Source organism: Lepidochelys olivacea (assembly GCF_965140295.1).
Source record: "Lepidochelys olivacea isolate rLepOli2 genome assembly, chromosome: 4".
In the NCBI taxonomy this organism is placed as follows: Eukaryota; Metazoa; Chordata; order Testudines; family Cheloniidae; genus Lepidochelys; species Lepidochelys olivacea.
Window position 1 is genome coordinate 121,943,484 of NC_140414.1, and position 143,396 is coordinate 122,086,879.

Here is a 143,396-nt window from a genome sequence, read left to right on the forward strand (position 1 = left end):
TTTGGCTGGCAGCAGACGGTGCAGAAGGACTGCATGCCATCCACATCTCATGGCTGCTCGGCAGAAGATGGTACAGTACGACTGCTAGCCATCCTCATCTCTTGCCTGCCTGGCAGAAGATGGTACAATACGACTACTAGCAATCCTCATCTCTTGCCTGCCTGGCAGAAGATGGTACAGTACGACTGTTAGTAGTCCGTATCGCCTGCCTGCTCACCATAAGACGGTTCAATAGGACTGACTGCAGGACTAAAGAGAATGACCTGGTCAAGTCACTCCAAATTTAGTCCCTGCGCCCATGTCTGCCCAGGCGCTCCCAGCCGACGTGGCCAGGAGCACCTCGGACACGACGAGGACGACTACCAGTCATATTGCACTGTCTGCTGCCAGAAGGCAATGGGTTGCTGCTACTGTGTAGCAAAGCCATACCGCGTCTGCCAGCACCCAGGAGTCATAGGGTGACGGTTACCTGAGTGGGCTCCATGCTTGCCATGGTATGGCGTCTGCACAGGTAACTCAGGAAAAAAGGCGCGAAACGATTGTCTGCCCTTGCTTTCACAGAGGGAGGGAGGGAACGGGGGCCTGACGATATGTACCCAGAACCACCCGCGACAATGTTTTAGCCCCATCAGGCATTGGGATCTCAACCCAGAATTCCAATGGGCAGCGGAGACTGCGGGAACTGTGGGATAACTACCCACAGTGCAACGCTCCGGAAGTCGACTCTAGCCTCGGTACTGTGGAAGCGCTCCGCCGAGTTAATGCACTTAATGCACTTAGAGCATTTTCTGTGGGGACACACACACACTCGAATATATAAAACCGATTTCTAAAAAAACGACTTCTATAAATTCGACCTTATTCCGTAGTGTAGACATACCCTATCTCTCTCCTAAGGCCAGATAACATAAGCTTCTGGATATGAGTAGAGTGAGAACAGTAGTCAGGAAACATGGAAGGATTTCACTGAATTTAGAGGCATTTGAATAATGGGTCTTTTTATGGAACATTCAGAAGAAAGCCTGAGGGAACAAGGGCATGACCAAAACAGCATTATGAGTGCAAATTGAGTGAGGGTGAAGACACTTATTCTAAAGATTATTCCTGATGTCTGTAAATAGTTTGCAAAGTACAGCCTCACAGTTTTTCCGCTTGTACTAAGAAGGTAGCTGCTAACATGTTTGATACAACCCTGTCAAAGGGTGACTGGCCCTTTTAAATGAAGAGGGACCAGCCTCCTGATGACTAGGCAGTTGTGCCCAGTTGGGGCCTGATGAGGGGTGCAACACCACCTGGCTTTGAGAATAAGCAAGGACTTGCAGAGAGGAAAGAGAAGGTTACAGCAAGACAGCTTACAGTGGGCTGGGAAGAGAACCTAAAGAAAGGCTCTGTCCTGAGAAGCTGAATGAAAAACCTTCCAGGAGAAGATAGGATGGGGAGGGCAGAAGTCTTGAATTATGTCCAGCTGTAGAAAGCTGCATGAAAACCTTACAGGAAGAAGGTAAGTCTGGGAAGGGCAATAACAAAAATAGTTATCAGCTGTAAGTAGCAGCATAAACCTCCAAGGAGAAGGTAGGCCCAGGAAGGATAGAGACTTGAACTCTAAATAGCAGTAAGCCCCAAGAGGAGGCCAGGTAAAGAACAATGGGAACTTCATAAAAACCTTTCAGGAGAAGGTGGGCCAGGAAGGGCATTTATATGAACTCTAAAAGACTATGATTATCACAGAATGGGAGGACATTAATTTGGGTTGTCTAGATGAGGGGAAATTGAGGACTGCACCCCAAGAAAAGACAATCAAAGGTCTACACAGCCTAGTGAAGGAGAATGGGATTGATAAAATAAATAAAAATACCGGCAACTGAGTTGTTTAACATGCTACAAGGTGTCTGTGAGTTAATTATTAAGGAACTAGCAGAGAAGGTAATCCCAGCATGGGCAGAGGGACCATACCAAACCTTGGCCAGCAGAGGGTGTACCAGGATGGCCACAGCCCCTTAAAAACCCTAAAGACTGTATCAACCTTAAAATCTATAGTAAAATATGATGAGGTTTTTCACTGTTAGTTGTTAAACATCAACAATGAGTTTGGCTCTATACAAAAATTTTTTAAAAAAGGATTAACCCTTTTCGAAAAGATCTTACAGTCTGAATGACAGACACAGGGAGAATCAAAGGAGCAAGTCAAGCTACATTTGTATCTTTTTATGAAACGCAGAGCTGGGAAGGTCATTCAGTGTGAATTAGTTCCCATGGGCTTCCTAGAAATACTCAGTCTTTAAAAGGGGCTTGAGTGAGCAGATGGAGAGGTTCTGGCATACTCAGATGGGAAAGCCATGCTACATATATAAGGACAAAATGGAAAAAGATGGAAGAAGAAAATGAACTGGGCAGCAAGGCTGGCATCATTAGTGAAGCAAGATGGGTGTTGCCCTAATCATCAAAAATACTTTTCAAATTGGCAATGGAAACTATAAAAAAGTGTAAAGAGCATAGTCACATAAATAGCATGATGAGTGTAGCGTGTGGGTTTATGTAAAGGAATAAAACTGAAAAATTGGTTCTAAAAAGTATCTAAAATGTTTATCACTATTCATACTAATTATTTATAAATTATTATTAAATGCAGAGTCTGGACGGACGCCAGGTCATAGCAGGGCAGATAAGCCAGAAGTTACATTCATAGGGTTTAAAACATATCATGGACAAGGGGGCATCAGTGGACGGACTCAATAGAAGAGTGATGTGGTGAGAAATATACCCATCTCATTTCTGTCCCATTCATCCAAAATGCAACTCTTTTAGGACATCAGTTGGCTGCAGAGAAGGAAGTTTCAGCAATTGAGGAGGGAGACAAGCATGAGGGCAAGTGTTTTACCCATCGGGACAGAGTGAAAGACTGATTTTGACCCCAGGGAGAGAAGATGCAAGAAGATTTAGTCAGCGCCTAGATGGGGTGTGAGGGCTGACTGACTGTGATCCTGAGTGACAGGATGGTAGTGCTGTGAACAGTCATGGAGAAAAGGCAGCAGTGGAGAGGATTAAGGAGGAAAAATAAAGAGTTCAGCTTGTACTGCTGGTGAGTCATCCACCAAGGCATATCAGTGAAGGTCTGAAATGCGAACTGGACAAAGACCAGCAGGTGTGGATTTGTGAGTCATCGGCATAGAGATAATACCCAAAACCATGTGAGTGGATAAGACAACCTGGAGATTAAGATGCAGAGGGAGAAAAGATCAAGCAAAAATCCACAAGCAAAAATCCACATACTATCATCTCTCTCAACTCTATTCTCCAGCACTCATTCTCAGATGCTGGGATGATTTGACAATTTTCCACTGTGGGCTTCAAGGGTGCAGTGTTACAACAGAAATCCTACTGCACACAAACAAGTTACACTTCCCCGTGAAATAGTAGCTTTCTGCAGTATGTGCCAGCCAGTACTTTTGCACATGTGGTTTGTGGTATAGAGAACAGAGAGAGGAACAAAGCACAATAGCGACTCTTTGTGAGCAGCCAGAAAGGAACTTAAAAGAGAAGGCAAAGAGGAAATGTGTACAAATACAATTTAATTACTTGCGCATTGAACAACAGAAACATGGCAGCAGAAACCCTGTTGGTTATTCTATTTGAATTATGCTTCCTGGGCAGCTGGACTCCTTTATTTCTTTCAGAGATTTCAACTATCAATCAAGCCCCTCCACCCCTTCTGTGAGAGCAAAAATTAACTTTTACTTAATGCATGTGTCACAGGCTGACTGGGCCCTTTAAGGTTCAGCTTGTGGTGGATCAGCTGGCTCCCACCTCTCCCAACAACTGATCCCACCTCTCCCAACAACTGAGCCTGAAATCAGGTGGCTCAACTTCGCCACAGTATGCATTTATCTTTGTCTTCAGTAATAAATAGGAAAAAGTCTAATGTGGGGCATGTACCAATCTTAGATCTCAGACTTAGTTTCTTAAGTCTTTAGAGAAAATCTTGCAGCTTCTTAGAACTTCAGTATCTCTGATCAACCATGTTTCTATTTTTCTTACATTAGCTTCCTTCCATAAAATTTTCAGAAATGAATTTTTTGTGTGTTCAGCCTTTACTTCTCTAACTTTGACTTTCATACACATAGCATTTAAACTTTACAAAATTGTTGACCTTAAAATCACACCTTTTCTCCTTGCTGTGTAAGGCAATGGGAGCAGAGCACCAGAGTTTAGTTTTGCACGCTGAAGTACGCTGGCTTTTCCATGGAAAAGTTCTCTCATGCTTGTATGAGCTGAGAGAGGAGATCAAAATGTTCCTAACTTCAGAGAAATCAATGTACATGGACTCGATCGTTGATGTAGCTTGGTGCACAAAGCTTGCCTATCTGGCTAATATATTCTGTCACCGCAGTGAACTCAACTAGAAAATGCAAGGTAGAAATGAGCATCTTCTCTGCAACACAGATAAACTGCACAAGTTTAGGTCTAAATTAGCCCTCAGTTGTGAAAAAGTAGCAAAAGGAACAACAGAGATGTTCCCCTTGGCAACTGCAGCAGATCCTGTATTTTGGTCAACGTCATGTCTGAGTGTTTGGAAAGTCTGGAAGAAAATTTTAGTTCATATTTTTCTTCAATTAATATAGAAGATTTTGACTGGGTTCAAGATCCTTGGAGTTTCTCTGCATTGCAAAACACTAAGAATGTTACAATAATGGCTCAAGGTCAGCTTGTTGAATTAAGGATGGACTGCATCGTTGGACTCTTTCTGGTTGAAGATGGGAGACGAATGTCCTGTAATCTCTGACCATGCTATCTCCATTCTGTTGCCCTTTTCAACAATATAGCTGTGCAGGTTACATTTTCCAAGCCTTACTTACATCAAGAACAAACTAAGAGAGCATATGCGTTGGAGTAAGAGCTCAGAGTGGCACTGTCAACACTTCCTCCCAGGATTAAATTACTTTGCACATCAAGAGAAGCTCAGATATCTCATTAAAAGTTTTTTTGTTATTTATTTTTCATCTTCTAATATAATTTGTGGTCATTCATCACAGTCTGTGAATCACAGCATGCAGCACCACTCTGTTCAGCGAGTTAGGGCAGCATTCCAGAGTTCCATTCCATGTCAGACAGTGCTAGGTTTGGATCTCTGACCTGGAGTTCGGTATTTGATGTTGCTCACTTCCAAAGCCATATAAAAGTGGAAGTGCCTCAAAGATGAAAAGTTAATCCCACAAGTCTTGATACATAATAATATTGTTAGTTGAAGTTTTTTGATTGGTACAACTTTTGTATTATTTGCTGTTCATCATATAAAACAATTAATTTTTTTATTTGGCGTCTTGTTCTTGTGAATGTGTGAGTTGAAAATACTTGTCACAGTCTGCACAATAAAGTTAATAATGTGACACAGAGACAGTGAATGGAAAGGGTGGAAACAGCTGAAACTGAGGCAATAAGAGGGAGAGTTCATTTGGAGAAAATATTGTGGTTTGCCCCAAAATAATTAAAGGTCTCAAGGTGTGCCGCAGCAGACAAAAGTTTGGGAATCACTGCCCTAGAGCTGTGGTTCCCAAAGTGGGGTTACAACCCTTGGGGTCCACTGTGGGTTATGCAGGGGTCCATCCTTTGAGCCAGAATACTGGAGTGGGGCCAGAATGTGATGGGATGGCATTCCAGCATTTTTGCTGCATGAAGGATGTCATTTTGTTCTCAAATTGCCTCCTTCACACAGAGTGAGCTTACATGCACCATGCATGAGAGGTCATGCTGGTGGGGCATTCCCATGCTGGCGAGGGCAGGAGAACCAGTATTTGAGCATTCAATACTACACCACAAAATAATATTAGTTAAAATAAAAATAAAGGTAATCTGACAAAAAAGGATAAGAGGTTAAAAAGTGGAAGCATTAAGAACACACATTTATCTACTATTGAAACAGAATGTGAAATCCATGAGGATCAAAGTGACGACAAAAGTGTAATTCGTGATAGGGAATCATCATCAATAATTGTCACTGAGGTGAAACATAAATATACAGAAGACGACAAAGCACAAAGAACAACAGGAAGTACGATGAACTTCACATTAAATTTGGATTTCCCTGTGTCATACAGTTGCCACTGTGTGGTTTATGTTACAATGTACTTTCTAATGTGTTCAGAAAACCAGGCAAATTCCACCACCATTTAGCTACAAAACATGCTGTGTAGAATTTTTTTAAACAAAAATTGGGTGACTTGAAGACTGGAAAACAGTTAGTTACAAAATTGCCCAGGCTGGAAAATTGCACACAATGGCTGAAAAACTGATTCTTCCAGCAACAAAGTTTATGGCAAACATAACTAGGAGAGCAGCAAGGAAAGCCATTAGAAATTATTCTGCCTGAGAACAACATAGTATCTAGCAAAAAGAAAAGGAGGACTTGTGGCACCTTAGAGACTAACCAATTTATTAGAGCATAAGCTTTCGTGAGCTACAGCTCACTTCCTCAGATGCATATCGTGGAAACTGCAGCAGGCTTTATATATACACAGAGAATATGAAACAATACCTATTCCCACCCCACTGTCCTGCTGGTAATAGCTTATCTAAAGTGATTACCAGCAGGACAGTGGGGTGGGAATAGGTATTGTTTCATATTCTCTGTGTATATATAAAGCCTGCTGCAGTTTCCACGATATGCATCTGAGGAAGTGAGCTGTAGCTCACGAAAGCTTATGCTCTAATAAATTGGTTAGTCTCTAAGGTGCCACAAGTCCTCCTTTTCTTTTTGCGAATACAGACTAACACGGCTGCTACTCTGAAACCTGTCATAGTATCTAGCAGAATACATGACATTGAGCGATAATGTGGAAAAACACCTGGTGTCTCTCACTTGCAATTGAGGTGTATATTGCCTTGCAGCTCAATGAAGCAACAGATGTTGATGGTGTGGCTAATCTTCTTTCATGCATTTGGTATATTTTTGATGATTCGGTGGTTGAAGATTTGGTGAATTGTCATTGTTTGCCCACACACACAGCAGCAGAAGATATTCATTGAATTTTGAATAATTCTTTTTTTTAACAGAAAACAATGTTCAGTTGGGAGCTTCGTGTTGGTCTGTTTACTGACAGAGCTTGAGCATTAGGTCGTGGTTTTCTAGCCTAATCGGGCTATTTCTAACTGACAGTTGCGGGGGGTTTTTTAGCAGTTGCGGGTTGAGGTATTTTGGGCTATTTTGCTGCCCTGCTGCCATTGGCCGCATTGCTAGGGAGTCAGGAGGGAGCCTCCTGATCCACCCCGCCCCCTGCTGAGACACCCCATCCTCTTGTCTCATGTGATGTCGTCCCTCCCCCTCCCCATCCCAAGTGACTGTGTGCAGCATGTATGGAAGATGTTGCTGCTGCACTGCCCTTTAGTCTCTCACTCCCACTGCCCTACTCTGTTCTGCTGCCATCTGCTCTGCAGCTGTTGTGCTGCCCTTCCCCAACCCATGGAGCAGCTGTGGGAGCTTCCTAATCTGCACAGAGCCTGGCGGGGATAGAGGTCAGGGTCTCCCTCGCCCCCACCCATCATGTTCCTAGGTGGGCAGAATGCACCCCTTGCCCCAGCCCCTGCCCTGCTAAGAATGTCTGGGGTGCAGGTCGGGACAATGCTTTGGGGCTGCTCAAGCTGGGGAGCATGGGCAGCACGTGCACCTCCCCTCCATTCAGGGAGGCTAGCCTCCTGTTCCACCTCTTCCACCCAGGGCCTCACCCCCCCCCTTCTTGCCTGAGGCCCTGCCCCCATTCCGCCTCTTCCGCGCTCCCCCCACACACACGCACTCTAACCAGCCAGCCCACCAGCACAGCCCCAAACTCCAGCCAGCCCACTGGGGCCCAGAGCAGCCCTCAACCCCAGCCAGCCCACTGGGGCTGAGCCCTTAACCAAGGCTGCCCAGAGGAGCTCTGAGCCCTGTTGCGGCCCAGCCTGGGGGCTCCAGTGGAGAGTATTAGCAGAGGTTTGGAGACATTTCGCCTCCCCCAGCCTCCATTACCCACTGGCCATGCTGGAGAGGGGGCTACTGCCCCCAGCACGTTCAGGGCAGGGATAATTATTCTGACAGCCAGCCCAGCTGGATGTTGCAGGATGCAAGATTAGCGCTGCAGAATGACCACCTGTAATTTTTCCCTAATGTGAAGAAACAAGCATGTGCTGCCATACCACAAATATTGTTTAAATTACACTTAAAACTTTCCCAATTTTTTTTCAACTCCCTAATTTTGTAGTGAATGCAGTATCCCAGTGTGCCCATTTATTCTGCCATTTTGTCCCGCTTGTCTGTGAGAGTCTTTCCTTTTGCCAACAATGGGTTTTGTGTCAGGTTACCAGGTAGGTCCATAAAACTGTTACAGAGAAATAGTAATTCCTCTGTGAATGCTTTAATCTTACCAAATCTCCCAAGGGTTGCACTTTTCTAAAACCTTGTTCCCAGAACACCTTTTGAGGAGCTGCTGGTCCTTTATATGTGCAAAAACAAGTAACTGCTGCCCTCAAGCAGCCATTTTACAGCTGTGTGTTTGCTCTGCTATATGGCCTTCTCTTCCAGCTGGTAAGTAATCTTAGCTCCTGTTGTTCTTACTCTTTAATATTTCTGAGGGTGGCAGAGGACATGTCTACACTTACCTCTGGAGCGATCGATCCAGCAGGGGTCAATTTATCACGTCGAGTGAAGACGCAATAAATGGACCACTGAGCGCTCTCCTGTCAACTCCGGTACTCCACCAGAGCAAGAAGCGTAGGCGGAGTCAACGGGGGAGCATCAGTAGTCAGCCTACCGCAGTGAAGACACCATGGTAAGTAGCTCTAGGTAGCTATTTTCGTAGCTGAAGTCGCATAACTTAGATCGACTTAGCTCGCGCCCCCCCCCAGTATAGACAAGGCCAGAGTCTCACGAACTTGAGTATCATCTGTGAATTTCATTGAGGTGATGTTTACACTCTCAAATCCTTACAGCAACACACTAGAAACCTTCTTCCAACTTAATCCTTTGTATTTATCATAACTATTTGTATAAACCTTCAGTACACAAAAACCCAAGCCACTTTGAACAGTTTGCAAGATTTGGCTGCCAAAATTTGTTCATTATAGGTCCATGCTGCCACACCCCCAGCACCTCTACTTCCAATACCTATGATTTATTTTTTTAAATACCAAATTATAAAACCACAGACTACTAAAAAGTTTCCAAACCCTTTTTTTCAAAAAAGGCTACATATCCGACTGAAAATAGTCCTTAGACAAAGATTCTTGTGCACCTACACCCCATGGAGAACTAAGACACTGAACGTGAAATGAATTAAAAGTAGTAGAACTGATTTTTTTCCATTGTCTACACTTAGAGAAATGCAGAAAGTAAAGTGCATAAGTAGTTACCAACTACATTAAAATATTAAAATTCTTTCATTTGTAGTGGCCTAAGTCAATGTTGTCATTATTATCCACCTAGTCAGTCATGCATCGTGGCAAGTGAGCGAAGTACGGCAAGAAATACAACAAAGATTGGAAATGAGATAATCTCTTTAAAAAATGGATAAAGAATGTACAAGGGAATAAATTGAAAGCCATGTGTAAATACTGCAAATGTGAATTACAATCACATCATAAATATCTTGTTTTGCACATAAGGAATATTGCTCCATTTTTGAATTAATGAACCCTGTTTGACTCTGGATTCAAGTCAGTACATGCTGATAATTCATTGAAGACTGTCAAGCTTAAACTAGCTGCTTACATTGCTTGTCACTCAAGTATTCTCACCGTAGACCATCTTGAACCTACAGTAGCTGAGCTGTCTAAGAAGGACATAAGTTTGCACTGAACAAAATGCACAGAACTGGTAAAAATGTTCATGGCGCTATGATGTCACACAAATGTATGACAGACATAAAAGATGCATCACATTTGCTTTTGATTGACAAAATAACTGATACAACAACTAACAAATAGTTGTGTGTGGTTCTGAGGGACTACAGTAAGACAGAGAAGCAACTTCCGTCAGCATTTGGTGGCATGATCACTTTACTGGGCAGAGATGCTGAATGCATCACACAGTGACATTTCTTAAAGAGAACAATATGCAGATTAGTAATTCTATCGGTCTAGCTATTGATGGCTGCAACACAACATGCGACAAAAACCTCTGTGGTATCCAGGCTCTGCGATCTTCATGCAAATATTGTGTTTACCAAGTGTGTGTGTCATTCTTTGCAACTTTGTTCATCGAAAGCAATTACACTGCTTCCTCAAATATTGATGATATGATTTCACAAACACAATTAGTTTTCTCACAGCACGCTGAGCCAGAAATCATACCATGAGCTCTACGCTACTATTAATGTCAGCAAAGCACCATTGAAGATACTGCAGCTTTTCCGGCTTTCCATTAGTCTCTGTGTGAACAGAATTCTTGATCAGTTTGGTGAACTGAAGCTACGCTTTCAGATAGCCAAAGACAAAGAAAGAAACTGCAATGCCAAAGTCCTTTATCATATGTACAATGATCCAGTGAACAAAATTTCCCTGATTTTTCTACCTCCAGTCCTTCAGGAAGCCTGGAGGATAAACCAAATCTTTCAGTTGGAAAGTGTTAATACAGGAAAGCTGCTGCAGGAATTGATGACATTCTACCAGAGCCTGCGAGTGAGAGTTGTGAAACCATGTGTTTTTGAGCACTGGACTGCTTGATAAACTATGAAATCACCTATGAGTCAAACTACTTACCGCTTTGCGCAGTTGATTTTGGAGTTGCTTTTCAGCTGGAACTTTCAAAATACACACTAACCGTTCCCGTTCTTGAAGGCGTCAAAAATAGGTGTCGAGATTTCAAGTTGGAGTCTGTGAAACAGAGGTTGCCACCAAATGCCCAGGTGATTAAATCGCTTGCAGTACTAAGTCTTTCTACTGTGCTCAGTCCTGAATGACGTCATTTTTAACATTGTGTTGTGTTTGTACAAACCTTGGACAGTAGGACAGCTGGAAGCAGCGGTAATGGCGACAGTGATTAAATTCTAAGAAATTGAAAATGACTGAAAAAATAAAACATTGTCAGTTTTGCGAGGAATATATTGCTTTTGGATTCACATCTTCAAATAGCGATCCACCCGAAAGCCTGCATTTACTTTCTGGAGAAACTCTATCAAATAACAGTATGAAGCCGACACGTTTGCAACGACGTTTGCAACGACATTTGAAGACGAAACATCCCGTGCATGCAGATAAGCCAGTGGAATTTTTTGAAAGAAAGTTTTCTGAGTTACAGACTTGCCAGCTTCAAATAAAAAAAGTGTCAACTATTTCTACAAAAGCACTTGGAGCTTCGTATGCTGTCTCCCTTCTTGTAGCAAAATCAAAGACGCCGTACACAACTGAAGAAGATCTGATTCTGCTTGGCGCTGTGGCACTTGCAGAGCACATGCTTGATAATAAAAGCAGCTAATACTTTCAAGAAAGTACCCTTATCAAACGACACTGTGTATCGTAGACATGGCGGAGTATATTGTCTCTCAACTTGTAGAGAAACTTAAAATGGCAAAATCGTTTGCCCTTCAGCTTGATGAGTCCAAGGATATTAGTGAAGAAGCTCAGCTGATTGCTTACATTCGATACCCTGAAACCACTGATATCAATGAGCATATACTGTTTTGTGAATGTATAAAGGGATACTCAACCAGAGAGGACATTCTTAAACCAGTTGACTTTTTTTTTCCTGAACACTATTTGAATTGGAATTCATGCAAATTCATTTGCACTGACTGGGCTGCTGCAATGACCAGGAGAGTGAATGAACTTGTAGCTAGAATCAGGAAAGAAAACCCTTCCTTGCAGTGGGTGCACTGTATCATACTCAGAGAGGCATTTGCTTCAAAAAAGATGAGTTCTGAGCTGCATGAAATTTTAAATGAGTCTGTCAAAATTGGCAATTTTATCAAGTCCAGGCCACTCAATGCTCACCTGTTTCGCATTCTTTGCAAAGAGACGGGCTCAGAACACCCACAGCTGTTGCTTCACACAGAGATTTGCTGGCTTTCAAGAGGGAAAGTACTCAGTAGACTGTTTGAATTACGCACAGAAGTTCACATGTTTCTTTCTGACCAATCATCCCCTCTTGCCTCTGTGCTTGACAATATTATATGGTTAGCTCAATTTACCTACCTCCCAAATATATTTAGCAAGCTTAATGATCTAAATTTCTCCATGCAAAGCTGTGACACTAACATTCTGAATCTCTATGACAAAGTGAAGGCTTTTATCAAGAAAACTGAATTCTGGAAGTCCAAATGTGGAGACAAAGACTCTACCTTTTTTCCACTGCTTCTTTTATGTCACTGATTATCTGCACAGGGGAAACTGAGCAGAGCAAAATTAAAGAAATAATAGTAGATCATTTGGCCCACTTGACATCTGAGTTCAAGTCATATTTCCCCAACATTGAACACAACTCAGCTCAACACGACTGAGTAAGAAACCCATTCATTTTGTCAGTTGTTAGCCACCGCTCTGCCAGTCAGCAAGAAAATCTTCTTGAGCTGTCCTCAGACAATGGTCTGCGAATGAAAATTAAGGACTCCACACTAACTCAGTTCTGGTGCTTAGTACAGAAAGACTACTCTGACCTTGGGAACTGTGCTTTGGATGTTCTGTTATTTTTTGGGTCAATGTATCTTTGTGAAGTCTCATTTTCTGCTATAACTGCCGTCAAGACAAAGAGCAGGAATAGACCCAATGTGGAGAAAAGCTTAATTGTTGCTGTCGCTTCACTGCCTCCCAGAATTACGAGGCTGACAAGCGAAACACAGGCACAAGTATCACACTGAAATGTAAGTACAATATTTATATTCCAGTCTATTTATTTTATAATTATATGATAAAAATAAGAAAGTAAGCAATTTTTCAGTAATAGAGTGCTGTGATACTTTTGTATATTTTATGTCTGATTTTGTAAGCGAGCTTTTAAATGCAATGAAAGTTGTGGGTACACAAGACAAATCAGACTCCTGAAAGAGATACAGCAGTCTGGAAAGGTTGAGAACCACTGTGTTAGGGCATACATGCAACGACACAAAATCTGTTGCCAACAGTTTGCAACAACGAAAGAAGTGATTGCACTGATCACTGCTGATATGTATGACCTGCAGCAGAAGCATTCTACTTCCGATGAAAACTGCGAGGATGAAATGTTGCCTTTTACAGATGAACAGTAACAAACTAATTCAACAAAAAATATGGACGCTGACTACCATCACTGAATGCAATTAGAAATAAATATATAATAATGTTTTTTTAAATTTTTTAATTGATTTTTTTCTAAAATCAGTTCTGTATTAGGTATCTAATGAAAGCTTTCATTTGTTATTTGATGTATAGCTCAGTGTGTTAATAAAAAAAACCTTTGTTTTAATAAATTGATGGGGCTACTTTTGAGCAAGTAGCCAATAAATAGATTTGGCTATTTTGGGGCTATTTTTTAAATGACTTGGGGGTATTAATGTAGTCGACATTTGGCAACCTGAAGTTGCGTTAGCATTGAAAAAATGTCAACAGAATTAAAGATAGTCTTTAATGATGCAGTTAAACTCGTGAATTTTATCAATTCACATCTATGAATTTGTGCATATTTAGTACTCTTTGCAGTGACATGGGAAGTAAACATTCAACATTACTTCTACAAGCAGAAGTCCATTTATCCTAAGGAAAGATATTGACCCATTTCTTCAAAATTCATTCATTATGCTTTCCATGGATTATCCTTCTGAACTTTCTAACGGTCTTAAAAAATGAAAATTGGCTATCACAAACTGGCATACTTAGTGGACATATTTTCTCAGTTAAATGAACTGCTTTTAGGTCTCCAGGGAATATCAGTGGCCACATTTGATGTGCAAGACAAAGGAGAAGTCACGATAAAAAAGCTTCAGTTGTGGAGTCATCCTGTAACAGATGACAATTTTGATTGTGTGCCTTTATTAGATTCATTTTTATGTGAAAATAATTTGACTCTCAATGAAAATGTAACATGTAAGATTCTTCAGCCTGTCAGTATGCTCTCCCCTGATGTCTAGTGTTTTCAGGAACAGACCGTATTTGCATAAACACACCTACTCTGTCTAGGTACACAGCATGATGGAGCTGCTTTGCCAAAGTGATCAATTTTGCCTGGTGCTGGGTCACAAATCACTTTACTATTGAGTGCAGAAGTAATGAAATGTTGTTATTCTTACTGCATGAGTAAAGGGCAGCAGAACTATACTTAGCCTGCCCTGATTGAGGGGGTCACCTTAAACTGAACTTCACTCACTAAGCAGGGGTAGGGATGCTAAATCCCAGTGAAGGGAAGAGTGGGTGGAGACAGGTGTTCTTATTTGGTGATGTAGGCTCTGCTTAAGAAGTCCTAGACACCATTTGACCCTCCCTTATCTAGTGTTTAAAGACAGGGCTGATGGGACTCAATTGAGGGTCTTTGTTTTGTTTGGTATTTGTTAAAGCTGAAATCACTAATAACCAGGTGCTGAATCTTTGAGCTGGTGTGGGACCATCTTGCAGTGAAAGGGACTGGACAGCCTGCACTAGCAGGAGGCTACTCACCAAGAGCTGGGTTAAGTGGTGGAACATCAGAATGTGATGTCACAGCAGAGACAAAGCAGTAGCAGAGGACAGTGGCAGCAGGATGGTGGCCAGCAGCAGCAGTGGCTGGGGGCGGCAGCAGAGCAAATGGTGGCAGCTGAGGTACTCTCTGCTTGATGCTTGTGCCTCCCACCCACCCGGAGTGGGAGGTGAACTAACGTGAACGCACCTCTGAACTCTGGGTCTTTGCTGACCATGAACAGCAACTGTGAGGGGGTGCAGTGGAGGAAGAGGGGAGTGACATGTTTATCAGACTTTCACACCACAAGGTGAGAAACTGAGGCAAAGGACACTGCCCAACATACTCTGGAGTGGGTGTTTTTGTATAGTCATATGGTTGTGGTGTTTTCCCAAATTAATGCTGGGTTCCATTTCACTTTTTATTGAAAGAACAACAGAAACTAACAATGATTGGATAAAGGGGCAGTTGGAGACAAACATGGAGCTTACAAAACACATACCAATCATCATTCTGAACATTCTGACTGTTGGAACAGGCACTGTGTACTGCTGTCTGCCTAGAATATTTTGGATGCTACTGTAGTATGACTAAATCACTGGGGGATGATGGAATCCATGCCATTGTGGCATGGTAACCTCCATGTAGCTATGACCATCTTTTGTTCTGTTTGATCACTGCCTAGCACAGTGGGGTCCTGGTCCATGACTTGGGCTCCTAGGCACTACAGTAACACAAATAATGAAATGATAATACTAGTAACGATTGCTACCTAAGTTCCATTATCCTGCACAGGAATATGTTTTAAGGCCCTTGATGTATTCCATGGCAGTGACAGGAATTGAGGTCTAAATAAAGTTGGTTTATCTGGGAAGCGCTGAGGGGCCACATCCTGGTTAGAATTGTCTCAGTATGGTCTGCTACTGAGTCTATACATAAACAACATAACAGCATGGTTTGGAGCTTGCCATTTGAGCTTTGGACACCAGATGTCACTGTTGTTGCACATTTCTATAGGACAGATGTCACTAACTTAATCCTACCACATGACTAGGGCCCTTCGTTTTTAGTTTTTCCTGGGAATTTATCATTGTTTATTAGTACATCAACAGAAACAGGTGAAAATTGGTAGGAAAACTATTCATAATTTTTCTGGGTAAATGTTGGGATTTATTTTGGTGGACGGAAGGATGGGGAGGAGTGTTCAGGAGATTAATGCTTTGATGAAGAGAATTCAATGTGGTTTGCTGCAGAAGTAAAACAGAATTCAAAACACAATGCCACCTCTGAATTTAAGAAAAAATATCTCTCTAATCCTCAAATAAAACTTTTCATTTCAATAAACAGTTTACTATTGTAGACTTAGAACAATTAGCCTATAAATATTTACATTTAATAGCTGGGCCAAACCATTTGCAGCGCATACCCACAACTTCATCCTTTTCTCCTGTTTTTGTTTGTTTAAAGCTTTTGAATACTTGTGTTCTGAAACATATTCTGCTACAGATTTTTGCCTTCTTCCCATTTTAGTGTGTCAGATCTTTAAACCATTATCTACTAACAGCTTGAACTGTGTATGGGATGGGCATGAGAGTAATCATTACATTCAGATGTGCACACACTTCTGAGCTTGCATGCCTGCCTGTTTGTTTATTGTGTGTATCTTCTAAACTGATACATAGTCTTACTTCAGCAGGCAGCTTTGCATATACACAGACTAATGTATTTTCATAATACATGCATCTCATACAATGCATTTTTTCCTAATAAAACAAATTATTTTTATATATTTGAACGATACAAAAGTATGGTGAAAATCAGACTCTAGACTGGCTCTAGACTATTCTCAATGGTAGCAGATGACAGAACGAGGAGTAATGGTCTCAAGTTGCAGTGGGGGAGGTTTAGATTGGATATTAGGAAAAACTTTTTCACTAAGAGGGTGGTGAAACACTGGAATGCGTTACCTAGGGAGGTGGTAGAATCTCCTTCCTTAGAGGTTTTTAAGGTCAGGCTTGACAAAGCCCTGGCTGGGATGATTTAACTGGGAATTGGTCCTGCTTCGAGCAGGGGGTTGGGACCTTCTGGGGTCCCTTCCAACCCTGATATTCTATGATTCTATGATTCTATGATCAGGAAAAAAAACAAATAATACTTTTTTGTAACAGAATTTTTTCGATAAAAATCAGTTTAAACTGAAAATGAAGGGGCTTACACATGACAAATGGGCCGTGTTGGGAGTGGTCAGTTATTCTGGGGAGTTAAAAGAATCCTGTGGGTTCCCCATGAGATCCCCTTATTAAGTTGTCTGATAATATTTATATATGCTATTTTTCTTGTTGCAAATCCAGATTAGCTGTTTTATGGAGCCTGCATTTAATATTAGTGCTTAAGACTTGGCTTGGTGTATTCTGGGGGTAGCTGAGACTTAGAAAGGGATCTATTGACAAGGGGTAGAGATTACCCCTGCTATTGTGAATCATCCAAACCCTTTGGAGGGTTCCCAATCCCTGGCATGGGTGACGTACCTGCACAATCTTGGATCATGCGTATGTATGTATATATGCAGCTTGCTAGCAAGAGTCAGGGGTAACCTCACAGTGCTAAATTTTTCCACATGCTGTTGCTCAGGGGCCACTGGGCTTCACCTTGTACCCAAATGGGTCAGGTAGAATTCCAGTTAGGACTGCGTAGGTCTTGTGCTTCTCTTTTGGGGGTAAAGAGGCACTTTTTCAGACATCTGGAGTTTCACTGATTCCTGTTCAGCCCAGTGTACAAGGCAATAGAATTCGTGTCTCTTGTTAGAGTGGGAAGAAAACTCTCCCCTGCACTTCCCTCCCCCCCCCATCCCCACACACACACAAGCTCAGCAGTAGCCAGGCACACTGGAGTAAACTAAAAGTAGCCTAGACCAAACCAAATGCTAGCACTTGTAATGTAAGGAACAATCCTACATTTATAGGGAGATGAAGTGGATTATCCAGGAACATAGAAATTGTTATACTGGATCAGACCACTTATCTATCTAGTCCAGTATCTCATCACCAGCAGTGACCAGTATCAGATGCTTCATAGGGAAGTGCAAGAAATCCTGCAGTGGGCAGTTATGGGAAAACCTGCATCCAGGAAATGTTACCTTTGAAACCACAAATAGAGGTTGGACTATGGCCTGAATATATATATATATATATATAGCTCTGGATATTCTTGTTATTCTTAATAATGTCTAATCCTTATCTTCTATGCTTTTGCAGTTATTAAAAACAGTAAAAAGAAAAAGAGGACTTGTGGCACCTTAGAGACTAACGTATTTATTTGAGCATAAGCTTTCGTGAGCTACAGCTCACTTCATTGGATGCATTCCGATGAAATGAGCTGTAGCTCACGAAAGCTTATGCTCAAATAAATTTGTTAGTTTCTAAGGTTCCACAAGTCCTCCTTTTCTTTTTGTGGATACAGACTAACACGGCTGCTACTCTAAAACCTATTTAAAACAGTGAAACCCAAGCTTTGACTAGTTACATTTTTGTACATTGCAAAGCAGTGAGACCTGCACTGCAATCCTGATGTGGAACTCCCCTTTGAAGAATGTTGTAGCAGACAGACTTTCCTGGAAAGCTTCTGAACCAAAAAGATTTAAGAACAAGCCCAATATGAAATCTTCCAAACTTTACCCTCTGCTTATGCCCACTTCACTTTATTTTTGTTCATATTCAAGCCAGGCCAAAATACATATTCCTAAGAAAGTCCTGAGTTGCTAATCTTCTAAGATTTCTGCTTAAAATAACTAATTTTGTAGTGTGAAAATCTACTTTCAGAAAAATTCTTCCCCGGAAAAGTAATTTTCTCTATTCCTTCCCACTTCCTCCTGATGTTGAATATACACAACCACTGTATGTAAGTTGCAATGCAGTTTTAAAATGTTCTTATTTCTATTCCAATAAAGTCTAGAGGCCTGCTCATATTAACAGACAATTTTGAAAAAATGTTATTTAAGCAAACTTGTTATATATATTACTAAAATGCAAAATTTAAAAACTATTCTTCAGAGTCTCTATAGCAGTGGTGGGCAAACTGCGGCCCATGGGCTGCATGCGGCCCCTCAGGGTAATCCGCTGGCGGGCCGCAAGACAGTGTTTACATTGACCATCCATAGGCATGGCTCCCCACAGCTCCCATTGGCTGGGAATGGCGCTACACAGCCACTGGGAGCTGCGGGCAGCCGTGCCTGTGGATGGTCAGTGTAAACACTGTCACACAGCCCAGCCCGTCAGTGGATTACCCTGACGGGCCGCGTGCAGCCCGTGGGCTGCAGGTTGCCCACCACTGCTCTGTAGTTTATCTAGGTCACTGTATTTTGGTGTTGATGCACTCAATTAGGACTATGATACAAGAAGTCACAGTGTAGTTCGACATTTCTTCGTCATATGTTTGAAGTTTATCTTCATACACTCTGTCATTTAAAGATGTACCGAAGAATCTTCAGAGGTGGCAATTTGGGTGTGTTTCTAGGGATTTATTGGACTATTGTCTGAATTCAAATCCTAACTGTGCCACAAACTATTTGTGTGGCTGTGGGCAAATCGCTTAATCTCTCTATGCCTCAATCCTGCCCTGTAAAACAGGAATACTACTCTTATTTTTTCTCACCCCATCTTTTTCTCTTTAGACTGTACATTCTTTGCGGCAGGAACTGTCTCTCACTATGTATTTGTACTGCGTTTAGCAAAATAGAATCCTGATCTCAGTCGGGGCTTCTAGGCACTATTGTAATACAGATAAATATCATCATTTGAGCACTTAGTTAAATCCCTAGAAAACACAGAGATTTTTCAAAAGGAGAGGGAGAACAGTGCTTGAGTTTTGAAAATGTAGCCCTTGCTCTAGGAGCCTGAGCAGCCGCTGGGATTTTCAGGTCATCTCTCGCATGAGGCTTTCCCAGCTTTTGGTGTGCCTACTTGAAACAAAATCCCACATCATTCATAAGTCTATATGCCATTCATAATCTATCAATCTTATCTCCATTTTCAAAGACAATGTGCAAATATCAAGCATGGAATTTTCAATTGCAACAGTGGATCTAATACTAATTTCCCCCTTTTAATTGGTTACCTTTTTTAAAAAAAAACTGTGACATCTCCATTATGCTTGTGCTAATTTAAAAAAATAAAAGTTAATTATTTCCTCAATTTGTTAATTTCTCTTGTCCACACTCAGTGCTGACAGAGCAGTCTGTTAAAACTATTTTGGCTACATGTCAAATTACATCTTTAGTTATTTCCAGCATATTATTAATCTCCAAGTACTGCTTGAATCCTCATGTACATTTTTCTGAAATGAAATGGATCCTAAAAGCAAAGTTAAATCTCCTTAATTTTCTCCCTGTGGTGATTATACCGGTTTCAAATGGTGATATCCATATCTGACTAAAGGAGGCAATGTTTGTTCTATTAGCATTAATTCTGACAAATCTGAAACACCAGTAGCCTTATACATCCTTTGTTCATTTTGTAATGCAGAGTTCGTCTCCATCCCCTAATCAGTTTTGGAACCTGCACTCCTGCAACTTTTAACCATCTTTAAAAAAAAAAAATCAAAGGACCTGTCAAGGTGTTTGTCTCTTTAGTAGAAAGAATTAAGTAATTGAAATTAATTTCCCTAAAATCTATCTATGCTTATTATGACAGCTTCCCTTGTTCCTAACCAAGAGTTAGTAAGCACATTAGAGGGCTCGTTCTCCTACTTCATCTGACAAGGCATATGCTTGTGTATGCATCATAAGCAGTCCAATAAAGCAGTACATTGGCTTGCATTTTCTTGTGTCAGTCTTTGCAATATTGCATGCCATCTTATGTTTATAAGTGACTAAATGAGGCAGGAAAATACATATATACTTCTTATGTACTGATGGGAGCTAGCTTCCTCAGATCTGGCAGATTCATGCTTTCCAAACAATTCACTCAAACCTTTCCTCTGGGCTTAGGCATGCTTATGCAAAATGATGGGTGAATCCTCAAAGCCTTCCCACCCTTCAGACCCATATACAACTCCGTTCTGAGCCAGCGATTAGACATATGGCTGTTGTCTGAGCAAAAAAACTCCATTTAGTTTTAAACTGCTGCATACCTTCAACCTATGTGTACTGGCATTTGCCACAAATCTCAACATTTGCAAAAGTAAAATGGATTTACTCAAATTCCCTGTGGAAATATCAGCTACACTAGGGAGGTAATTTCCCATTAAGAATTCAGCATATCCTGTTATCTCTGATAAAGAGCTAGTAATGTTTCTGAAGCAAGCTGTCTTGGATAGTCCAAATCAAGGGTCAGAAGTCATACCTCCCCTCCTGTTTGACTTGTCAGTAATTCCTCTCCCTCTGCATGAAGTTACTATCTCTTTCTGGAACATGGGACTTTGTATCAGTGTTCAACATAGCAGGGGTAACATATTTGGTAAGACTTGTAACTGTCAGCAGCAAAGACTAAATAAATATTTGTTAAATACACACAGAAGGGTATATGTTGATCTGTTTTACTGACTTCAGCATGGAATGAGAATTTCACAGCAGGAGAGTACTTTTTATAAGCTTCCCTTTCCTGGAGTTTATCCAGCCCTCTAGGGAGACTCAGCCACTCTGTTGTTTTCCTTCCTTCTGGGAAGTGTTGTTCTAGCTAGGTAAAAGCTGCTTAAATTTTGATATAAAAAAAATTATTTCAGAGGGTTAAGACACTGCAGTGATACCCAGTGTTCTAAGTATATTTAGGGTTACCAACCCTCCCAGATTGGCCAGGAGTCTCCTGGAATTGGCCTCAGTCTCCTAGTTGCTATTGAAAGCAATTTGTAGGATGTTAATAGGCCAAAAGTCCGGTCAGCTGCGCAGCGGGGCTAAGGCAGGTTCCCTACCTGCCCTGGCTCCGTGCGGCTCCCAGAAGCAGCCGGCAGGTCCCTGTGGCCCCTAGGCACAGGGGCAATCATGGCAGCTCTGCGCACTGCCCCCACCCCAAACGCTGGCTCTGCAGCCCCCATTGGCCGGGAACCGCAGCCAATGGGAGCTGCGGGGGCAGTGCCTGCAGGCGGGGTCAGTGCACAGAGCCACCTGGCCGCCCTTAAGCCTAGGAGCTGCAGTGATATGCTGTTCGCTTCAGGGAGCTGCCCTGAGGTAAGCACTGGCTAGCCAGAGCCCACACCCCCTCCCATACCCCAGCTCTGAGCCCCCTCTTGCACCCAAACTCCTTCTGAGAGCCTGCACCCCAACCTCCTGCCCAAGACTCAACCCGAAGCCCCTCTTAAACTGCAAACCCCTCAGCCCCAGCCCAGAGCCCACACCCCGTCGCACTCCACAAGTTGGCAAGAGCAAATGGGACAAATGCCCATTTTTGCCAAAAATAAAATTTTTTTAAAAAGTCAGGACAGCTGGGCCAGGGCTTAAAAAAGGGACTGTCCCAGCCAAAACAGGATGTACGGTCACCCTAGCAGCAGGGCACATTCACTTTTAATGCTGCATTGCTGAGTCAAAGTTTGCTTTGTGGACCTACCCCTAACTTCCTACAGAACCCCATGGGACTGATCCTGCTGCACTGAAATCAGTTGGAGATTGTCTTCCACTGCTTGCAATGGATATAATGTTGACAGTTAAAAGTTGTCTGGGAACAAGAGTCCAGGAGGAAAAACCTATAAGAAGAGGGGTGGAGCTAAGACCTTCTGGGCATGATACAAAAATATCTGTAGGCTTTGATAGGCTTTTTGGAGAGGGTTGACAGTATGCTTTCCAGAACAATGAAGGGGTGGAGAGGAGTTTCTGGAGGTGATTGACTGAATTCCTGTTGAAGTGATTAATGCTGCTGGGATTTTATTGTACTATCAGTGATGTATTAGAGTGCTTAAAGCCTTTCATAGAGTTGGGGTTTTTTTTTTAATTATTATTGTACTTAAATCTAAGTAAATTAGGAATGAACCACTTTTTTCCCCTCTCTGAATACTGAAGGAGATGAGCCACACTGTAATTTGTGGCTTGGGGGACTTGGCTGAAGCAAACCACAATTCATATTTTTGCTTTTGGGACTTAGACTTAGGAAAGCCAAAAAGTGTTTGTGTTCTGTCCTTTCAGGGGCAAGATATCAGTCTTTGCTGTTGAGTAAATGATATCCCACTGGTCTCTAAGCTTTCCTTTAAGTCCCCTTGGCTTATGCAGTTCTGACAGGCTTGCTTCACAAACATTCATCTTAACATGAACAAAACACTTGAAAATACACTTTAAAAAACTATCTATGTTGCCTGTGGGAAGATGGATGAAGTGACCTAAAAATGCTTTTCTTCTCTGCGATTCTCAAATTTTAAAATCTCTTTGTGATGGGGTGTACGCCTCACACTAGCCCTGCAAGAGTGAATTAATCCAGCTAGACCCAATCAGCCAATTAGGCTGCAAAAGGGAGAGATTTAAGCTGGAGGAAGCTAATCAGAAGGAGGCTTACCTCTGAAGGAACAGGCAGGGCTTCTATAAATCCAGGAGACTGGAAATAGTGTGGAAGGATGTAACGAAGTTGTGATAAATGAAAGGGGAGGTAGCTCCCTTTGATAGATAGCCAGCCAGCCTGTTAGCTGTAAAATTCCTCTTGGTAACTGTTCTTGGCTTGCTTTACCAGTGAAGTGTTAACAAGCCCACAGGTAAAAGAAAAGGAGTGGGTACCTGACCAAAAGAGCCAATGGGAAGGCTAGAACTTTTTAAAATAGGAAAGAAACTTTCCCTTTGTTCTCTGGAGAAGCAGGGACAGAGCAGCAATGCTATAAGCAGGAATGCTGTGTGTAGTTTGAACCAGATATGAAAAATTATCTTCCATACCTAGAAGGAATCATTTGGATAGGTATCAGAGGGGTAGCCATGTTAGTCTGGATCTGTACAAGCAGCAAAGAGTCCTATGGCACCTTATAGACTAACAGACGTAATAAGCTTTGGGGGATAGGGAACGTTTAGATAATGCAATCAGGTTTATTCTTTATTTTGGCTTGTGGACTCCTCTATGCTAACCACAGATGCTTTTGTTTGCTTGTAACCGTTAAGCTAAACCCCCAAGAAAGCTATTTTGGGTGCTTGATTTTTGGAATTGCTCCTTTAAAATCTACCAAAAGCCTAAGTTCCAGATGTATTTTCTTTCTTTTTGTTTTAATAAAATTTACCTTTTTTAAGAACAGGATTGGATTTTTGGTGTCCTAAGAGGCTTATGTATATGTTGTTTAATTAGCTGGCAGACACAGCTAATTTCAGTTGTTTTCTTTCTCAGCTCTTCCCTGGAGGGGATGAATGGGCTTGAGGATACCCCACAGGGAGGAATTCCCAAGTGCTCCTTCCTGGATTCAAAGGGGTTTTTTTGCATTTGCGTGGTGGCAGCATTTACCAAGCCAAGGTCAGAGAAAAGCTATAACCTGGGTAGTTTAATACAAGCCTGCAGTGGCAAGTATTAATTTTCAAAATCCTTGCAGGCCCCTACCTTCTGCACTCAAAGTGACAGAGTGGGGATTCAGCCTTGACAGAAGTTGTCTGCAGTCACTCCCTAGGAGAAGAAAGGGTTGTTTGGGGGTTATAGAGGTAAGTAGCCTATGATTACTCCCAGGAGTTGGGCTGACAAACCCAGAGGAGTGGGAAGAGACAGAAGGTATGGAAGACGCTTAGGGAAAGGCTGCAAGTTTCAGGAGGGAGCAGACTGTGACTGTGGCTGCTGACTAGAGAGAAGGATCCTTGAACTGGAACCCAGAGTAGAGGGTAAGCCTGAGTTCCCCTACCAGCCACTGAGGAAGTGGCACCATCTGGGCAAGGAATGAAAAGACTGCCTGAGCCTGTTTACAGGAAGGGACTTTGATACCATGGAACTCAGAAGGGGGGAATACTGAGTGACCTGACCAGGGAGCTGAGTCATGAAGAGGCAGCGGTAGCAACTGAAGCGAGAAAGTAGCTGAAGACCAAGAGAGAGAAACACAGATGGAGTGTGAAGGGGGTCAGCCATGCAAAGATAATCCCCAGAACCCATAGGTGCTGGAACTAGGGGTGCTGCCGCACACTCTGGCTTGAAGTGGTTTCCATTATGTAGAGCAGTGGTGGGAAACCTGTGGCCCATCAAGGTAATCCACTGGCGGGCTGTGAGACAGTGTTTACATTGACCGTCCGCAGGCACAGCTACCCACAGCTCCCAGTGGCAGCCGTTTGCCGTTCCCAACCAATGGGAGGGGCAGGAAGTGGTGCAGGACGCAGGGGGGCTCCCATTGGCTGGGAACAGCAAATCATGGCCACTGGGAGCTGCGGGCAGCTGTGCATGCAGACGGTCAATGTAAACGCTGTCTCGCGGCCTGCCAGTGGATTACCTTGATGGGCCACAGGTTGCCCACCACTGATGTAGAGAGTTTACAGTTTGGTTCAATGGCTTTCAGCACACCCACTATAAAAGTTGTTCCATCACCCCTGCCAGAACTGCCAGGAGGCAGCACCGCCTACAGTGAGTAGAGCCCTCCCCACAGCACATTTCATGTTGAAAACTCTGAGTATGTGTAAATGCTTGCTCCAGTAGAACTTCTATTGCACAAATGCTAATAGAAATCTCAAAGATTCTTCTACACAGATCATAAATCAAAGTACATCTTAATATTTATCTAGTAAAGACAATATCTATGTATACATAGATGCCTGTGTGACATTGTCTAATTAAAATATAACTGTGCAAACCATTGTTGCTACCACTGCTATATAACTGCAGCAAATCTTATACAAAATATAACTCATGGCCAGAAAGGGTTAAACAGCTTGCAGGCTGAATGACCCAAAGCCAACCTTTAAAGACATGCTAAAAATGTTAATTAGGGCCATTGCATGCTAAGTAGGCTAGAATTTTGAAATGCAAACCTATGTTAGAAGTTAGAGGTAATAGTAATTGTGTGTATCTTCGGTGCTATGCATGTAATCAGACAGTTCCTGTCTATCACTCTAACTATTGATTCAGAGATCAAAATGTAATATTATCATTGAGATGAATCTTCGGTAAAATAATGTCTCTTTGTCTATATGTCTCTGAAGTCTGTGATAGACTGCCTAATGGATAAATTGACCTATGTTAATGTGTGTAATTACTGGTGGTGTTTAAGTAAGTGGTTACATCATTGTTTACTAACCAGGACTGCATGGTCAACTGGATGCTAGAACACTGTATAAAAAGACCCTTGGGTCCCGATTCTGTCATCTCAGATCTGCTTAAGCTTCATCAGGGGAAGTTTGAGTCACAAGACTGAGGTCCCAGTTATACTGGTATGCCCTGAATAGTATATTTGGACATTGGACTATGACCCTTTATAATTCAGTTCATAGAACTCTTTGCAACTACAAAGCTCACCATCTCTGCTATGAATCTGAACCTCAATGGACTGAACTCATGTCTGTATGGATATTGATCTTTTAACCACACTCTTTCTCTATTTTTTAATAAATTTTAGTTTAGTTCATAAGAATTGGCTGTAGCATTTATCTGGGTAAGATCTGAAACATTCATTAACAGGGAGGTAATGTGTCCGATCCTTTGGGCTTGGTAGAACCTTTTCTTTTATATGATGAAATAAAATTTTCAGAAATCATCATATTTGACTTAAGTACCTGGATGGAGGCCTGAGGCTGGATCGCTTTTAGGGAACTGCATTGTTTGGACTTCTGAGTAACAAGTAAGGTAATAAAGAAGCTGTTTTATGCTGGCTTGGTAAATCTAAGTATTGGAATATTCACCAGCTTTCTGGGGATTGTCTGCCCCATTCTTTGCAGTTCACCCTAATTGAGTGACCATAGCTGGCCCCCACTGGGACACAGTTACCTCAGAGGGGAGCCAAGCTAACTCTATATATATAGGTTTCAGAGTAGCAGCCGTGTTAGTCTGTATTCGCAAAAAGAAAAGGAGTACTTGTGGCACCTTAGAGACTAACCAATTTATTTGAGCATAAGCTTTCATGAGTTACAGCTCACTTCATCAAAGTGAGCTGTAGCTCATGAAAGCTTATGCTCAAATAAATTGGTTAGTCTCTAAGGTGCCACAAGTACTCCTTTTCTATATGTATAATGGTGTAGGTATCGAGATAAGACAAGCCCCTTTTACTCAGAAGAGCAGACCTGCCCTCTGCCATGTCTGTCACCGGTGGACTGGCACACAGATAGATCTCCCTCTTCCCTATGTATAGTGTGTGAAATAAAGACTGACTATAAGTAAAGTTAAAAACAACAGGTAAGTGTGTTGAGGGAATAAGTACAATAAGGGGAAGGGGATGAGCATGAATAAAACAGTAGCTATAGGAACTAACATAAATAGGGAAACAGCAGCTTAAAACAGGAGCATGAAGCTCAGGCCCAAAATACAAAGTCACCCTGGCAATAACCATATAAAACCCCAACTAAGAGAACCCTAATTATCTCACTATCAGCACATCTGTGGCATCGAAGTCCAGGGTAATTGGAACCCACAAAGGAGGAGCACTGGAGAGTCCCTGAATGTCAACCAGGATGGAATAAGCGGACCGAGAACCCTCTGGTGATGACGTCCCCAGGAACAGGAGCAGGTAAGGTGGAATGTTGTCTTCTCTTTTCTCTTCACTTCAGGAAAGGTGGTATCCTTCAACGATGCACTGATGCTGCAAAGACCTGAACCATGCACGCACAGTCACTAGGATGGACTGCGCCACTTGTCTGTGAGTGCAGTCCTTTTATGCAGTTTGTGGTGGGAAAACATGGTATAGTCCCAGCAAAGGCGGGAAACAGTCTGAGGTAAAATGTTCTTGAGATCGCCCAGTGGCGGGGACAAACCAGTTTGATCCAGTTGTTACTAGGTCATGACGACAGGGCACAAAAGAGTCACAAATGGAGTTTACAAGATGACAGACCAGACTCCATCTTGGATTGCTGCCATATCCTTATAAACTAATTATTAGGCATAACATGCACATACATTTAATAAACTAACAACAATTTAACAATTTACACCCAACATATCCCCTCCTTGGGGCCTTTTTACTTAACTAATTATAAAAGGTCCCAATCAACCTCAAACCATGTAGAATGATAACAATACATATTAACATAACAATGCACAAAGGATTCACAAATAATATAACAGGCAAGCATCTACAAGGTATTTAAAACAGAGATATCAAAAGGAATTTGCTTAGACTTCTTTCTACCTTTTCTGAGCTTACACAGGTAAACATGTAATATAACCACATATATGATTAAAAGGGATTGTATTATAAAGAGCACCATGATTGGGTGGTGCATAACAATCCAGGAGGCATGAGCTTCACCTGCATTGGTGGTAAGATACCTTCCCACCAATATAATGGAATAGTTTCATCCTTCACCTTTTTAAGGACTCATTTATCAACTGAATGATGGACTGTGAGCAAGGTTTTGAGACCTTCTGTTTTTAAAGTAATAAAATATTGTTTGTGATGCAATAGTTTTTTTAATAGCTTCTAAGTTAGCTCCAATATGTATGGGCTCTATATAATTATATAACCGATATTCAAGTTGTATAACTTTGGACTCTAAATCACGCAGTGTTAGGTTAATATCACATCCTGTTAAACTGAACACTTGACACAAACAAGTATTTATAGTAAAGTTGTTTGCTATATGATAGAACTTATTTACTACAAACATTGGACACAGGCTTCTCAAGCAAATATGTTTGTCCACCTGGACTATGGCTGACTGATTTTCAAGGGAATGATGGTGTAACTCATAATTGCATGTCCCCAATAAAGAGTTTAGACACACATGCCTCTTCCCATATGCCCGAAGTACAAGTATACCCCAGTCCCTTTTGCTCCATACAAGCCCGTAGATTAACTGGTTTATACTCTTTTCCTTTAAAATGTACCCATTTACTATCCTCTATAGATACCATGAGGGATTTGTTGGCGAAGATTTCCAATGAAACTAGAGGACAGATGACTTCCTCAACAGCTGATTTTAAGGTAAGTACAAGGGCTATGATTGTTTCATTGTGGGGATAATATGTAAAGCTAACAAGTTTCCACGATTCATGATGTTTCTTTTCAAATTTATTGGAATTACTTCCAATTATTCTTTTTAATTCTAAGGGCACGTTTCCATTCAAACCATCTCTCATGATTGATTTTGCCACATTCAGTAACCATTGTTGTGCCTCTATGCAGGTCAGTGCCTCAGACAGATTTGATTGCAAAATACTCAGTGCTCCCAAGACTTGCAGGTGGTCTTGTTCTTGTATATCCAGCCAATAAGGGAGGATATTAACAATATCAAACTCGGTGGTCCCTAACTCCATCAACGCTTATGACAATGGCTCAGTTAATGTCAAAACGTCATGCCCTAGATCGCCTATTCTTTTGGCAAGAAAGTTCTGGTCGATGGTATTAATTACTCCAAGCCTGACTCCTACATCTCCAAGCACCTTGACTATTATATCCCTTTTCTTTCTTTGCTGTACAGAGGATGGTAAGATGCCTTGTAGCCACGCTTTACATCCCATCAATTAAGGTGTCACAAAGGGTGCACGTAGAAGGTGTAGTGGAATGATGGATATCTGTATTGGCATTATGATTTTCTTTAAAGCAAACTAAGGTTTAATCATTACAGTTCTTGAAACATCTCTTTTTATGACAAAAGGTCCCACATAACTAATTTTTGGTGGTGGCGCAATGGTTAATTTGAATGACGTTTCCAGTTCAAAGGGGCCCTTGAAAACCCATAGTCCAGAATGCAGAATACTGGAGTTGAAGATTTCCAATTCAGGTAACATTATGGTGTTTTTCTGAATTGTCCTATTTAACTAATTATGTTTCATCCAAGTTTTGTAAACAGAACATTGATCTGTACATAATTGGCAGGATAGAGTCATACTCTGATGTTCGTTGGTATGAGGAGGGGTTTTGGCCCTATACACAAATCTCTCCCAGAATGTGTATGGCAGGTCCCCACAAAGATATTTTTTAAACTGCTCTAGGGACCTCACTAGATGCACTTTATTAAAAGTCTCATCTCCCTCCATGGTAGATGTTTGGTGACATTCTGCAGACGTTTGGTGACAGTTAAATAGCACAATCCCTTTGATTTATATGCAGATAACGTGGCCCATTCTCTTTCCTCATCTCTGATCTCCCTTCCAAATTGCATCCCTTTTCTTAGCCCTATTTCCTCTATTTTTCTAGGTCTTGCTGCCCTTAAGGGTATGGTAGTAGGAGGGGAATTTGTTGTTGTTTTCATAGTAGGTGATGGAGATGCTTCCTTCCATGGTTTTTCCTGATTTTGAAGTTTTGCTTTATTGTAGTTGGTCTGACATATCCAATCTTCATTTTCAGGGATAACCCAATGCGCAGGGGTGAGAGGGATTTGAGTTGCTGGCAGATTTCATTTTCCCTTTCGTCCAAATCCAAAAGTGCGTACCTAGACTGATCTGTTAGGTGGTGGTTCTGTTCTAATGTCCTCAGGGAAGGGCTTCATAGGAGCATTAGGTGGTACCATTCCCATCATTTGGATTCTAGTTCCTTGATTCCTCTGATGTATAAGTCTTCTCTTTTGAATCTTCCTCTTGATCATACTCTAAGATAGGGATTTTCCACTTGTAGAGTAGACTTTCATTTACTTTACAAAACCAATGTTCATTCTCTTGAACAACTAAACTTTGACAAGTCCATAGGCATAACCATGCCATAACTATATACATTAGACATTTTTCAGAAATGTTCATGTTTCTTCCAGCACCTATAAAAGAGAACATAAAAATGTTAAATAACCTATGGTGGCTTATAATCACTTTTCCTTGTTCTTTCCTTCTCAGAATTATCAGGACAGATATTCCCTTTCCATGCTTTAAGTTGTGTACTATGGAACCACTTAGTGACTCGTTTCTTTCCAGATCTTAACTCTAATTGGTAGGTGGTGGGACTCACTTTGTTGACAATGGTGACAGGACCAAACCATCTGGGGCTGAGTGGATGGTTCTTCTCTGAGTAATATCTGAACAAAACTTGGTCACCTACGTGCCATTCAATAAACTGGAGGTTATTATTGTTTTAGGAGCAGCCGTGATCTGTATGCTATGTATAACCTGTATGCTCAAAAGGTCTGTTACACTTTTCTTCCCCACCCCTCCGTCTCCTCTCCCTCTTTGAATACCAGTGAAGTGGTTTTTCCCCTCCCCCTCTCTCCTGGATTGCTTGTGGGATGAATGGGGGTTCCAAAGAGGATGGATCTAGACTGTTCTCAGTGGTAGCAGATGACAGAACAAGGAGTAATGGTCTCATGTTGCAGTGGGGGAGGTTTAGGTTGGATATTAGGAAGAACTTTTTCATTAGGAGAGTGGTGAAACACTGGAATGCGTTACCTAGGGAGGTGGTGGAATCTCACTCACAAGCTTGTACCTCCCGTGAAGGCCCTTTGCCCGGACCGCCTGGCCAGTGGTTCGCCACATTGCATTCCATCATGCCTCGGGAAGACTTACCTTCATCACACCATCTATTGCTGCACTGTGGGACACTTACCTTGAAGGATCCTGACATCTCCAGTGCTGTGCCTGACCTGGGAGCGTGAGTATGTGAGCGTGACCCCCCATGTCCACTTCTTTTGAGCTTAGCTATCACCATAATAAATGTGCTGCTTTCTGCCAAACTCTGGTGGGTCATTAGTCCTCCCTAAGCTTACTAGCTGGCCCAATTTTGGGTAACAATTATTTAATCTTTGGTCCATCTTTTTACAGTTGGTCTTCAGGGTGATAGCTACCATTTTTTGCACATCAGAGAGTACCTTCAGTAAAGATTTTATATACTGGTCAGTTACTACTTTCGGTTGATATTCATCAGGGGGCACCCCTCCTGGCACCCATCATTGCTCCGGTGTTACCACAGGCCTTCCGAAGAGCACCTCATGAGGTGTAAAACCATGGGATCCTATTGTGGATCTTATTGTCATGAGGATCAATGGGAGATGTCTATCCCAGTTTTTGCCTGAGGCGTCTATAACTTTTCGGAGTGCAGTTTGACCTTTCCATGAGGCCTGAAGCTTGGAGGTCACCCACTACGTGATATCTTTGTCTCACCCCAGGGCTATACAGAGTTGTTTCGTCACTTCTCCAGTGAAATGGAGGCCTTGGTCCAAATCAATGACTGTTGGTAAGCCAAATCGACTAAATGCATTTTCTAGCAGTAGTTTAATGGTAGTTTGGGCAGTACAGTTGCGTGATGGATAGGCCTCGATCCATTTGGAAAAGGGATCGATACATACTAGACAGTACTGGTTTCCTCTGTTCATACGAAGTAGGGGACTGATGTAATCAACTCATACCCTTAGCTGTGGACCATCCACTGGCTGATGGAGAAGAGGTCCCTTTACAATTTTAGTGTCTGGATTATTCTGAGCACATCTTAGACAATTGTTAATAAGGTGCTCAGTGTCCCTTACAATTTCTGGACATCAGGCCACAGTAGCCAACTTCTTCAGTGTCTTTTATACCCCAAAATGACTTTGGTTATGTTCTAATTGTATTAATTCCTGACTAAGCACATTCAGAATTACAAGCAGTGGAATGTTCTCTTTCTCTGATTCCTGATCTTTACCTTTGTTCTTTGTTGCCATGATTAAGCCAGATGGATGCTGCTGAATGTTATATGATTTAGACTTTCCATTCTTTAAAAGCTGTTTAATTTCTGGGTCTCGTAACTGCAACTGTATAATCTCCTGATGGTCAGAGGGGTCTGTTGTTGTTGTTAAGACATCAATAGTTGCCTTTACTTTGTCTCATCTGGACTCTGGTCCCAAGCTTGCAGCTTGCTTTGCTAGTTGGCCTACCTTGCTGTTTAGGAGGGTGATTTCTGCCTGGTTTTTACGGTGAGCCTTGACTTTGACCAAAAATGTGTCACCCCCCGGATTCCGCTAGCTGCCACGCATATTGAAGGTATCCTGCGTAAGTCACTGGCTGGTTGTCTGTAGTTTTCATATCTCTTGTTTTCCACACTGTCATCCAGTCCAGTAGTACTGTCATTGCCCAATTAGAATCAGTACAGATGGTAATGTTCGTTGAAGCTTTGGCGTTCTCCAAGGCTACAATAATTGCTACTATCTCAACAGCCTGGGCTGAGTTATGCCTAATGGTTCCTTGGAACACCTTGTCTGTAGCAACATGTAAGGCTGCAAATCCTGTGGCTGCTTTTCCGTTAATGTACATGCTACTACAATCTACAACCCATGTGTCTCGATTACATGCTTTAGCTTCTTCATACATTGATTCCAATTTAAAGGGAAATACAATTTCAGGAGTCTTGATTTCCGGAAGTGGACATTCATGATTTGTCTGGGACTCTGTTGGAGCACAATGTGCAAATAGTGCCAGGCAAGGGTGTGTGACTTTCTCCACCTGTATCTCCTTGTTGATCAAGGCCAATGTCCAATTAGCTAAACGAGGGTGACTCTCTCTCTGAGTTGGCTCTTCCAGTCAGTACGTACTTTACAGAAGTATGTGTGGTCTTCAGTACTATGGGAGCCATACCTACTATGTACTCCCAATGCGCCAGTGCCCATATGAGAGCTAGTAGTTCTCACTCACATTCTGTGAATTTTTGTTCTACTGCTGATTGAAACCTATAGCCTATGGCTCTAAGGTACTAAGAAGTTCCATTGTGTTGTAACAAGATAGCACTAATTGCCATGCTGGTAGTGGCTAACTGGAGGTGGAAGGGCTTGTCTACCTGTGAGAACGCCAATGCAGGTGCTTCCATTAAAGCTTTCTTGAGTTGCTGGACCACTTTTTGTTCTGTTTCTCCCCACTTCCACAGTTGGCCTTTTCTGAGTAGTTGGTATAGTGGCCTTGCTTTTTCACTATAGACTTCAATAAAGTCTCTAGAGAAACTGACCAGGCCCAAGAAAGATCTGAGGGTACTCACGTCTGTTGGAGCAGGCAGTTTGGATATCAGTTCTATTCGGTTAGTAGCTGGCTTTCTTCCAGCAGGACCCAGTTGTACTCCTAGATAGACGACTTGTTGTTGTACTAGTTGCACTTTAGTTGGGTTCACCATGAATCCAGCTTTCTTCAGAATTCCCAAAAATTCATCCAAACCTTTGATATTGTCTTGCTTGGTCTTTGTAGCTATCAGTATGTCATCCACATAGCTAATGATGTTATCTCGGTAAGAGGCAGTTTTCCACAATGCTGCAACAATTCAATGACATAGGCTTGGGGCATTGTGATACTCTTGGGGAACCCTTGTAAATGTAACCTGCTATTCGTTGAAAGTGAATGCAAACTTATAGTAACAGGAGGGATGCAGTGGCATAGAAAAGAAAGTGTTGGAAATGTCCAGAACACTATACCAGCATGCACCCTCAGTAATTAAGTTCATTACTTCTGGGACCTTGGCAACAACAGGAGCTAATCTGGGTGTCACTTTATTTAGTCCTCTGTAGTCCACAGTTAATCTCCAGGAGCTTCCATCTGCTTTTTTAACTGGCCAGATATGAGAATTACAGACACTCTGGCAAGGTGTTAGTACTTCCTGGTGTAGTAAGACCTCTATGGTAGATCAAATTCCTTCTTTTGCTTCTGCAGAATACTGATACTGACACAATGGTTTCGGGTCAGGACCTTCCAATTTGCAGCTTGAACTTTACCACAACTCAGTTTACTGGGAGCAAACACTTCCCTGTGTTTGTTGGTAACACGTTGGATCTCTTCTTCCCATACAGGGAGTTGCAGTTTTTCTGGAGCCTTGACAGCACAGATGAGGTGGGCGGCATAGATTATGCTGCCTGGTTCTCCTTGTTCTGCTTGGATTAGCATTCTATTGGGTAAATCGATGGCTTTATTTAATCGTTGTAATAGATTTATTCCTAGGGTGCTGGTGCTATCCAGCTTCTGTAGTCCAAAAGATGCCTGCGTAGATAACGACCCAATATGACAAGTGATAGCATATGTAAAAGGAATAACACTTTCTTTTCCATTATAGGATACCAGAGATTTTAGTTCTTTTACTGGTAAATCTTTGGCTGTAGGACTTCCCTTCGCACATAATAGACTAGTAGAGGTCCCTGTATCCACTAGCATTGGCTGTTCAAATTTTCTGAAGCTTCCCATTATTTTGATTTTTACTGTAGGCCTGCCCCACTCATCATTGACTATAGAGGCTACCACTCCAGGGGCTTGGGAAGTTCGGCCTCCTCAGTATGTATCATTAGAGGAGACAAATTCTACTGGAGTGTTGGAATTTTGTTCTCCAGCTCTTTGTCCAGATTCATATTTGGCTAGCTTCAAAAACATGTCTTCTGCTGACAGTTTTTGCTTGTTTAGTTTGTCCCATGGCTCATATTGAGACAGTCTCTTCAACATAATCTTTTTAAAAGTTCTCATTTCATCACCAGTCCCTCTGAACATAAAGTTCTTGTACTCCAGAGTTTTAGTGGTGGTGTTTTGTCCTGTGTTGTTTCCTTTGCTATCTGTTGACTCCTTAAAAAGAAAAGGAGTACTTGTGGCACCTGAGAGACTAACAAATTTATTAGAGCATAAGCTTTCGTGAGCTACAGCTCACTTGACTCCTTGTTACTATAGGCATCTATCTTCCTTTTTGTTGATGTTCCTATACGGGCCGATTGTTGGAGCTTAAAAATCTCCTTTGCTCTTGCCCCTAATAAAGGCAGTTGAGTATTGCATATGTCTGTTGGACACATTGCTAACCGTGTGCTAGGAGATAAACCTTGTATATACAATTCTCTCAATTCTGGTATGTCATAGGTATTTACCCCATTTTGGTTTACCCCTAATCCTGCCAGCCAGAACAAGTTTTTTTTTCTCATAAAGTACTTCTCTGGCCTCTCATCTACACTCTGTTTCTCCGAGTATACTTTGACCGTTGTATTATCATGTGGATAAATGAATCTAAATACAAATGCATAACACATATTGTTCATTTGCCTCAATTAACATGTTGTAAGGAAGAGCTGCAAAGTCAGCACTGGACATATACTCCCTCAGTACACAAATCACAATCTTGCATTCAATTCGGTGTTACAGATAACTTAGCTACCCAATTAAGCACAGTATCCCGATTACATGGGCCCATATGCTTTCCCATGGCTCTAGCTTGCTCTGGTGTTAGAGTTTTACTCTCGTCTTTCACCAAGCTAGGTTGCCCCGTGTTTTCAAACTGGGTAACCATGGTCTCCACAGGATGGTTGCTGCTGTTTCCCACACCAGTCCATAGTTAAGGCAGCTAGAGGATTAGTGTCTACTGCCTTCATTAGTTCTTGTGTCAATTGCAGCTGGTCTTGTGATTGCTTAATGTGGCACTGACATTCCACATGGGAGGCAGGCTTTTCCTGGTTATCAGCAGCCTCCTTGATTAACTGCCTAACTGCTGCTTGTGACTCCAGCAGTTCTTGCATTTTGATCTCTGCTGTTCTCTCAGCAGCTGTAGCCTTAACGCTAAGGTCTCTCAGCTGCTGTACTAACTGAGCCACCTGAAGTGTCAGGGTGGGCACAGTGGCTTTTGCTGCTTGTAGCTCAGCGGCTTGTTGTTTGGCCGTCTGAAATTGCTGCTTGCTCTTTTCAGTTTTCTGGTCTGCATGCTGTTTCAGCAGTACCACTTGGGAGTTGAGCTCTGGCCGACCATGGCCAGACTATAGATTAGAGCTCATTTCTACTCCCTTTTACTGAGCTTGGGCTTGCTGGTGTTATAGCGAGCCCATAAGATGGAGAATTTGTCCAAGGAATCATCTCCTGCTAATGATTCCTACTGCCAAGGATTTCCTCCCTTCCAAAAGAATCAGTCACATGGTCCAAAGAGTTATTAGACCGGGGAGTCCACCCTTGAAGACTAAAGATGCGGTCCATTGTGCTGTTAAGAAGTCGCTTACCCAACCCCAGGATAAAAAGGACCACTCAGAAAGAAAGGAGGGCTCCAGTAAGAAAACCACGCCTTTATACATGGCAGCTGGGCCTAGGTTAGGCTATCCTTATGCCAAAGAAAAGAGTGGCCATCCTTTTGGGACCCAGACCACTCCATACCTATCCCCTAGAGGGGAAAAAGGCACTAACGGCACTGGACAGAGCAACCAGTAACTGCTACCTACTACCAGTGGGGGGACCCCAAGCGTCCCCAGGACCCCTTGTCCACAGTAGCAGAATTTCAATGGGGCTGGGATAAAATCCCACCCTTGCCAAAGGCGGAAGGGAGGGGAGAAGAGCCAACTGGTTCACTTGCCCTTCAGCTATTACAATACTATCCCAGCATGAACTCCCTCCGAGTCTCACGGACAAACACTGCTGCTGTTCACAAACCAAACAAAACAAGCCTAAGAGGACCCTAAGGAGACAGCTAATCCAGTCCACAGAGAGTCCTTCCATGGTCACAAGGAATGTTACCTCAAAGGGGAGCCAAGGTAACTCTATATGTATAATGGTGTAGGTATCAAGAGATAAGACAAGCCCCTTTTACTCAGAAGAGCAGACCCGCCCTCTGCCGTATCTGTCACCGGTGGACTGGCACACAGATCTCCCTCCCTCTTCCCTATGTGTAGTGTGTGAAATAAAGACTGACTATAAGTAAAATTAAAAATAGGTAATTGTATTGAGGGAGTAAGTACAATAAGGGGAAGGGGATGAGCATGAAGAAAACAGTAGCTATAGAAACTAACATGAACAGGGAAACAGCAGCTTAAAACAGGAGCATGAAGCTCAGGCCCAAAATACAAAGTCACCCTGGCAATAACCATATAAAACCCTGACTAAGAGAACCCTAATTATCTCACTATTAGCACATCTGTGGCGGCAGTGAAGTCCAGGACCTGCATTCTTTGGGTATGTTACAGGGTCCCCGCAGGCTCTCCCCGTTGAGCCTGCGCCTTGTGTTTAGGCTGGTATAATAGTCTTCCACTCCTTCTTTTGTGGGATCACCCAAGTGTCTTTGTTTACAGTATTCATGCAGTTCCCAGATCCCCCAACAGCTAGTGCCCCACAGACCCTCCCCAGGGTCTCCTGGCTTTTGAGGTTTCCTTCTTTGGTAAGGAGACAGCGATACCACCCTCCTGTCTCCTCCCAGGCTAGCCTCCCCACTGCGGTTTGCCCAGGGCTTTTATAGCCCTCTCATGCCTCAGCCCAGCTGTCAGCAACTAGCTCAGCATGTTCCTCGGAGCCAGCCCTCATTAGGGCTTGCCACTGGGCTCCCTGCTGAATACCTGTGTCTCAACCCCTGGCCTCCTGGACAGATAGCAGGCTGCAGCCAGCATTTTGGCAGGGCCTTAAAGGGGTTTACCCCTGCCCTGCCACAGGGTAATTGGAACCCGCAAAGGAGGAGCACTGGAGAGTCCCTCAATGTCAACCGGGATGGAAGAAGCGGACTGAGAACCTGTAGCCAGACAGCCAGCCCCCCCCCCCCCCCCACCTCTCAGACCAGCATTGCTGGAAACACAGGAGGAAGCCGGAACAGGGCACTTAACATATATTCCAGCACAGCCTTTGAAGCTGTGAAAAGCACAGGTGTGCTGCTACAATGTGCCTCTGGGAACATATACAACGATTAAGCTCACAGCAGGCAGAGGCCCTGTGACAGACATGGCTCTTAGCCCCTACTAAATAGCGTGATGCACACACACCAACATCCTAGGTGGGAAAATATTTACCCTGATAAAAGAAATGTCCAGTAGTCGAAACTTATTGTTTCTCTCCCTTGCAAATGTAAACTACTCTTGCGAAAGCTGGTGTCACCCAGACAGACCAGCCTCAATTTGGCATAAGAAAGGAGAAAGAGAATAAAGGAGTACAGAGGTATAAGTAGGGGACCTACAGCACCATGATTTTTGAGTGCTTTTCACTATCTATCTGCTGGTCAGATAAGTGACAGCCTCCCAAGGCTTGTGCAGCTAAGAGGGTCCCTACGCCTTGTCCCTTATTCGTCTTTCCGCGGAATTGAGTGACCGATCCTGGCTTGGCACCGCTGGAATCGAGAGATGCAAGGAGGGTAAGAAGCACCCACACCTGATCTCCTATCTTTAGTGTACACATATTTTGAAATAGAGCTCTATACTTTGTTTTCTTTCTTTGGGATTGTGGCTTTGTTTGTGTGTGTAATATCTCTACATTTAAATAAGTAGGCACTAGAAATTTTGTAACCACGTGATTAGAATCTAGCTTAATAAATTTTGGTAACCATTTGTGCATAAGCCTGACTTGTTTTCTCTGGTTTACTGTAAAGCAACCAACACAATTAAAGAACCTCAGCCGTTTTGGCTCTAAAGCCTGGCCATTAGGTGAGAGTACTAAGAGCCTAGCGTTGAGTTGTGCCGCCTCCACGGGGCAAACTCTTGGGGCACCTGTCAGTCAATCCTGGCTGCCCGCTGCGAAGGAGCTCTGAGCTCTAGCAGTTAAAGTCACGGGTGTGGAGAGGCTCTTAGTGCTGCCATTGGGGCACCTGTCAGTCAGTATTGACTGCCCGCTGCGAAGGAGCTCTGAGCTCTAGCAGTTAAAGTCACGGGTGGTTAGGACCTTGGGGCATCCGTCAGCCTAGCCCGGGCTGCCCGCCGCGAAGGGACAGTGTGTCCTAGCGGTTAAAGTCACGGATGGTATAAACGGGCATAGCTGGCACCTCACCAAACATCCTTGGCCGTCGGCTAACAGAACCCTCTGGTGATGTCGTCCCGAGGAGAAGGTAAGGTGAAATGTCACCTTCTCTTTTCACTTCAGAAAAGGTGGTATCTTTCAACGATGCACTGATGCTGTGAAGACCTGAACCGTGCACACAGTCACAGCCACTTGTCTGTGAGTGCAGTCCTTTTATGCAATTTGTGGTGGGAAAACATGGTATAGTTCCAGCAAAGGAAGGAAACAGTCTGAGGTTAAATGTTCTTGAGATTGCCCAGTGGTGGGGAAAAACCAGTTTGATCCAGTTGTTACCAGATCAGGATGACAGGGCACAAAAGAGTCACAAATGGAGTTTACAAGATGACAGACCAGACGCCATCTTGGATTGCTGCCATATCCTTATAAACTAATTATTAGGCATAACATACACGTACATTTAACAAACTATTAACAGTTTAACAATTTTCACCCAACAACTCCAGTCACAGCCTGTATTATTAAAATCAGTAGAATTTGTGCAACTGCACTGAGTATGTGCAGCAATTAGTTCTGATACATGGAATAACATGGATACACTGTAATAACAAAAAGAAAAGGAGTACTTGTGACACCTTAGAGACATGCTCAAATAAATTGGTTAGTCTCTAAGGTGCCACAAGTACTCCTTTTCTTTTTGTGAATACAGACTAAACACGGCTGCTACTCTGAAACCTGTAATAACAAAGGCTGTAAGCATAAACATCTACTATCATCACTGATGATTTCTGGATTCTTCAACTGCTGTGAACAAGATATTAAAAATAATCTGGCTAAAAGCCATTAGGACGGCCTTTGGAATTACTATGTCTCCAAGAAAATGACACACATGTAAAAGAGGAAAAAAGAAGAATCAAATCTCAGGAAGATAGGAAGACAAAAGCTCACTCATGCATTAACTAACATCTTTTGTTTAGAACTGAATCTCTCTGCTTCCTACAGCCCCAGAAGGTCCTGAGGTCATTGACGGCTGGGTTCCTGCTCCATATTCCAGATTTTCTTACAAAAATATATTTGATTTTTTTTTTAATTGTGTGCCCTTCAAAATTAATGTCACACATATACCTCAGTCTTTCCAAGGATGCTGCCCCATCTGGGTTCCTATTACAGCTGTAGAAATTTTTCCAGCACTCCTAATTCTTTTGATTCATTTGTCGCCAGTGCAAGAGGATGAGGAGGAAAGTAGGCTACATGTCAGCATAAGAGATGGCAAAACGAGAGTGGGGAAAGACATTCTTCTAGGGCCCAATCCAACTCCCAAAGTCAACTGAAAGACTCAGCGTTAGTTTCAAGAGCAGGTGGAATAGTCCCTTAAGGAAAAAAAAAACATTCTTATGCTGAACACTGTTCCTGCTTTCAAAGAGTATGTCTAGATTGCATCTGGGAGCGAACAAGACCTGTGCTCAAGGGGCTTGCACTAGCGCACTAAAAATATCTGTGTAGACATTGCAGCTTAGGATCTGAAGTCTGGACAGAAGGGTGGGGGCTTCAGAGCCCAAGCTCCAGCCCAAGTCACAAGGTCAAAGCACCATCCACACAGCTATTTTTAGCACGCTAGTGCAAGCTCCTCTAATCTATGGACCCATGCTGGAGGTGGCGGCCAGGTCGGCGGGCAGTGATCGATCCAGCGGGGCTTGATTTATCACGTCTAGACTAGATGCGATAAATCAACCCCCGAGCGCTCTCCCGTCTACTCCTGTACTCCACCGCCGCGAGAGGCACAGGCAGAGTCAACGGGGAAGCAGCAGTGGTTGACTCACTGCAGTGAAGACACAATGGTGAGTAGGTCTAAGTACGTCAAATAACGTAGCTGAAGTTGCGTGACTTACATAGATTCCCCCCCTCAGTGTAGACCAGGCCTCAGTCATCTGATGCCCCACAGCATCCAGAGAAGAAAGGCCAGCAGAGTGATGGGTGACAGAATCTGTCTGTCTACAAAAAGAAAAGGAGTACTTGTGGCACCTTAGAGACTAACAAATTTATTTGAGCATAAGCTTTCGTGAGCTACAGCTCACTTCATTGGATGCATCCGATAAGTGGAATCACTTTGCTGGAAATGTGCCTTTCTCTGCCAAAATCTTCCAGTGGCCAGTAACTGTCCTGAGAGCCTGAGTGGGCCTGCACTAGAGAGGGACTCCACATTCAGGTAGTTCTGGTAGGTATGGTACATATCAAGACTGCAAGAAATCTGATTTTGGACTGTGAGGTAGAGTGATGATCTGAATTGGTAATGTGTGGGCCCTGCCACTTCCGTCCCTTGAGGGGGACAAAAAGTTCTAAAAAGGAATCCTGGGCGTTGATGTCCATATCTGAGAGCAAATCATGCCCATTTGCTGATCAAAACTTATGTCATTGTCCTGCATGAAGGAGCTTGGTACGTCAGTTGACCAGGCTTAGAATGACTTCCAATTCTGCCTATTGGAAATGTATTTAACCAGTAAAAGCTCATTGTTTCCACAAAGTAACACTGAATAACATTTTTAAAGGCTTCCTACTTATAGTGTACTGTGTTAATTTGGGACTGATGAAATTAATGATTTATCATAGAGATGTTTCAATTTTGTATTGAGACACTCTAGATGATGGAGCTACTGCAAGCCTGTTTCTGGAATGTCTGTGCTGAATGTACTGTTTGTCATATGGTTTCATGTTGTTTTTGAGGTCAGCAGGTCTATGTGCAATTCCTAGGATTGTAATAACATTCATTAACATTTTTGAAGGGCACTCAGTATTTTAACACACAAACGTAGAAGTTGGAGACTTTCATTCAACTTATTCCTAAATGGGTTCCAGAATATTTTCTTTAGACTCATCACAATTATTAGAATAAAATCCTGTCACTTATACAGTTTTCATATAGGAGACTATTTGAACAACACAGTATATTTTCTAACAAAAATAAGGCGTGGTACAGGAACTTACTCCAACTGCCCTAAATAATTGAATCATAGGACCGGAAGGGACCTCAAGAGACCATCTAGTCCAGTCCCTTGCACTCATGAAAGTTCTAAGTATTCATAGATACTAAAGTCAGAAGGGACCATTATGATCATCTAGTCCGACCTCCTGCACAATGCAGGCCACAGAATCTCACCCACCCACTCCTGCGAAAAACCTCACCTATGTCTGAGCTATTGAAGTCCTCAAATCGTGGTTAAAAGACTTCAAGGAGCAGAGAATCCTCCAGCAAGTGACCTGTGCCCCATGCTACAGACGAAAGCGAAAAACCTCCAGGGCCTCTTCCAATCTGCCCTGGAGGAAAATTCCTTCCCGACCCCAAATATGGCGATCAGCTAAACCCTGAGCATATGGGCAAGATTCACCAGTCAGATACTAAAGAAAATTCTTTCCTGGGTAACTCAGATCCCACCCCATCTAACATCCCATCACAGGCCATTAGGCCTATTTACCATGAATATTTAAAGATCAATTAATTACCAAAATCATGTTATCCCATCATACCATCTCCTGCATAAACTTATCGAGTTTAATCTTAAAGCCAGATAGATCTTTTGCCCCCACTGCTTCCCTTGGAAGGCTATTCCAAAACTTCACTCCTCTGATTGTTAGAAACCTTTGTCTAATTTCAAGTCTAAACTTCCTGGTGGCCAGTTTATATCCATTTGTTCTTGTGTCCACATTGGTACTGAGCTTAAATAATTCCTCTCCGGCATTTATCCCTCTGATATATTTATAGAGGGCAATCATATATCCCCTCAACCTTCTTTTAGTTAGGCTAAACAAGCCAAGCTCCTTAAGTCTCCTTTCATAAGACAAGTTTTCCATTCCTCGGATCATCCTAGTAGCCCTTCTCTGTACCTGTTCCAGTTTGAATTCATCCTTCTTAAACATGGGAGACCAGAACTGCACACAGTATTCCAGGTGAAGTCTCACCAGTGCCTTGTATAATGCTACTAAAACCTCCTTATCCCTACTGGAAATACCTCTCCTGATGCATCCCAAGACCGCATTAGCTTTTTTCACAGCCATATCACATTGGCGGCTCATAGTCATCCTATGATCAACCAATACTCCAAGGTCCTTCTCCTCCTCCGTTACTTCTAATTGATGCGTCCCCAGCTTATAACTAAAATTGTTGTTATTAATCCCTAAATGCATAACCTTACACTTCTCACTATTAAATTTCATCCTATTACTATTACTCCAGTTTACAAGGTCGTCCAGATCCTCCTGTATGATATCCCAGTCCTTCTCTAAATTGGCAATACCTCCCAGCTTTGTATCATCCGCAAACTTTATTAGCGCATTCCCACTTTTTGTGCCAAGGTCAATAATAAAAAGATTAAATAAGATTGGTCCCAAAACCAATCCTTGAGGAACTCCACTGGTAACCTCCCTCCAGCCTGACAGTTCACCTTTCAATAGGACCTGTTGTAGTCTCCCCTTTAACCAATTCCTTATCCACCTTTCAATGTTCATATTGATTCCCATCTTTTCCAATTTAACTAATAATTCCCCATGTGGCACGGTATCAAATGCCTTACTGAAATCTAGGTAAATTAGATCCACTGCATTTCCTTTGTCTACAAAAATCTGTTACTTTCTCAGAGAAGGAGATCAGGTTGGTTTGGCACAATCTACCTTTTGTAAAACCATGTTGTATTTTGTCCCATTTACCATTGACCTCAATGTTCTTAACTACTTTCTCCTTCAAAATTTTTTCCAAGACCTTGCATACTACAGATGTCAAACTAACATGCCTGTAGTTACCCGGATCACTCTTTTCCCCCCTTTCTTAAAAATAGGAACTATGTTAGCTATTCTCCAATCATACGGTACAACTCCTGAGTTTCAAGATTCATTAAAAATTCTTGATAATGGGCTTGCAATTTCATGTGCCAATTCCTTTAATACTCTTGGATGAAGATTATCTGGGCCCCCCGATTTAGTCCCATTAAGCTGTTTGAGTTTCGCTTCTACCTCACATATGGTAATATCTACCTCCATATCCTCATTCCCATTTGTCATGCTACCATTATCCCTAAGATCCTCTTTAGCCTTATTAAAGACTGAGGCAAAGTATTTGTTTAGATATTAGGCCATGCCTAGATTATTCTTAACCTCCACTCCATCCTCAGTGTTTAGCGGTCCCACTTCTTCTTTCTTTGTTTTCTTCTTATTTATATGGCTATAGATCCTTTTACTATTGGTTTTAATTCCCTTTGCAAGGTCCAACTCTACTTGACTTTTGGCCTGTCTCACTTTATCCCTACTTGTTCTGACCTCAATAAGGGAGCTTTCCTTGCTGATCCCTCCCATCTTCCACTCCCTGTATGCTTTCTGCTTTTTCTTAATCACCTCTCTGAGATGCTTGCTCATCCAGATTGGTCTACAACTCCTGCCTATGAATTTTTTTCCCCTTTCTTGGGATGCAGGCTTCCGATAGCTTCTGCAGCTTTGATTTAAAGTAATCCCAGGCCTCCTCTGCCTTTAGATCCATAAGTTCTTTAGTCCAATCCACTTCCCTAACTAATTTCCTTAATTTTTGAAAGTCAGCCCTTTTGAAATCAAAAACCCTAGTTTGCAGATTTATTTTTGTTAATCCTTCTGTTCAGTTTGAACTGAATTAGCTCATGATCACTTGAACCAAGATTATCCCCTACAACCATTTCTTCTATGAGGTCCTCACTATTCTCCAAAACCAAATCTAAAATGACATCCCCTCTAGTCGGTTCAGCAGCTACTTGATGAATGAATCCATCAGTTATCGCATCTAGGAAAATCTGAGCCCTATTATTATTACTAGCACTCGTCCTCCAGTCTATATCTGGGAAATTAAAGTCTCCCATGATCACGCAGTTTCCATTAGTATTTACATTATTAAAAACATTAAAAAGGGCTCTAACCATATCCAAAATAGATCCTGGCACTCTATAGCACACCCCAAGCACTATCCCAGGGGGAGGCTCTAATAGTTTTCTTCCCCAATGTAATTTTTGCCCAGACGGACTCTGTCTTATCCATCCCATCACTTCTTATTTCTTTACATTCTACCTCATCATTGATATACAATGCTATTCCACCACCTTTACCTTTATTTCCATCTTTCCTAAACAGCACATACCCTTCAATACCTGTAGTCCAGTCATGACTACTATTCCACCATGTTTCTGTTATCCCTATAATATCTGGTTTCACTTCCTGCACCAGTAGCTCTAGTTCCTCCATTTTGTTACCTAGGCTCCTCACATTGGTGTACAAACATCTTAATTTTTGCTGTTTGGCCTCGCTCACATTCTGTACCCAATTAGGCACAGACATTCTACAGCCAGTATGACCTATTAGACTGGTATCCACACTGCCCTTCCTCCTTATATACATTCTTACTTTGTTTTCTTCCCTCTCAATGCTAAAATCCGGCATGGAGGTTACCTGGACATCTCCCAACCATCTCCCCCAAATTCCTAGTTTAAAGCTCTCTTAATCAGTTGTGCCAGCCTCCATCCTAGAAGTCTATTTCCTTCCCTACTCAGATGAAGTCCATCCCAAGAGAACTGTCCTCTGTCCATACATCCCCAAGTCCTCCTTATAGCACCACTGCCTAAGCCATCTGTTGATAGTCATAATCTTGTCACACCTTTGTTGCCCTTCTCTAGGAACAGGCAGAATCCCACTAAAGATTACCTGAGCCTCGATTTCCTTAAGCGTCTTCCCCAGCCTAGCATAGTCTCCCTTAATACTTTCCAGCCAGAATCTAGCCGTATCATTTGTTCCCACATGAAGGGATTCTTTCCTGCTCCCTTTAGGATCCTTTTCAACCTCAGGTCTACATCCTGTATCTTAGCACCTGGAAGATAGCACACCCTTCTATTCTCTGGATCAGCTCTGGTTACAGGCCTGTCTATTTTTCTCCGTAAAGAGTGCCCGATCACATAGACCTGCCTTTTCCTGGTGACAGTGCTATTCTCCAGTCTATCCCCTGTTCCCTCCGGCTGCAAGTTCTTTCCATTCCTATTCTCCCTTGTAATCCTTTTCAACCCATCCTGTATCCTCCTGGGGCTCATATTTGGTGTATTCTACATTGACTCTTCCCCTTTTCCTATAGGACTAGCTGCTCTTCTCTTCTTCCTTGCCCTTCCATCTTCAGTGACTACCTGCTGAGGCCCTTCATTTTCCAATTCTACAAACCTATTCTTGAGCTCTATTTCTCTTTCATTTGCCCATCTTTTCCTCTGCCTGGTTCTTTTAGTCACATGCTTCCACTGACCACTTTCTTCACCCAGTCTCCCCTCAGAATTCCCCAGCCCTGCTTCCATCGGCAAGTCTGAGCTTTTCCCTTCAGGTACCTCATGTCTTTGCTCCATAATCTGCTCAAACCCCTTCCTAAACTCAACCAGACTCTCCACCTGCATCTCCAAACCTTGGATCTTTTCCTCCATCAGCTCTATCAGATGGCATTTCACGCAGACAAAACTCTTACCAGGTGCCCCCTTCAGGATCATGTACATACCACAGCTTCCACATCCAGTCATCCTCATTGTGTCTTCCACTACCTGGGTCACTCCCACTGCTGCCTTCATATCTGTCATAGCCTTCCCACCTAAATCCTGTTAATCTGAGAAACACAAAACACACCAAAACACAACCACCCACAGCAAAACCAAATCCTAAACAAGTACCACAATACAAACTCCCCTTTCAAACGCCCACTCAAACTCCCCTGTTTAGGCTCTGTTTGCTGGCTCCTGTGCCACTGCCTGACTGGCTGGCTGGCTACCTTTTAGGACCCCTAGTCAGAGAAGCCCCGCCCCCTAATCTAGACCATTCCTGACAATTGATTATCTAACCTGCTCTTAAAAATCTCCAATGATGGAGATTCCACAGCCTCCCTATGCAGTTTATTCCAGTGCTTAACCACCCTGACAGTTAAGAATTTTATCCTAATGTCCAACCTAAAACTCCTTTGCTGCAATTCAAGCCCACTGCTTCTTGTCCTGTCCTCAGTGGTTAAGGAGAACAATTCTTCTCCCTCCTCTTTGTAACAACCTTTTATGTACATGAAAAATGTTATCACGTCCCCTCTCAGTCTTCTCTTCTCCAGACTAAACAAACCCAGTTTTTTCAATCTTCCCTGATAGGTCATTCTTTCTAGACTTTTAATAATTTTTGTAGCTCTTCTTTGAACTTTCTCCAATTTTTTCACATCTTTCCTGAAATGTGGCACCCAGAACTGGACACAATACTCTAGTTCAGGCCTAATCAGTGTGGAGTAGAGCAGAAGAATTACTTCTTGTGTCTTGCTTACAACACTCCTGCTAATATATCGCAGAATGATGTTCGCATTTTTTTATTTATTTCTTTTGCAACAGTGTTACACTGTTGATTTTCATTTAGCTTGTGGTCCACTATGACCGCCCCCCTAGATCCCTTTCCACAGTACTCCTTCCTTCCTGGCAGTCATTTCCCATTTTGTATGTGTGCAACTGATTGTTCCTTCCTTACCGGAGTACTTTGCATTTGTCCTTATTGAATTTCATCTTGTTTACTTCAGACCATTTCCCCAATTTGTCCAGATCATTTTGAATTTTAATCCTATCTCCAAAGCACTTGCAACCCCTCCCAGCTTGGTATTGTCTGCAAACTTTAAGTGTTTGCTCTATGCCATTATCTAAATCATTGATGAAGATATCGAACAGAACTGGACCCAAAACTGATCCCTGCAAGACCCCAGTCATTATGCCCTTCCAGCATGACTGTGAGCCACTGATAACTACTCTCTGGGAACAGTTTTCCAGCCAGTTATGCACCCACCTTATAGTAGCTCCATCTAGGTTGCATTTCCCTAGTTTGTTTATGAGAAGGTCTGCAAGACTGTATCAAAAGACTTACTAAAGTCAAGATATACCACACATCTGTCTGCAAGACTGTATCAAAAGACTTACTAAAGTCAAGATATACCACACATCTACCACTTCCCCCATATCCACAAGTCTTGTTACCCTCTCAAAAAAAGCTATCAGGTTATTTGAGAGAATTTGTTTTTGATGAATCCATGCTGACTGTTAAGTATCACCTTAGTATCTTCCAGATGTATGTAAATTGACTGCTTAATTATTTGCTCTATTATCTTTCTGGGTACAGAAGTTAAGCTGACCGGTCTGTAATTCCCCCGGTTGTCCTTACTTCCCTTTTTATACGTTGGCAGTATATTTGCCCTTTTCCAGTCTTCTGGAATCGCTCCTATCGTCCATGACTTTTCAAAGATAATCGTTAATAGCTCAGATATCTCCTCAGTCAACTCCTTGAGTATTCTAGGATGCATTTCATCAGGCCCTGGTGACTTGAAGACATCTAATTTGTCTAAGTAATTTTTAACTTATTCTTTTCCTATTTTAGCCTCTGATCTTACCTCATTTGAGCTGGCATTCACTATGTTAGATGTCCAATCACCACCAACCTTCCTGGTGAAAATTGAAACAAAGAAGTCATTAATCACCTCTGCCATTTCCACATTTTGTGTTATTATTTTTCCCCCCCTCATTGAGTAACGGGCCTAACCTGTCCTCGGTTTTCCTCTTGCTTCTAAGGTATTTGTAGAATGTTTTTTGTTACCCTTTATGTCTCTAGCTAGTTTGATCTTGTTTTATGCCTTGGCCTTTCTAATTTTCTCCCTACATACTTGTGTTATTTGTTTATATCCATCCTTTGTAATTTGACCTAGTTTCCACTTTGTAGGACTCTTAATTTTTTTTTTTTAAAGATCACTGGAGATCTCCTGGTTAAGGCAGGGTGGTCTCTTGGCATACTTCCTATCTTTCCTACTCAGTGGGATAGTTTCCTCTTGTGTCCTTAATAATGTCTCTTTGAAAAACTGCCAACTGTCATCAATTGGTTTTCCCCTTAGACTTGCTTCCAAAGGGATCTTACCTACCAACTCCCTGAGTTTGCTAACATCTGCCTTCTTGAAATCCATTGTCTTTATTTTGTTGTTCTCCCTCCTACCGTTCCTTAGGATCATGAACTCATCATTTCATGATCACTATCACCCAAGCTGTCTTCCACTTTCAGATTCTCAACCAGTTCCTCCCTATTTGTCAAAATCAAATCTAGAACAGCCTCTCCCTTAGTAGCTTTCTCCACCTTCTGAAATAAAAAATGGTCTCCAATACATTCCATGAACTTGTTGGATAATCTGTGCCCTGTTGTGTTATTTTCCCAACAGATGTAGTAGTTGAAGTAGGATGAATAGTTGAAGTCCCCCATCACCACCAAATCCTGTGTTTTGGATGATTTTGTTAGTTGTTTAAAAAAAGCCTCATCCACCTCTTCTTCCTGATTAGCCTCATCCACTTCTTCTTCCGTACTATGACATCACCCTTGTTTTTTACCTCTTTTATCCTTACCCAGAGACTTTCAACAAGTCTGTCTCCTATTTCCATCTCAACCTCAGTCCAAGTGTATATATATTTTTAATATATCAGGCAACACTTCCTCCCTTTTTCCCTGTCTGTCCTTCCTGAGCAAGCTGTATCCTTCTATATTTCAGTCATGTGTATTATCCCACCAAGTCTCTGTGATGCCAACTATGTCATAGTTGTGTTTATTTACTAGCATTTTGAATTCTTCCTGCTTACTCCCCATTCTTCTCACATTAGTATATAGACATCTAAGATACTAATTTGATTACCCCGCCACCCCCAAGTTCTGTCTTGTGGTTCACCCTCACAAAAACAATTTATGTATTACAACAATATTCTGGTGATCCAAAAAAGAGGCTGCATCCTCAGTAAGAGGACAGACAAACATTAAAAAAGAAACATCATTCCATGACAGTTTAGATAATTTCTCTAATACTGTTAAGTTTCAGTGACAATCTTTTATATTTATAATACAACTTTGATCATTTGTAATGATGACTGGGATATCGACAGCAGATGACTCAGTGTTGTAAATTACCTCAGTAAGTGACAAATCATGAGTTTAATGTCACATCACAAATTTACTTTATTTTATGCTGACAAGAGTAGTTTTAGCTTTAACTATTAAAATATACATAATATAATAAGGAGGGGATTGTAAATGACTTATAAAAGGTACCAGTAACATAGGATCTCACAGCACTCTGCTTCTAAATCTTCGCTGAAAAGTAACATGAGTTTCAGATTTTTTTTGAAAAAGCATTGGATTTGCAGATAATCAAAGTGAGAAATGGTGAGATACACTATAGTCCTGGTAACAAGTGCTTAAATTTTAAAAAAATTGTTTTTAAGTGTCAAAAACAACTTCAATTATTATCATACATGTATGTGAATCAGAACTATGCGGGCCTATTCTCTGGTGTTAACAAGAATATAATAATTCTAAAGCACTATAGATTAAAAGCTACAAAGTTTGCATTATGCAGATAGACTATCCTCTACATAGTTAAGGTTGCAACCAGGTTCCATGATAAAGCACTGCATAATCTTCCTATAACTTTGGTTTGATAAACTGATTTGGCCTGAAAATTGCAAGATTAAATCTGAATGTGAAAAAGAATATTTCTGAAAAGTTTGCAACAAAAAATTTGCACCACAAGTCATTAAAAACATAACCCTGATTTGATATTTTGACCGAATTTCAATATAGTTAAATCTCCTTGAAATTTTACTGTGAAATTTTTACATACGTTGTAATCAAGCAAATTAACTTTTTTTTTTTTGTGGATCGTAGGGGTCTATCCTGTTCCCGTTACGTTAACTGCAGGGGCTGCTCTACCAATTTTGCAGCCCCAAGCAGTCACCGCCGAATTGCCGCCGCGCCCAGAAGAGTGGCGGAGCTGCCACCAAATTGCTGCCATGGGACACAAACTGCCGCCCCATTTTGAATGCTGCCCCAAGCACCTGCTTGGAAAGCTGGTGCCTGGAGCTGGCCCTGGTTAACTGACTTTGATAGGAACAGAATTGGGACATATACACATATAATGTGTGTGTAAATATGTTGTCCTCTATTGAATGGTTGCACCATTGGCAAAAGGGTCCCTTTATAGCTGACAGCTAAGGGCTCTTCCTTTAGCTCAAGTGATAGAGGCCTACATTTTTGGCTCTACAGGACCAGGATTTCAGTCTTGGTTTTGCAGCTATGTTTTTTTGTGTTGATGAAGAGGATATAGCCTCTCTACAGGTAACAATAGCCCCACTGAAAGGCTAATCTTGCAAAATCTCTAGTGCTGCAGAGGGTAAGACACAGCAAAACAATTAAATTTTCTAAGCATCTATTCCATAACTGTCTTTTTTGTTACATCAGCAAGTGGGATTCTGAGCTGTCTCATTATGGGCCTGATCCAAAGCCCATTGCAGTCTATTTTTCACCTATTCTGTTCCAGCTAGTCAAGTCTGTGATTGATTAGCTGCTTTGTATATGAAGAGCACAAAGCCGCTGGTGTGGGAAGAATCTGATTCTATGTCTATTTTATGTGCAATAGTGCGACACTTGTATTCAGTGCAAGAGGCAAGTGAATATATATGTCCTCATGGATGTGAAGAATGTGAAAGATATCTGTAACAGTTTTGTGACCGTGTGTGTCTCTGTGGTTATGTGTGGCTTGCTAAAGGATAACTAAGGGTTAAGTCAGTTGTATGTAGTTTGGAATGTTTGCATAAACCAATGTAATGACTTTAGATAGCCCAATTACAGGTGCTTAAATGATGTATAATCATCAAGGCCTTTGAAGGTTTGTCTGTCAAAGCTGGATACAACATCCCCTAGCTTGGGAGAGGAGAGGGGCCCTTCAGGTGAGGGACCCTATACAAAGCTCTCTAGAACTGTTAAAAGGGCCCTGATGAAGCCGGGGTACCTAGGATAAGTAGTTAGTCCTCGCTGAAGCAAACAAAAAAAGTAATTTTCTTAAAATGGGTGCTGAGCTGCTCCAGCTTTCATTCCTCCCAGGCTAATATTCTTGTTGCTATAAAGCTCCAGTGTCGCTTAATTCCTCTGGATAATGGTGACCAGACTCACCAATATTTAAACCAAGAGGCCTTCAATGTTAGTCCTTTGTTCAAATAAGTAGAGTAGGACTGGCACCTCATCGCCCTACACACTTTTGAAGATTCCACTGTGGCCATTGCTGTGATTCTGAAAGCAACAAAGCATGCAGCAGCTTCCTGTAGCAAGGGACCTTCTGCACTCCCTCCTGGTTGCCTCCTAGGTTTTAGCTAATAAGTCTCCATGAAAGCCACCATCTATTGAGCTTTCTATATGCCACCTATAGCAGAACACTTCAAAATCTTCTTGGGCAGCACCAGCAGGAAGGTATATATTCCCAAACTGTTTCCTTAAGGCTCCAAGTAACAGCTTCCTTCACTTCAGTCTGGTCTGATAGCCCAAATGATTGAGTTTCTTAATTCTCAGTTTCCAACTATTATAGTACAGAACTTTCCAGAACCTTCTCGATCTTGTAACATTATCTTTAATGGGATTTTAATTAAAGAAATGTAATTTCAGAAGAAGATAGTATTTAATAGCTGCTCTTTTTTCCCTCTTTTGGAGCACAAAGCTACCTTTTTTCTAGAAGGGGAAATGTTGGCTCCATTAGCAGGCAGGAAGGATGGTCTTGTACTTAAAATTCTAATCTAAGACTCCACCGATCTGATTTCCGTTCCCAGCTGTGCTGCAGACTTCCTGTCTGATGGTGGGGAAGCCAATTAATCTTTCTGTGCCTCAGTTCTCCATATTTTTTAAAGGATATAATAATTCCATAACTCACGTTGTGTTTTGAAGATAAATTCATTAACACCTGTCAGGCACTCAGACGCTACTGTGATGGGGCCACAAAACCTCCGTAGACAGATCAGCCCATGCTCCCTAACCACATAATGTATTGGTTAGAGCCGTGAACTGGTGGACAGAGCTCAGTTCTTTCCTCAGCACTCTCACTGACTTGCATTGTGATCTTGTGCAAAATTACTTAAACTCTGTCTCCGATTTCTACATTTGTAAAATGGGGGTTGTACCTTACATCAGAAAAGTTGCCATGAGGTTTAGTTAATATTTGTGAATGGAGCTGAGATATCAATATATTACAACATGCTATAGAATCAGTAGACTAGTTCATCCCCTAATAACTCAAAGTTTAACTAAATTTGAGAGAATTACGTACAAGATGATATGTTAGGTTGGAGTAGGTATAACTTAGCCTCATGAATTCCTGCATTCAGAGTGGCTGTGATCATGAATAACTTCCCAATAAACGTGCAAATAATTTCTTCAGGATTGGTAGATGTTTACATTTAAATGCCTAATGTGGCGTAGCATACATCATTACTTTCTGTATCTGCTAAGGGCCTGATCAAAAGTCTATTGAAGTCAATGGGAATCTTTCCATTGACTTCAGTGAGTTTTGGATCAGGCCCTAAATGTTAATGAAGCAACAGTTTTTGTAGCATACCTGATGAAGAGTAGGGAAGACCAGCTGACAAACCTTTCTGAGATGATTGGGCACTGCTACTTACCGTATCAAGTAGGTCATTTCAAAACCAGCTACTCTAGTTTAAATGAAGCAACTCATAGTCAAGCACTCAAGACTATTCTTCTACCTGAAATATTCATATGTCTACCCACGTTGACTTTTTGACCACTCAGGGTTTGTTAAAATAGAACAATTATGTCTGTTTCTCTTCTTAATACTAATACAAATACTTAAATGGGGATGGTATCTCACTTGCCTGTAGCAATTAAAGGCTAAAAACAAAGTGTCTGCAGGAAACTCTTGATTCCTTCCCCCTCTCGCCCCAAACATTCATAAATCTCAGACTGTCAGCCCCCAGTTAAAGTAAAACCTCTGACAAGAGTTATCTTTTGTTTTAATTTTAAAAGGCTGGGCAGAAATGCAAAAAGAAATTGTGTCTTAAGGCCTATAGATAAATTATAAATCAGATTGCAATATCAACCTAAAAATGCTCTTTTGTAGACCTAAAAAAATGGAAAAAGGGTAAAAAACTGTAGTTTGAATGGTCATGCACTGTAATTCACAAAGGCTATGTCTAGACTAGCATTTGCCAGTAAAACTTTTGTCAGTCAGGAGTCTGAAAAAATCACACCCCTGACCGACATAAGTTTCACCAACAAAAGTGCAGGGATGGTCAGCGCTATGTTGATGGGAGACGCTCCAGTAATTGGGGTGGCTTAATTATGCTGACAGAAGAACTGTCTCTCACTGGCATAAAAGGGAGAGCTTACAGTGGTGCAGCTGCCATGGTACAGCTGTGCCACTGTAAGGACTGTGGTATAGACATAGCGTAAGGGCTTGTCTACACTACTGGCCGCATCGACGGGCAGCGATCAATCCAGCGGAAGTCAATTTATCGTGTCTAGTATAGTCTACTTTGGTACAACCTCTAGTGTCCAATAGCTTCCCTCCCTCCCCAGCCCACTGGCTCGAGGTCCAGGGTAGCCAGAAGGATCCCATGTGTAATATGGGGAGTGGGCTAACTTTCCATATCTTTGCTTCCAAAGCCTGTTGGTGTGCAATTTTTAACAATTTCCCCAATTAAAAGGTCTGGCCTTGCTATACTAGAAACATACTGCGTCCATTTGTACTGCTAAGTATCAAACAGTAATCTTTTTCTTTGCTTTAGCAAGTGTATCCAAAACTTAGTGTTTCCTGATATTACCCAAAACATTGACAAGACAAAACATAGAACACAAAACACAATTTCTATTATGACAGTAGATTCATGGTATTTTGGGTTGCTTTTCAGCTGGTATCAGCTTTTCCTGATTTTCTGAAAGACAAAAAGAACATGTTTCTACCCCTTTGTTCCACTACCAATTTAGCAAGGAGGGTGGGCTTCTCAACTGGCCCCCACCACTCCTGGTCCCTTTTCTTAAACATTTATTTCAAAATTGTGAAATCACCACAATATCACTCAAAAAATACTACACTGCCCTAACTCCTGTATCCTTCAGAGTTTGATTTAACAGAGCAAGATCTGTTTAAAATTAAGATCTTATGTTTGCCTGTGCCAGTGTCGGGGCTTACAAGTTTCTTTGTTCACCCTGTTGCCCGTGCCAGTGCGGGACTTATAATTTTAACACACTCTGGGCCAGAGGGAGAAATGCTAAGTCCTCCTCTGTATTGCTTGGGCTTCTATTACCAAGGGGTCATACACCAAATATAAAAACCCTTCCCAGGGCCAGAGCGAGAAACCCTTAAGTTCTAAGTTCTCTTATGCTCGGTCTTGCTATGGCTGAGGGTGTATGCACCTATAGTTTTCCCCGACAGATGGGTCGGAGCAAGGACTCTAGTCCTCCCTTTATTGCCCACACTTCTACGACCGGGGGTATACCCACCTCCAATTATTCCCCCCAGCAGTCCGGGGTGGAGAGAGAGGTGCTAAACCTCTCCCCTTTTTCTCAGCCCTGCTACGACCGAGAGTGTGAATACCTTTTAATCACAAAAATTCTCAATTGATAAGATACCAATAGTGAATACAATATTAACCACAACTGGTTCCCTCTTTACTGCCCGGTATCTCTATGACCAGGAGTGTGCACACCTGAATGATCGATCACCTTTAAGTATATGGTGTACCTTTTTAGCAGTATTGTCAATAATTACAGCACATATTCTTCCCCCTTTCGCAATTCTCCACCAAAAATGTTACGCTATACAAAGCACACAGGAACTTTTATAAGAGAGAAGGCAAATACGCCATATTTATTGAAAATACAACAGTTAGCATATGCTTTTCAGTCACACACACATACACATCATGCACACAGTCCTGGCAGTTGATGTTTTTATAGTTACCAGTCTATTGTAGCTCGAGTCAATCTAATGGCCAGTTAGTTTGAACACGAGTGAGGCGCTGGGCTCTGTTGGTCGCGATCCGATGCTCTGAGGTTTTGGCAGAACTGAACCCAAAGTTTCATGGCAAAACACCCCAGCTTTATACTTGTAAATTCCCATTTGAGTCCATGCATTTTGCAATGTCATCCTGTAATCATTAGTCCTTTAGTGGGGTAAACTTGGGGTTTTCCGCTGTTATCATTTGATGGTTATTGTTGGGTTTCCCATCGTTATCTCCTATTTGTTGTCTTGCCTTCGGGGATGGTTGCATTTAGCCGTATGGAGTGGAAATCTATCAACTGCATGAAAAAACTTGTACAGATACAGACAGACATAATCTTCCTTTCCAAATGCAAACAGATGGACATCGGACCAAAAGGACTGAAGGTAAAAAATCCATTACAATCTACATACCACACAGACTATGCTGACAGCTTGTGCCACACGCTCTCAAAGAAACTGCAGAACCACCTGATCAACATCCTCTACAGCAAACAGGGAAAGATAAAGAATGAGCTCTCAAAAATGGATACTCTCATAAAAAAACAACCTTCCACACAAACTTCCTCGTGGCTGGCATTACTAGAACTAGACAAGCCATTTACAACACACACTTTGCTTCTCTACAAAAGAAAAAGGACACTAAACTTTCTAAACTACTACATGCTACAAGGGGCCACAGCAATGGTTCCCTCAACCCACCCAGCAATATTGTTAACCTATCCAACTATACTCTTAGACCAGCAGAAGCACCTGTCCTATCTCGGGGCCTCTCCTTCTGCCCCTCCACCCCCACGAACATGATACAGTTCTGTGGTGACCTAGAATCCTATTTTCGACGTCTCCGACTCAAGGAATATTTCCAACACACCTCTGAACAACATACTAATCCACAGAGACCTCCCTACCAACACTACAAAAAGAAGGATTCTAGGTAGACTCCTCCTGGAGGTCAAGACAGCAGACTGGACTTCTACATAGAGTGCTTCCGCCGACGTGCACGAGCTGAAATTGTGGAAAAGCAGCATCACTTGCCCCACAACCTCAGCCGTGCAGAACACAATGCCATCCACAGCCTCAGAAACAACTCTGACATCATAATCAAAAAGGCTGACAAAGGAGATGTTGTCATCATGAATAGGTCGGAATATGAACAAGAGGCTGCTCGGCAGCTCTCCAACACCACTTTCTACAAGCCATTACCCTCTGATCCCACTGAGAGTTACCAAAAGAAACTACAGCATTTGCTCAGGAAACTCCCTGAAAAAGCACAAGATCAAATCCGCACAGACACACCCCTGGAACCCCGACCTGGGATATTCTATCTACTACCCAAGATCCATAAACCTGGCAATCCTGGGCGCCCCATCATCTCAGGCATTGGCACCCTGACAGCAGGATTGTCTGGCTATGTAAACTCCCTCCTCAGGCCCTACGCTACCAGCACTCCCAGCTACCTTTGAGACACCACTGACTTCCTGAGGAAACTACAATCCATCGGTGATCTTCCTGATGATACCATCCTGGCCACTATGGATGTGGAAACCCTCTACACCAACATTCCACACAAAGATGGACTACAAGCCATCAAGAACACTATCCCCGATAATGTCACGCCTAACCTGGTGGCTGAACTTTGTGACTTTATCCTTACCGATAGCTATTCTACATTTGGGGACAATGTATACCTTCAAATCAGCGGCACTGCTATGGGTACCCGCATGGCCCCACAGTATGCCAACATTTTTATGGCTGACTTAGAACAATGCTTCCTCAGCTCTTGTCCCCTAACGCCCCTATTCTGCTTGCGCTATATTGATGACATCTTCATCATCTGGACCCATGGAAAAGAAGCTATTGAGGAATTCCACCATGATTTCAACAATTTCCATCCCACCATCAACCTCAGCCTGCTCCAGTCCACACAAGAGATCCACTTCCTGGACACTACAGTGCTAATAAACGATGGTCACATAAACACCACCCTATACCGGAAACCTACCGACCGCTATTCCTACCTACATGCCTCCAGCTTTCACCCTGACACACCACATGATCCATTGTCTACAGCCAAGCTCTGCGATACAACCGCATTTGCTCCAACCCCTCAGACAGAGACAAACACCTACAAGATCTCTCTCAAGCATTCTTACAACTACAATACCCACCTGCGGAAGTGAAGAAACAGATTGATAGAGCCAGAAGAGTTCCCAGAAGTCACCTACTACAGGACAGGCCTAACAAAGAAAATAACAGAACGCCACTAGCCGTCACCTTCAGCCCCCAACTAAAACCCCTCCAACGCATTATCAAGGATCTACAACCTATCCTGAAGGATGACCCAACACTCTCACAGATCTTGGGAGACAGGCCAGTCCTTGCCTACAGACAGCCCCCCAACATGAAGTGAATACTCACCAGCAACCACATACCACACAACAGAACCACTAACCCAGGAACCTATCCTTGCAACAAAGCCTGTTGCCAACTGTGCCCACATATCTATTCAGGGGACACCATCACAGGGCCTAATAACATCAGCCACACTATCAGAGGCTCATTCACCTGCACATCTACCAATGTGATATATGCCATCATGTGCCAGCAATGCCCCTCTGCCATGTACATTGGTCAAACTGGACAGTCTCTACGTAAAAGAATAAATGGACACAAATCAGATGTCAAGAATTATAACATTCATAAACCAGTCAGAGAACACTTCAATCTCTCTGGTCATGCGATTACAGACATGAAAGTTGCGATATTACAACAGAAAAACTTCAAAACCAGACTCCAGCGAGAGACTGCTGAATTGGAATTCATTTGCAAATTGGATACAATTAACTTAGGCTTGAATAGAGACTGGGAGTGGCTAAGTCATTATGCAAGGTAATCTATTTCCCCTTGTTTTTTCCTAACCCCCCCACGCCTCCCACAGACGTTCTTGTTAAACCCTGGATTTGTGCTGGAAATGGCCCACCTTGATTATCATACACATTGTAAGGAGAGTGATCACTTTACATAATGACAGGTTTCAGAGTAACAGCCCTGTTAGTCTGTATTCGCAAAAAGAAAAGGAGTACTTGTGGCACCTTAGAGACTAACCAAATTATTTGAGCTTAAGCTTTTGTGAGCTACAGCTCACTTCATCGGATGCATACATAAGCTATTACCAGCAGGAGAGTGGGGTGGGTGGAGAGAAAACCTTTTGTAGTGATAAACACCCATTTTTTCATGATGTGTGTGTACAAAAACAAACATCTTCTGTATTTTCCACAGTATGCATCTGATGAAGTGAGCTGTAGCTCACAAAAGCTTATGCTCAAATAAATTGGTTAGTCTCTAAGGTGCCACAAGTACTCCTTTTCTTTTTGTGAATACAGACTAACATGGCTGTTACTCTGAAACCTCTGAGGCCATCAATGCTGCTAACATGTTTAGCATCGGATACAATGGATGTTTTCTGATTGTCTCCTGGTGTTTCCAAGTCTCTCACTTTTTCTTGACCATCTGGATATTTGCGATGGTTTTCACCCATCTCAGACAGTCATTCCTTTCTGTTATTCAAAAAGGGTGGCTGGCAGAATTAATTCAAAGTTTACATCAATTTTTATAGTACAATTATAAAATCGTGTCCCTAAGAGTCATGTGGAGTAATACCTTATTTTATGAGCAGTCCTATTTAAGTTGACTGATTTCAGTGAGGGTTGTCTCAAACTCTTATTTCACAAACAGTCCCTTAAACTTAGTGTCTTTATAAACCTGAGCTATTCCAAATAACCTGCCTGGATGAGCAAATTTATCATCCCTTATAACTATTATTGTTACAGGATGCAAATTTTCCAAATTATTCTTCTCTGTTCTGGAGATATTTCCTGAATTGGGAGACTTTAGTTTATCTTTGGAAAATACACAGACCATATCTACCTTCAGAAAACAAGCAGCTTTTATGAAAGAAGGTCCCTGTGGGGAAAAAAAAAAGATGGCAAACCCAGGGTTTGCCAGTCACTCAAAGATTTCAGTTGTAAACACAAGCATTTTCAACTTGACACACTACACCAGTTGTCATGCTCCATTACCATTAAAGTTGTGTAATTTTAAATTAGCACAGAATTGTCAGATGCACAGACTATGTTAACACAGTATAGACCTGTTACAAAATTCAGCCTTTTCGGAAATTGTGACTTGTAATTTTTATTTCTAAAATCATAAAGCAACTATGTCTGCTAGAATCCTTTATGCTGCTTTTGAGGGTTATTGAGGAGGCAGTGATAAAATCACATTCATCAAGGTTAAAATACTTTTATTTTTTATCAGTCCATGATTTTTAGTATCTACCGAAGTTATGAATTTAAGCTCTCAGGCCCATCTTTTGAAAGTGATGTGAAGGTTTCCTTTGAGCATGAGGAATGATAGGTCAGATATAGAGATGGCTTTATGAAAAATGTTCACCCACAGGTTCATAGGGTATTTTTGTCTTTTATCATTTTCCTGTGTGAGTTCATGGACTGAACAGACACTGGATTTATGGCTTATTACAACAATCTGTAACCCACTAACAATCCTCCTCTCTGACTCCCCCTCCCCCTTTCCTCCCTGTGATGTTAAGAAGCCACTTCACCTTGAATGGTGCCTTGAAATATGTTAATTACTTATGCTAAACAATGTGTTCAAATCTTGCACTGTATTTAGCAGTAACACTTTGAGTTATCTTCCCCAGATCTGAAGATCTCTGGGCATGGTTACACTAGAGAATTTACAGCCGCAAAGCTTTCCTGCGGACATAGCTCTGTCCACACCGGCAATTATGTCAGTGTAACTTACATTGCTCAGTGGGGTGATTTTTAATAACCCCACTGAACAACGTAAATTATGCCGACCTAAGCTGTAATGTAGATATAGACATAAAAACAAACACACACACACGAACAGCAAAAGTTTTACCAACAAAAAGCACTGATGTGAACAGCGCTTTGTCAGCAGGAGCGCTCTCCTGCTGACAAAGCCGCTGCCACTCGTGGGGGGGTGGAAGTTTTTTTTATCAGTAGGAGAGCTCTCTCCTTCCAACAAACAGTAGCTACACTGTGTGCCTTCTCGAGGCACGGCTGTAGCAGCACAGCCGTGTCACTAAAAACCTCATAGTGTAGCCATAGCCTAAGCCTCTGTATAAGCTTGAAAGCTTGGTTCTCGCAGCAGCATAAATTGGTCCAATAAAAGCTATTCCCTCTCCCACCTTGTCTGTGAAGTAACAGAAGAGGTCCAAAAGACTAAATGCTAATACTGACAAGCTGTAAAAAATGTGACGTTCACATTTGACGTTCACGTTTGGTGCTGACATGTGAATTTGTGAAGGAAAAATGAATTACTTTCTGAATATGTTGAATTCATAAGGAAACACACTCTGGTGCACTGGAGTCTCTTTCTATAAAGCAAATGTATCTGACCTTGGGGGAATTATCCCCAGTGCAAGGGAAAATCCTCCAGTGGCTTAGACTTTCCAAAGAGGCTCTTATGTCACCTCTTTCACTAATGCCAATATGGCAGATGGGGCAATCCCTGGTTGTGATTTTGATTCTGCAGGGCTGAGAGTGGCCAGCATGAGTTAGAGCGGCCATCAGGTCAGACATTGTTCTTTATTTGTTAATCTCATGTATTTAAAAAAATAAAAGAATCATATTCTCAAAAAGAGAAGGGGGACAGAAGCTGGAACAGGAACCAGTGTGTAAAAAAACAAAAACAAAAAATAGTAAAATAGGAAGTGAAGCTAGGGCTGCTGCACCAAAAATATTGAACTAGAAGCCTTTGCAGAGGGTCTCGCTCTCCTCTATAAGGAACCCTCGGACATACCAATGCACTATGAGGAAAGGCAACTGGCAAATTCAAAGGAAATCGAACATGTCACATTTTGCCCCAAGCCTGTTTAAAGCAGTGCCTTTCTAGCTCTAGCTGAAGCAAGTCAATAAGGGCCTCTGAAGGACATGTCACATCCCATGTTCTTTCACAGGATGCCTGTGATCTCTCTTGCATGACTATTTTTCTTGACAGCTTATTCCATGCTATAATTCTTTGCATTTAAGTAGGGTCTTTCATGTGGTGATCTCACATACAGTCCTTTACAAGAGGTGTGTATCTCTATTATATAGTTAGTGTCATGAACAGAACCCGTGTTTCCTGACCCCCTGTCCACTGCTTTCATCACTAGACTAAACTACATTTTTGGAATACATGTGCATTATTTAAGTCTCTTATTACCAGTTACTAAACCTAGATTTACTTGAATCTCAAGGATCTGCAGTTTTCCCACTTACTAGTGGCTGTAGTCAGAAATTCTGGGTATATAAAGTGAACCTCACCTCTTTGCCAAGCAAAGGTGCATGGCCTATGCACAACTTAAGCCTCTGAAACAGGTTAAGTGAGATTTTAAAAGGTACATAGGCCTTTTGCTGTCTCTCTGCACAAGGTGAATTTTACCCTTAGAAGATGACTGTATGATGAGGTATAATTCATTTTACAGTATAATTTAACAAGGCATCTCAGAGGTACATGCATTTGGAAAGGCATTATTGGAATAAACATCCAGCTCCTAAAATACATCTATACAGGAAGGAAAAAAAAGTGGCATTGAGTCTCAGCCTCGGTCAATGGGCTCATGCTACAGGGCTAAAAATAACAAGGCAGATGTTCAGACTTGGGCTAGAGCCTGGGCTCTGAGACCCTCCCACATGCCAGGTTTCAGAGTCCAAGCTGGAATGTCTACATGGCTATTTTTAGCCTATAGCATGAGCCCTGGGAGCACCAACTCAGATGACATGGGCTCTGAGATTCACTACCATGGGGTTCTTTTGTCATGTAGACATGCCCCTAGACACATGTCAGGGTTCCTTCCTCACTCTGAACTCTAGGGTACAGATATGGGGAACCCACATGAAAGACCCCTTGTCATAAATATAAAGGGAAGGGTAAACCCCTTTGAAATCCCTCCTGGCCAGGGGAAAGCTCCTCTCACCTGTAAAGGGTTAAGAAGCTAAAGGTAACCTCGCTGGCACCTGACCAAAATGACCAATGAGGAGACAAGATACTTTCAAAAGCTGGGAGGAGGGAGAGAAACAAGGGGTTTGTGTGTCTGTCTGTAGTCGTCTTGGCCGGGGACAGAACAGGAATGGAGTCTTAGAACTTTTAGTAAGTAATCTAGCTAGGTATGTGTTAGATTATGATTTCTTTAAATGGCTGAGAAAAGAATTGTGCTGAATAGAATAACTATTTCTGTCTGTGTATCTTTTTTGTAACTTAAGGTTTTGCCTAGAGGGGTTCTCTATGTTTTTGAATCTAATTACCCTGTAAGATATATACCATCCTGATTTTACAGGGGGGATTTCTTTATTTCTATTTACTTCTATTTTTTATTAAAAGTCTTCTTGTAAAACACTGAATGCTTTTTCATTGTTCTCAGATCCAAGGGTTTGGGTCTGTGGTCACCTATGCAAATTGGTGAGGCTTTTTATCCAACATTTCCCAGGAAAGGGGGAGTGCAAGTGTTGGGAGGATTGTTCATTGTTCTTAAGATCCAAGGGTCTGGGTCTGTAGTCACCTAGGCAAATTGGTGAGGCTTTTTACCAAACCTTGTCCAGGAAGTGGGGTGCAAGGTTTTGGGAAGTATTTTGGGGGGAAGGACGCGTCCAAACAGCTCTTCCCCAGTAACCAGTATTAGTTTGGTGGTGGTAGCGGCCATTCCAAGGATAACGGGGGTAATATTTGTTACCTTGGGGAAGTTTTGACCTAAGCTGGTAAAGATAAGCTTAGGAGGTTTTTCATGCAGGTCCCCACATCTGTACCCTAGAGTTCAGAGTGGGGGAGGAACCTTGACATGGTGGCACAGTGGTGGGATTAACCTGAAATCATTTTGAGATCCAGTTGAGATTTTTTGAACTAGAAATACAGATTTTAAAAAGGAATTTTTAGGAAGTCCAGAAGGCAGCTTTGAAACTGAAAGCAGCTTGGTTTCTCTCTGCTTTGTGGCCAAGCAGAGACAAAAGGGGATTATCTTGTGAATTGCAGGTTTTCTTGCCTGGAGGCAGGGTACTTAACTCCTGCAGGGAAATTCACAGTCTTCCAACCCAGAGGTTTTTTTTTTTCTTTTCTTCCTAAAAGTAAATAGGGGGTGTGTGCTCTACCCATTTGCCTGGAGACAAAAGTGGCAGGGTTTTTTTTTAGGATTTTGATTTTTTTTTTTGTTTTACAAGGAGCACAGGTTTGAAAAGAAATTTTTTTTTTCTTTGGGCTGGGTAAGCAGTTTTCCAAGTAGTTGGAGGTTTTTTGCTTTAATTTGGGCCCAGAGCAGAGACAAGGGAATTGTCTTTTTCTGTAGGCTGACAATCACTATCAGAGAATAGGTACTCTATTCCAGCACAGCAAAAGTTTACAGCCAAGTTTTGTTTGTTTATTTCTAAACCTCGGGTGTAAAGTTAGTTAAAAACAGAGAGGTTAGAATGGCCAAATCCTCAGCTCGACTACAGCTGGAATTAGCCAAATTTCAGGCTGAGGAAAAACAAAGGGAACATGAAAGACAGATAGAACTCATGCGGCTGGAGAAGGAGGTACAGGAGGCTGCCCACAAGAGGGAAATGGAGGCAAGGAAGCATGTGGAGGAGATGGAGAGGATAAAGGCCCAGCAGAATATACCAACAAACCCTAGCAATCCTTCTCCAGGTACCACTTCCCATCCCAGAAAGTTCCCCACCTACAAGGCAGGTGATGATACTGAGGCCTTCTTAGAAAACTTCGAAAGGGCCTGCCTTGGGTACAACATCTCTACTGACCAATACATGGTAGAGCTGAGGCCGCAGCTCAGTGGACCCTTAGCTGAGGTGGCAGCTGAAATGCCTAAAGAACACATGAACAAGTATGAACTGTTTAAATCCAAGGCGAGAGTCAGAATGGGGATAACACCCGAGCAGTCTCGTCGGAGGTTCAGAGCCCTAAGGTGGAAACCAGACATGTCATTTACCCGACATGCCTACCACATTGTAAAACATTGGGATGCCTGGATATCAGGAGCAAGTGTTGAATCTCCAGTAAATTTGCCCTTCCTAATGCAAATGGAACAATTCTTAGAGGGTGTTCCTGAGGAAATAGAAAGATACATCCTAGATGGGAAACCCAAAACTGTAATTGAGGCAGGAGAGATTGGAGCCAGATGGGTGGAGGTGGCAGAGAAGAAGAAAACTGGTCGCAGTTGGAGCGGAGACCAGAAGGGACCACCCCAGACCACACCCTATTACCGGGGGCCGCCCAAAGCCCCACCTACCTCCCAAAGAACCCTCCAGACCCCTTATCGTTCCACCACCCCGTTCTCCAGCAACCCACCTCGCCCCGGTGACCCGTCAGCTGGACGATGTTTTAAATGTAACGAGCTGGGGCATGTAAAGGCCAACTGCCCCAAGAACCCCAACAGGTTACAGTTCATTGCACCGGAATCACACCAGAGGTCCACAGGCCCAGATACCTCCCAGATACCCTTGGAGCGGAGGGAAACTGTGAGTGTGGGTGGGAAGAAGGTCACCGCGTGGAGGGACACCGGAGCACAAGTGTCAGCTATCCATGCTTCCTTAGTGGACCCCAATTTAATCAACCCAGAGATCCAAGTGACGATTCAACCCTTCAAGTCCAACTCTTTCAATTTGCCTACAGCCAAGTTGCCTGTCCAGTACAAGGGCTGGTCAGGAATGTGGACTTTTGCAGTCTATGATGATTATCCCATCCCCATGCTGTTGGGGGAAGACTTGGCCAATCATGTGAAGCAGGCCAAGAGGGTGGGAATGGTCACCCGCAACCAGGCTAAACAAGCCGTGAGGCCTAGCTCTGTTCCGGAAACTTCTATCAGGACCCAGTCAGAGGTGATGGACCTGGACCCCAGGCCAATGTCTGCAACAGCAGTAGTGGATCCAGTCCCAGAGACCCAGACGGAACCAGTCCCAGAACCGGAACCAGCCAAACAACCAACACCAGACCCCGTGCCAGCACTGAATCCAGTACTTGCAACCTCAACACCAGAGGGCCCCACCGAACCTGAACTGGCAGCAGCCGATAACCCTACACAAGAGGCTCAGCCGGAGCCTGAATCCCAACATAGTGCACCAGCGGAGAGCGGTTCACAGTCAACAGAAACAGCTCCATCCCCTATATCGCTTCCAGAGGGACCAAGCCTATGTCCCCAATCCAATGAGGAACTGATGTCTCCAGCATCAAGGGAACAGTTCCAGACCGAACAGGAAGCAGATGAAAGCCTCCAGAGAGCTTGGACGGCGGCACGGAGCAACCCACCGCCTCTCAGCTCTTCTAATCGATCCAGGTTTGTTGTAGAAAGAGGACTTTTATACAAGGAAACTCTTTCTGGGGGACACCAGGAAGACTGGCATCCTCAGAGACAGTTGGTAGTTCCAACTAAATACCGGGCCAAGCTCTTGAGCTTAGCCCATGATCACCCTAGTGGCCATGCTGGGGTGAACAGGACCAAAGACCGTTTGGGGGGGTCATTCCACTGGGAGGGAATGGGCAAGGATGTTTCTACCTATGTCCAGTCTTGTGAGGTGTGCCAAAGAGTGGGAAAACCCCAAGACCAGGTCAAAGCTCCTCTCCAGCCACTCCCCATCATTGAAGTTCCATTTCAGCGAGTAGCTGTGGATATTCTGGGTCCTTTTCCGAAAAAGACACCCAGAGGAAAGCAGTACATACTGACTTTCATGGATTTTGCCACCCGATGGCCGGAAGCAGTAGCTCTAAGCAACACCAGGGCTAAAAGTGTGTGCCAGGCACTAGCAGACATTTTTGCCAGGGTAGGTTGGCCCTCCGACATCCTCACAGATGCAGGGACTAATTTCCTGGCAGGAACTATGAAAAACCTTTGGGAAGCTCATGGGGTAAATCACTTGGTTGCCACTCCTTACCATCATCAAACAAATGGCATGGTGGAGAAGTTTAATGGAACTTTGGGGGCCATGATACGTAAATTCGTAAATGAGCACTCCAATGATTGGGACCTAGTATTGCAGCAGTTGCTCTTTGCCTACAGAGCTGTACCACATCCCAGTTTAGGGTTTTCTCCATTTGAACTTGTATATGGCCGTGAGGTTAAGGGGCCATTGCAGTTGGTGAAGCAGCAATGGGAGGGATTTACACCTTCTCCAGGAACTAACATTCTGGACTTTGTAACCAACCTACAAAACACCCTCCGAACCTCTTTAGCCCTTGCTAGAGAAAACTTACAGGATGCTCAAAAAGAGCAAAAAGCCTGGTATGATAAACATGCCAGAGAGCGTTCCTTCAAAGTAGGAGACCAGGTCATGGTCTTAAAGGCGCTCCAGGCCCATAAAATGGAAGCATCGTGGGAAGGGCCATTCGTGGTCCAGGAGCGCCTGGGAGCTGTTAATTATCTCATAGCATTCCCCACCTCCAACCGAAAGCCTAAGGTGTATCATATTAATTCTCTAAAGCCCTTTTATTCCAGAGAATTAAAGGTTTGTCAGTTTACAGCCCAGGGAGGAGACGACGCTGAGTGGCCTGAAGGTGTCTACTACGAAGGGAAATGTGCTGGTGGTGTGGAAGAGGTGAACCTCTCCATGACCCTTGGGCGTATGCAGCGACAGCAGATCCAGGAGCTGTGCACTAGCTACGCGCCAACGTTCTCAGCCACCCCAGGACTGACTGAACGGGCATACCACTCCATTGACACAGGTAATGCTCACCCAATTAGGGTCCAACCTTACCGGGTGTCTCCTCAAGCTAAAACTGCTATAGAACGGGAGATCCAGGATATGTTACAGATGGGTGTAATCCGCCCCTCTGAAAGTGCATGGGCATCTCCAGTGGTTCTAGTTCCCAAACCAGATGGGGAAATACGTTTTTGCGTGGACTACCGTAAGCTAAATGCTGTAACTCGCCCAGACAACTATCCCATGCCACGCACAGATGAACTATTAGAGAAACTGGGAAGGGCTCAGTTCATCTCTACCTTGGACTTAACCAAGGGGTACTGGCAGGTACCGCTAGATGAATCTGCCAAGGAAAGGTCAGCCTTCATCACACATCTCGGGCTGTATGAATTTAATGTACTCCCTTTCGGGCTGCGAAATGCACCCGCCACTTTCCAAAGACTTGTAGATGGTCTCCTAGCGGGATTAGGAGAATATGCAGTCGCCTACCTTGACGATGTGGCCATATTTTCGGATTCCTGGGCAGACCACCTGGAACATCTACAAAAAGTCCTTGAGCGCATAAGGGAGGCAGGACTAACTGTTAAGGCTAAGAAGTGTCAAATAGGCCTAAACAGAATGACTTACCTTGGACACCAGGTGGGTCAAGGAACTATCAGCCCCCTACAGGCCAAAGTGGATGCTATCCAAAAGTGGCCTGTCCCAAAGTCAAAGAAACAGGTTCAATCCTTCTTAGGCTTGGCCGGTTATTACAGACGATTTGTACCGCACTACAGCCAAATCGCTGCCCCACTGACAGACCTAACCAAAAAGAAACAGCCAAATGCTGTTCAGTGGACCGGAAAGTGTCAGAAGGCCTTTAACAAGCTTAAAGCGACACTCATGTCTGACCCTGTACTAAGGGCCCCAGACTTTGACAAACCGTTCCTAGTAACCACAGATGCATCCGAGCGTGGTGTGGGAGCAGTTTTAATGCAGAAAGGACCTGATCAAGAATTCCACCCTGTAGTGTTTCTCAGCAAAAAACTGTCTGAGAGGGAAAGCAACTGGTCAGTCACTGAAAAAGAATGTTATGCCATTGTCTACGCTCTGGAAAAGCTACGCCCATATGTTTGGGGACGGCGTTTCCACCTGCAAACCGACCATGCTGCACTAAAGTGGCTTCACACCGTCAAAGAAACTAACAGAAAACTTCTTCGGTGGAGTTTAGCTCTCCAAGATTTTGATTTCGACATCCAACACATCTCAGGAGCTTCTAATAAAGTAGCTGATGCACTCTCTCGTGAAAGTTTCCCAGAATCAACTGGTTAAAATCGTCCTTGAGATGTGGAAAATATTGTTAGTCTTTATGTACTTGGTAGTATATTTAGAGATGCATGTGTCTTATTAACTCTGTTTTCCTAGAGCTCCAGGAAGAAATCCCAGCCAGTGTTTCACCCTAGCTGAGATTTGGGGGGCGTGTCATAAATATAAAGGGAAGGGTAAACCCCTTTGAAATCCCTCCTGGCCAGGGGAAAGCTCCTCTCACCTGTAAAGGGTTAAGAAGCTAAAGGTAACCTCGCTGGCACCTGACCAAAATGACCAATGAGGAGACAAGATACTTTCAAAAGCTGGGAGGAGGGAGAGAAACAAGGGGTTTGTGTGTCTGTCTGTAGTCGTCTTGGCCGGGGACAGAACAGGAATGGAGTCTTAGAACTTTTAGTAAGTAATCTAGCTAGGTATGTGTTAGATTATGATTTCTTTAAATGGCTGAGAAAAGAATTGTGCTGAATAGAATAACTATTTCTGTCTGTGTATCTTTTTTGTAACTTAAGGTTTTGCCTAGAGGGGTTCTCTATGTTTTTGAATCTAATTACCCTGTAAGATATATACCATCCTGATTTTACAGGGGGGATTTCTTTATTTCTATTTACTTCTATTTTTTATTAAAAGTCTTCTTGTAAAACACTGAATGCTTTTTCATTGTTCTCAGATCCAAGGGTTTGGGTCTGTGGTCACCTATGCAAATTGGTGAGGCTTTTTATCCAACATTTCCCAGGAAAGGGGGAGTGCAAGTGTTGGGAGGATTGTTCATTGTTCTTAAGATCCAAGGGTCTGGGTCTGTAGTCACCTAGGCAAATTGGTGAGGCTTTTTACCAAACCTTGTCCAGGAAGTGGGGTGCAAGGTTTTGGGAAGTATTTTGGGGGGAAGGACGCGTCCAAACAGCTCTTCCCCAGTAACCAGTATTAGTTTGGTGGTGGTAGCGGCCATTCCAAGGATAACGGGGGTAATATTTGTTACCTTGGGGAAGTTTTGACCTAAGCTGGTAAAGATAAGCTTAGGAGGTTTTTCATGCAGGTCCCCACATCTGTACCCTAGAGTTCAGAGTGGGGGAGGAACCTTGACACCCCTAAACTTATTTCTACCAGCTTAGGTTAAAACTTCCCCAAGGCACAAAGTCTTTGCCCTTGGATTAGGTAAATGCTGCCACCACCAAGTGATTTAACAAACAATCAGGGAAAGGACCACTTGGAGTTCCTATTTCCCCAAAATATCCCCCCAAGCCCTTACACCCCCGTTCCTGGGGAGGCTTGAGAATAAACAAGATGAGCATAAACCAGCCTTGGATTTTTAAGACCCAAAAAACCCAATCAGTCTTAAAAAACAGAACTTTATTAGAAGAACAAAAAAAGATAAGAACAACTCCGTAAGATCAGAATGGAAGATAATCTTACAGGCAGTCAGATTCAAAACATAGAGAATCCCTCTAGGCAAAACCTTAAGTTACAAAAAGACACAAAAATAGGAATACACATTTCCTCCAGCACAGCGAATTTCACAAGCCAAAACAAAGAAAACCTAGCGCATTTTCTAACTAGATTACTTACTAACTTTACAGGAGTTGGAGAGATTGCATCTTTGACCTGTTCCCGGCAAAGGTATATTACAGACAGACAAAAGCCTTTTCCCCCTGCTCCAGATTTGAAGGTATCATGTCCCCTCATTGGTCATTTTGGGTCAGGTGCCAGCCAGGTTACCTGAGCTGCTTAACCCTTTACAGGTAAAAGGACTTTACCTCTGGCCAGGAGGGATTTTATAGCTCTGTATACAGAAAGGTGATTACCCTTCCCTTTATATTTATGACAACACATTTCATGTGATTGAGCTAACTCTCTTAAAAAAAGTATTTTCTGAAACTAGCAGACAAACTTAATGAAGCTATTTTATTCGTTGTTTGAATTTTCAGACAAAATAATCTGAATTAAAGATATTTAAATTACAACGAAGATCCTGTTATGATACTGTTCCTTCTGTAAACTTTTTGCAGTGACGAAAGTGAAGACATTACCACTAGAGCAGGGATCGGCAACCTTTGGCACACAGCCCGCCAGGGTAAGCCCCTGGGCCGGTTTGGTTACCTGCCGAGTCCGCAGGTTCGGCCAATCACAGCTCCCACTGGCCGCGGTTCACTGCTCTGGGCCAATGGGGGCTGCGGGAAGCGGCACGGGCCGAGGGATGTGCTGGCCGCCGCTTCCCGCAGCCCCCATTGGCCCGGAGCAGTGAACTGCAGCCAGTGGGAGCTGTGATTGGCCAAACCTGCAGATGCGGCAGGTAAACAAACTGGCCGGGCCCACCAGGGGGCTTACCCTGGTGGGCCACATGCCAAAGGTTGCCGATCCCTGATCTAGAGCATATGCTGTGTGCCATAGTTACAATTGCTTCTGGAATTTCTCCTTTTTCAGTGAGATATCATCTAACATACTACAAGCCTGTGTAACAAACTGGTATACATGCCAGTGAGAGTTGATACGCCTTTTCTCCAGTACCAAGCCATTAATCCTGATAACACACCATTATTAAGAGACATACTAAAGCCCTCAATAACATAACTGTGCTTTCTTTTGACTAAGTAATTCAAATGGCATTGCTCTCCATTCTGTGTTAACACTTTCTTGGTGTCATGTAAACAGCATGCCATTGCTATTACTAGCAAATGCCCATAATTTTTTTTACTCTTTCACATGCTATCATATCCCCTCAAAAACCATTTTTCCTCCATCCCTACTTGCTATATACCCTAAAAGTACTTTCAATGGTAGTTATTTTACTTCCTCTACATCCATGTTGCCTTACATACCACTCAGTAGATCTTTTGACAAAACAAATGGTAAACCCAAGTTACTAAATAGTCATATTAGACGGTAGGCGCCTCTGTTTGGGGGGGTGTTGTGTTTGTTTTTTTACACACTTTGTAAAGCCCCATGTATTTCTAACAGTGCTCATTTTGTTCAACCTTGAAAATATTGGATTTTTTCATACTTGGCATGCTGTGAAGCTAGTCAACTAAAATTGTTCCAAAAACATCAGGGAGTGTGTGGACTGTAGTCAACCATGTATGGTGCTTATCCTGTCTCCCCTTAGAAGTTTTAACAACATGGCTATTAAAAATGTCCTAATGTAAATTTTTTACTCAGATTAATGGAACTAGCAACCATACTAAATTTCACCGCTTCATTCATTTCACTTTCATTTTTGTTTTATCCTTCATCTCTATATCTATTTATGTACTATAACCCCGTGAAGTAGAGAGCTTGACTTAACAAATTTTTGAGCTATGCAGGCCTGACTCAAAGCCTGAGGCACAGGAAAGATTCCAACTGACTATAATGAACTTTGGATCAGAGCCTATAAAATAAATAATATGAGACTTGCAACTAAAGAGTTGCATGATGGAAGTAAGAACTCTCCGGGTGGCTGCCCCTAGCATATCCATACTTGCATACCCTACTGCTTCCGACCTAATCAGAGTGCCCTGTTTCTAACCTATACAATCTGATCAGTCTAGAAGAAGCCAAGTATAGGCTTATGAATTATTTTGGTACAATATTTCTAATGAGAGATTACTTATTAACAATGGAGAATTATCCTTAGCAATATATCCCTGTAACCCAGGGCTCTCTTGATGCCAATTGGCAGAATACACAAGGGATGCATAGAATTTTACAGAGATCCCCTAGGTCAGATATATGCACAGTAATTCATAGAATATCAGGGTTGGAAGGGACCTCAGGAGGTCATCTAGTCCAAACCCCTGCTCAAAGCAGGACCAATCCCCAATTAAATCATCCCAGCCAGGGCTTTGTCAAGCTTGACCTTAAAAACTTCTAAGGAAGGAGATTCTACCACCTCCCTAGGTAACGCATTCCAGTGTTTCACCACCCTCCTAGTGAAAAAGTTTTTCCTAATATCCAACCTAAACCTCCCCCATTGCAACTTGAGACCATTACTCCTTGTCCTGTCCTCTTCTACCACTGAGAATAGTCTAGAACCATCCTCTCTGGAACCACCTCTCAGGTAGTTGAAAGCAGCTATCAAATCCCCCCTCATTCTTCTCTTCTGCAGACTAAACAATCCCAGTTCCCTCAGCCTCTCCTCATAAGTCATGTGTTCCAGACCCCTAATCATTTTTGTTGCCCTTCGCTGGACTCTCTCCAATTTATCCACATCCTTCTTGTAGTGTGGGGCCCAAAACTGGACACAGTACTCCAGATGAGGCCTCACCAATGTCGAATAGAGGGGGACGATCACGTCCCTCGATCTGCTCGCTATGCCCTTACTTATACATCCCAAAATGCCATTGGCCTTCTTGGCAACAAGGGCACACTGCTGACTCATATCCAGCTTCTCGTCCACTGTCACCCCTAGGTCCTTTTCTGCAGAACTGCTGCCTAGCCATTCAGTCCCTAGTCTGTAGCGGTGCATTGGGTTCTTCCGTCGTAAGTGCAGGACCCTACACTTATCCTTATTGAACCTCATCAGATTTATTTTGGCCCAATCCTCCCATTTGTCTAGGTCCCTCTGTATCCTATCCCTGCCCTCCAGCGTATCTACCACTCCTCCCAGTTTAGTATCATCCGCAAATTTGCTGAGAGTGCAATCCACACCATCCTCCAGATCATTTATGAAGATATTGAACAAAACCGGCCCCAGGACCGACCCCGGGGCACTCCACTTGACACCGGCTGCCAACTAGACATGGAGCCATTGATCACTACCCGTTGAGCCCGACAATCTACCCACCTTATAGTGCATTCATCCAGCCCATACTTCTTTAACTTGCTGACAAGAATACTGTGGGAGACCGTGTCAAAAGCTTTGCTAAAGTCAAGAAACAATACATCCACTGCTTTCCCTTCATCCACAGAACCAGTAATCTCATCACAGAAGGCGATTAGATTAGTCAGGCATGACCTTCCCTTGGTGAATCCATGCTGACTGTTCCTGATCACTTTCCTCTCATGTAAGTGCTTCAGGATTGATTCTTTGAGGACCTGCTCCATGATTTTTCCGGGGACTGAGGTGAGGCTGACTGGTCTGTAGTTCCCAGGATCCTCCTTCTTCCCTTTTTTAAAGATTGGCACTACATTAGCCTTTTTCCAGTCATCCGGGACTTCCCCCGTTCGCCACGAGTTTTCAAAGATAATGGCCAATGGCTCTGCAATCACAGCCGCCAATTCCTTTAGCACTCTCGGATGCAACTCGTCCGGCCCCATGGACTTGTGCACGTCCAGCTTTTCTAAATAGTCCCTAACCACCTCTTTCTCCACAGAGGGCTGGCCATCTATTCCCCCTTGTTGTGATGCCCAGCACACCAGTCTGGGAGCTGACCTTGTTCGTGAAGACAGAGGCAAAAAAAGCATTGAGTACATTAGCTTTTTCCACATCCTCTGTCACTAGGTTACCTCCCTCATTCATTAAGGGTCCCACATTTTCCTTGGCTTTCTTCTTGTTGCCAACATACCTGAAGAAACCCTTCTTGTTACTCTTGACATCTCTTGCTAGCTGCAGCTCCAGGTGCGATTTGGCCCTCCTGATTTCATTCCTACATGCCCGAGCAATATTTTTATACTCTTCCCTGGTCATATGTCCAACCTTCCACTTCTTGTAAGCTTCTTTTTTATGTTTAAGATCCGCTAGGATTTCACCGTTAAGCCAAGCTGGTTGCCTGCCATATTTACTATTCTTTCAACACATCGGGATGGTTTGTCCCTGTAACCTCAACAGGGATTCCTTGAAATACAGCCAGCTCTCCTGGACTCCTTTCCCCTTCATGTTAGTCCCCCGGGGATCATACCCATCCGTTCCCTGAGGGAGTCGAAGTCTGCTTTCCTGAAGTCCAGGGTCCGTATCCTGCTGCTTACCTTTGTTCCCTATGTCAGGATCCTGAACTCAACCAACTCATGGTCACTGCCTCCCAGATTCCCATCCACTTTAACTTCCCCTACTAATTCTTCCCGGTTTGTGAGCAGCAGGTCAAGAAAAGCTCCCCCCCAGTTGGCTCCTCTAGCACTTGCACCAGGAAATTCACCAAAGGGTGGCATGTGCAGTCTCTACTGTGAGCCAGTGGCCCATTGGTCATCATAACTTGTACATACATTTTGAAATGATTATGTATCTACACTGAAAATTATGTTCTTATGATAAGGCAGGTCACCAGAAGGTCCACTGTGCATTGTCCACTTTACAATATACATCTACTTGCATGTGGAGTCAAAATGCTAACCAAGAGATTGTGAATTCTTCAAGAGAGGGAATGTACAGGAAGAAATAAAACAGCAGGATGGCATCCTGTTTATGAGAAAAGATTCTGGCTTGCTGGTGTGTATGTGGGGCAGAGGTACCCCTTGCATCTTTCACCAAGGAAGCAAGCTGCCAGTTTGGCTTCTCTCATGAATGAAAGGTCACAGTTGAGCCTGGCCGTAAAACGCTACAAGGACTTTGGGGGTGAGCATTTGCTCTAAGACAAGAAAGGAACCAGTTAAATAAGGTCTAGGGTTTAGAATGCAAGGTATGATTTTCTTTTATATATAATCCTCTGTTTCCAATATTTCATCTGAATCTCATCTTTGTTAAATAAACTCTTGCTTGTTTTCATTGTAAACATATCTAAGTGCTGTGTAATGCAGAGCTGTGACCTAGGCTGTAATTGGTACAGCTGGGTGGTACTGTTCCTTTGGGGACAGCCAATCTGTACTGCAAGTGTCCAGTGGAACAGCAGCTGGATGATCCAGGGAAATGCTTGGAGGGCTCAAGAGTTGTGTATGCCTATCACTATGCAGAAGGACAGCAGAGCAGGTGTAGGCAGAGGTGGGAGTGCTTGTGTTGCCCATGGCTGGTGGAGTCAGGGATCTGAACTCTGGCAGATAAGAACATAAGAATGGCCCTACTGGGTCAGACCAAAGGTCCATCTAGCCCAATATCCTGTCTTCCAACAGTGGCCAGTGCCAGGTGCCCCAGAGGGAATGAACAGAACAGATAATCATCAAGTGATCCATCCCCTGTCACTCATCCCCAGCTTCTGGCAAACAGAGGCTAGGGACACCATCCCTGCCCATCATGGCTAATAACCATTGATGGACCTATCCTCCATGAATGTATCTAGTTCTTTTTTGAACCCTGTTATGATCTTGGCCTTCACAACATCCTCTGGCAAAGTGTTCCACAGATTGACTCTGCGTTGTGTGAAGAAATACTTTGATATAGACAAGTTTTCCTCGGACTAAGGGCCTATGATAGCAAAGTGCCTCACAGACCTTGGTACTCCCAGGAAGCGTCACAATCACCCCACCGAAAATAAAAATGTATAACAAACAAATCAAACAAACAGGTTCTATGGGACACTTACTATGGGAAAGCCATAAGGGATAGGCCTTGAAAAAACAGGTTACAAACAGAATTAATCTAATCTTACTCACGGAGCTTTGCTTTCTTTTGAGTGGGGTCATTCTGGAAGACTACTTGATTACTGGCAAACAATGGTTTCTAAAAAATCCAAGTACGTACTTCAGAATCAGATCTTCACTAGATGGAAAAATGATCACATCCTGGATGTAATTCACTGCATAACTGGAGTTTCCTCTGCTAGACTGAGTAAACCCCTTGTGTACAAACACTTGTGCTGCTTTACACAATGCAGGCTGTACCTGGCGTACTTCTGAATAAAATGCACCTCTCTCTGTTTCAGAGCTCCTACTGAAGGTCTCTGGGGTAAAGGATGACCTTGCTCACATATAACTTCTCAACAACTTCCCAAAGGTGAGATAGTATTCTGTGACTCAAGTTTTATCCTGCTGCATTTGCTGGTGTAGCTTGCTTCTGTCTCAGTCTTGCCTATTAGGTCTCTCTCCATACTGTAGAATTTCAGTGATGTTGTGCCCTCAAAAACTTACTGAATTCAATGGGCATTGCAAGTGCTTGCTACTTCTGGAAATCAGGTGACTTTCTTTAGGTGCCTAAATGTGGATTTAAGTGCATAACTGCAGGCTTTCAACTTTGACAATGTTTAGCTTTGGATTGCAATTGCATAAATCAAAACTTAAGAGAGCCACTGAGAGTGCATTGAATTGTGTAGGAGGGATACAGAATTAAGAGGACTTATAGTGAGCAGTGGGCAATACATAGTGAGCAGTGGGCAATACATCACATGGTATTACAAATTTAATTTGGCTCTTACCAATAACATCAGTGGTATGCTAATGGGAGCAGAGGATATGTCAGACATCAGTACAAAATGTGATACATGCTTATGGAATGTGTGGCATGGTACCAGTAGCAAAGCCAATATGCAACAGAGCACCAGTATTCAAAATAAAATGCTGATGTCAAATAGTCTACTATAAAGGATACTGCCTAGTCTCCTACCTCAGAACACTCAAAGGTATGCTAGTGACAGCTGGAGGCCAGCATGCCTTATAAGCGTGTGTATGTCTGGCTGTAATATTGGAATTTCTTTTTGAAAATAGTTAAGACCTGACATACAGTAAGTAATCTCAGGTCTTGGTTTTTTGTCTCCACTATATTTCCATTTGTTTCTTCATACTGTTAGCAACAGGATTATTACCAAATTGCAGCTTTTCTTATCCAGCCAGATCAAAAATGACCAGTTAGAGTGGGGTAGAGTTTTTGCTTTATCTCATTATGAAGGTGTTTGGGCTACTGGAAGGATTAAATACCACACCCAGATCTTTCACGCCCTTCCATCAGGGCATGGTTTATTTAATTCAAATTAAAAACAAATCAGAAAGTAACACCAAACAATTATTTCCCTCGCAAACACAAGCTGCAGAGACCCAGAGATCTTTCACTCTGCACCTCTCTCTACTCCAGGACCAAACACAGGAGCCAACCTCCCTCTTGCAGCTCTCCTCCAACTGAGCTCCGTTAACGATTCATAGGCATCACCAGACCCCCTTCCCAGCTGAGCCTGATAAATGAAGAGGATTGGGCCCAGGCTCCAGGGCCCTTAAAAGATAGGCCACCCTGTATCAAAAGGGTACATACCTCTGGAGAGAAAAGTAGTCTAGATGTGTTTTGGAAGCTAGATATCTTTTTTGTTGTTACAAACAACTATTTTAATACCACATCTACCTTGTAGTAGGCATGGAAACAATGCTAATGCTGGAAATCTGCAGCATAACAGTAAAAATAACTAATGTATAATCATAGAAGTGTAGGAGTGGAAGGGTCAGTAGGTCATGTAGTCCAGTCCCCTGCACTCAATGCGGGACTAAATAATAACTAGACAATCCCAGACCGGTGTTTGTCTCATCTGTTCTTAAAAACCACCAATGATTCCACAATCTCCCTAGGCCAGTGGTTCCCAAACTTGTTCCGCCACTTGTGCAGGGAAAGCCCCTGGCGGGCCAGGCCGGTTTGTTTACCTGCCGCATCCGCATTTACCTTAAGCTACCCTTGCTGACTTCCCCTCTGCACGGTGGGTGCTTCCACTCAGTTATGCACCCACCTAATAGTAGCTCCATCTAGATTGTATTTCCCTAGATTTGTTTATGAGATGGTCATACGAGACAACAGTATCAAAAGCCTTACTAAAGTCAAGATATGCCACTTCCCCCCATCCACAAGGCTTGTTACACTGTCAAAGAAACATCTCACATTCTATGGCATATGTAATACATGACCCAAAATGCAACAAAACCCCTTTTTTTGTTGGTGGTTAGGAAGAGAGGAACTGTAATGCTAAATATTATTGACAATTGTAAGCTGTCCTACATAATTTAGAGTAAGTGCGTCTGACCATTTGGACCACCACAGAAAGAAGATGTGTTCCATAAGTCTGTTCCTATGAGTATGATTTTTAAATAACACAGAGCAGACCAATGGCCTCTGGTCCATTTAGTCTAATATCCTATCGGACACTGGTCAAACCTCGATACTTCAGAATAAGGCACAAAACCTCCATACTACACATATCTATATAATACTTCACAATAGGTAAATTTCTTCTGAACTCACAAGGATGTTCAGCCTTGAATCATGAGAACCGAATGTTTATCTACAGCAACACAGACACTATTTTTATGCATATGTATTCTTATGTCTAATATTTATAACAGCCGAATCTTACTAAGGCATTTGCCTCAATATTATCCTGTGGCAGGGAATTCCAAGGGTCAGTTCTCCAATGCTCCTTTTATCATTTTAAAATCAATTGCCCTTTTAATGACTTTTTGAATTATAGGACAATTTATAATCTTAAATTCTAGAGGAATAAAATTTATTTTCTCTTGTAGTCCTATGCATTTTAATCTCAATTTATATGTAAACTCCTTCCTTTGCCTCTAATTACTGTTGTCATATTTTTATGGTCTATTACCTCTGCTAAATATCTTGATGTCCAAAACCGAATGCAATGTTCCTGGTGAAAACATGCCCTTAATTTATACAATGGTATTATGTTTTCTATATTATCTATATCCTTTCCTTTTCTTAACATAACCTAGAGCCTTACAGAGGTCTTAATTAAGCTGCTGTTGACAATGACACCCAGATCTTTCTCCTGAGAGGCTATAACTAATTTCATACCCATCAGTGACAGGTTTCAGAGTGGTAGCCATGTTACTCTATATCAGCAAAAAGAATGAGGAGTACTTGTGGCACCTTAGAGACTATAAAATTTATTTGAGCATAAGCTTTTGTGGGCTAAAACCCACTTCATCAGATGCATGCAATGGAAAATACAGTAGGAAGATATATACATATATACACACAGAGAACATGAAAAAATGGGTGTTGCCATACCCACTATAAAGAGAGTGATCAGTTAAGGTGAGCTATTATCAGCAGAAGAAAAAAACCCTTTTGTAGTGATAATCAGGATGGCCCATTTCCAACAATTGACAAGAAGGTGTGAGTATGTGATTAAAGTGCTACACAATGTTTAGGTTTAGACTTGGCCGATTGAAACTAAACATGTTGGTCAAGATCCTAGCTCCAGACCAGTGACTGTTGCTGCTTGGCATGTACCAAGGTGACCAACAATCTAGTTCTCAGCATAAAGTTTCAAGGCTGTTCTGCTTTACACTGGCTATCTATGGCCCCCAAGGCCCATTTCAGCAGCCAGGAAAAACACACAGAAGGGGGGATTCACCAGTTACACCACCTTTTACCTGACCACGCTGCCTGAGCCAGGGGCTTGGAGAGTTTTGGTATAGGCTCCACTCTTGTGGTTTTATGCCACCTGAACATTCTCTTAGTCAGGGAGAATCTGCAAGGCTCAGATTTGTCAGGTCCGTTTTCCAATATTATTTAGGGCCCTTTTGACCAGCTGCATTGTGCTAAGCAGTTGCAGCAAGGTCAAGAATGGCGTGACATTCTGGTCTACTGAAGTCAATGGATGTTTCACCTTTGATTTCAGTGGAGCCAGGATTTCAGGTCAGGGGTGTGAAAAATCCACACCCCTGAGCAGTATTGTTAAGCTAACCTAGATCACCATGTAGACAGCACTAGGTCAACAGAAGAATACTTCCATCAGCTACCACCTCTTGGGAAGATGGATTATCTAGCAAATGGGAAAACCCCTCCTGTCTACAGTAATGCACTACAGCAGCGCAGTTGCAACAGTGCAACTGTGCCGCTATAGCTTGTTAAGTGTAGACCTATACTTAGTGTCAGGGTTCCCTCCCCACTCTGAGGTACAAATGTAGGGACCCGCATGAAAGACCCCCTAAGCTTATTTCTATCCACTTAGGTTAAAAACTTCCCCAAGGCACAAATCCTTCCTTGTCCTTAGATGGGTATTGCTGCCACCACCAAGTGAGTTAGACAAAGATTCAGAAAAAGGAACACTTGGAGTTCCTGTTTCCCTAAAATATCCCCCCAAGCTCCTTCATCCGCTTTCCTGGGAGGCTTGAGAATAATCTACCAACCAAATAGGTAAACCAGGTGAGCACAGACCAGAGCCTTGGGTTTTTAGGACACGAAAAACCAATCAGATTTTTAAAAAAACAGAACTTTATTATAAAGAAAAAAAGTAAAGAAGCACCTCTGTAAAATCAGGATGGAAGGTAACTTTACAGGGTAATCAGATTCAAAACACAGAGGATTCCCCTCTAGGTAAAACTTAAAGTTACAAAAACCAGGGATAACCCTCCCTCTTAGCACAGGGAAGCTAAACCGAAAGACAACCTAACACACCTTGTCTTGTTTACTTACACTTTTTGTAATATCAGAGACTCGTTTCAGAATTGTTTGGAGGAGATGGATTTCCCTGACCTGGTGCCTCTCTGCCTCCCAAGAGAACACACAGAAACACAAAACAGAAACCTTCCCCCACAGATTTGAAAGTATCTTCTTCTGTTATTGGTCCTTTTGGTCAGGTGCCAACCAGGTTATCTGAGCTTCTTAACCCTTTACATGTCAAGGAGGGATTTTATGCTACCCTTAGCTGTATGTTTATGATACTTAGTCTAACAAGTTTCATGTGGCCAAACCTTCTGTTTAATATTTGCATGAACCCATAAGAGGAACCCTTTATATGTTTCAGACTCCAATATCACACATATGTTCACAACACTCCGCACTGTTCCTTTTCATTGAACCTAGATCCCACATTCCCACTGTGTCCCCTTGGAAGTCGATCAAAACAAGAATCCAACTAATTTCAAAGCACAATGCAAGATTTTTTTTTTTTTTAGTTTTTGTTTAATGTTGTTGTATTTGCATTTAAAGTGCCTATCTTCCATTGCGTTAGCAACTTTTGGAAATCAGGTATTTGCAGTGTTATAGCTGTGCTGGTCCCAGGATATGAAAGAGACAAAGTGGATGAGTTAATATCTTTTATTGGACCAATAGGTATTGTAAATTAGCCCCACTGTACATAAAATAATAAATCTCTTATGTTAAACTTCCTACTACATTTTGGTTTGTTTGCTTGGGGGCTGCTTTTAAACCTGCTGCCTATCAATTTCATATGGTGGCCCCTAGTTCTTGTGTTATGAAAAGGAGTAAATAACACTTCCTTATTTACCTTCTCCACACCAGTCATGATTTTAAATACCTCTATCATATCCCCCCTTAGTCGTCTCTTTTCCAAGCTGAAAAGTCAGTCTTATTAATCTCTCCTCACACGGCAGCTATTCCATACCCTTAATCATTTTTGTTGCCCTTTTCTGAACCTTTTCCAGTTCCAACATATCTTTTTTGAGATGGGGCGACCACATCTGCATGCAGTTTTCAAGATGTGGGCATATCAGGGATTTATATAGAGGCAATATGATATTTTCTGTTTTATTTATCCCTTTCTTAATTATTCCCAACATTCTGTTTGCTTTTTTGACTTCCGCTGCACTTTGAGTGGATGTTTTCAGAGAACTATCCACAATGACTCCAAGATCTCTTTCTTGAGTGGTAACAGCTAATTTAGACCCCCATCATTTTATACGTATAGTTGGGATTATGTTTTCCAATATGCATTACTTTGCATTTACCAACATCGAATTTCATCTGCCATTTTGTTGCCCAGTCACCCAGTTTTGAGAGATCCTTTTGTAACTCTTTGCAGTCTTCCTCGGACTTAACTACCTTGAGTAGTTTTGTATCATCTGCAAATTTTGTCAGCTCACTGTTTACCTCTTTTCCCAGATCATTTATGAATATGTTGAATAGGACTGGGTCCAGAACAGACCCCTGGGGGACACAACTATTTACCTTTCTCCATTCTGAAAACTGACCATTTATTCCTACCCCTTTGTTTCCTATCTTTTAGCCAGTTAACAATCCATGAGAGAACCTTCCCTCTTATCCCATGACAGCTTACTTCGCTTAAGAGCCTTTGGTGAGGGACCTTGTCAAAGGCTTTCTGAAAATCTAAGTACACTATATCCACTGGATCCCCCTTGTCCACATGCTTGTTGACTCCCTCAAAGAATTCTAGTAGATTAGTGAGGCATGATTTCCCTTTACAAAAAACATGTTGACTATTCCCCCAACAAATTATGTTCATCTATGTGTCTGACAATTTTGTTCTTTACTATAGTTTCAACCAGTTTGCTTGGTACTGAAGTCAGGCTTACTGGCCTGTAATTGCAGGGGTCACCTCTGGAGCCCTTTTTAAAAATTGGCATCACATTAGCTATCCTCCAGTCATTTGGTACAGAAGCTGATTTAAACAATAGGTTACAGACTACAGTTAGTAGTCCTGCAATTTCACAATTGAGTTCCTTCAGAACTCTTGCGTGAATACCATCTGGTCCTCGTGACTCATTACTGTTTAATTTATCAGTTTGTTCCAAAACCTCCTCCAATGATCATAGAATATCAGAGTTGGAAGGGACCTCAGGAGGTCATCTAGTCCAGCCCCTGCTCAAAGCAGGACCAATCCCCACCTAAATCATCCCAGCCCGGGTTTCTCAAGCCTGACCTTAAAAACCTCAAAGGAAGGAGATTCCACCACCACCTCCTCCCTAGGTGACGCATTCCAGTGCTTCACCACCCTCCTAGTGAAAAAATTTTTGCTATGATTCTACGATACCTCAATCAGGGACAGCTTTTTCTATTATACCTCTATCAGGGACAGTTCCTCAGATCTCTCACCTAAAAAGAATGGCTCAGGTTTGGGAATATCCCTCACATCCTCCACATTGAGACAACTTGTGTAAGGTAGTTTCTTTTATTGGCCCAATTTCTACTGGGACAGAGATAAGCTTTCAGGTTTACACAGAGCTCTGCTTCAGGGCCGATAGTGGATGCTATGTAGATAACATTCTAGACGTTCTTTATAATAACCCATTCCCAGGTCTGTCTTCCATGCTCTCCCAAAAAATTCCCAAATGCTCCAATCTGTTTTTGTTTTACATAAGCCCCAGTCCTGCAAACACTTGCATGGCTGCTTATCTTTAAGTATGTGAGTAGTCAGTCCCTTTGATATCACAGCTTAAAGGTAAGCATGTTCACAGAATTAGGGCCTCTGTAAGCCTTCTGTGGTAGGGAATGCAGCACTATCTACTTTGCAAAAAGAAAAGGAGTACTTGTGGCACCTCAGAGACTAACCAATTCATTTGAGCATAAGCTTTTGTGAGCTACAGCTCACTTCATCGGATGCATAGTGTGGAAAGTGTAGAAGATCTTTTTACACACAAAAAGCATGAAAAAATACCTCCCCCCACCCCACTCTCCTGCTGGTAATAGCTTATCTAAAGTGATCACTCTCCTTACAATGAGTATGATAATCAAGGTGGGCCATTTTCAGCACAAATCCAGGGTTTAACAAGAACTTCGGGGGGGGGGGGTAAGAAAAAACAAGGGGAAATAGGTCTCTCCAGCGAGAGACTGCTGAATTGGAATTCATTTGCAAACTGGATACAATTAACTTAGGCTTGAATAGAGACTGGGAGTGGCTAAGTCATCATGCAAGGTAATCTATTTCCCCTTGTTTTTTCCTACCCCCCCCCCCCCGATGTTCTTGTCAAACCCTGGATTTGTGCTGGAAATGGCCCACCTTGATTATCATACACATTGTAAGGAGAGTGATCACTTTAGATAAGCTATTACCAGCAAGAGAGTGGGGTGGGGGGAGGTATTTTTTCATGCTTTCTGTGTATAAAAAGATCTTCTACACTTTCCACAGTATGCATCCGATGAAGTGAGCTGTAGCTCACGAAAGCTTATGCTCAGATAAATTGGTTAGTCTCTAAGGTGCCACAAGTACTCCTTTTCTTTTTGCGAATACAGACTAACACGGCTGTTACTCTGAAAACTATCTACTTTGCAAACCAGCATGCACATTTTTAGTAAATAAAGGAAACTAATCATAATAATTCCCAGTTTTTCTCTAAAAAGACTTCATAGATGTTAAAATTGTTACTGTATGATCATGCTTTCAAAGATGACGCAAATGTTACAGCTCAGTGTCCACACAGGTCTGAGAAAAAGCCATTAAAGCATATATTTTCAAAATATTCAAAAGCTTGGACTTCTCTCAGTTTTTCCCTTCTGAGAGGTGCTGAGCACCCACAACTAGAGCTGAGTGAAAAATTTTCACTGAAAAATCACTGACAAAATAGAAAAATTTGTGAGGGAGGAATAAAGATACCAACAATTTTCTCAAAATTTGTGTAGAAAAAATTAGAAAAACAAAATGAAAATTTTCATGGAGAAAAATATTTCCTGGCTATCTCTAGCCGGAACTCCAACTGAAGCCAATTGACACCGAAAATCACATCTTATCTAAACCATATTCTAAGTCGGGGTGGGCAAACTTTTTGGCCCAAGGGCCACATCTGGAATTAGGAATTGTATGGCAGGCCATGAATGCTCACAAAATTGGGGTTGGGGTGTGGGAGAGGGTAAGTGCTCTGGTTAGGGGGTGCAGACTCTGGGGTGGGGCCAGAAATGAGGAGTTCAGGGTGGGCTCCGGGCTGGGGCAGAGGGTTGGGGTGCAGGCTCCAGCTGGGTCGGGGTGCAGGCTCCGGCTGGAGGTGCAGGCTGTGGGGTGGGGCTGGGGATGAGGAGTTTGGGGTGTAGGAGGGTGCTCTGGGCTGGGACCGAGGGGTTCGGAGGGCAGGAGGAGGATCGGGGTGGGGCAGGGGGGAGGCTCAGGGGTGTAGTGAGCCCTTCAGCTGTCGTATTCGCTAGCAATAAAGTGCCTCACTTTATCAAAGAGCCAAGACTCTGTGTTTTGTTTGGCTAATACAGAAGTCCAGGGAAGGCTACCCTCCTAACCCTAGACAGGAGGGGAACCCTTTTTCCCTAACATAGGCTCTGGCCAGCGCTTACCTCAAGCAGCTCCCAGAAGTAGCGACATGTCCCTTCTCCGGCTCCTATGTAGCGGCGCGGCCAGGCGGCTCTGCATGCTTCCCTATCCGCAGGCATCGCCCCTGCAGCTCACATTGGCCATGGCGCTTGGGGCAGGAGCAGCGTGCAGAGTGGAGCACCCTGGCTGCCCCTACGCGTAGAAGACAGAAGGGGGCCATGCCGCTGCTTCCGGGAGCTGTGTGGAGCAGCCCCAAACCCCGCTCCCCAGCAGGAGCTTGAGGGATGGATTAAAACAGCTGGCGGCCCAGATCTGTATTTGGGACTGATCCACGGGACCAGCTGCCCTATCCATGCAAGAATTCTCTAAAAAGAATAATGCACCATGCTAATAGCCTAATTATCTACCCTTTTAGGTGTGGTTGCTACAAAAGTCCCTGCTTCATATGTAGCCACAGAAATGCTGACTCTTTGTGCTTTCGATGTTCCCCAGCATACATTTTGCTTTATTCGCTTTGTTTGCCTCACAAAGTGGAGTTCAGTCAGTTTCCTGTGCCTCCTCCCACTCCTACTCTCAAAATGATAGGAAAGATGGTCTTGTGTTGAAGGCACTGGACTGGGCCTCAGGTCTGTGTTCAAGTTCTGCCTCTAATACAGACTTCCTGTATATCTTTGGGCAGTCAGTTCTCTAATAGCCAGTTCTCCATCTGTTTATAAAATAAATGGATAATTCTACTTCCCTAAATCACAGGAATATTCTGAAGAAAACTTCATTGGTTGTGAGGCATTCAAACACTACCGTGATAGGCGGAGGGGGGAACACACACAAAAATACAGATAAAAACTGGAGATAGAAACATAGAATATCAGGGTTGGAAGGGATCTCAGGAGGTCGTCTAGTCCAACCCCCTGCTCAAAGCAGGACCAATCCCCAAATAAGTCATCCCAGCCAGGGCTTTGTCAAGCCTGACCTTAAAAACTTCTAAGGAAGGAGATTCCACCACCTCCTTAGGGAACGCATTCCAGTGTTTCACCACCCTCCTAGTGAAAAGGTTTTTCCTAATATCCAATCTAAACCTCCCCCACTGCAACTTGAGACCACTACTCCTTGTTCTGTCATCTGCTACCACTGAGAACAGTCTAGATCCATCCTCTTTGGAACCCCCTTTCAGGTACTTGAAAGCAGCTATCAAATCCCTCCTCATTCTTCTCTTCCACAGACTAAACAATCCCAGTCCCCTCAGCCTCTCCTCCTAAGTCATGTGTTTCAGTCCCCTAATCATTTTTGTTGCGCTCCGCTGGACTTTTCCAATTTTTCCACATCCTTCTTGTAGTGTGGGGCCCAAAACTGGACACAGTACTCCAGATAAGGCCTCACCAATGTCGAACAGAGGGGAAAGATCACGTCCCTTGATCTGCTGGCAATGTCCCTACTTATACATCCCAAAATGCCACTGGCCTTCTTGGCAACAAGGGCACACCGTTGACTCATATCCAGCTTCTCGTCCACTGTAACCCCTAGGTCCTTTCTGCAGAACTGCTGCCTAGCCATTCGGTCCCTAGTCTGTAGCGGTGCATGGGATTCTTCCGTCCTGAGTGCAGGACTCTGCACTTGTCCTTGTTGAACCTCATCAGATTTCTTTTGACCCAATCCTCTAATTTGTCTAGGTCCCTCTGTATCCTGTCCCTACCCTCCAGCGTATCTACCACTCCTCCCAGTTTAATGTCATCTGCAAACTTGCTGAGGGTGCAATCCACACCATCCTCCAGATCATTAATGAAGATATTGAACAAAACCGGCCCCAGGACCGACCCTTGGGGCACTCGATACCGGCTGCCAAGTAGACATAGAGCCATTGATCACTACCCATTGAGCCTGACAGTCTATCCACCTTATAGCCTTCAAAAATGAGAACAGCATGGAAGTCTGATGGGTTTTAGGGCTCAGCTAAGCTTTACCACCCAGAAAAGGCTAATTGCAAGTATAACTCAGCTACTTAGCACCCCTGTAGGAGAGCACCCAGAGTTAGAAGGGGCTTCATTTCTTCAGTGGTCTGGGGTATGGTGGCAGGACCAAATTCAAGTGATTAAATTCCTGTGTTCACTACAACTATATCTGGGTTTTTGTGCTGGCACCTTCTTCTAAGTTATAACAAGCATGGTTGTGCCCATGAAGCAGTAATTTTCAGAACAAAATTCACGTATCACCTATGTTGTGTAGCTCGGCAATGGCTCCCAGTTCACGGAGGACAGAAGTAAGCAGAGCAGGACTGGAGACAAGCTAAAGTAGCTTCTAGGAGTAGATCTTTCTTTCCTCCTCCGTTCTCATATTCCCTACTGATCTGCTTCACCATCTACCCAACCTCCTCCTTCATCAATCCTCTCTCATCCTGCCCAAGTTTGCTCCACCATCTGCTTTCACTCACTTGAGATCTGCTCTGCCATCTTGCACCCAGGCCTGACCAGCTCCACCCCTTCTCTGCAAACACTCCCTTTAGCTCCAGTTTCTCCCAGCAACCACCTCTGCCTGCTCTCTCTCCCCACTCCTGACCCGCTCTGCCCCCTCCCCACTGTGCCCACGCCTGATGTGGGCTACCCTCCATCCCCTCCCACACTCTGCTTCTCAGTGCTAACCCCCTTTATCTGCTCCTTCCCGCCCCCCCATCAACTCCTGCTCACCTGTCTCCTCACAGCCCCCAATGCCCCCCCGCCTTCCTCCTCAGCCCCACACTACACAGCCCCACCTCCTCCCTCAGCCCCACACTACACAGCCCCACCTCCTCCTTCTCACCCCACTACCCAGCCCCCCTCACTCCAGTGTCTCTTCGCCCACGCCTCAGCCCCCACGGCGGCGGCTCCTCCCCCTCCCCTCTGCCCTTCCCCCCACTGCCCGCTCGCGAGCGCTCCCTCTTTTCCTTGCCCTACCCTCTTTGGCTCGGAGAAGGCGGTGGGGGCAGGGCTCGCTGAGCACAAACAGCCCCCGCCGTTCAGCTTCCCCTTTCGCTCGCTCTTCCGCGCACGCGCCAGAGGACGGCCCACGAGGGAGCGAGCATGCGCAGAAGCCGAGGCAGCTCCCAGGCCCGATGCAGAGAGCGGGCGAAGCCTCTCCCCCGCTCTCTTTCTCGGTCGCGCGCGCGCGCTCAGCCTGGGGCGGGGCTGGCGCGAGCCTACGGCATTTCCGGGGCGGGGCGTGGGGCGCGGGCTCGCGGCGGTGGGGAGCAGCCGCCGCTCCTCGGCGAGCGCGGAGTTGACTATATATGGTCAAAGCAGGGGAGTAGCGGCGAGCTCGGCGGGCGCTTCCTGCTCTGCAGCTTGGGGCTGGGGCGGGAGCAGAGAGAGGCTGGGTCGCCGCCGCCGCCACCGCCACCTGGGACCCGAGCGCGTCGCCTGCCTCCGGCCGCGGGAACAAACGGGCCAAGATGCCGTTCGAGAGCAGTAAGTGCGGGGGGCCCCCGGCTGCTTCCCGTGCCCCGCAGGGAGCCGCCTTCGCGTGGCTGCCCGCCCCGGCGGCTGGCTTGGGGAGCGGCGCGCCGGGAGCCGCCTGCTCGGGCTCCGGCCGTGCCTGCGCTGCCGCTGCCCCGGGCGGTGCCTGGGTCCGCGCTAGGCTCGCTCGCCGGGGGACACCCCCCCCCCCACGTTCGCCCCGCGCCGCTCCAGGGTGGCTCGCCCGGGTTGTGCCGGGTGCGGAGCGTCCCGGGCTCTGGGGGCAGCAACAAGTGGCTGTTCAGCCGCAGACCCTGGGGCGGGTTGCCTTGCTTCTGAAAGACGTTGACTGGTGATGCCCCATATCCCCATCTCTCTGTATTTTTTTCTTTTTGTAGAAAAAGTGTTTGCCAGCCTCCCCCAGGTTGAAAGAGGTGTCTCCAAAATTATTGGAGGGGATCCCAAGGGCAACAACTTTCTGTATACCAATGGAAAATGCGTCGTCATCAGAAACATTGATGTAATGTATTCTACAGTTTTTGTTTGTTTCATGGTGTAGTTCTTTCCTCTGAATTTTTTTGTTTTGTTTTGTTTCCAGCTGCTTTCCCATATTGGCTTGTTTCTGATACTTTGGGATTTCTATTGAGGTCAGATATGTCTGTGATGAAGAAGGGAGGGTGTATGACTCAGTCCTAAAATTGTGGGCAGGGAGGGGACTACAGAAATCTGTAGAAAATCTCTGCAAAATCTGTGTAGTCTCCTCCCCTCGTCCCTTTCTGTAGAATTTAGGATGGGATTGGTATTCCATGTTCTTCTTGGGCCTGTTAATATGGTAATTCAAATATATATATATATTATGGGACCTAGGGATCCATTAAAATAGATTTATTAAGTTAATAAATACCCCCACTTGCTGAGCTAAGCTGTGTTCTTGGAGAAAACACAGTCTTACAAATCAAATCCAGTGCTGTGTAGCTTACTCTGTTGCATTTGAGAACTCGAAACAGCTCTGAGTTATTGGACTGAAAGTTTATGTAATATCTGCATATTCAAAGCTCTTAGTCTTAATCCTAGGGAACTGCACTACATATGAATGAAATATATAAAACAGGTATGTTCAGTAGGTTGTTTCTTACATGGTGATCATCAGTGAACAATGTGCCATTTAAATGGTAATAATCAGGCTGCAAAGATTGCATTCTATTGAAATGCTTGCAAAAGGTGACTTGTAGAGCTGTTGTTTTATTCTGTGGGGCTCCAGATTCAATATAGTCTTTTAAAATGGTAAATGAGACTCCTCACCCTATTCTCCTTCATTTCCCCTTCCGCTTTAATGTAATGTAAACTTTGTTTCTGGGGGGAAAAACCATTACAGGTGGGACGATTATAGATCCTTGAAATTTTCAGCTTTCCATGACAATATGTTTGTCTCTGACAGTGGTTCTCCAGGATTTCTGCTCCCCCTCCCACTTGTTGGGTATATCCAAATCTCTTATCTAGCTGCCAGTGTGCTGAAAGTGCCTTCCATAACATTGAAAATTAGTATTTGGTTCTATTTTTTTTAAACGTTAAGTTTCTTTTTTAAAAAAAAACTTCCTTGGGCTCTAGTTTTAATGTTTCGTCATAGTTGTGGTCCCACATCTTGGCTAAATGACCACAACAGCAAAAATGTCCCAGTCTTCTTGATACCAAAAGTTTCAGCTAAGAAGGTAAAATTATGTAGCATGACAGATGCACAGAAATGTATCTGAGCCAGTTGATTTAGTCATAACATTGAAATTAATACCTAAATGTTTCTGTATGCTATAAAAGTAAGAGTAAAAGGGCAGGCAGGGGGCGGGTCTTCTGGTAATTATCAGCTGACTGCAGCCTGTTAGAAAATTTGTTCCAATAGTCAGTTTTAATGTCACAAAAGAATGCATCGTAGTCTTTGGTTCAATTTAATAGTATTATTAAATGGAAATAATCCTCTTCCTGGTAAAGGACTATGCCTGTACTACGTATTGACTTAGTCTCTGAAACACTCCCCATCAAAAATAGGGAAGCCTAGACAAATAACTCTACCCCCATGTCTGCACAAACAAGGGACAGACCCTTGGAGAACACTACATTCGACTCCTGTACAATCGAATAACTCTAAGTTCCACCTGGGACTGCTTCATTCTAGCCAATAAACCAGACAGGTCATTCGTGTCTTACAAATCCATTGTCCCGAGTGAAGTACTTGGGAGCTGATGAGGATCGTCTCTTAGCTATGACAAAAGTCCAAAACGTGACTCAGTACATTGACGTCTTGGATGTGTTGGAAAAGCACTGCTAAGGCAAGAGGGATCAGTGATACTTAGAAGACCTGATATATCATGAATATTTTACTTCCATATGGGTGCCTCTTCCTGCAAAGTCTGAGGCAGTTTGAGTTCCAAGCTATTCTAAGCAGCTCTGGTATCCGTGTAAGGGCCACATTAGCTCAATGAATTCTGGGTTTTTTTGTCTTGTTGAACATGTCCCTGCCTCCTTTTCCTGCTAGCTGGTCCTCTTTTTTTTTTTTTTTTTTTAAAGAGTTAATGATGGTGTTAGATTCTGTACCTGCCCCTGAATTTCGATTCATTCCATTCCTAATTTTTCTGGTCCTTTCATAACTTCTAATTCTAAACAAATGTTTTGCTCTTCCCTGTTGGGTGAAAGATGCATGCAAATGAGGGAACTGACTGTAATTGGGTGGAAATAGTGCTATTAAATATACAAAGAAAATAAACTGGAAAAAAAGCTAGTTTGTTTGGCACTCAAGCTTTAACAGCAGTAGGCTTTTAAAAAAAAAAAACAAAAACCCAGAAGCTTAACTGTCTTAAATTCAGTGCCCCTTAAGTCCAGTTTTTATCCACTTAGCTTCAGTGAGCTGTTGTAACTCTGCTATAAAACAGGAGCCACTCATGATGTTGGCAATAGAATGCAGTATACAGAGAGCCTCCTGAACTTATCGGAGATGAAACTACAATAGAGAGGAATAGGAACTTATTTGACCTGTAGGACTGGCATGTTTTGCTTACTTAAATTCAATCACCCAGCAAAATGGAGAGTCGCAGGGAATTGGGTGACTCTTGATAGTGCAATAATTTCTGACTTGCCAGAGCTAGAAGTGCACTCAACCAGTATAAATGTATTCTAGACCAGAAATAGAAAAGCTTACCCTTGCTTGAGAAACTACATTACATCTCTGAGAGACTTATATTACTGGCAAGAGCAAGACCTTTTCCTGGTAAAAAGCCTGCAAGCTTTCTAATACAGAGTACCTACTCTGTAACGGTCCAGTTTCTCCTGAGCACATGATCGAATCATACTATATTACTTAGTGATTTTTATGATGCAGTCAAACAAATGTTTGTTTATGAATTACAGCATCAAAACAATTTCACCCACACTTTTTTCCTTTTGACCAAACAACACAAGTCGTTTTGGAGATGAAAGGTGAACTGATTAATTTTTTTGGACTATTCTGCAATTTATTTAGCTGGTATGCTGCACGTGAACAGTCATAACTCTGTGGAATAAATATATGTTATGATATGCAATAACAAATATAGACAAGTACCTCTTGTGTTTTGATGGCACTCTCCTTGATATGGTCTGGATGATAGAGCTCCTCAGTCATCAACACTCATTCATTCACTGTCTCAGTTTTGTGGTTAAACTTTGAGGCATCTGAGCATGTGTTGAATGACCTAAGTGTCTCTTCTGCTATGGAGTTTGAAGACCTCTCCAAAGAGTAGCATAAAAGCTATAATTGTAATGTCTTGACAGTCAATGATGCGACTGTTTCTGCATCCCAATTTTCCTATTGATCATAGGAAAAACTTTTTCTATATTAGCCCTTCTGTTGAAATCCATTTGGGGAAAGCTGCTTATAAATTAGCTTACCCAAAAGACGGACATTTCAATCCACATTGATTTACTAAGTAATCTCCTGTGCCTGCTGATGCAACTCTTGTAAAATGTCTCTAGTTCTAACAGTGAAGACTTACAGTATTAATACATCAGAAACTACAGGTGCATATATCCTGCTAAGCAAAGGGCTCTCTAATGTTCTTGTTCTAAGGCTTTATAGGCAAGGCTTTATAGGCACATTTTACTGAAGTAACTTTTATACATGCTTAGTACTCTACAAAGTGGAACATTACGTTCTTCTCTCACTTACCCATCGTTCTATGCAGTTCTCTGTATTGCTTTTATCTTGATTCCTGTTTTATCTAAGTGCTTTTATCTTGATTCCTGTTCTGGAACCCTTTCTCTCTGCATTCCAGTGCAACTTAGTTTTTATCAGTCAATGAGTTGCCAACCTCCAGTATTGTATACAGGTATTTTGGGAATTACGCTAATGTGTGATTGGCCAGTAGGGATATTACTTATCACAACTGCAGCCATGTTACACCCTGTATTGTTTGTCACACTAAACAGTAAGTTTCCACTGATCAGCGGCATGTTTTACTTTTTGTTCTCCCTTCCTCTTTAGTATACATGGGATTTAAGTATCTCCAATGTCTCAGTTTTAAAACAATTTTGATTCTCTTTTGTCTGAAACTCACAATGTCATCTTGTAACTTTTTAATTCTGTTTCATCTGTAGAATCCAGCAATTGCTGATATCTATACTGAGCATGCCCATCAAGTTGTGGTTGCCAAGTATGCTCCCAGTGGATTCTACATAGCTTCTGGAGGTAAAGTATCAGAACGCATTCTGGTATGAGCTATGGGACAGGACTGCTAAAATGCTTAGGTAAAACTTAGTGGCGCAGACTTTAGTTATACAGCTTGATCATATTTAACAAAGCTGTAACAAAAATAAGTATTTTTTTCCTAATCATATGCCATTAATGTTAAACTTGTCTCCCCATGGAGGAGACAGTGTAGTGTATTATTTCTTTTTGAAGTGATACTTCTTAGTTTAAATCCAAAATTTATTTTAATATACTCTACTCTAAACTTAATTTTATGTCTGTGTACAAGTGTATTACCTTATTATAAATGGTCCTTTTAGCTATAGTGAATGCTTTGTATGTGCATCAGCATTAGGAGTGAACTGTGGATTTTTTTAATTTTGGTTTTTGCCCTTTACAAGTTCTCTAAGCTGTAAATATGGTGTCAAATTCTGTCTCTAAAATGAAATTCTGCCACTGGTTCTGTGTGGGGGTGTGTGTGTCTCTCTCACTCTTGCACACAAAAAGGTCCTCATTTTCCTTGGTGCTGGCCTGATCTCTCAGCACTGTAAACTGAACTGCAGCTTTCACTGCAGCAACTTAGCAGGGAAAGAATGCTGATTCTCAAACTTTTTGTGTAAAGATTCTATGAAAACTTTGAGAATCTACACGAAGCGAGGCCCTTGCTGCATCATCTGGCTTCCTGGCAGAAACTAAAATTTATTTTTGATACTATTGTATAAACAAGGACCCGAATCTACATTAATGCCATGCTCCATTAGAGAATTGATGATTGTCAGATGAAAGGACAAAAATGAATAAAGGAAACTTTAAAGATGGTACGTGTTGGAGAATAAATATTAATAAACCATAAGTACTTCAAAAAGATTTTTAAAAGAAAATTACATAACACTTTCATGGTGGCTGTATTGACAAGTAGGAAACTTCTTAACTTGAATTCAGGCACCTAACTTGTCTTCATATTCATTTTTTAAAGAAGTTCCCAACCCGTTTGGTTGAGAATAAAACCTTCCAAATGTGAACACATGCCAAATTGACTTCTGGAGTCTGCAAGATGACGTCTGCTCCAGGCTGGAATCCTGGTTTCAACTAAGTTCCTGAATAGCCACACAGCACTGCGAAGATCTTATGGGCCAGTTTATTGTAGAACCACTCCATGGCTTTGGATCTAGTCTCAGACCTCCAGGTCCTTCACAGAGGTTCTATCAGCTTTTTCGTTAAAGCTGAGCTGTGGACAGGGAGGTTCCATGAAGCCAGGTTCCACAGAACATTGGGTGTGCATATTCTTTGTACATACTCTCTGTAAATAGAAGAGCCACTATGGACCTTCTATGAGAGCGCGCTCTTACAGCCATGTTGAGTGGGGGCACAACTCTGCAATAATCTGAGTGGGACCACCTAAATCCTCTCTGCCATTTTGAAAGATAAAATGGAGAATCTTGAATTTGGGGGAAGTTTCAGTGATTCTTCCCCCCCCCCCCCCCCCGACCTCTCCATGCATATCCCAAGCTTTGCACATATCTTTTGAGCACAGATCGGTAGGGTGCAGCCTTATAAACTAGTCTGTATCAAAGGCAGGGTTTTCCTGGCGCGCAGTCCATGTGTTTGTCAAACTGGTTCCTTTTAAAATATTGTGTGTGGTGTCTCTCTGCCCCAAACCCAGCACTCTTGGGTTTGTTCTATGCTGATACTTCACTTTGCCCAAGTGCCCATCTACTTTATTCTTGTTAATAGGCAGAGCATTAGAAATATAAAATTCCACTCTGAGGGACTCTGAACAGTAGTGTGTGAGGTCCCCCCTCACTGAGATCAGTGCTGCATTTTTCCTCAATTGTGGTCTGGTCGGAGAAGCTGCTGCTAAGCACAGATCATTATTAACTGAGTCTGCTAGCAGGGGCATCTGAGCCATCATCCATCCTACCACATACTCAAACACTGAGTATCAAAAGTCTTCCCTTAACTTTTTTTTGGGGCATACCCTGTAAGTAACTTGCCACTATACAGAGCACAGATCAAAATTATACATTTAACCCTTAAGTTTGTCACTTTTTTTTTTGTTTAGGAACAAAACACTTTTTAAAATTTGAAGCAATTGTGCATTAAGTCTTAAATGTCACTGAGAAACAACCATGCCTGCATTTTCTCCCTTGATATTGCTGAGCTGAATTACATAACCCGGGGCACAGAGGCCTGCACGCTTCTTATGCTAGTGTTCCCACCATTGCTAGTATAGCAGTAGAGAAATGATGAGAGGGGCGAGGAGCAATAACAAAATGCTAATGTAGATGTTGTCTTCAAGTGATACTTCAGTGGGCAGGGTACAGGACTTGGACTTGGGAATAATGGGTTTGAATCCAGGTTCAATAACACACTTGTAGGTGTTCTTCAAAAAAACACTTAATCCACCTCGTGCCTCTTTCCCTATATGTAAAATAGGGATAATAAATCCCTACCTAGGGTGTTGTGTGGGGCCAGATACTATATTGAAGAGGACCATATAAATATACAGAACTTTAAATACACAAGCCTGAATTCTGCTGGGTGGAATAGATTAATATGCAAACTTTTTCAAACTGCCTTTTCTAAAGGCCTAATACAAATCTATTTTGTGCGTTTTTATATTACAAAAGACTAACGCTGTCTGAATTATAAAATGTTCTACTTGTGACATTCCCCTCTGGTGTTATCTGGACCGGTGATCTGCTAGGTCGCTCCAGTCGTTGACTCTGGGAGCCAGCCTTACTCTGCTCTGCTGTGAGAACCCCACTCCTGGGCTGTTCACTCACAACCTCTGGCATGTAAGCTGCTCCTTGGAGTGTGCAACCTAATGACACTAGCCAATATCACCGGTCCCAGACACATCCCTAGGAACCTTAGTCTTGCAGTCCCCAGTTATGTCCGCTGGACATTGCAAGCTTCTGAGAGTTTGTCAGTTTAACAAAGAAATTGATATGTATCAGGCTTGTTATCCCAAGGAGAGTCTCTGACACTTCAAACCAAATGTACTGCTTCAAGTAGAATAAACAAATTTATTAACTATAAAGATCGATTTTTGAGTGACTATAAATCAGAACAAGTCAGATTTGGTCAAATGAAATAAAAACAAAACGCATTCTCAGCTGATCTTATTAGTACAAACTTAGATACTTCTCACCACAGGCTGGCTGGTTGCTCTTCAGCCAGGCTCTCCCCTTTGATCAGTGCTTCAGTCATTTGGTGTGTGGTGTCTGTAGATGTAGGCGGGAGAGAGAGAGCATGGCAAATGTCTCTCCCTTTTATCAAAAAAATAAAAATGAGGAGTGTGGCACCTTTAGAGACCAAACATTTATTTGGGCATAAGCTTTCATGGGTAAAAAACCCACTTCTTCCATGCATCTGAAGAAATGGATTTTTTACCAACGAAAGCTTATACCCAAATAAATGTATGGTCTTTAAGGTGCCACCAGACTCCTTGCTGTTTCTGTGAATACAGACTAATAAGGCTACCCTTCTGATACTCTCCTTTTTATCATGGCCTTTCTTCCCTCTTGGCATTGCGTATCCTCCACAACCCCCTTCAGAGTCAGGTGAGCATTACCTCATTGCAGTTCCAAATTGACCAAAAGAAGAGGGGTGACTCCCTCAAGAGTCTTAACATTCTTTTGTTACTGCCTAGGCCGACGTCCTTTGTTCCTGTGAGGCTGAGCTGGGTTTGTCCCATACGTGCCCTAATGAGGTGTTAACTGCCTCTCTGTTCTTGGAAAGTTTTTTTTGCCTATGCTTGCTTTAAGCCATGGAGATACATTTTGAGCCTCATAACTATATACATGAAATTATAACCTATAACATTACTGTAACAGTTACTATAACCACCATGCTTAGTGCATCATGAGCCTTCCGAAGACACCCAACATGACAAACTTTACATTGGATACCACACAATCATTTTATAAAGATGAACATGCGGTTGTAGGGTGTTCCCCTGAGATACAGAGCGTCCCAGCTTGTGACTAGCAACACCACAATATTTCCTCTGAATTGAAGCATGTTCCACACCTCTCTAGTATTCTGAAGAGGTGGTAATTGATTCAAGGCAAGCGACAATGCATGCTCAGAATATTAGGCATAAATGAGACCTCTGGTCTAAAAAAGATAGACTTGTATTCCTTGCCTGTCATGACATCACTGTTGAATAATGGAAAAATGGGATTGACTGAGCAGGCCAGGGCTCAGGCTCGCCCATCTGCTTGGAAATGTCTGCAACATGGAAGAGTCTGGTTCTAGAATAGGCCGCCTCAGCCATCTGCAGACTCTCCAACAACTTGAAATTGTCTTTCCTGGATTGTCCATCATCCTCAACTTTGAGGGATCGCCAACGACTGTTGAATACACTTATTTGACCTTTGGGTAGCAATCCAGCTTTTAAACTTTATACATGTGCATTTAAGTTCTGTATGCACAGAGTAGGCCAGGTTATTGTGTTTGTGGTTGGGAGACTTAGAGTCATATTTGCACAAATGCCTGACTCTCATACACACAGCAGATGTGTTCCTACCTCAGACACTCCTGTAATCATCAATTCTGCATGCTGAACTTTGAATATATGATTTTAAAGCTCTCCAATTTTTAATGCTTATTGGATTCAGTTTTATTTAGGAATCTTAGTCTGTATAATGGCATATGATGGTAGGTTTTTAGCACTAGCAATCAGTAAGGCTGAAAATTTTTACTGTGACAGATGGCTGAGACATGTGACTATTTGATACTTGCTGGAACAATGATACTCATGTACTACTGTGTTATGGCAGATGTCTCTGGAAAGCTTAGAATTTGGGATACCACCCAGAAGGAACACCTACTGAAGTATGAATATCAGCCATTTGCAGGAAAAATAAAAGATATTGCGTGGACTGAAGACAGCAAGAGGCTTGCCGCTGTGGGGGAAGGCAGGGAGAAGTGAGTAATTCGCAATCTACTGTAAACTATTGTGTCCTAACAAAACAAAATCAGTGATGGAGAAAGCTCTCAGCTCCTCTAAGAGAAATGTGTGTCGCACTCCTTGTTTAGACTTCTAGATTCGTTGTTTAGTAGCAACATTCTTTACATAGCATTTGACAGCTGCTGAACTGTGTGTAGCTTATTCACTGGAGAAGCACAATGCCATTAAAATAGACCTTTCTAGAGCATACGACCCTTTTTTTTTCTTCCTTAAATGGTAGCAATTCAAGATTAGGGAGACAGGTGGGTGAGATGGTCCAATAAAAGATACTGCCTTCCACGCCATGTCTTGCTAATTCTGGGACCGACATGGTTACGACACTGCATACAATCAATTCAAGATTGACTGTTCTGTTCAGAGGGTGTGGTGGTTTTTTTGTTTTTTGGGGGAGGGGGGTTGTTAAGCAGGGAGAACCGGAGGGATCTTAAAAACTTTAATGTTTTACAAAATGTGTTGTTGGGGAGAGAGAATCACACTTATATTTGCATCTTCCACATGAGCACAACTAGATTTGGGGGGCAGTTAAGTGCAATAAGAACATAATTCACCACCAATTGCCTCTTGTCTGTCAGGCTAGATGTGCCTGTTGTATAGCTTCAATCGGGTACATGTGTACACTTGCTAGTACAAAAGGTTGGCAGACCTGTGAAGATGGGGACCAAATCCAGCAAGAGTGGCCTCCAGGCATAGACCACATACTGTATCTTAAGACTAATTACTGTTCTGTGCAAGTGGTTGGTACAGTAGCACCTCAGTTATGGACACCTTGGGAATGGAGGTTGTTCGTAACTCTGAAAAAGACGTTACGGACTTCAGCCACTGGGGGCGGGAGGGAGGGGTTGCAACTGCAGGATGGGGAGTTCAGGGTTCTAGGCATGGGTGTGGAGAGGTCAGGACTTCTGCCCTGTGGGAGCATCAGAGCAGGGCATTAGACCCAGAGGGAGCGCTGGGGCTCAGGGCTTCAGCCCTGCAGCTCTGTCCCTGGTCTCTGTCCCATGGGGGGTGCCCCATGGCTCTGCTCCTAGTTTTAGCAGGGAACACATCAGGGGGTTAGCTATGGGGGGAGCGCTGGGGCTGAAGCTGGGAATGGAGCAGTGTGGCTGAAACTACAGTACTCCCCCCTCCCTCTTCTCCTCTGAGTCCCAGTGTTCCCGCAGGGCAGAAGCACCAAATCTTTTTTTCCCCCTTTTCTCCTCCTCCCCCCATGCCCCAGGGCAGTACAGCATTTGCTGTATTTTTGTTTTTGTCGCTGCTGCTGCCTGATTGGTGTCCGGTTGACTGGTAAATCTGTAACTCTGGAGTTCATATCTTTGAGATTCTACTGTATATTGACTCCTAACTTAATGCTTTGGGGAGACACCTCCTGCATCAGTTTGTTTGCTAATGTCTCAAGGGTTGGTACTGAAGAAATGTGTATGGTGACTTGCATATCAGCGTTCCTATTTTTGTTTCTTTTAAAATGCCCAGAAGTTAGGAAAACTTAGGAAATAATAGAGCAAAGTTATTAAGGTTTCCTAACGAATCGTATTGCATTTCTAGCAAATCTAGCTTCATTTTAGAAACTTGCTGAAATGATGGTCTAGAGCTTGTTTAACTACATTACTCTGGCAATGAGTATTTTTTACTGTTTTAAAAACACAAAAGCTGACAAAGGATTTTTCATGTGTTCTGATAAAACTTGTTTTGTTAATGCATTGTGGTTATAGACTTAACTTTTTGTGGTTTTTTTAAATGCCTCTGAAATAGTAACTGCCAATGCTTTGGTATGCTAAGATTTGTCTTCTCGTCACTCAGTAGTTCGTGTCCCTCTCTCCTGCGGTTCACTGAACTGTGTCGCTATAACACATTACAAGAAGTTATTTTGGAGACCTCTAGGTGGTGGTCAGCATAGGTGAAGTACTAATTACTTCACTAACAGCTTGTAGATACCTACAGGACTTTTAAAGCAATAATCAACTGTTCTGTCCTAAATCACGTGGTTAGGGCCCTGCCAAATTCACCATGAAAAACGCATCACAGACCGTGAAATCTGGTCTCTTATGCGCTTTTACCCTATACTATACAGATCTCATGGGGGAGACCAGCATTTCTCAAATTGGGGGAACTGACCCAAAAGGGAGTTTTAGGGGGGTTGCAAGGTTATATGCCGGGGGGGTGCAGTATTGCCATGCTTGCTTCTGCGCTGCCTTCAGAGCTGGTCGGCCAGAGAGCAGTGGCTGGGCACCCAGCACCTCGCTGGTAGCAGCATAGAAGGAAGGGTGGCAATACCATACTATACCACTGTCTGTGCTGTTGCCTTCAGAGCTGGCGGCTGGAGTGCGGTGGCTGCTGACTGAGGGCCCGGCTCTGCAGGCAGCAGCGAAGAAGTAAGGGTGGCCATGCCATACCATGTCCTCCTGTCTTCTGTGCCGCTGCTGGCGGTAGCGTTGCCTTCAGAGTTGGGCAGCTGCTGCCTGGGAGCCCAGCACCCGCAGCAGCGCAGAGGTAAGGGTAGCAGTGCTGCAACCACCCCTACAGTGACTTTGCGTTCTCTCCCCCCCCCTTTTTTTTGGGTCAGTACCCCTACAATTACACCATTATTTCTGAAATTTCACAAATAGCTAAAATAATTAAATTTACAATATTTAAAATCCTATGACTGTGAAATAGACCAAAATGGATGGTGAATTTGACCCTACATATGATGGACTTGATGCTGCTTTATATTCCAGCCTTCCATACTATCCATTATCTGTTTTGTAGCAATTATCCACCTGGGACATCAACTTGCTCCTCTCAGTAAGCTTTAAGTAGTTGATCCCTTAAAGTGAGATCCAAGGGATATTTTTAATTTAAAAAGCTTTGTATATTTGCTTCTCTGCTTGGTACATGTGGCAGATGTCATCCTCGTCTGAGTTTTTGGACTCTGTCTCCTAGACAAAGGACTTGAATATCCTTTAGGGAACAATGCTGCACTTGCATGAGATTAACTAGATGACCTAATTTCTATTCTCTGCATGCACTCAATGCAGATTACTGATGCTCAAGGAGTTAGCCTTCATGTAATTTTTATTTTATGGACTATGTGTATTGTGTCATCTTTAAATAGATTTGGAGCAGTGTTCCTATGGGATACTGGCTCTTCAGTCGGAGAGATCTCTGGACACAACAAGGTGATCAACAGCGTGGATATAAAACAAACAAGGCCCTATCGTATAGTAACTGGCAGTGATGACAATTGTGGTGCTTTCTTTGAGGGACCGCCATTCAAATTCAAGTTTACAATAAGCGTGAGTCTAACTTACTTTTCTCCTTCTGCACATAAGTTCGGTTATGTCTCTGTGTTAAGTTGTATGGATATATACTAAAAAGTCTTCACAGTTCTCCAGTACACTTAGTTTTTTGTGATACAGCTCATTGCCATAACAAAACCTTGGTTTCCAGTTTAAAATCTATTTAGCATTGAGTAGCTTTTTAAAACCCATGTTTGAAGATAATTGAAGGTCTCGCTCAAGCTCAGAAAAACAAAATAAATGATGGGTTAGAAAGGAAACTCTAAACTAATTCTTCAAAACCGTATAATTTTAAGTTTAGTGTCATCTCAGATCTGTTTCTGTGCTGGCTTTCATGACCCTTTTGTGGGTTTGTAGGAAGTGTAACTGGAAACAAAATTTTCAGTATCCCATCTTGAGGAGCAGTTTGTTTCCTTCATTTAGTGCAATTTCAAAATATTCTACCATGTTTCTTAACAATACTTTCAGCAGTCCTTAGTTTGGGGGCGGGGGGAGCTGTGGCGGGGGAGGGGTTTGGAATCTCCAAATCTCTTTAAGGGATTTGGATTCTCAATTCTAAACAGGAATTAGGCATCCAAATCCCTTGGGGCAGCTTTGAAAATGTTAGCCTAGATCTCGAAAAATTACTACAGGTTATTAAACTTGAAATTACAAATCTAACGTTCATCCTTTGCTATTACTTTCTATCTGGACAATGAAAATAACAAGTCAGCTTTAATTTCTGGTTTGTGTTGCACTAGTGCAATGTGAAAACTTCCAAATACTGGAATGACTATATCCAAACCATTCATATTATGTATTCCCTTAGGGAGTCTCTTGGCCTTATTACTTGGGGCCTATCTTCTTCTGGGTAGGCCTTGCCACTTGGCGCTGTTGCAGATGAAGGTCCTTACCATACTAGTAGGTCTTCTTGAAAAGTTTAAACCTGGCGATTAATTTTAAGGCAATTGGAAACCTATTGTTTGCATGTGGCTTAAGCTGACTTTAAACCTTAAGTGCTTTTTAGTCCTTTTTCCATTCTAGACTTCGCAAACGAACAGTTTAGAGTGCCACAATCAGTTAAGTGACATTACTGCTGAATATACATTTGAACTTCAGTAGCTACTTTTTATTTTTTGGCTCTCTTGCAGTATGTCTACTGCAAGCGGGGAGGGAAATTCATCAGCGAGTCCGAGAACCGAGGTCAGCTAACGCTGGCTTGTGCTACGGAGCTGAAAACAGCAGTGTAGATATTCCCACTCTGGCTGGAGCCTGGACTCAGACCTGTCAAGGTGGTGGAAGAGTCTCCAAGTCTGAGTGGAAACATCTGCCTTGCTGACCCAGACTCTGAGACTCTCTGCCAGGGTTGTTAGATTTTTTGTAGTGTGAACAATCCTCTTGGAGAACAAATTCCTGAAGGTTTAAATGATCACTAATAGTGGCTAGATTTGTGTATAGGCAACTCAGCCTCAGACCGTTCAGCTTTCAGTAACAGCTTCTTTAGCAAAATCCAAATCAGTGAGTATTATAAGCATTGGGCATAAAACTGATGCATTTTTCTGATTATTATGGGTGGAATTCAGCTCACCTGCAGAAGCCTGATTCCTAAGGCTTTATACATATGAAGTGACCAGATGTGGGGGGGTGGAGACAAAATAGCAATCCTGAATGGGATGGGGGCTGTCGTTCAGCCTTCTTCCCTCCTAACTAAAGCCATGGTGATTACTTCTGATCGGATTTGTATGCTGCATTAAAGCTATTTGAACTGCAGAACCATGGATCCTGTGGTTGCTCTTGACCTATGTCTGTCACCCTCCATGCTTACCTGTGCTAGACGGTGCAGAAGTTTCCACTGTCGGCCTCTTCCTCACAGCCAGTCTGTGGCTTGTGTAGGGCGGAGAGTCTCTTGCTTGAAAATTTCACTGTAAATGAATGGGTCTCATGGGGATCAAGTAACTTATATGAGATGTCTTTAAAAAGCGCTTCTGTTTTTGGCTGGGTGCTAATTGCTGTCTCCTGCAGGACCACAGCCGTTTTGTTAACTGTGTGAGGTTCTCTCCTGATGGGAACAGATTTGCTACATCTAGTGCAGATGGCCAGGTAAAAATGAGCTGCCACCTTGATATTCACGTGTGGGGGAGGGGAATAATTGTGAGTTACAATCTTTGAGGGGGATGGGGTTTTGGGGAGCAGTTCCACAGCCTACATACTGATTCTCTTTACTGTGAGAAAACAGACTTAAGAACTGTCATTATCCTCCCATGATACTACTGCAGCAGCAGCTGTTCTACAAAAACCTGATGCTGCTCCTATCAGACTGCACCGGTTTATCTCTCTTACTGCTGCACCTCCCCAACGCAGGTTACCTATCTGCTGTGGGGATGATACCCCTGCCTACAGCTTTTAGCGGCCAGGCTTTCTTCAGACTCAAAGGAAAATATCCCCAAATTCTCAAATTCACTATGGAAAGGCTTGATCTTATACCACCACGTAGCCATGCTGGTGCTTCCACTGCTAGACTCCTTGCACTGGCTGAGAAGGTGGGTGCGGTATAAATGGCTAGGTAAGAGCCTACCTCTACACATTTTTATCAGCTTAGGAGGTTGAGAATTACAACAGCACTGTTGCCATGGATAGCTCCCTGCATATGGGCAGATTCCAATGACTAGCAGGGAGCTGCAGCTATCACAGTAGGAGCCATAAGCATAATACTTTCCAATATTTCAGATGTCAGAATTCCTGCATGGAACAGCTTGCTGCTTTTATTTAGAATGCCTGAACATCCTCTGGTACCTTAAATATTTAATATACAAGTATGCATTTGTCTTGAAGACTTAACTTTTATGCCTGCAGCAAAGAGTTAGCTGTATATATAATACATTTTGGAGATTGTATATGTGCAAGCCTTCCTCTAATTGTCTGTCACTTTGTATAATATGCTTATGTGATTAATTTTTTTTAAAGATTTTTGTCTATGATGGGAAGACTGGAGAGAAAGTTTGTGCTCTGGGTGGAAATAAGGCTCATGATGGAGGCATTTATGCTGTAAGTATTTTTTTGTGTTTCATAACTGCAGCACAATAAATATCTTATACTGTTGTTGCTGGAAAGTGCACTCGGTATACTAAGGCAGGTACTTGTTTTTACAGATTAGCTGGAGCCCTGATAGCAGTCACTTGCTTTCTGCTTCTGGAGACAAAACTGCTAAAATCTGGGATGTTGGTGCTAACTCTCTTGTCAGTACGTTTAACATGGGATCAGATGTTCTGGATCAGCAGTTGGGTTGCTTGTGGCAGAAGGACCACTTACTGAGCCTCTCCCTCTCTGGTTACATTAACTATTTGGATAAGAATAACCCAAATAAGCCTCTTCGTGTCATAAAGGTATGGTGACCTTGATCACACTGCAGCAGACACCTTCTGCTGCACATAGTTTGGTTTTAGCAATAATCTGTTTGGGAATAGTAACTGTTCCATTAAAATGTGGCTGTAAAGAATCTCTTTGAACCGTCAAGCTTGGATATTGCTGAGCGTATCACTGACTAACACCTGAGTCATAACAGTCAAATATAGTAGTTATACTTTGTGCAAATTTGTAGGTGAGTAATGGTCTTAATTATGCTAATAAAATAGCTTACTTCCACACTAGTTTTTAAACATGCTTAAAATTACACTAAAAGAATCCTGAGTTAGAATACCACCCATGGGCATCTTATTTCATCGTCCTGCAAGTGCTAACTGTTATGAACATGGAGATATGGTTCATTATGTCATCAAGCTCTAATATTAGGAATTATTTGGCAGGGTGACAAAGCAATCCCATGGGAGCTTACATTTTACATGAACTAGAAACCTGTGTCCTAGATTTCTTTTTTTTTTTAACTATTGTTGCTGTAGTTCTGGCAACCAGTATGTGTAGGTGACCATATTTGACCATCTTGTAAACACTGAACTTGCTTATGATGGAACATAACACATATGCGTGGAAAGGGTCCTAAAGAGATCTCTGTCCAAAAATAAGTGTATACCTATTCATATTACAGAATATTTAATTCTTCAGAATTTGTATGAAAATGTCAGTACTGTAACACTTTTTTTAATGTATTGATTCCTTGAAACAGACCTAGACAGCTAGTCATTTGAACTTTGAGATTGAACAAAGACCAAAACCAAGATGTGATGTTACTTTCTAAATCTTACCGGTTACACTTTGTGAATAGATTGCTTTTTTTTTTTTAGTTTGAATAACTGAGAAATGAATTGCCCACTAATTATATTCTCTCACAGGGTCATAGTAAATCAGTTCAGTGTCTGACCGTGCATAAAAATGGTGGAAAATCCTATATTTACTCTGGAAGTCATGATGGACACATTAATATCCTTTCTGGTGATCAAATGGTGGTGTTATAGTCCCACTTCTCTTTAAGATGGGTATGCTACTTTCTAGGAACTTTTTAAATCACTTTACTGAAGACAAGATAACTTCCTCTGACATTCCTGAATAAAATTGTATTGCTGAACCAAATTCCTGCTAACTTGTACTATACATGGCACTTACCTGTAATCTTTACCATTCTCTTAATAACTTGCTTTCCTGATACCACAATAGTCTTACCTGAATCCCTATTAACATTAATAAGAACAGCCATACTGAGTCAGACCAAAGGTCCATCCAGCTCAGTATCCTGTCTTCAATAGTGGCCAATGCCAGGTGCTTCAGAGGGAATGAACAGAAGAGGTAATCCAGTCATCCCTAAACTGAAAGGATTATGAACTCCTTGTTGCTCTGCCTCTGGGCTTATATACTAATAAGCATAGCTTTCTGCATTGTTCTCAGAGCTGCAAGTTTCTCACCACCTTATCATGGCCTTAATTTTTATCCTCATGTGTGGGTGACAGTCTTACCGTTACTGTTCCTTATCTAGCCAGTGTCTCAAGCATAATCAGGTCCCCAACCCCCAGAGAATTTGCACATTTATTAATTATATAATAATCCCAGTTCCCACTGGTCTGTGGAGCAATAAACATGGAATGCGATCTAGGGTGTGGGTCAGGGTGTGGTTAGTGGGTCAGCCTGCGAGAGTTTTTGGTTTTGTTTTTTGTAGAGCAGAACGCCATTAGCTTTTTCTGTAACAGGCAAATGTGAGTTTATACAATTTTTTTTATATATTCCCTTAAACAACATGTGATGTATAATACATTTACGCTCCTTGTGAACATAATGCACACAGTAACTGCATTATCTTTTGTCAAATATATGAAGCAAACTTGAAGGCTTGCTGAGGAAGAAGCCTTCATGGTGATAACATGTCAGATTGACTAGTCCTTTGTGTAAAAAACACTCATTTTACTTTTCCTATCCGTATCCCTCTTGGCAAGTGTTGCTTAGGCATTGAGACCTAACACTAAATGATTTGTTGTTTGCCAATACTTTTTTACTGTTCTAAAATGGTTATTCAAATAATATTTTATTTAATTCCTTTATGGAATACTTGAGTCAGTGTTCATTTTCATTATCTGGAATTGGGAGTTGGAACTCCTAGTTTTTTCTGCAAGCCTCTTTCCTCCCCTTCCCCCCCCCCCCCCCCCCACACTCCTAAGAAAAACTTTCTTAATTCTACTTTGCACATTATTGGGATTCTGAAACTGGGGAGAATGATGACTTTTCTGGAAAAGGACATACAAACCAGGTTTCTAGAATGGCTGTGGATGAATTGGATCAGCTGGTCAGTTGCAGTATGGATGACACTGTGCGTTATACTAGCCTAACCAAGAGAGACTACAGGTTAGTGAGGCTACCATATTTGGTCGTGTTTGAATGTATTGGGTTGTGTTTTTTGTGTTGCATCAAGAGAATTTCACTGGTACAGTGTGGAATGCTGACTAGCTTAATCATACAACTTGAGAAAATTTTTCAAGTTACCATGAAAATCCTAGAAATGCTTGCAATACCCAACTTGCTTTATCTGTGAAACAATAGTCATTTAAATTTTTTTCTTCTACCCACATAAGACTAATTTAGTATTTTCTGATTTTATTTTTATTTTTTAGGCAGCCAGATATATCTGTCTTGTATTGCATGACTTTTGTAGGGTTTTGTCTTCACTAGATAGGATATAGATATATCGGAGAGAGAGCGTGCTTCAGCTCTTACAGTGTACTATATAAAGCCACGTATCAGAGGAAAACAAGCTCTAAGATTCTTTTTGGAAACCATTCTTTCCCCTGTGGTTACGCCAATCCTGCCTCCTCAGGAGATGAGTCCTTTTAGGATTACCCAGTCTATCTCTATCTCTCTGAAGTAAAATTAAGATGAATTAAGGTCACTTTTTAATTCTGAATCGGAGTATCCCCATGAGAATTTAATGTGGGTAAAGTAATCCACTTTAAAAATTTTAAAACAAGTTAATTTTCTCAAGTGTCCCCATGTAGATAAGCCCTAAGACTGGAATCCAGCTGTAGATCGTGATTGTGAATCTGCATATTGCAGACCTATTTCATGGTAACTTTTCAAGGATCTCTCAATGGCTGACTATTGAATTGAGACTTGTACATGAATAAAATAAAGACACGGAAAAGCAATTTGTATTTTTCTTTTCAGTGGCCAGGATGTTGTAAAAATGGATGTCCAACCAAAATGTTTAGCTGTTGGTCCTGGTGGATATACAGTAGTTATATGCATTGGACAAGTAAGTATCAGGATAATATCTGGGTCTGTCTACACAGCAACTAGACCCCCACAGCTGGCCTGGGCCAGCCAACTAGGGCTTGTGGGGCTCGGGCTGCAGAGCTGTTTCACTGCTGTAAGGACCTGTGAGCCCAAGTCAACTGGTATGGGCCAGCTGCAGGGGTCTGGTTGTGTAGACATGCCTTGTGTAACCTATACAGTATTTAATGCTCTGAGTATGTCATTGGTACACTAAGAAATTTCTAAAACTTATTTCAGTGGGGGATTCTATGTTGGTAGAGGCAGCTGTCAATGTGGATCAGCTGTTAATGTTAGCCCATGGTAGCACTTACATAGCACCTTACTATTTTTAAATTCTGTACAAACATAACTAAATCAAAGAATCTGCTGGTGTAAGACTTGTCTAAATACAGTGTTGGCACTGATTATTTTTTTTAATCAGTTTGTTGTCTATTTTAAATTGGTGCAGACCTCTAGTGTGGATGCATTACACCAGTATCAAGGTATACCTGCATCCATGCTATGGGGTTGCATCAAACTTTAAAACTGGTAGAAAAGCGAAGTTTGTTAAATCCAGTGCCTGAATTGTATGTAGCCATACGCCTCTAATGAGGTCACTGGATTTAGTGGCCTAAAAAGGCTGAGTCAACATGAAAATCTACCTGAAATTTGAATCCAGTGTTGATTACAGCAGTGTTGGTTTCTTCTTTAATTTGTTTTTCTCCTTTTGGTGGGTGTGTGTGAACACTTTAAATATGGAAGGTAGCTTTTTCTGTTAATGAGCAGGAGCAAATACATATCTAACCTTCTAGCTCATACAGTGATTATACAGATGTAAAACCAAAATCCCAATAGATACTTAACATCTTTAAATAAAATAAAAAAAAAATTGGAAGGGAGATTATTGCTAATATAAGAAACACAAAATCATTAGTCGCTGATAACTATATTGGATATGGTCAGTATAACAGTTTTAGGACCTTGGTCAGTAGTAAAAATATAGAAGCAGGGACTAGTTCTCCTCTTAGTCTCTTGCTTAAACATTTGTTACTTTTGGCAGGCTAGTCCACTTATGCTGTTATATCAATCTTTGGTGTACAGCTTGCTTATCACCTGGCACCATAGATATGGATCTCTTGGCTATTGTTGGAGCACACTCTACGATAGTTGGAGGATTACTCAAGCTCCTCAGCATGATTCAAATGAAGCAGAACCAAAGATCCTTGTTTCTTCAGGGATGTGTCTGTTTAAAACCGCACTTACATTAATGGGTATCAAAGGCCACGGAAGGCTGAGCCTCCCCAAACAGCCTTGCATGGCCCCACGCACACTCAGCCCCCAGACCTCTTCCTGCTTCCTGGTGCTGTGTTGTGGGGGGCTCTTCCCCTGCGGCTGGGACTAATGGAGGGCCAGCCTGTGCTCCGGGGGGCGGCAAGTTGGGGGAGGGAGGGCCTCTGGGCTCTGGCAGGAGGGGCGGGGCCTCAGGCAAAAAGGGTGAGCTGGCCACTTGCTTCCCCAAGCCCAGGGTTCACCAGCCACCCATACTTACATTCCTTTGCAATGCTTTTGACTAATAAGGATGTTGGTTGGACTTTCATGATCTCAACTGCGTCATCCAAACTACTTGTTTTTAGTTATGATTTGCCTCTAATGGGAAACTGTAACTGGACAGCAAAATGACCCTTTGCACATGATATTAACAGCCTGTACTTTGTAACTCAGTCATCCCAACAAAAGATAGTAGGCATTGCTTGAAATGCTTGAGTTCTTCATGCCCCTCTTTTGTTGTGACTAAATGAACTTCAGCTAACTGTATGCAAGAGCATGTCCTGACTGCTTGCAGTTAGTAGATTGAAGGCGGTCTGCAGCAGTACCTGCATCCCTGTCAAATGCTCATAGGAGGAAAAAGCTTGGTCGCAAGGTATAGGTGTTTTATACACTTCTAATCTGTATAGATGAGAATGAATCTCAATACTCTTTTGAACCAATGAAGTAGTAACTCCTATTGTGGCTGACGAGCAGAGTGCACTAGTATGTATGGCGAGACACTATAGCCTGTCAAGCATTTTGAACCTAATGGTCTCTATGGTACATTGCTCTACATTTATAGATCATCTTGATGAAGAATAAGAAGAAATGTTTTGCAGTTGATGACCCTGGCTATGAACCAGAAGTGGTGGCCATTCACCCAGGAGGTGGTACCGCTGCAGTGGGAGGCCTGGTAAGGATACACTCTTGTGAACACTGGAACAGTATTCCATGGTTGTGGGGTTTTTAGTTATGCTTGTTCTTTAAACATCACTCAGCTATTGCTGCACCAAGATATCAAAGTTGGCAGTATACGAATATTGTTGCTTTTAATTTAAAGTTGTGCTGTTGGGCTTTTTGTTAAACTGCTATCTTCTGGCCTCCTTCCATTAGATTCTCCCACTTTTGTGGTTAGTATACATTCCCCAACATATTCTCCCTAGTTAGTTATCAAGTAAGCTTTTTCTCAAAACTCTCCGCCCATGTCTTAAAGCAGTAGCATGTTTTTAATTTGATGACATGTGGCCAATATACCCTAAAAATACTGACTGTATCTCTCAAAGGGAGAAATACCTATAATTGCATATGATCCTCTAACTTAATAACCTTCCTGATTTTTGTTGTAAAGCTTTGATTTTCATTATTAACTTGCAGGATGGGAATGTCCATCTATATTCAATCCAAGGAACCTCTCTGAAAATCGATGAGAAGACCTTGCAAGCTAAAGGTCCTGTGACTGACCTGGCATATTCTCACGATGGTGCCTTTCTTGCAGTTTGTGATGCAAACAAAGTTGTCACTGTCTTTAGTGTTGCTGATGGCTATGCGGTAAGAATTGCTGTATCTGACTTATGATTTCCAACAAAAGTATTTATTAGTCCTAAAACTGTGTGTAGAAGTAAAGGCACAGCCAGGTGTGACTTAGTCTGTACTGGGGGTAAAAAGTCAAATGCCACTAATGCCTACTTGTGTGTAATTCTGTAGTATCTCCTGTTGAGATGATTTTCACAACAGCCAGTTTTGAAGTCTCAAACAAAATTATGACCTTGGGTCAGGGGAAGGAAAGAGCAGCATAGGTTGGTTACTAGAAAAAAGATACTAACTTCATCCAAATTAGAGAACGAGAAAAATAGAGAAAACAAGTTCTTTCCAATCAGAGGTGCCTTTTAAAAATCACTTGGCAGGGTGTGACCTGCAAGGGGGAGGGGCAATCTGATCTGTGGTAGGCTTGCTGCTATTCAACATAAACTATCTAGGGTCTCACAAGTTCCTTATTTGACCTGCATTGTAGTGTGTCTGTAATGGAAACCTCAATCACAACCAACGCACAGTGACCTTGAACAAGTCTTTCCCTATCCATCAGTGTGCATGTCAGCAAAGATTTCCATAACTTCTGGAAACTGGGTTGGCCTGAGGGAGTAAGTAGTCTGATTAGACTGCAATCTGTGCAGAACTGTAAGATGCACTTTCTAATAAAACTTGTTAGCCACAGTGCTTAACTCTGTGTGAAGGCCATGCACTGAAATGGGCAGAAGAGGAATTGGGGATAATCCATATGCTCTCTTTAAAAAAAGAAAGCAAGGACTGAGAATGAAGCCTTTAAATTAGCTGGACTGAAATTGCACTGAAATGGAATGTCGAGGAGGTGGGGACGGGGGGGCTCTTCCTTTTTCCATGCTATTGTCTTGCACTCTTGGCTCTGAGCAGAACTAAAAAGGTTTCTCTTCTCAAAAGATGAAGTGGGTCAAGGTTACTTTTTAAAAAAAATCAGACCAGCTTATATTGGTGGAAAGACAACCGTTCAAGCTTACACAGAACTCTTCTTCACATCTGGGAAAGATGCACAGACCTGGTCTACACTAGAAAATTGTCAGCTTAACTGTGTTACTCAGGGGTGTGAAAAACCCACATCCCCGAGCGACATAATATGAGCTATCCCCTGGCCAGCACTAGGCTGACTGAAGAATTCTTCCCTTGACCTAGCTGCTGCCTCTTGGGGAGGTGAATTACCTATACTAACAGGAGAACTCCTCCCACCAGCCTAAGTAGTGGCTACACTGAAGTACTACAGTGGTGTAGCTGTGGTGCTGTACCATCTTAAGTGTAGGCATACCCTGTGTCACAGTTAATTCCTTATCTGTTCCACTTATGTATTTAACCCACATTCAAGAGACCACCTAAGGTGACCATGGGTAGTTAACACCTCTGTTGTTGTAGGACAGAGGGTTAGTGGGTTACAGATAATTGTAATGAGCCATACATCCAGTGTCTGTATTAAACTCTGCTGGACACCAAGGATCAGTCCTAAGTTCCCAGGCTCATCTTTTGGAGGTGTTGTATAGGTTCCCTTTGAAGACAAGGGCTGCGAGGTCCGATATGGAGTGATCATTTTTGTGAGAAATGCTTGCCCACGGTTATGTTTTTTTTCCTTTCTATCATTTTTTCTGTCTGAGCTCAATTGAGAGCGTAGTGTCTTTTTCACTCACTCAGTTGTTGGGGCACTTAGTGGACTGGATGAGGTACGCCACATGTGGAGAACCTGGGGATCTAGAAAGTTGTAGAAGTCTTGCATCTGTTGTGGCAGAGGCTGGTGCCACTTTGATTTGGGGTGCTCTGGTCAGTGGGGGGTGTTTGGGAAAGATTTCATTCAGGATGTGGTCACCATCAAGTATAGGTTGTTTCTCAAAACACCTACTGTACAGCTGCTTTCAAAGGCTTCAATCAACCCCTTCTGTGCTACAGCTGAGGCTGAGCAGGACATTTTGAGAGTTCTAGGATCTCCAATTTGTTTTTGCTGAAAACTTGAACATCCAGTCCTACCATTTTTGATCCACTTTGGTTTGAATTCTGTTGGCTCCTTTCAGATGTTTATAGAAATAACATAAAATGGACATTTTAAATGACTCCCATGACAGACTTGTGCAATAACCATGCTTTTCAAATGTAAAAGGCACTTAGGTTAGAATTTTACTGTGTACCTGGGGTATACAGATATATTAACTTTTTCTAGCAACATATTAAAATTTGTTGCCTGTTAATGAGGGACAATGTCACAGGTAAAAGAATAGCTACCTGAAGTCTGTAAAATAACACCATTTTCCCAATAACTCCACAATAGGAACATAACATCTTCTATGGACACCATGCAAAAATTGTTTGCCTTGCCTGGTCTCCAGACAATGAGCATTTTGCCTCTGGGGGCATGGACATGATGGTTTATGTTTGGACCTTAAGTGACCCAGAGACCAGAGTCAAGATACCAGGTACGTTGTGCACCTCTTCTTTGCTAGAAAGGTTTAGTTTTGAGAATTACTCGTCTCTCTCGAAATATGGACAGTGCTTTCTCTGTCAGAACTACACTAGCAATTCTCCTCCTCCTAGATAGGGGTGGAGACATCTAGTCTACCCTCTGTAATGTAATTTTAACATTCTAACTGTTACGGATCAAGACGGCCACTCACTAAGTGCACTTTGCAGGCAACTGCATTTTACAAGTACTTTGTGCACTACAGTTGGAAAAAGAACTAGATAAGTTCATGGAGGATAGATCCATCAATCGCAATTAGCTAGGATGGACAGGGATGGTGTCCCTTGCCTCTGTTTGGCAGAAGCTGGGAATGGGCGACAGGGGATGGATCACTTGGTGATTACCTGTTCTGTTCATTCCCTCTGGGGCACCTGACATTGACCACTGTCGGAAGACAGGATACTGGGTTAGAGGTACCTTTGGTCTGACCCGGTATGGCCGTTCTTATGTTCTAATTCAAATTTTTTTCAAAATAAAAATATTGTCCTAAGATGACTGTGATAACCTATCAATTCTTAATATTAAATTGTGAGTTTTTAAAAAATTCATCTCCTTCCATCTGTACAGACGCTCATAGACTACATCATGTAAGCAGCTTGGCATGGCTGGATGAACATACCCTGGTAACAACATCCCATGATGCTTCTGTCAAAGAATGGTCTATCTCCTACAAGTGAACAGTCCTACTTGGAAGGACCTCATCAGGGACTAGAACTACTGCAGTGGAACATAGCATTTCTCTTTAAAAGAAAAAAAAATTCTAATGGCCTATGGGTCTTCTATCATATCCTCATATCTTTACAGGGTGTTCATATCTGTAATTAAATGTACTTTGAAAGCTTTAGCCAGTAACAGTTTGCACATGAAAAGCACTTAAATTATGTCTGGAACTTAACCTTTGTGCTGAACATTCCAGAGGCAACAGCCGAACAAGTTGGCATGAAAAATTTAAACATGATCAGTTATTTTCTACCAGAGTCCTTGTGAGATTGTACAGCATGAGAGAAATACTTCTCATTTTTTCTAATTGCAGAACATTTCTGTACTAATGGTCATAGTAAGAATATTTAGTTGTGATTCAAAACAAATCAAGCTGTGTGCAGCTACTGTATATTATGTTGCTTGTCTGTACTGCACCAAACTGTTGCCTCAGATTTCCTCCTCCACATAATGAAATGGGGTACACACATAATAAACTCTATGTATTTCCTGTCAAAGTTTTGTGGTTATTTTAGGATGGAAATATGGGATTTTAAATGTACTTACTGTTGTCGGTTTAATGTTTACAAATAACTCTATTGGCATTTTCTCACTCCAGAAACATCGTTGTTACCTTATGAACAACTGAGGAATGTCTGGTCATTTCAGTGTCAGGGGAGAACCTTAGCTTCTGTTGAAAGATAAATTTGGTTCCTTTTGAGAAGAATTAAGTTGATGTAAACAAATTTGCCGTAATTATAACACCTGTTTCAGTACAGGAATTAAACAAAGTGAATCATTGTTATGACTTGAGGTGATTTTTGCAAACCAATTTAAATGTTTTCTGATTGCTACTTCTGCACTTTCCAGAAATACACACTGTTACAACAGAGCTATTAACAAACTGTTTAGATTAGATATCACTCATTTTCCCCACCCTACAATTCACTGTCAAGCTTGCCTTAAGGAAGGGACTTGAAGTTCTGAGGGTTGGCAGAGCAGACAAAAAGACTTAGTTATCTGTGGAGTGTTGGTGTGAAGTGGTAGATACATGACCAGTCCTAGTGGCCAAAGAGGAAACTGCCACTGCCCACAGCTTCAAAGTGTTTAAATAGCTGGATTTTTTTTTTCTAATCACATGTTAATATTCAATCTCTCTTCTTTCTCCCACCCCCCCAAAAATTGATGCTCCCTTGCTTGTGGAAATCTTCCAGCTTACCTGGTTTTCACACTGTTTCTAATGACTCTTGGCAGCACAGAAAGCATTTCTGCTCCTGAAACCCACTCTCTGGCCTTTGCTCATTCGTTACCTTCATGGAAACTTTTCACTGCCAAATAGTTTAGTGTGGGGCTTTCTAACGGAAAGCTATTGAGTGTCTGGAAGTTACAATTTAAAAACAACCTTTTGTCTTCTGACATAAAGCCAACTTGTAGAGTTCAACAACTAAGGCAGCTTTCACTGGAAAAACTGGAATATTTATTTTATATCAGCTATTCTTGACTGGGCCTTTTGCACCGTTCCCTATCTTTCAGCATCTTTGTACACTGAACTTCAAGACAGGAAATTGCAGGAGTGTACGTGTGCACATAATTGAAGTGAAGAGTGATGAGCAAGTGCCAAGCTAACAACCTTGGCTATATAGTAGTCTAGGTACACTTATAGTGCAGTGACCACTGTTCTTCAAATATGACCTGGAGGCACTGCTATAGCACTGAATCTGCTCTTTCTGTGGTAGTCAAGTCTGTCTTCTCTGAACAAGCAAATGTGATATCAATGAAATGATCACTATCATTATACTGAAACAACTACTTGAGTTATTCACTACAGGTGGTTCTACCATCTTGTGGTGGTGAATTTTTTTTTTAATGGAAAAGTCACCAGTTATTGAGGCTCCCTGCCATCCAATAAATAAGCTATTCCAAGCCCACCTCTAGTAGCTCCATATCTCAGTTGGAGGGTGTGATCTACAGGAGGTGGAAGGGAAATGAGTGCTGTGCAGAGTCCAGCACTGCTCTGCTGGCTGGCGGAGGGCAGCTCTTCTCTAGTTTTGCCAAAAGTGGTTAAGTTTACTGCCCATAGAAATTAGTCTTAAACTGAGTCTGATAGTACTAGTAAGTGCTTGTTAGCCAGAGACACTTGTGTTGACTATGACTAATGCTTAGATAGCAGGGTGTAGGAATACTCTGGGCTTCAGCTTCTGTCAGATTCATTATTGGCATTGATTATGGGTTTCTAATCTGGTAGGCTAGATCAAGATGACTTCTTTGGTTGTGTAGCAACTCAATATACAACTAGAAATGTCTGATAGAAATTCCTAAAATACAGTAAACTGCTACCATCTAGAGGAAGAACCTAATGAATAAAATATGAAGAGACCCAACTTGCTATTGTACTGACTAATAACACTTGTGAATGACTGTCACCGTCCTCTCAGTAAGTACAATAGCAAACTCGTGACAATTCTCATCAGAGTTCTTTGGTGTGATGCTGTCCAGTGATAGCTTGCAAGATCCTCTTCTGCCATTCTAAAGTGGGTGTCTATGTCCTGTAAGAACTGTTAAAGACTTTAAGGGGGTGGGGTGAAGACCATGATTACAAGTATTTCAGATGTTCAAGAAAAGAGCCTTTAGGCTGAGAATGGGGTTTCCGTTAGAGGAGTGGTATGGGAATTAGGCCCTGTTTTCCAAAGATGCACATCTTCATCAGAAAATAGGGTAGGTAGTGATTTCTTCTGCAGTCTAATGATAGTGCTTTGGTAAAAGCAAAGAACAAGGCCTGCTGGGTCTGTAGATTGGCTGCCTATAGGATTTATTAGTCTAGGCTAAATGAACTGCTAGCATCCATCAAAGAACACCCACTATGCTACAGTGGAGAGAGAGTGCTACAGGGCTATTCATGCAGCTGAGATGAGAACAATGTGCAGAGACCTATTACAGCAGAGGCTTGCTGGGGATGAAGTAGAAAGAGATGGTCTAGAGAAGCTCTGGGGATGAGTTCAATCTATTTCTTTTCACATGACAAAATATATTTTCTCTGAAATACCTAGTATTTTAACTAGTAGGAGTCCTATAAACTAACTAGATTAATGCAAAATTAGATTTTAATGTAGATGGCAAAAGCCTGTTCTTAGTTTAGGTAGTGGTCTCTTTATGAAAAAATAATTTTAAAAAAAGGGAGAATCTGCTTCCAGCATGTTAAACTTTTAGATCCAAGGCCTTTAGAAGTGTGTGGAGACACAGGTGAGGTACCAGCTGTACTCTAAAATCCAACTCTTGCAACTACTGCCTCTGGCATGCCCAAAAAAGAGGAGGAATTCAAGGAAATCTAGATTGCCTCTGCCTTTAAATAAACAAAAACATTAATTTTAAATGCTCTAATTTATTTTGGGCTAGATTTCAAAAGATCTCTGCACTTTTAGCTTCTATTTAAATGCTTGTAGGAAGGGGCCAGATGACTCTCAATAGCAGCTGAGCATTTTTGAAAAACTGACATCTGTAAACTGCTGGGCTCTTCCAAAAATCCAGAACCAACCAGATGCTGAGCACTGGGAAAAATCTGGCCCTTTAGTTTTTAGCCTGATTTGAGCACTGCACAAATTCACTAGAATAAATGCTTAAAATGTATATACAGATGAAGCAAAGAAAGGGGATAAGGGATACAACACAAGACCATTCACTTAAATTGTCACTATTTTAGAATAAGATGGTAGAAGGGAAACAATGACCGATATAAATAATAGGGATGAGATAAACCAGTAGTTACCAACCTGGGCCCAGTAGCAACAGTATTCTGGCATGTGATAGTCACCTGTGTATGGAGAAGGATGTTCATTGCCAGTGGGTGCCATTTAGAAAGGATGAGCTATGGGGGGAGGGATAGCTCAGTGGTTTGAGCATTGGCCTGCTAAACCCAGGGTTGTGAGTTCAATCCTTGAGGGGGCCATTTGGGATCTGGGGCAAAAATTGGGGATTGGTCCTGCTTTGAGCAGGGGATTGGACTAGATGACCTCCTGAGGTCCCTTCCAACCCTGATATTCTATGATTCTATGTATTTCCTACAGTCTACAAGAGACATGGGTAGGCTGTAACTGCCAGATTTAGTATGGAGAGCAGTAATGATCTTTGTTGTCAGATTTAGCTTCCGGATTCCCCATGTCACAAGTGAATTTTATACCAGATTGACATGTACAATGAGCTGCAGTGGTGTGGTTCTAACTCTAGATGGCACAGTAGTAACATCTGGTGTGTGTATGTTCTTTCATCTTCCAGCAATTTTAAGGTGATGATTACTTGCATTTTTATGGCTGACTTAGAACGCTTCCTCAGCTCTCGTCCCCTTACATCCCTACTTTTCTTGCACTACATTGATGACGTCTACATCATCATCTGGACCCATAGGAAGGAGGCCCTTTAGGAATTCCACTAAGATTTCAATGATTTCCTCCTTACCATCAACCTCAGCCAGGACCAGTCCACACAAGAGGTCCACTTCCTAGACACTACAGTGCTAATAAGCAATGGTCACATAAACACTACCCTATACTGGAAACCTGCTAACTGCTATACTTACCTACATGTTTCCAGCTTTCATCCAAACCACATCACACAATCCATTGTCTACAGCCAAGCTCTAAGGTACAACTGCATTTGCTCCGATCCCTCAGACAGAGACAAACACCTACAGAATCTCTATCAAGCATTCTTAAAACTGCAACACCCCCCTGGTGAAGTGAGGAAACAGATTGACAGAGCCCGAAGGGTACCCAGAAGTCATCTATTACAAGACAGGCCCAACAAAGAAAGTAACAGAACACCACTAGCAGTCACCTACAGCCCCCAACTAAAACCGCTGCAGCACATCATTAAGGATCTACAACCTATCCTGAAGGATGATCCCTCACTCTCACAGACCTTGGGAGACAGGCCAGTCCTCGCTTACAGACAGCCCCCCAACCTGAAGCAAATACTCACAAGCAACCACACACCACACAACAGAACCACTAACCCAGGAACCTATCCTTGCAACAGAGCCCATTGCCAACTGTGTCCACATATCTATTCAAGGAACACCATCATAGGCCCTAACCACAACAGCTACACCATCAAGGGCTCGTTCATCGGCACATCTACCAATGTGATATATGCCATCATGTGCCAGGAATGCCCCTCTGCCATATACATTGGCCAAACCGGACAGTCTCTAAGCAAAAGAATATATGGACACAAATCTGACATCAGGAATCACAACATTCAAAAACCAGTAGGAGAGCACTTCAATCTCTCTGGTCACTCAATAACAGACCTAAAAGTGGCAATTCTTCAACAAAAAAACTTCAAAAACAGACTCCAACGTGAAGCTGCAGAACTGGAATTAATTTGCAAACTGGATACCATCAGATTAGGCCTGAATAGAGACTGGGAGTGGTTGGGTCATTACAAAACATGAACTTAATTTCCCCAATACTAATTTCTCCCTACTGTTACTCGCACCTTCTTGTCAATTGTCTATAATGAGCCACTCTCTTACCACTTCAAAAGTTATTTTTCCTCCCATGGTATCCTGCTGTTAATTGATTTATCTCATTACCCTGACCTCACATTTGGCAAAGCAACCCCCATCCTTTCATGTATTTATACCTGCTCCTGTATTTTCACTCCATGCATCTGATGAAGTGGGTTTTAGCCTATGAAAGCTTATGCCCAAATAAATTTGTTAGTCTCTAAGGTGCTACAAGGATTCCTCATTAAAATCTGTTTTATTCTCCCCTGTTCATGCATCCCAGGATTGCATTAGCCCTCATGGCCACAGTGATATACTGGGAGCTTGTGTTCAGCTGCTTAGCCACCATGACCACCAAATCTCTTTCAGAGTTCCTGCTTCTCAGGGAAGAGTCCCGCATCCTGTTATACGGCTACATTCTTTGTTCTCAGCTGTATACATTTACATCTAACCTGATTAAAACACACATTGTTTGCTTGACCCCCACTCTATCAGTGACTATCCTGTTCATTTTTTTATCACTCCCCAATTTTTTGTGTCATCTGCAAATCTTATCTGTGGTGATTTTGTGTTTTTCTTCCAGGTCATTAATAAAACTGTTAAATAGTATAGGGCCAAGAACCAATCTCTGCAGGACCCCACTAAAAACACAGCCATTCAATGATGATTCCCTTTTTACAATTACATTTTGAGACACATCATCTAGCCAATTTTTCATGCAGAGAGTGACGATGACACAGAGGAATGTTCTGAGTTAGTGAGTAAATTCGGTGGTAAATCAGTTAGCATGTGTCACTGGTGACACAGCAGTGGAAGTCTATGCAGTGGGTATGGCAATGAAGTTGAAGACAGTGCACTGAATTAGTGGATTGAAGTAACAAAAGGAACCATTCAGCAATGAATCAATTTTACAATAAACTGATCAATTAATTAGGTATTGCAATTAATATACTACTTATCAATAGATCATGTTTAACAGAGCATCAAGGAGAGGGTAAATCAAATCTGCAATAAGTAATAATTAGTAATCAATTATGCAATGAAAGTGGTGGTGACCTAAATTTCCTCTAAGCTGCGCAGCCGTGCAGCAGCCTATTTAGCATCACTCAGGCACACAGGGCTGCTGTGGGAAGCGATTCCTCTCCCCCAGCCCCAACCCAGCCTGGCTCGGACCTGCTGCAGCCAGGGGAGAGGCGCCCCTCCCCTGACCCTCCCTACACCGTTTTCTATAAAGACAAGGTGCAACTTAGACCAAACCCAGCCTTTCTCCCAGAGGTTGTGTCCCAATTCCACCCCAACTAGGACATTTTCCTACCGGTCTTTTACCCTAAGCCTCACATGGATAGTTGAGAACAAAGGCTCTACTCCCTGAACGTTCAATGAGTGCTAGACTTTTACACTAAATGCACAAAGAGTTCTGTAAGTCGAACCAGCTGTTTGTGGTAGTTGCACACTGGATGAAAGGTCTCCTGGTCTCATCGCAGAAGATTTGATGGTGGATCAGGTCCTGTATCTGGGCATGCTATGATCTGGCAAAAGTACTGGCTCCTGCACTAACAGCACATTCCACAAGAGCGCATTTGCAGAGTGGCAACATGGTCCTCGGTTCACACTTTCACCTCTCCTTAAGCGATTACCTAGCACACCAGAGATGATGCAGCATTCGGCAGGAGTGGTGCTCCAGTCAGCGATTCTATGAACTCTGACCCCACTGCCTGGTTAGGGCCTGGGAGTCACCTAACTGGAATCAACATGAGCAAGCATTCAAAGAAGAAAAAATGGTTACGCCCCTTCTCATAACTGTTATTCTTCAAGATGTGTTGCTCATGCCCATTCCAAACCACCTGCCTTCCCCTCTGTCAGAGTAACCAGCAAGAAGGAACAGAAGAGGCGATGGGTCGGCAGGGACCTATATTACCCGCCTTGGAGGCGCCACTCCAGGGGGCTCCACAGCCGATCCGACAGGTGCTGCTAGGGGAAAAACTTTCCGACGACTGTAGACATGGCGCACACACACCTAATTGGAATGGACATGAGCAACACATCTCAAAGAACAAGAGTTACGAGAAGATGAGTAGCTGTTTTTTTCTCACAGAGGTATGATTCTGCTCGCACTTTTACAGATATAAATCAAGCAACTTTGTGGAAAATTCTAGTGTCGTAAAACCAATGTAAATAAGGCCTTGAGGACAACTACACCAAGAATGAAGTGCCATGCTCACAAGGCTGAGGCCTTGGAATATAGTGTGCCAGTCTCTTAGTATTGAATAAGGTTCAGCACACTATTTCTTCACCAATTGAGTATTTTTTTAGGAATAGGGAGGTCAAGCCTGGATTTTGGGAATCTGAGTGTCTGATTGTCTACCTCGTACCTGCTACAGCTGCATAATAATAGATTCTGTTTTCTGCCTCTTTAGCCCTTTGAATGATCAGAATATGCCTATGTGTATTGGCATATGGCATTTATAAATTTTCTCACTAAATCTGATATCTTAGATTATAAGGTTTTGTGGACAGTGAATGTATTTTATAGGGCTGTCGATTAATCGCAGTTAACTCACGCGATTAATTAAAAAAATGTAATCGCAATTAAAAAAATTAATCGCAGTTTTAATCACACTGTTAAACAAGAGACTACCAACTGAAATTTATTAAATATTTTGGATGTTTTTCTACATTTTCATATATATCTTGTATTCTGTGTTGTAAGTGAAAACAAAGTGTATATTTTGATTACAAATATTTGCACTCTAAAAATGATAAACAAAAGGAATAGTATTTTTCAATTCACCTCATACAAGTACTATAGTGCAATCTCTTTGTCCTGAAAGTGGAACTTGCAAATGTAGATTTTTTTTGTTACATAACTGCACTCAAAAACAAAACAATGTAAAACTTTAGAGACTACAAGTCCACTCAGTCCTACTTCTGGTTCAGCCAATCGCTAAGACAAACAAGTTTGTTTACATTTACAGGAGATAATGCTGCCCTATTCTTATTTACAATGTCACCAGAAAGTGAGAACAGGCATTTGCATGGCACTTTTGTAGCCAGCGTTGCAAGGTATTTACGTGCCAGATATGCTAAACATTTGTATTGTGAAAGTAGAATGAATTATATTGAAATTATAATTCATTAAAGAAATGCTGCTTGAAGGCTTTGTTGAAATATAGTTGTCAGGAAGAGAAACATTAAGGAGTGTGAGACAATGGGTCCTCAAACTAATTAACTTAGAGCTCCTGCTGAGCTAGGAGATTGGTAAACGTTAGTATGCAAATAAGATATGTATGTATATTTGTCAGTTTCTGCTTCCTTTTGTCTCTTACGTTAAATTGGCTTTCCCTTATCTGTTTAAATAAGTTAGCTTGAGCTTTTGCAGGAGGCTCACATATCTGGGTGCATTGGCAAAGCGCTTTGCTAATAAACAGAGTGGTCTGACAAATTTTGTGAGTCTTGAATCTGACTTTGACAGTATGCCCCTTCATGCTTCAGCCACCATTCCCAAGGACATGCTTCCATGCTGATGGCACTCATTAAAAAAATAATGCATTAATTAAATTTGTGACTGAACTCCTTGGGGGAGAATTGTATGTCCTCTGCTCTGTTTTACTCACATTCTGCCATATATTTCATGTTATAGCAGTCTTGGATGATGACCCAGCACAAGTTGTTTGTTTTATGAACACTTTCACTGCAGATTTCACAAAACACAAAGAAGGTACCAATGTGAGTTTCTAAAGATAGCTACAGCTCTTGACCCCAGATTTAAGAGTCTGAAGTGCCTTCCAAAATCTGAGAGGACTGAGGTAGGGAGCATGCTTTCGGAAGTCTTAAAAGAGCTACAGTCTGATGCGGAAACTAAAGAATCCGAACCACCAATAAAGAAAATCAGCCTTCTGCTGGTGGCATCTGACTAAGATAATGAAAATGAACGTGCATCAGTCTGCATTCCTTTGGATGGTTTTCAAGCAGAACCCGTCATCAACATGGATGAATGTCCCCTAGAATGGTGGTTGAAGCATGTGCATCTGGCACATAAATATCTTGTGACACCAGCTACAACAGTGCCATGAGAACACCTGTTCTCACTTTCAGGAGACATTGTAAACAAAAAGCAGGCAACATTATCTCCTGCATATGTAAACAAACTTGATTGTCTGAGCGATTGGCTGAACAAGAAGTAGGACTGAGTAGACTTGAAAGCTCTAAAATTTTACATTGTTTTATTTTTGAATGCAGTATTTTTGTGCATAATACTGTATTTGTAAGATCAACTTTCATGATAAAGAGATTGCACTACAGTACTTGAATTAGGTGAATTGAAAAATACTATTTCTTTTGTCTTTTTACAGTGCAAACACTTGTAATCAAAAATAAATATAAAGTGAGTACTGTACACTTTGTATTGTGTGTTGTAATTGAAATCAATATATTTGAAAATGTAGAAGACATCCAAAATATTTAAATAAATGGTATTCTATTATTGTTTAAGAGTGTGATTAATCACGATTAATTTTTTTAATCATGCAGTTAATTGTGATTAATTTTTTTAATTACTTGACAACCCTAGTATTTTAGGCAGATTGTAAAATGCTGCATAAATATATGATGCTATATAAATGTGTAGTATTAGTAATAATAATTAAATTATAGCTATAATATTGTATTCACACAATTTGTAGCTAGTTGGTTTCTCCACAATCCCATGCTTCTAAAAAAATGAATTATCCTTCATGGTCATTTTGTGCCAGGCAGCCTTGTACAGGGGTCTACCCAACAAGTATAAGAATCTTTCTCCATGCAGCTGGCCTCCTTTTGTCTTAATAAACTCTTTCTCACAAGATGAGAAGACTTTATAATAACAATTCAATTAATGTGCTGTCTACTCTATTGGAATGTGGAGCTATATTAGACTCTGTACTTAATAAATTCCTTTGGGCGTATATTAGTTATTGTTTTGTTAACATATCATTAATCAACTATCCAAATGATCTGTATTACTAGCAGGACTCTGGTACAATATGTGTCTAACTTTACTGTATGTACATAGAAGTAGTTTTAGTTGATTGGTTTTGTTTTCCCACAATCTATTTCCTGTTTCTTGTCCTCTTCCATTGTAAATGTTTGTCCTCTTAGCAATGCATATGGGAAGGTCAAGTGAGTAGCCTCAGGAAACTGCTTATGGAGATTTTTTGAGTTTACACTTCAGAGATGATCAAGCGTTGACAGAGTGCCACCTAGCCATTCTTCCATTCACAACACCAACTCTAACAGCTTGGAATGTTCTAATGAGTTACAGGGTAAAATCATTTTACTGCTCAACCAGTGTGTTTTGCTACCCTACTGTGTATAATTGCCTCCTTAGCACAGAGAGGGCTGGTGCTGCTGTGGTTTACCAATATTTTGTCCTGTATGGTATAAGTGGCCCCGGTAACTGTACTGTACTGTAATTGGTGATGAACTAATGACCTAATCAGTCCAATATAGCATAGAATTATATTCTGGCATGCCTAAGCAATGTAATACTTCATTGTTAGCTAACATTCAGCGTTATCACATGACTTCATCGATCTAATCTTTTCCACTCTTCCTTCAGCAGTCTTTCAGCATCACACATCATGCATATGATATGCATTATGTTAGTAATTACAGTCCCTGCTACATGCTATGTGTATGGCAGGGAGAACTGTTCCTTATATTATGCTGCTGTTAGCTTATTTATCACAGCACTATGTTAGTAGTCCTACTTCTCTCATAAAACTGTACATTTTTTTCCTAGAAGGGGATATTGCTCTGTCACCTACTTCTGCATATCTGACTAGGTAAGTAGTGATTTGTGATGTTGAACAAATTGCTAAAGGAACTATGAAAACAAAACTATGAAAACTGTCAGCATGATTTGTGGCCTGAGGTCTGCCCTCAAATGACCCGTATAGACATAACTCACTGTGTGGTGTTTTAAAGTGGATTATGCTAACACTAATTTGCAAAACATTTTGTGAGGTAGGACTGCCTTCTTAATTATTTAGCAATAGAGGACTTGCCAGATTAGATCAGACCCAAAGTATATCTAGTTTAGTATCCTGCGTCTGACAGTGGCCAGCACCAGATGCTTCAGAGGACTATGTAAGAAACCTCACAGTAGGCAGATGTGAGATAATCTGTCCCCCACATAAGGTCTCAACCTGGTCTTTAATAGTTAGAGATTGGCCTAAATCAATTTACAAATAATACTCAGCTCTTCTATAGTGCTTTTCATCAGTAGATCTCAAAGTGCTTAACAAAAGTAAATTTTGTTATGCCCATTTTATAGATAGGGAAACTAAGGCATAGAGAAGCAAAATTATTTGTCCCACACAAGTAGGTCAGTAGCTAAGCTAGCATTAGAACCCACATCTCCCAACACCCAGCCCCTTGCCTTAGGCACTGGAGCATCCTTTTGAACCACCTCATCTCTAATTTCAAACATCATCTCTTTGACTCTGTGTGTCTTGCTTTCAAATATAATTCCACATAACACGTTTATAGATTAATGTGATCTTCATGTCAGTTTTCACCCAATTTAAGATAGCATCGTAATGCTACATGGATCATTTTAATTCTCTATTGATTACAGTTCACACACTGCACTGCAGAGACATCTCCAAAAAGTCAATTGACACTGCAGTCCAGTACATGTGCCCTAGTTTTAATTTGCCTGCACAGTTTGGTTTTACATTTCCTTCAGTCATGAAAATTCAATATAAACAAAGTTTTTTTTTAAAAAAAAATCACTGGGGGCAAATGTTACGTAAGGTACTATTTCAAAGTTTGTCATATAATATAAATCACTAAAAGTGCAATTAAAGTAGTTTTTAGTATAATTAAAATATCGTTTTTTAATCTTTGTATGTATTTATGCTGTAACATTAAACTCTTGCTCAATGACATCAACATTTCTTTCTTTTCTTAGGTATTTTGTCCCTGATTCGCCATTGTATTACTCCACCAGTGTGGAGCAATACAATGGTAGATCATGCCCAAAAAGTAGTGGTGGAAATTTACTTGTTTCCTACGACTCCTGTCCTTTCCACTATGCCTCTGTCATTCTGTTAATAGGAACTTATATTCATTAAACTTTTCAGTAACTATTCATTTATAGTATTTGCTCATCATAATGGCAATGTAACTATTTCCTCTCAAAGTTCACATGAATCTCTTATCTAAAATTAGATAGTAAGCTCTTTCGTGGAGGGAATTTGTTTTTCTGTTTGTCCTGACAATCACTTTGGGTGATGTATAAATACTAAATAAATTAACGTTAATAAGTAGGGCTCTGGTTGTGGCAATAACTGTGAAAACATGAACTGAACCTAAACTGCAATGAAAACTGGGATCGACAGCTCCACTCCTCTGGCACAATGGAGCTCTCTGCAATAAGTAAAGCTTATTGTAGCAGGAGACAGAACTTTCCTGGGGGGCCAGACCGAGACTGTGGAAGGAAATCCCCCAGGAGCTAAGGACCATCACAAACCTCACCACCTTCCACTCCAAGTCTAAGGCACACTTCTTTGACCTTGCCTTCTCTAACATAAATACATAGCAACCTACAGCTTGCAACAAGAAGTGTGAACTGCCCTGTCTGTCCCAGTAGGTTGTTAACTCTGAAACATAAAGAAGACAATTTAAACAACAGCATTGTTAACTCTTTCGTTGCTGATAATTATAGAAGAAATGCTCAACCAAAGTGCTTTTTCCACAATTGCAAACTGTGTCCCAGGGCTCACCATGTTCCAAAAGCCCTATCGAACTGCCCAAAGGTTCACTTTACCTCCTGACAACTTCTGTTGTGATCTATGTTGTCAGCACAAACATTTTTTGGCACCCTGGAAACTGGCAAATGTTGGAACACGATAACAAACAGAATCTAATATAAAAATAAATAACTCAGGAGCTGCTGTACTGGCTGTTGCTCATTTTCATAGTTAATTCACTGAAAACTCAGAGATTTAGTTTAAATGGAGCTGTTGCAGAATCTCCACTCTGACTGCTATGGAATCTGGGGAACTGGCCACTGAATTTAAGTCCAGCTTGCCATAGAGCCTAAGTAATAAAAAATATCTATTTGATCAGTGTGGGGCTTCATGATGAAAACATGAATGAAGGGGGAAAAATATGTCACTCTTTATAGATACAGGTCCAAATTCTAGCCCTGTTCACTATATAACAAAGACCAACCAGAACTGTGCAGTTCAGCCAGTCTACAAGGCCCTACTCCTTCTGGAAGGGGTTCCCACCCTTCAGTGGTGACTCGGTATTTTCAACAAGACTTCCAAGCTCCATCTCTTGCTCGGGGGGAAATATTCATCCTCCCTGTGCTCTTGGGAATGTTGTTGCAGAGATAAAGTACACACAAAGACCCTCCCTGACTCTGAGATGTGAGGTCCCTATGGCTAACTCAGTCAGTCACAGAGGGAGCACAAGCCTTAAAAAGGGACTTAATGCTGAAAGCTCCAAAATGCACCTAGAGTTTGATCCTGCATCTTTGAAGCCAATGGGCGATATTCCATTAATGTCAAGGGAAGGTGACACAGGCACCTAATGAGTGCGTAACATGATGGAGCTCCCATGGCATTTTTTTTTTCACTCTCTCTGGTCACTTTGGTATCACTTCTATTGTCATGGTTTGGCCAGAGGCAGGAATTGGAGCTTTGGTCCTTAACATTTTTTCTTTCTTCCTCCTGATTTGCTGCTGCTCTGCTGTCCCCTATTGTGAAAATGGAGCTTGATAAATTTATTAATGGCAATACATGACAAGGTTGCCTGTGATAGCAGGAGAGTGGTTGTGATGACCCAGGAGGTCCCTTCCCAGCCTTGGCTCTTCTGTGGTAATCCCAACATTTACAATGCCTTTCTTCTTTCCTTCAGAGCTCTGATTATAGCAGCCCAACTGCAGTAGTGCTTAGCATTCATGACTCCAGCTGAAGACCATCAGAGATCTTGGTGCTCAACATCTCTGAAAACATCTCTATAGGCCTATTTTCTTTTGTGTGGATGTTTGTTTTTGACCTCTTCAACTACTATCAAGCCTCTTCCTAGGCTCATTCATTGTAGGTTGGTTCATCTTGAAATAGCTTTTTAAAGTTATGTCTTTTTAGAGACACTCTGCCATATCATTAATAGAGCATGTGTAGCCTGGCAGTGTAAAAGGGTAGACTTGACTTCAGTCTTAATGGACCACAATCCCTTTGAATGAAACCATGAATGAATAAAACCACCAGATGCAGGACTGTACAAATGTCCAAAACAAATGACATTCCTTGTGTTGTTTTACTGCTATGGTTTTAAAACTCCTTCCTTATGTTAGACAGAGGAGAAATGTATGACTTTTGTAAATATGTGTTGTGACATTTGTCCTTTTACCATGGCCAGCCCTTGACTTTTCCTAATAAACTGCATTATTAAACTAAAGGGTTTGTTACAGAGTATTTAGTTTATTTTTTGTGCAACCAAAATACACCTTCTATGGATTTTTGGGTTGAAATATTAAAACTTTGCCAACTGATGCTGAGAATTAGACTGGAAGGAAGAAGGGAAAAATTCCTACACCCAAGTTCTGTTTTAAGTTCTCTTCTCTCTCCTGAAGTAACCGGGTGGTGGGAGGAGGATGCGTGGTCTCCTGTATCACCATGAAGTCAACTGCATGCCTTGTGAGATAGGATGGAAACCTTTGGCATTTAGCTTGATTGTTTATGTCTTTGCTATTCTGTTCCCACTTACACTTATGTGACATCACTTGACATCACTGGGGTTGCCTGAGTGTAACTGCCAATAGAATTTGGCTCACAGATTTATAATTATCATACATAAAGTTTGTTAGTACGGAGATTATTAGCGTCGCCTGTGAGGCAGCTTTATGTCATATATCCCAATAATAATGAGCCAAATTCTAATTCACTGTGTCTGTGGCAATTCTATGCTCTGACTGGGTTCTGTCCGCAAGGAGCAGTACTGGAATTCTGGGGACTGCAGAGCTTCTTGGGGGAGCCCACTGTTTACCTCTCTCCATTGTGAAAACTGACCATTTATTCCTACCCTTTGTTTCCTATCTTTTAACCAGTTACTCATAGAATCATAGAATATCAGGGTTGGAAGGGACCCCAGAAGGTCATCTAGTCCAACCCCCTGCTCGAAGCAGGACCAATTCCCAGTTAAATCATCCCAGCCAGGGCTTTGTCAAGCCTGACCTTAAAAACCCCTAAGGAAGGAGATTCTACCACCTCCCTAGGTAACACATTCCAGTGTTTCACCACCCTCTTAGTGAAAAAGTTTTTCCTAATATCCAATCTAAACCTCCCCCACTGCAACTTGAGACCATTACTCCTCGTTCTGTCATCTGCTACCATTGAGAACAGTCTAGAGCCATCCTCTTTGGAACCCCCTTTCAGGTAGTTGAAAGCAGCTATCAAATCCCCCCTCATTCTTCTCTTCTGCAGGCTAAACAATCCCAGCTCCCTCAGCCTCTCCTCATAACTCATGTGTTCCAGTCCCCTAATCATTTTTGTTGCCCTTCGCTGGACTCTCTCCAATTTATCCACATCCTTCTTGAGAGGCCCTTCCCTCTTATCCACATCCTTCTTGAGAGGTCCTTCCCTCTTATCCCATGACTTTCTACTTTGCTTAAGAGCCTTTGGTGAGGGACCTTGTCAAAGGCTTTCTGAAAGTCCAAGTTAGGGTGACCAGACAGCAAGTTTGAAAAATCGGGACCGGGGGTGAGGGGCAATAGGGGCCTATATAAGGCAAAGCCGTGAATATTGGGACTGTCCGTATAAAATCGGAGCATCTGGTCACCCTAGTCCAAGTACATTATGTCCACTGGATCACCCTTGCCTGCATGTTTGTTGAACCCCTCAAAGAATTCTAATAGAGTGATGAGGCATGATTTTTCTTTACAAAAGTCATGTTGACTTTTCCCCAACATATTGTGTTCATCTATGTGTCTGATAATTCTGTTGTTTACTATAGTTTCAACCAGTTTGGCTGGTACTGAAGTTAGGTTTACCAGATTGTCACCACGAGGATGGCCCCTGGAACCTTTTTTTTTAAAATCGACATTATAGCCTATGTGTCAAAAAGAGCTAACAAAAACTGTGTGTCAGTATACTCAAATAAAAATGGAACTTCTGGCTTTAGTCCATGGAAGCAAAAAGTTTTATCTCTTTATTTACAGGACGTTTGTGTTAGTTGAAACTGACCATAAATCACTGGTTGCCGTTGCCAGAAGGGGCCTGCCAAACATGGGTGTGAGAATACAGAGACTGTTTTTTTCAGACACAAAGTTATTATTTGCAAATTGAATACAAACCTGGGAGAGATTTGGTGGTTGCAGACACACTGGCTAGACCTTTGACAAAAATGCAGTGTAGCAAAGTCCAGAGCTAGATTTTCTACATGTCAATTTGAGTTTTAAAAACAAACAGAACATACCACGTCTGGTCTCAGATCAAATGAGGGTTTTGATTGCCAGAACTACTGCACAGGCTGAGACCCTGCAGAAAGCAATTAAGGCTATTAGCATATGGTGGCCATGACAGCATATTACCAGCCCATATTATTAATTTAAGGGGAAGGTCTCAGTTCTAGATGGGATTTTGTTTAAAGGACGATGATACCTAAGGTGTTACAGAAAAATATGTTAAAAAAAAGGATTCAGGAAGGTCATTTAGGGATTGAAACATCTATGAGAAGGGCCAGAGATGTTTTATACTGGCCTCAAATGAACAGTGACGTTGAGGAAGGTGTTTAGGTTTGTCATGAATGCCAAAAATATAGGGCAAGTCGAGTGAAAGAGCCCATGTTGGTGGCGCAAGAAGAATTGGCGCCTAGGAACAAAGTAGGCATAGATTTGTTTATGTTGGCTGTACTTGTCCTAGACTATTATTCTCACTTCGCTGATATATCTGACTAGAAGACGCTACAGCTAGACAGATGATTGTGCATATCAAATCTAGTTTTGCTAGACACGGCATACTTGACATAATAATGTCTGACAATGGGCCACCATTTAGTGGGCATGAGTGGGTAGTCTGCAGTGACATATGGGTTTAGACATGTGACCACTGGTCTCCATTACCCCAGTCCAATGGGTTGGTAGAAAACGGTGTCAAATAATAAAACACCCTTCTGAAAAAGGCGGTGGAGTCTGACTCTGATCCATGTTTATCACTGTTAATTTGCAGAATGGCATCAATGAAGCCTGGGTTGTTACCTCCTGACATTTTGTTCAACAGAAAAATGAATCGCTGCACTGTTAGAGAGTGATGTCCGAGTCCCTGAGGACTTGCAGGTGTGTAGAGAGATAAAGCAAATAAAAGTATCAATATAAACTGGGATCCGGTGAGCTGCCACCAGGTCATGAAAATGACACTGTATCTCTATGATGGGAAACAATAGTTGCAGACTGCAGTAGTGTCATAAACAATTGCCCCGGGGTTGTATGAGGTTGTCACCAATGCTTAATTTGCAAGGCTAGAGGTGCTGGGGCTCAAGCAGTAACAATGGTGTCCTCTGCACAGTATGACCTCACATGTACCATACATGAGAGGTCACATTGCCTGGAGGAAGCCGTTTTGTTTTTACAAAATGGCAACCACCACACAGTGTGACCTCGCACACGCTGTACCTGCAAGGTAACGCCTTACATGCCACTGACAGAAGAGGTGCTGGGATTTTTGCCCTGGCATGAAAAGAGGTGCCAGGACTGAGCCCCAGCAAGACCCAGCACAAATTAAGCTTTGGTTGTCCCCACATGGGCACATATGACAGAGCAATAGGTGACACCTTCTCCAATCCCAGAAGGGAGGGAGATAAGGGGCACAGAATCTGATGTTTTGCCCATGAGAGTCCCTGCATCCTGACCTTCCAGAGGAGACCTATACCACAGGACACCTCAAGCACTACTTGAACATTGATAGTAAGTTTAGTTATTAGGCTGCTTATAAATATTTGCAATTATGTGTTATATTAATAAGGTTTTAAGTGTTATTGTTATTAAGTTATGGCTTGGAAGAGAAGATGTGGTACTGGGACTGTACCATTAAGGGCTGAGCTTCCTAGACAGAGAGTCTGAGAGGGGTGTTATGAAGCTCTTGTTGTTATGCACAACCTGTTGGACTGGTCACAGAATAAAACATCAATAATTTACAATAATTTAGCAGCAGAAGATCCTTAAGATGTTCTTCTGCATAACAGAATACAGCTAAAATAAGGGAAGGCTGAAGTTTAGTTCATATTGAAGAAAGAATTTTCTGACACACATAGTTTTGTAATCAGCCCCTAGATACTATTTTGCTGAGCGTGTCTGAAGCGTATAGATAAGATCTTCATTGGTCCCAGTTTTCTTGAGGGTGCACATTTTAAATGTATAGATATGGCTTGTGGGATGACAGACTGATAAAACAATAAACTTTAGGGAAGAACATTTTTTCCTAAACCAGATGACCCCTATATTCTATGATATTTATTGCTGGTCAACTACAAGGCTTAAGCTGTTTTTATTTGAAAATTAAAAGCTAGTACACAGCAAATGTCTGGATCTTCACTTGCCACTTTTTTTTTTTAAATGATGTGTAACCCTTCTGTCAAGGTTCCTCCCCCACTCTGAACTCTTGGGTACAGATGTGGGGACCTGCATGAAAAACCTCCTAAGCTTATCTTTACCAGCTTAGGTCAAAACTTCCCCAAGGTACAAAATATTCCACCTGTTGTCCTTGGACTGGCCGCTACCACCACCAAACTAATACTGGTTACTGGGGAAGAGCTGTTTGGACGCGTCCTTCCCCCCAAAATACTTCCCAAAACCTTGCACCCCACTTCCTGGACAAGGTTTGGTAAAAAGCCTCACCAATTTGCCTAGGTGACTACAGACCCAGACCCTTGGATCTTAAGAACAATGAACAATCCTCCCAACACTTGCACCCCCCCTTTCCTGGGAAATGTTGGATAAAAAGCCTCACCAATTTGCACAGGTGACCACGGACCCAAACCCTTGGATCTGAGTACAATGAAAAAGCATTCAGTTTTCTTACAAGAAGACTTTTAATAAAAATAGAAGTAAATAGAAATAAAGAAATCCCCCCTGTAAAATCAGGATGGTAGATATCTTACAGGGTAATTAGATTCAAAAACATAGAGAATCCCTCTAGGCAAAACCTTAAGTTACAAAAAAGATACACAGACAGAAATAGTTATTCTATTCAGCACAATTCTTTTCTCAGCCATTTAAAGAAATCATAATCTAACACATACCTAGCTAGATTACTTACTAAAAGTTCTAAGACTCCATTCCTGGTCTATCCCTGACAAAGACCAGCATATAGACAGACCCACAGACCCTTTGTTTCTCTCCCTCCTCCCAGCTTTTGAAAGTATCTTGTCTCCTCATTGGTCATTTTGGTCAGGTGCCAGCGAGGTTACCTTTAGCTTCTTAACCCTTTACAGGTGAGAGGAGCTTTCCCCTGGCCAGGAGGGATTTAAAAGGGGTTTACCCTTCCCTTTATATTTATGACACCTTCTGTCAGGTGGAGTCGGCGGCAAAGAGGGCCAGGTTCAATATCTAGCTGTTCCTCTTAACGATACAAATAGAACCAGCTCAACCCCTCACCCAGTAATCAGGGAAAATTAACCACTGCCTCTGGGTGTCTCTAGGAGACAATACTTGTCCAGTCACAAGCACAGAGTGTGTGAATAACAAAAGGTTTCAGAGTGGCAGCCATGTTAGTCTGTATCCGCAAAAAGAACAGGAGTACTTGTGGCATTTTAGAGACTAACAAATATATTTGAGCATAAGCTTTCGTGAGCTACAGTTCACTTCATCGGATGCATGCAGTGGAAAATACAGTAGGACGATTTTATATACACAGAGAACATGAAACAATGGGTGCTATATACCATCCACACTATAATGAGAGTGATCAGTTAAGGTGAGCTATTACCAGCAGGAGAGAAAAAGAACCCAAAACCTTTTGTGGTGATAATCAAGATGGGCCATTTCCAGCGGTTAACAAGAATGTGTGAGGAACAGTATGGGGTGGGGAATAAACATGGGGAAATAGTTTTACTTTGTGTAATGACACATCCGCTCCCAGTCTTTATTCAAGCCTAAGTATTTGCTTCAGGTTGAACCTGAAATACTCAACAGCAACCACACAACAAAAACACTATAACTCTCGTTATAGGGGTTCAGCCACCACTATTCCAACCATGTTGTTTGACTCCTTCAATGGAAATGGAGGCACCACGGAAGCAGGTTTTGGGGATGAGGAAGAATAGGATGATGAGCTTGTAGATAGGTCACAGCAAACAAGCGGAGAAAACGGTTTTCCCAACAGCCAGGAACTGTTTCTCACTCTGGACCTGGAGCCAGTACCCCCCGAACCCACCCAAGGCTGCCTCCCGGATCCGCCAGTCGGAGAAGGGACCTCTGGTGAGTGTACCTTTTTAAATAGTATACATGGTTTAAAAGCAAGCATGTTTAATGATTAATTTGCCCTGGCATTCGTGGTCAGTACAGCTACTGGAAAAGTCTATTAATGTATCTGGAGATGGAGCGGAAAGCCTCCAGGGACATCTCCATAAAGCTCTTCTGGATGTATACCCAAAGCCTTTGCAAAAGGTTTCTGGGGAGGGCAGCCTTATTCCATCCACCATGGTAGGACACTTTACCACGCCAGGCCAGTAGCCTGTAGTCAGAAATCATTGCAGAACAAAGTATTGCAGTGTATGTTTGCTGGCATTCAAACAACATCCGTTCTTTATCTCTCTGTGTTATCCTCAGGAGAGTGATATCATTCATGGTCACCTGGTTGAAATAGGGTGCTTTTCTTAAGGGGACATTCAGAGGTGCCCGTTCCTGCTGGGCTGTTTGCCTGTGGTTCAACAGAAATGTTCCCCGCTGTTAGCCATGGGGAGGGGAGAGGGGCTAGCCACATGGTGGGGGGAAGCAAAATGCGAGCTTGGAACGAAAGCACATGTGCTATGTATGTAATGTTAACAGCAAGGTTTACCATGAAAGAGTGTACCCATTGTTCTATAAAATGTGTCTTTTTAAATAACACTGTCCCTTTTTTTTTCTCCACCAGCTGCATGTGTTTCAAGAATCACAGGATCTTCTCCTTCCCAGAGGCTAGTGAAGATTAGAAGGCGAAAAAACCACACTCGCGATGAAATGTTCCCTGAGCTCATGCTGTCCTCCCACACTGACAGAGCACAGACGAATGTGTGGAAGCAGACAATGTCAGAGTGTAGGAAAGCACAAAATGACCAGGAGGAGAGGTGGCGGGCTGAAGAGAGGGCAGAAGCTGAAAGGTGGTGGCAGCATGATGAGAGGAGGCAGGATTCAATGCTGAGGCTGCTGGAGGATCAAACTAATATGCTCCAGCATATGGTTGAGCTGCAGGAAAGGAGCTCTGTTCCTGCAAGACCAATTCTGTTGCCTAGCCGAGCATGTGTGATGTCTCACACCAAACCGGCAGGCACTCAATATAGGAAGCAAAATGCAACCTTGTACCAAAAGCACATGTGCTATGTAATGTGAATTGCTTGATTCAGTGTAAAATAGTCTTCCCTTTGTTCTCTAAAATGTATCTTTTTAAATACTACTCTCCCTTTTTTCCTCCCGCAGCTGCAAATGTTTCTACGCTCCCCCATCATGTCCCTCCCAGAGGCTAGTGCAGATTAGAAGGTGAAAAAACCACACTTGCAATGAAATGTTCTCAGAGCTCATGCAGTCCTTCCATACTGAAAGCTCAGCAGAATGCGTGGAGGCAAACAATGACAGAGACCAGGAAACTGTTAAATGAATGCGATGAGAGGAGGGACGAACGCGATGCTGAGTCTAAGGGGGGCGCAAACTGACATGCTCAGGCATCTGGTGGAGCTGCAAGAAAGGCAGCAGGAGCACAGACCACCACTGCAGCCCCTGTATAACTGCCCGCCCTCCTCCCCAAGCTCTATATCCTCCTCCAAGAATGTGGGGGGTAAGGGGGCGGGCAGGAGGCTACAGGCACCCAGGCACTCCACCCCAGAGGACTGCCCAAGCAACAGAGTATTCAATAAGTTTTGAACTATAGTGTGGCCTTGTCCTTCCCTCCTCCCCTCATCCACCATCCCACCCTGTGCTTCCCTCCTCACCCACCCTTCCCGGGCTACCTTGCGAGTTTTCCCCCTATTTGTGTGATGAATTAATAAAGAATTCATGATTTTGAAACAATAATGACTTTATTGCCTCTGCAAGTGGTGATCGAAGGGCGGAGAGCAGTTGGCTTACAAGGAAGTAGAGTCAACCAAAGGGGTGGGTTTTCATCAAGGAAAAAAAAAACAGAACAAACTGAACTGTCATACCACAGCCTGGCCAGTCATGAAACTGATTTTAAAAGCTTCTCTGATGCGCAGGGCACCCAGGTGTGCTCTTCTAATTGCCCTGGTGTCTGGCTGTGCGTAATCGGCTGCCAGGCAATTTGCCTCAGCCTCCCACCCCGCCATAAACATCTCCTGCTTACTCTCACAGATATTGTGGAGCACACAGCAAGCAGCAATAACAATGGGAATACTGGTTTTGCTGAGGTCTAACCTAGTTAGTAAACTGCGCCAGCATGCTTTTAAATGTCAAAAAGCACATTCTACCACCATTCTGCACTTGCTCAGCCTATAGTTGAACTGCTCCTTACTACTGTCCAGGTACCTGTGTATGGCTTCATGAGCCATGGCATTAAGGGGTAGGCTGGGTCCCCAAGGATAACTATAGGCATTTCAACATCCCCAACAGTTATTTTCTGGTCTGGGAATAAAGTCCCTTCCTGCAGCTTTTGAAACAGACCAGAGTTCCTGAAGATGTGAGCGTCATGTACCTTTCCTGGCCATCTCACATTGATGTTGGTGAAACGTCCCTTGTGATCCACCAGTGCTTGTAGCACCACTGAAAAGTACCCCTTGCAGTTTATGTACTTGCCGGCTTGGTGCGCCGGTGCCAAGATAGGGATATGGGTTCCGTCTATGGCCCCACCACAGTTAGGGAATCCCATTGCAGCAAAGCCATCCACTCTGACCTGCACATTTCCCAGGGTCACTACCCTTGATATCAGCAGATCTTTGATTGCATTGGCTACTTGCATCACAGCAGCCCCCACAGTAGATTTGCCCACTCCAAATTGATTCCCGACTCACCGGTAGCTGTCTGGCGTTGCAAGCTTCCACAGGGCTATTGCCTCTCGCTTCTCACCTGTGAGGGCTGCTCTCATCTCGGCATTCTTGCACCTCAGGACAGGGAAAAGCAAGTCACAAAGTTCCATGAAAGTGCCCTTACGCATGTGAAAGTTTCGCAGCCACTGGGAATCATCCCAGACCTGCAACACTATGCGGTCCCACCAGTCTGTGCTTGTTTCCCGGGCCCAGAATCAGCATTCCATGGCATGAACCTGCCCGATTAGCACCATGATGCCTGCATTGCCAGGGCCCATGCTTTGAGAGAAGTCTGTGTCCATGTCCTCATCACTCTCATGACCGCGCTGACATCGCCTACTTGCCCGGTTTCACTTTGCCAGGTTCTGGTGCTGCATATACTGCTGGACATTGCGCATGGTGTTTAATGTGCTCCTAATTGCCAAAGTGATCTGAGCGGGCTCCATGCTTGCCATGGTATGGTGTCTGCACAGAAAAAAAGCGCGGAACGATTGTCTGCCATTGCTCTGACGGAGGGAGGGGCGACTGATGACATAGCTTACAGGGTTGGCTTACAGGGAATTAAAATCAGCAAAGGGGGTGGCTTTACATCAAGGAGAAACAAAAACAATTGTCACACAGAATGGCCCCCTCAAGGATTGAACTCAAAACCCTGGGTTTAGCAGGCCAATGCTCAACCCAATGCTCAACATACTGAGATATCCCTCCTCCCTGTATTTCAGACAGGACCAAATCTCAATTAAAAACTTTTCAAGGTGCCCCTGACAGACCTCATTGAAACGATTGTCGGCCGTTGATTTCATGGAGGAAGGGAGGGGGGAGCAAATGAATACAAAACAAATCTGGTGTATTTCTTGTTTTGATTCACTCTATCTATCTTTTACATCTTTGGCTGGCAGCAAACGGTGCAGTAGGACTGCTAGCCACCCTCATCTCCTGGCTGCTCGGCAGAAGATGGTGCAATAGGACTGCTGGCAGGACTAAAGAGAATGACCTGGTTGAGTCACTCCTATTTTAGTCCCTCTGCCCATGTCTGCCCAGGTGCTCCTGACCGACCTTACTGAGGTGGCCAGGAGCACCTCGGACTTGATGACAATGCTTTTCAAGCCTATTGCACCGTCTGCTGCCACAAGGCAATGGGTTGCTGCTGTGTAGCAATGCAGTACTGCGTCTGCCAGAACCCAGGAGACATATAGTGACAATGAGCTGAGCAGGCTCCATGCTTGCCATGGTATGGCATCTGCACAGGTATCTCAGTAAAAAAGGCGTAAAACGATTGTCTGCCGTTGCTTTCACGGAGGGAGGGAGGGCCTGACAACATGTACCCAGAACCACCTGTGACAATGTTTTTGTCCCATTAGGCATTGGGATCTCAACCCAGAATTCCCATGGGCGGTGGAGATTGCAACTGAGGGATAGCTATCCACAGTGCAATGCTCTGGAAGTCGACGCTAGCCTCGGTACTGTGGAAGCACTCTGCTGAGTTAATGCACTTAATGCACTTAGAGCATTTTGTGTGGGGACACGCACAATCGACTATATAAAAACGATTTCTAAAAAAACAACTTCTATAAATTCAATTTAATTTCGTAGTGTAGACATACCCTAAGACTCTTTAGGCACAGTCTGCACCACCAGTGAGGGATACTCTCAGCCATTTTCACTGTCATTTGGCATCCCTACTCCCTACTTAGCAAATGGGGTTCAATTTAGGGTGACCCCTCAACCAGGGCATGCTAAGTACAGTTCTACTGCCCTTTACCAATACAATAAGGACAACAACATTTCATTACCCCTTCATTCAAATACTAAAGTGATTTGTAACCCAAAACCACCAAAATAGATCACTTTGGCAAAGCAGTTTCATCTGAGCCCCTAGGCAGAGTAGATGTGTCTATGCAAATACAGTCTGCTCCTGAAGTCTTTTTCCTAGCTTATCACTAGATGTTAGGGGAATGCTCATTCAGACCCTGCTTACAGGTGTAGTTGTGGATTCTGCCCTTTTGGGGCAGCCCACCACATTTACAAAATTCTGTGATACCATCTATGCCAGTGCTGTAGGGTCTATACTCAACTCAAGGTTCTAAGCCTGTGAACCCTGGGGCCTCATCATGAACAAGCAGCTTCTCTTTGCTTCTCACCTTTCCCAACACACCCTCATCAAAACCTCACACAGCCTCAGCCAACACCAAGGGGCACTCCTGGGTCACAGTGCTGAGTAATTCATTGTTGACTGCTTGTTGCTAGTTGAGGGTGAGAGAAGAATGTGAGCTGGCATCATAGAATCATAGAATCATAGAATATCAGGGTTGGAAGGGACCTCAGGAGGTCATCTAGTCCAACCCCCTTCTCAAAGCAGGACCGATCCCCAATTAAATCATCCCAGCCAGGGCTTTGTCAAGCCTGACCTTAAAAACTTCTAAGGAAGTAGATTCCACCACCTCCCTAGGTAACGCACTCCAGTGTTTCACCACCCTCCTAGTGAAAAAGATTTCCTGATATCCAACCTAAATCTCCCCCACTGCAACTTGAGACCATTCCTCCTTGTCCTGTCATCTGCTACCACTGAGAATAGTCTAGATCCATCCTCTTTGGAACCCCCTTTCAGGTAGTTGAAAGCAGCTATCAAATCCCCCCTCATTCTTCTCTTCTGTAGAGTAAACAATCCCAGTTCCCTCAGCCTCTCCTCATAAGTCACGTGTTCCATTTTTGTTGCCCTCCGCTGGACTCCCTCCAATTTTTCCACATCCTTCTTGTAGTGTGGGGCCCAAAACTGGACACAGTACTCCAGATGAGGCCTCACCAATGTCAAATAGAGGGGAACAATCACGTCCCTCGATCTGCTGGCAATGCCCCTACTTATACATCCCAAAATGCCATTGGCCTTCTTGGCAACAAGGGCACACTGTTGACTCATATCTAGCTTCTCGTCCACTGTAACCCCTAGGTCCTTTTCTGCAGAACTGCTGCCTAGCCATTCGGTCCCTAGTCTGTAGTGGTGCATTGGATTCTTCCGTCCTAAGTGCAGGACTCTGCACGTGTCCTTGTTGAACCTCAGATTTCTTTTGGCCCAATCATTAGATTCTACGGCTGCTGCTTTCATGGAATAACAAACAGAAGAGAAGATCCCATCCTAAGGGAAAAGGTCCTAAGGGGAAAGATCATGAGTGATTCAAGGCTGTGTTGGCAGATGTCAAAGGGAAAGAACTGCATATATCCTATGTTCCTAAATCTCATGCTTCAGGTTTTCAGCTGGCCATGTGCAGGGGCTGGGAAGGGATTTTTTTTCTTCCCAACGTATTCTGGTTTTTGGTTTTTTTTGGTGTGCGTTAATCTCCTTCCTCTGAAACCTCATGAGAAGGTCATGGCTGGAGATGGGACATGGGGCCTGAGGGGAGGGGGTGGGCTCTGAGGTGGCACAGAGCATTCTCTCTCTCAGGTGCTTGGCTGGCTGGTTCTTGCTCACATGCTCAGGTCTAACTGATCACCATAAGTGGGGTTGGGAAGGAATTTCCCCCCAAGTCAGAGTGATTATCTGGGTATATCTCCCTTTATCATTTCCCTGTTTCAGGTACAGGTGTACCTCAGTCTCTCCCATTCTCTTCCTGTGGCACAAAATAGTCTAATCTCCTGTGGGCTGTAATACGTTAGTCTAATTTTGGTCTTGGTCTCTAATACCTTGGGACCAACATGACTACAACTACACATTATCTGGCAATAACTAATTTAAAGTATTTTTAATGTTTGTGAATATTAATTTTTTTTTTAAAAAAAAGCTACTGATCACACAACAAAGCACAATGCATTGTGTAGAGAGACAAGGTGGGTAAGGTAGTATCTTTGATTGGGCCAACTTCTGTTGGTGAGAGAGACAAGCTTTTGAGCTTATACAGAGCTCTGCTTCAGGTATATGTACTGGGTATACACTCAATCTCTGACCTGTATTCTAGAGCTTCACATCCAGCAAATGTCTCCCTTCCCTCATCCCCATAATAATGTTAGTGAGAGTCAAACAAATCTCTAAATGTGTCCCTGCTACAAAAGGCCAAGACTTGGTAGCTGTAGTCAGGCAGATAGCCAATGGATGGGGTCTGATGTCTTTTGTGATTCTCAAAAAGAAAAGGAGTACTTGTGGCACCTTAGAGACTAACCAAGTTATTTGAGCATGAGCTTTCGTGTAGCTCACGAAAGCTCATGCTCAAATAAATTGGTTAGTCTCTAAGGTGCCACAAGTACTCCTTTTCTTTTTGCGAATACAGACTAATATGGCTGTTACTCTGAAACCTGTCATTTTGTGATTCTGCAGCCAATGTGAATCTTACTCTACAGAATTGTGGATCAGAATTTATGGTTCCATTTGAAATATCATTCCCAGAGTCCTGCAGAAACAAGGGAGGTGGGGTCTCATGGCAGAATTGAAATCCAGCTTGCTGCAACGTGCACAGATCCTTGTCTAGAAGATTGCTTAAATGAATGAGAACACAAGGATTTGGCTCAAAGTGGCCAACCTTTCATTTACTTGGAGTCTTTCTCTCTAAAGTAGCATGCGCTTGAAAAAAAGCTACAGGTGTGCAGGAATTGACCTTTCATTCCTGGATCTGTACTCCATAATCCCTGGCTAATGTGACTCAATGATTTATTGTCACAGGTAATTTAATTATTCAGATATGTCATTTGCCAAGTGTGGTAAATCCTTATCTCTACATTGTTACCAAAGACCCTTTCTAAGGATCTCTTTGCAGCTATATTATGTATTAACCAGATCAGTCATGTTGATCTGGATAGAGATTGTTCTCTAGATTATATCCATTATCTGTGTAATTATGGTTTCATCTTTACA

The 143,396-nt window shown here is 42.6% G+C and overlaps 1 protein-coding gene and 1 long non-coding RNA gene across 2 annotated transcripts; one reads left to right on the forward strand and one right to left on the reverse strand.

Annotated features, from left to right (window-relative positions):
- Nucleotides 1–26,808: 26,808 nt before the first annotated feature.
- Nucleotides 26,809–88,843, reverse strand: LOC311520056. The gene is made up of 3 exons (XR_014711463.1): nucleotides 88,682–88,843; nucleotides 48,602–48,653; nucleotides 26,809–30,338 (listed from the first exon to the last, which is right to left on the reverse strand). It is a non-coding gene; the product is annotated as an uncharacterized lncRNA (long non-coding RNA).
- Nucleotides 88,844–88,952: 109 nt separating this feature from the next.
- Nucleotides 88,953–115,645, forward strand: WDR1 (WD repeat domain 1). The gene is made up of 15 exons (XM_084627285.1): nucleotides 88,953–89,191; nucleotides 89,578–89,699; nucleotides 93,800–93,890; nucleotides 98,678–98,825; nucleotides 101,957–102,137; nucleotides 104,142–104,219; nucleotides 105,084–105,164; nucleotides 105,269–105,502; nucleotides 106,406–106,493; nucleotides 107,747–107,903; nucleotides 108,720–108,807; nucleotides 110,917–111,027; nucleotides 111,489–111,662; nucleotides 113,953–114,097; nucleotides 114,709–115,645. Exons 1-15 carry the CDS (start codon nucleotides 89,176–89,178, stop codon nucleotides 114,816–114,818), a joined length of 1,824 nt encoding a protein of 607 aa, XP_084483411.1. The 5' UTR covers nucleotides 88,953–89,175; the 3' UTR covers nucleotides 114,819–115,645.
- Nucleotides 115,646–143,396: the final 27,751 nt, after the last annotated feature.

Coding starts and splice junctions, on each gene's coding strand:
- WDR1 (XM_084627285.1), top strand. Junction 107,904..108,719: donor CTAACCAAGAGAGACTACAG/GTTAGTGAGGCT, acceptor TTTTCTTTTCAG/TGGCCAGGATGTTGTAAAAA. Junction 114,098..114,708: donor GACCAGAGTCAAGATACCAG/GTACGTTGTGCA, acceptor CCATCTGTACAG/ACGCTCATAGACTACATCAT.